Source organism: Natrix helvetica, assembly GCF_964273705.1.
Source record: "Natrix helvetica genome assembly, chromosome: 2".
NCBI classification, from domain to species: Eukaryota; Metazoa; Chordata; class Lepidosauria; order Squamata; family Natricidae; genus Natrix; species Natrix helvetica.
Window position 1 is genome coordinate 31,489,396 of NC_138552.1, and position 144,179 is coordinate 31,633,574.

General features: G+C 41.4%; 3 protein-coding genes across 6 annotated transcripts in view; 2 read left to right on the forward strand and 1 right to left on the reverse strand.

Moving 5' to 3' along the window:
- The first annotated feature begins 8,463 nt into the window (after positions 1-8,463).
- On the forward strand, positions 8,464-82,583 carry RGS7BP (regulator of G protein signaling 7 binding protein). 3 transcript variants are annotated; one of them, XM_081940342.1, is made up of 6 exons: positions 8,464-9,249; positions 12,114-12,280; positions 58,608-58,738; positions 77,101-77,248; positions 78,172-78,242; positions 81,340-82,583. In XM_081940342.1, exons 1-6 carry the CDS (start codon positions 9,085-9,087, stop codon positions 81,429-81,431), a joined length of 774 nt encoding a protein of 257 aa, XP_081796468.1. In that variant the 5' UTR covers positions 8,464-9,084; the 3' UTR covers positions 81,432-82,583. The 3 variants fall into 3 exon arrangements, with proteins under 3 accessions (XP_081796468.1, XP_081796470.1, XP_081796469.1); XM_081940344.1 differs by lacking the exons at positions 8,464-9,249; positions 12,114-12,280 and adding an exon at positions 38,845-38,862 and having other exon boundaries at positions 81,340-82,577; XM_081940343.1 differs by lacking the exons at positions 8,464-9,249; positions 12,114-12,280 and adding an exon at positions 47,905-48,040 and having other exon boundaries at positions 81,340-82,577.
- Positions 82,584-101,068: 18,485 nt separating this feature from the next.
- SREK1IP1 (SREK1 interacting protein 1) lies at positions 101,069-110,721 on the reverse strand. Its single transcript, XM_081940951.1, has 5 exons — positions 110,586-110,721; positions 105,763-105,810; positions 103,785-103,925; positions 103,506-103,584; positions 101,069-102,393 (listed from the first exon to the last, which is right to left on the reverse strand). Exons 1-5 carry the CDS (start codon positions 110,596-110,598, stop codon positions 102,198-102,200), a joined length of 477 nt encoding a protein of 158 aa, XP_081797077.1. The 5' UTR covers positions 110,599-110,721; the 3' UTR covers positions 101,069-102,197.
- A 4,911-nt stretch (positions 110,722-115,632) lies between these two features.
- Positions 115,633-144,179, forward strand: part of CWC27 (CWC27 spliceosome associated cyclophilin) — a 136,468-nt gene continuing 107,921 nt past the window's right edge. The window contains exons 1-10 of one of the 2 annotated variants that reach the window (XM_081940946.1): positions 115,633-115,863; positions 118,313-118,409; positions 120,332-120,444; positions 121,343-121,486; positions 123,509-123,607; positions 129,259-129,362; positions 130,157-130,226; positions 131,551-131,630; positions 132,447-132,480; positions 135,182-135,336. In XM_081940946.1, the coding sequence (XP_081797072.1) occupies positions 115,822-115,863; positions 118,313-118,409; positions 120,332-120,444; positions 121,343-121,486; positions 123,509-123,607; positions 129,259-129,362; positions 130,157-130,226; positions 131,551-131,630; positions 132,447-132,480; positions 135,182-135,336 (938 nt within the window). In that variant the 5' untranslated portion in view covers positions 115,633-115,821. The remainder of the gene's footprint in view (positions 115,864-118,312; positions 118,410-120,331; positions 120,445-121,342; positions 121,487-123,508; positions 123,608-129,258; positions 129,363-130,156; positions 130,227-131,550; positions 131,631-132,446; positions 132,481-135,181; positions 135,337-144,179) is intronic. The other variant, XM_081940947.1, reaches the window with a different exon arrangement.

The window sequence follows — 144,179 nt, forward strand, 5'->3', positions numbered from 1 at the left end:
CTGGCCCTGAAATTCTCAAAGTACCGATTCTGTTCTTTAGGCCTATGTATTTTTTTCTGCCCTGTCTCTTTCACATTTTAGATTATATAATGCTCCATAAATAATTTATAAAAACATTTTGTTGAAACAGATAACACGGCATACATTAGTGCAATTTTTTTCCCCTAGTGTTTTCCTCCAAGTGCAGGATCTGTTTTGCTTTGATCCATTTGATTGCGATAGGAATAGACCAACCGGCTTGCTGCCCATGTATGATGTCATGGGCTGAGAGAGTGTCAGGTCCAATGTCTCCCAGCTGACTTTCATGCCTAAGGGAGAACTAGAACTCACAGTCTTTTGATTTCTAGCCTGGAGCCTTAGCCACTAGACCAATGATGGCAAACCTTTTCTGGCGCACACTGGAAAATGAACTTCCAGTTTCCGGCACTGTTGCATGCACGGAGGCCAGCTGATCGTCACGAGCGCATGTGCGTGAGAAACCTGGAAGAGGAACAGGTGATGCCACATGTGCCAGGTGACATGGCGCCATGTGCTACTTTGGAGATGCATGCCATAGGTTCGCCATCATGGCACTAGACCAAAATACAGTTGAAAAAATAATTCACACCCAGCCCAAATATGTTTGATCAAATATCACTAGAAACAATGGCAATAATTTCTTCTGGAGGTTTTTTTTCTTTTTAGCCTCCCCTTAAATCTGCCTCAGCATTTTATCAGATCTTGTCCTTTACAAGAGGGAGGGGTGAGATTCCCCCCCCCATTGCACTTTATTCAAAAGAGCAGAAGCACTATGCTCTTCCTACCAAACATTTTCTTTTTAATAGTAAATATTAATACACGAAGCCATTGAAAAGTATCGAATGTTGTGGCATTAATATTTGTTGAAGTCTCAAAAACTACAGAGAGAAGTTACGGATGTCGCTGATAGCATAGTTTGCGTTCTACCAGGCTTTGCTTATCGCTACTAAGAAAGAAGGAAGAATGCTAGTTATATCAACTAACAGACAATTTGTACATGGGAAATGCAGACTAAGAAGCAAAAATCTTTTATTATGCCAAATTATTAAGCATTGCTTGCATAAAATTAATTAGCTCGGTATTTATTTATTTATTTGGTTAAAATTGCCACCCACCTCACACATGCTTGAAGGCAGCACACGAAAACTACAACATACAATTCTGGTTGTTCAAGGATAAAATTATGACACTCCCACCTCCATAAAAAGCAAATCAATAGCAGTGATGGGGAAACAGCCAGGTCTTCAGTGCCTTATGAGAGGCTAACAGGGTCGGGTCCTTCTGAATTCCAGGGGCAGGGGGGGAGGATTTTACTCCATAGATCACATGCTGCTGTGAGAAGACACAATTCCAGAGTCCACCAAAATAACACTGTTTGATACCAGAGCCTAAAACATGTCCTCTGTTAGGTCTGGTGGAGCAAGCAGAGAGAATGAAAGGAATTAAGTACTCCTAATGATTTCTGTTAAAGCAGGGATGTCAAACTGGATTTCTTCAAGGCAGGGGTGGGTTCCTGCCAGTTCTAACATCTTCTATAGAAGAGGTTCCACAAATCTAGTGCCATTTAGAACCAGTTTCAGCTCCCTCCCCCCGCCCATCCGCACATCATCAAGATGAAGAGTGAGAGGAGGAATTCTGGGAGTTGAAGTCCACAAGTCATAAAGCTGTCAAGTTTGAACACCCCTGGTTTTTTTTTCTAAAGGGTTAGGGGTGCAAGGGTCTTGTAACTTGACAGCTTTAAGACTTGTGTGCTTCAGTGCCAGAGTTCTTGAGCCAACCTGACTGGAAAAGGAATTCTGGGAGTTGAAGTCCACAAGTCTTAAAGCTGTCAAGTTTGAACACCCCTGGGGTTTTTTTGCTAAAGGGTTAGGGGTGCAAGGGTCTTGTAACTTGACAGCTTTAAGACTTGGTGCTTCAAATGCCAGAGTTTCTGAGCCAACATTTTGGTTGCTAAGCAAGAGCATTGTTAAGTGAGTTTCACCACATTTTACAAGTTGGCCATGCCCACCCAGTCACATGACTGCCAAGCTACTCCCACTTGGTCACATGACCAGCAAGCCACTCCCATCCAATCACATGGCTGGCAAGCCACTCCCACAAAGCAGGCCACACCTACAGAAGAGGTTCTAAAAAATTTGAAACCCACCACTGCTTCAAGGGCTGGATCAACACTGTAGTTCTTCTCCGCGGGCCAGCTGAGTTGGGATACCAAATGGATGCCTCCTGCAGTACCCTGCCGGCCAAAATGGAACACAGGAAGGTGTCCCCCCCCCCCATACACACACACACACTGTTTTTGGCCTTGACAGCTTCCTGCAGCACCCTGCCTTGAGTTTCACACTCCTGTGCTAAAGCATTTTTAAGAAATGAATCCTTATCTTGTATGTATTCTGTTGTGATCCCTTGAATCTGTTCTTCTGGCAACTGAAAGTACTAGCCAAACACAATAAATATATAAAAGGCAAATGCTAGCTTAGTGTAACCATGATTGATAAATGAAAACAAGGAAGTAAAATCTACACACTAATCAGAAAATGGCAAAGATGTGAAGATGTAAAAGGAATGTAAAGATACTTCCTTGACTTACGATCATACATATAGTGACCAGTCAAAATTACAAGAGCAATGAAAGAAGTGATTTATGATGGGTTTCACAACTCCAGAGCCAGGATCATGTGATCAAAATTTGGATGATTGGCAACTGGCATATATTTATGACAGTTCCTCCATCCTGGGGTCACAAAATCACCTATCTATAACTTTTTCAGCTGCCATCCAACAAACAAAGTCACAGATTCAATTTAATACGATTCATTTAAAAACTGGAGTGATTTGCTTAACTGTGGCAAAAAGATTGTAAAATGAGGCATGACTCACTTAACAACAAATTTGAGGCTCAAATGTGGTCATACGTAGAGAACTACCTCTAGTCCTAGTGAAGCCAAAAGTAAGATTTAGGTCAAATCTCAAAGTAGTAATATTAAGAGACTTTGAGCTTCCTCATTCTACATCGCCCTTTCCTCTCATGCTCTATCCCCATGATGGCGAACCTATGGCACATGTGTCACAGGTGGTATGCGCAGACATATTTGCCAGCACACTAGCCGTCAGCTCCAGCACGCATGCGTACACCGGTCAGCTGATTTTCAGCCTTCCAAAGGGCCATGGAGGCCGTTTTCTTCGGAGGCTTTCCTGAAGCCTGGGGAGGGAAAAAATGGGCACAACAGGCCAACCAGAAGTTTGGAAACGATCCGTTTGCGCCTTCCAGAGGGCCTCTGGGGGCAGGGGAGGCCGTTTTCACCCTCCCCAGGCTTCAGGAAAGCCTCTAGAGCCTGGGGAGGGTGAAAACTCCCCCCCCACATGGGAGGATATGTGCATGTGCAAGGGAGGGGTTGCGCACGCATGTGCAGGTGGGTGGGGCGCATTCCATTGTGGGTCTATTGCACGTGCACACACAGTTTTGGCATGCCTTTACAAAAAGGTTCTCCATCACTGCTCTATCCTGTATTTTCTTGTGTCATTCCATATCAAGGTAACTGAAATAGAAACAACTATTTGCTTTTCAAATTTAAAAGGCTGGATTGGGATACTTATTGCTGACATACTATGGCACTGAAAATTATTGGAAACTTAATGGCTTCAGATTTCATTATTTCTTCATTTTAAATTTGCAACTTTAGCTTTCTTAATTTTAAAAACCCTGTCGTAAATTACAATTAAAAAAATAATTAAAAAATTAACATGAAGGTAGTTAATCAGACTTGTTACAAAAACTAACAGGCCCTAGTATGTTAAGACTCTCGTGCCAAACATTGTCCAAAACAGTAGAGTCTCTAAGCAATTTAAGCAAAAATATCCAGGTAGTATAGAAAACCTGTGATAAAAAGTCCAATACTAAATGACAAATACGGCATGACTTATAAATATTACAGTAGGTACAGTTCTGTGTTTACAGGTTTCTTTATATATTGTTTATATATCCTACTGTTCGTAGGTTTGTTTTGCATTTTTGATGGGGATTCATTTTGTATTGTTATTAATAGGAACAGTACTATATTGTAAAGTAAAAAAAAATGAAATTCCAGGGTGCTTTCTGTTCATGAAATATTTTTGCAATTCCAGATGGTTTCAGCTTCTCCATCTGTGGAAATACATTTAACTATTTTGTTTCAAAAAGAAAATAGCACCTAAGCAACTTTCATGTTCTGTAATGACATAATATATTACTTATGCATAAATATATCTTACTATCAGGTTCTAGATCTGGATTTGTTGTCAATATTTGCATTCATTTGTAAACGCAGTTTCATTATTTTAAAAGCTGCAAGACAGAATTTATTAGGTGAACTCCTCCATCGCATCCACACTGCTACGTTTATTCATCTTTTCTGGTTGTTAAGGGCATACAAATCATATCATAGAAAAGTGTACAATCAGTAATCCTACATATAGGTACATTAAAATGTTAGCCGAGTTGAATATGTTTGTCCATATTTTTCATCCTGATTGTTTACAAGATCATTTAGAATGCTCTGCTACACAAAGAATATATTCATTAAGTGCTGTTCCCAGAATGTTTTCTGTATGCAATATTTGACCCTGGACATTATTTTCTGAAAATGATACAAGCATGCTTAGCTCATCTTAGTGATCTGGGCAAGAATTATGTTTTTCTCCACCTGTGTGTAATCATATAACATAAATATGCTATATGGTTGGTGTTGTATCTTTTCTATAACCAAAATGAGTGTAATTTGCTGACATAAGAGTAACAACCATAGCAACAAAAAACTTAGGAATTTTATAACAATCCAAACTCAATCTATGGCTGAGAGATTCTGGGAGTTAAGTCCAGACATCTTAAAGCGATCAAGGTTTAGAAACACTGGTCTATACTTACCATAAATCTTCTATAATTTCTAACAAAGTCTTCTAAGACCCATCTAAAGATGTTTGGATTGAACCTCAGATTTGCTCTATTACTGGATTATAGTTCTTCCAGCAATTAAATGGTATACATTTATTTTGATGTATTCAGATTGTTAACAGAATGCACATCTGTATACATCATTCCTCATAGTGATTGAGGTTATCATAGTTGGACTGTCTTGGACCATACCAAAATTCATTTCTCAGAGAGGAATTAAAGTTATTAAATAATTTTGATTCTGGTCCATTTAACTGACCTATTACAAGAAAAATGAGAATTAATAGCAGATATTTCTATAGTCCACATCTCTAGTGTTTCCTAGGTTTTCTATAAAACCAATAATGCGCACATTAAAACTATTGGAATAGTAGCAAAACCAAAAAAAGACATAGCAGTCCTTATGTTGTTTTTTCCGGCATGAAATCTAGAATTAATTTAAAATGAAAATACCACAGTTCTGATGTCAATTTTTAGTAATGGATAAAAACATTTGAAATTTAAAATGTTTGCGCGTAAAATGCTCCATTTTGAATTTAAAATGCTGATTCTGATTTTCAGTGTCCAAACATTCCAAGCTTGAAATCTGAAATGCAGAAGAATGATTATTTTAAATTCAGTCTTGAAATGCTTTCAAATTAGCTAAAACCAGTTTTAATGTTTTCAGAAGAGTGAAACAAACTCTCCTGAACTCAAAACAGCCATTCAGTCTTCAACTGAACATTTCATGTTCAAAATCTTGGAGTCTGAAACCCAAGCTTTGAGTTTCCTTAAACAGCTGTGATCGCTGCAGATAAGCTGCTAGCCTGTTTTACCTAGTTTTAATAGGAGTACTCATCTCTAACAATCTAAGCCCCAGAGCTCCCTGTAACAGCATTGCCAAAAAGGCATGAAGAGTTATTAATCAAATTTTGCAAAGCTTCTTCTCTGGTAACACTGTACTGCTAACTAGGGCATACAAAACTTTTGCCAGACCAATCCTTGAATACAATTCGTCTGCCTGGAATCCACACTGTATATCGGATATTAATACAATTGAGCGGGTGCAGAGGTATTTCACGAGAAGACTACTCCACTCCTCTGCTCAAAATAGAACCCTTATGCCACCAGGCTTGAAATTTTGGGCTTGGACAACCTTGAACTATGCCACCTATGGTCTGACCTAAGCATACTACACTAAATTGTCTGCTACAAGGTCCTACTTGTCAATGACTACTTCAATTTCAACCGCAATAATACACAGGCAAACAATAGATACAAACTCAATGTAAACATCTCCAAACTCGATTGCAGAAAATACGACTTCAGCAATAGAGCGGTCACTGCCTGGAATGCTCTACCTGATTCCATTGTTACTTCCTCAAACCCCCATAGCTTCAACCTTAAACTGTCTACTGTGGCTCTCACACCATTCCTAAGAGGTTTGTAAAGAGACGTGCATAAGCACACCAGCGTGCCTACCGTCCCTTTCCTACTGTCCCCATTTATTTGCACTTATTTCATGTGCTCATGTCAATGTTTATACCTGTTATCTCGTACATGTTTGACAAACTGAATAAAATAACTATTATATAAGAACAATATGATTTGTAAGCCATAATTTGTATACATACTTAAAACAGTCAAATTTAGAACTATTGTTCAATCAGTGTATTAAGGCAGGTGGTCATCTTAATATATTTGGTGAAATTATGTCCTTTTTACCTGTTGGCTTTAATAGTCTTAAACAATTTGGGACCCTAAATATCAGGCTAAAGTTTTCTTAACCCATTTGAGCCTTGCAGTTGGTTTCTGAGGTCTTTTTTCAACAAACTCTATTAAATTAGTAGGTGTTTGTAACGGGCCTTTTTTAAACTGACTACTTCAATTTAGAACTTTCTTCCAGGAAATATTTTCTGGCCTCTTTTTCTGTATGTTTTCAGATTTTATAATTGGGGAAGTCTATAATTTGAGATAATCATATTATTATTTATAGTTACATACATTGTAACTATTTATGGTGTTTTAATTGACTGGTTACATAAGTTGATCTGCGAAGACACACTGTAAATTTAAAAATTACTTTATCAAATAATGAAGCCACTTTATGTCAAAGCTGAATCTTACTACATTAATTACAAGCTGGGATGAAAAAGTTATTGTTTTTTTTATAACTGCCCAGTTTTATTTGAGTAACTTACAATAAAAAATAATTCTCATAACTTTTAATAAAATGTTTTCTGCTATTATTTTAAAAAAGCCATTAAGAAGAGGCTGGACATTCACGTGACCATCAGATTTTATGAGAGTAATTTATTTGTATCCCACTTTTATTTTTACAAATAACTCATCATGGCGAACATATCCAATCCACACCTTCCTCCAATTTTCCCCAGAACAACCCTGTGAGGTGAGTTGGAATGAGACAGTGATTGGTGGTCCAAGTAACCCAGCCGGCGTTCATGTCTAAGGCAGAGCTAGAATTCAGTGTCTCCCACTTTCTGCAAAGAGAATTACGTCCTTGCAAAATTTTTGTCCTATCATGAATCGTTTTATTGTACAGTAAATTGCAGGAAAATACTCCTGATGAATATCTAGTGATTGTTCACTTCAAATGCCCAAAATGAAATTTATCCAATAAGTGCTACCCAAAAGTAGATCCAAATTTTGGATTTCCTGGCTTGTGGAAATAAACCTAATTATTTTATTCAAGTGAGCCAACGAGCTCTCCTGCAGGAGTAACCTTGACCTTTGGTATCTAAATGCTGTTTTTTTTCCCTGAGGAACACCTAGTATTTGCTTCAATAGCTCATCATCCAGATGACATGGATTGATCCCATTCGGTGGCTTTGTATGCAAAATACAGTAGACCTAGCCTGTTTACTAAATTAAGCTTTTCCCCCCTTGTATTGCACAATATACTGAACCATCAATGTTGAGTCCACACAATAGGCAAAGCACAATCGACCCACAAGTTTTTTTTTAAAGACTAACCTAGTTGAACTGAACGCTAGTTTGCAACTGATCTGATTCAACACGAGAGGGGGGAGAAACTATGCCTCTGCTTTTGTTTGAGATACCAGGTAGAAAAGGGGAGGGGGCGGGATAGCAGGGTAAAAAGCATTAGAGCCTGGTGATGCAACCCCAGAAGGTGATGCAACCCCAGAAGGTGATTCTCCAGAAGGCCCCAGAACTCCACTTTTGCAAGTGAATCCCAATTTATTATTGTTGTTTTTAATCCTGTCTCCGGTACGAGGGGCTGTTTTGGAGAGCTTGGTTAACCTTGGCGCAACATCAGACCTCGCCTTGTTGGAGCAACCTTCGACGGCTTTCTGTTTCCTTTCGTCGGGGGGGGGGGGGGGGGCTTGGAGGCTTAGCCAAGGGAACCTTCCCGCCGACGAGACCGGCTCGAAGGGGAACAAGTAGAGTCGAGGCCAGGGAAAGGAATCGCTCGATGTGAGGCGTGCGCCTGCGCGCGCCCAACTCTGCCTAATATACACACAGGCGCACATGCCTTCGCTCCCCTTCTGTGCTGCGGCGGCGGCGAGGGAGGGGGGCCCCAGCGAGCCAGAGCTGGTGTTGTTCGCGAAGGAGGCACAAAAAGAAGCGGGGTTGCTGGAGACGGCGGGCTGAGGCGAGGGCTGCGTTTCCCCTCCCCTCCGTCCTGAATGGAAGCCCAGCTCGGCCGAACAGCCTGGGATCTCCGCCGCTTGCAAACCCGCGCTCAGTTTTGGCTCCAGGGACCGACACGCTGCTGCGGGTGGCGGCGCTGAAAGGAAGAAGAAGAAGAAGTTGTTGAGCATCCTTCGCCTCGACTTCGCTGCCGTAGCCCGACGGGAGGCGATGCTGCAAGCCTCCGCCACCTCGAGTGCTGCTCCTTTGCCGGCCCAAGGCTCCCTGGAACCCAAACAGCCTCGCCTCCCGTGAAGAGAAGCCGAGGAGTGGTGGAATAAAAGGCGTCGGGCGAGCGCGGGCGATTCTGGAGCTCTCGCCGGGTTCATCGACGCGCTGCTGCTGCTGTTGTTGCCGCCGCCGCTGCCGCCTGAGGCGGCGGCAACTCGAATCTGGCGTGGTGGAAAATCTTTGCGCGCCCCCCCTCCCCGCCTGCCCGCGGCTGGCACCCGTGTAAGCAGCAGCGTTTGCTTGGTGGATGCGTATGAATGAGTTCTGCACCGAATGGGCGCAAAAAGCGCCCCAGGTCCACCGGCTCGATCTTCCAAATCGGCAAAACGTCGCTGCACGGCAGGGACTGCGAAGGCCGAGACAGCGGCAGCACCGAGGGCGCCCCTAAGACCCAGAGGCTAGCCCTGGATGACTGCAAGATGGTGGGTACCGCGCAGCTGCGCCCCCTCCCCTTTGATGGGTTTTTTTTTGGGGGGGTAGACGTGTTTGTGTGGGGCTCGGTGGAGGGACCACTCCTCTCCCCCCCCCCGTTGTCGTCCCCCCCGTCTCCCGCTCCTTGTCTATTCCGATCACGTGCAGCTGCACTATTTTTAAAACTGCAGTCCGCAATTGAGTTGACACCCTTTTTGCTCAAGTAGCTTGTGAGGCGGCGGGGAGGGGTGGCGTTATACTGATGGTTTAAAAAAAAAAAACCCAAAATCCTCGGGTGTTTAAATGAGTTGGAGAAAGAGCTCGGCGTTTATACGTGTCTCGTAGGAAAGGTAAAAAAAAAAGATGCGATTTTGGAACATTGGCTTGCGTGGGGCAGTGGACACTACAACAGAAGTACCAAACATCTGCTGGTTGGTAGTATTTGCCCAACGTATAATCTGGAACGGTACTCAGTGTAGTAGACCGCCAGAAATCCAGAGCAAGCATTTCCTCTGCTTCCCCCTTAATTTCGGAAGTGGGAAATAAGAAAATAAAATAAAATAAACCCCACACAGTTCCACTGGCTCGATAGAAAACAAGGCTGTGAATGCACATGGAGGTGATGTTAAAAGATGTGCATCTGTCTTTTCACGCCAGAGTTGTGCTAACTTACTGGTGCAAATAGCAGCTGTGCCTGTTGATGTATAAACTAACTTCAACCCCCAGGGGTTGAAGTAGATAGGAAGTTAATCTACCAGAAGTATATTCTTCCCAAATCCAAATTAGGTTGAACTTTGGTGCAATTGAGCTCTGTAGTATGGTTAATTTATAAATCCATTAAGATAGAGTTCTAATATCGGAACTGTTCTTTAAAAAAAAACAATTGTATTTTCATGCCAACTTGTGCAGTTGAAAAAGCTAAAATCATAGCACTTGTTAAGGAAAAATCTATTAGTTTTCTAATTTTCCTATTTAAGTACTTATCCTGTTGGAATCTATTGGTTGCAGATACTTCTTAGGCTATTATTTGTAGTGACCATGACTGTAAACAATGCATGATTTTAAAAAAAGCATTTAATGAAAACTCAAAAATAGTTGCACAAAACATTTGGGTTGCAATCATATATAGATTTATTTCAGAATTAATACTGAATTCAGGAATTTTCTTTGCATAAACTTATATAGGATTGTAAATTGCCTTGGGCTTTTAATTTTTATTCTAATTTTTGTAAAATGTTGAATTTGTCAGAGTTGGCTGAAGTTGCTCAGGAAGGTCTGAGCCTTCATAAATCAAGCAAGATAATTTTAGAATTACTGCTTTTATTTCGATGTGATCTAAACAGTCTGAACACATTGGATTGGAATAGACATCTTCCTTCAGCAAGACCTACAGTATTTGTCCTAAAAATTTACATTGAGATTTGTGTAATTAGCACTTGATAAGGCTACTATACATGTAATGGGATTCTTACTGCAATCTATGAATGCAAATAAAGTCCATTTTGTAAAATGAAACTACAGATTATTTGCGCTGAAAATCTTTCTTTGATTATGGAAATGTGTGAACTGGGGCTATGAAAGTTACAATATTGAATAGTCATTTTCTTTAGGACATGATTTGCTTAAACTTTTTAGTACTGTTTTCATTTTAAGGCATTTAAAGAAATCTTCCCATTGAAATTTCTTTTATACAAACTTACAGTTGTGAGTTTACAAATGTTAACCTTTAAAAATAAAGCCTGACATTCATAAGGTTCTATTAAGGCTTAGCAATGTCACAAAAGAGCTTTTTAGGATAGTGTTCTCAAGCCTTGATTTGGGCAGTCTGTCAAATGTGATTTTCTTTGTAAGGGCCATAACATGCTAATCTGGAAGGGGAAGCAGGAAGATTAATTTTATCACATAGTGCACAACAGTCCCATGGAGTTGAACTGATTGGCCAGATAATCCAGCCATGGGGGTGGAGTGCTGTTTCACTTTATAGAACAGAAGTGTTGAGAATATAATTTGGGGTTAGGGTTATGACAAAATATATGTCAACACAACAATAAGATACATTGCTTTTGATTACATATATTCAAATGAAGAGATGTCATTTTATGATAGTTTGAGGGATAAATGGTGGGCCAATCTGAACTCTGTTACAAATTAATGTTAGAATATATTGTTACTCTTTTTCTTTGTGGCATACAATACATATAAAAATGTAATTTGTCTCAGAAGAAAAATCAACAATAGCCATTGTGTTAAGCAAAATAATAATGATTCATTTAACCCTGAAGCCTTGAGTTGGAAGTATTTTTATATACAGACTGAAGTACTACCACAAATTCTGAATGGCAAGGAATTTTTCCTCCTAGACAAATAGCCGGATTCTTAAGAATAGTAAAAACAGCCTTGGAGCCAAGAAAGGCAGTTTAAAAAAAAATAACAGAGCAATGAGTGACACATTCCACTCCTAATAGCCGGCAAGTCAGAAAATTGGGGTAGGTGGGTAAAGGCTAGGGCAGGGGGCATAGAGGAGAAACTATTTCTGGAAACATTATCTTCTTTCATGATAAAATATTTGGCTTCCAGGAAAAGAGAAGCTGTTAAATCAGCCAGCTTCAGCATGTAAAAACACTTTCAAAGGCTTAAAATATGTGGAATATCTTCATTTCCCAGTGAAAATGCATGCTCTGGGTGAGCAAAGGGCAGCTTTTATAACATGCTTCATTATTTATGGCATGGTGGGGACAGATCTTCGTTCTGTTTTAAATGCCTGCATCAGCACGGCTGGAGGAACATTTTTTTTAAAAAAAAATATCCTGCCTTATCTTCCACTGCAGCAAAACGTTGGTTTTACGTAAATAGATTTTCTCTTTCTCTTTCTCAGCTTGTCCAGGACTTCAACACCCAGGTGGCTCTGTATCGGGAATTGGTCATTTCCATTGGGGATGTTTCAGTCAGTTGCCCATCGTTACATGCTGAAATGCAAAGAACACGTACCAAAGGATGTGAGATCGCCTATCAGGCACACCAAAAGCTCGCTGCAATCTCTGGGTAGGAGACTCTTTCCAACTTCGGTCTACTCACCTGAGTTGTTACCAGTTTTAGTACAAGGTTTAGGAGCAAGAGATAACCACTATTGTATTTTAATAGCCTGGATTTTGACTAAAAGGTTTAATTCGTTCTGAGCTGGCTTTTGGGATAGGAAAGCACCTCTTTGGTCTTTAGTTACAGCTCTCGGAACATTTGGAGGAAAGCTGTGCCATTTAAAATCGTTTGAAACTGAAGGCATTTTGTAACCTGCTGTATCAAACACAAGTTCATTGTTAAGCGGATATGAGTCTTTGATAGAGATAGAGGAACTTTTTAAAAAATCCATTCTAAAAGGCAAACAAAGTTAAAGAGCGACATTATTAGACCAGACTATTACTTTAAAACTTTTTATCGTCTGTTAACTGGAAAATAGCATTCTAAATAATGTTACAATATGCTTTCAAATGCTACATTTTGATTTTGCTTCAAAAATTACAGCTAAAACACCAAATCACTTCTAAACCAATGTAATAAACGGTGTTTCATTCATGAAGGTGCAGTTTGCATCCGTGATTATGCCCATCAGTTACATCTAAAGTGGAAAGAAAACTGGAATACATTTAATTTATTTTGGATGTACATTTTATGCAGACTTGCAGTACTAATTGCACCTGCAAACAGGACTCTAAAAATCTAATCATATTTATTTATGTATTTTACTTTTAGCTGCTACCAAAATACCAGGATGGTTTATAAAAAGCAAGTATATTAAAAACAACAGACTCTACAAAAAAGATAAAATGGTGATTTAAGTCATTAAAACTACAAATTCAAACTTAAGTTTTATAGTTAGGTATAGTTAAGGGTAAACTGAAAGCCATTGGTTTTTTTAAAGCTAATGTGGAAGGCACCATTATATTCCATTGTGGAGAAAATTCATATTCAGTCATGACAAAAAGTCAGGCCCCAAGTTGCAGCACGATGGACCATCTACCGTTGAAGGTGTACTTCCCAGATTATTTAAATGATGGGAACCTTGCAGAAGGAGGCAATGTCTAAGGCAGGTGTCAGCAACCCACTGCTTTTTTATCCCTCCTGCGGCTCCCTGCCGACCCGGTGGCGCAACCTGCTCTCTGCCCCGAGAAGGCGTGAGCCTCTCTGCAGAGCCACACAGTTGAAGTGCCCCTAGCATTTCTCTGCACTTCCCGCGACCGGCTGCTTTCTGCAATTCAGCATCCTTCATGGGCAGCTATGGTCCCCTTTGTATCGGCTCAGGAAGGAGGGGAATGGGGAGAAGGAGGAGCCTCTGTCACTGGATGCAGGGAGGGAAGAGCTCCAGTTCTCCATGGAAGGAAGGAAGGGAAGAAAGAGAGAAAGAAAGAAAAGGAAAAAGAGAGAAGAACAGAAAGGGGGGGAGAGACCCATTTCCCACAGAAAACACTGGGGGCCACAAAACCCGGGTAGGCGTGACTGAGGGGGAGTGTTATGTGACTGGGTGACATTGTGTTGGCCAATGCCATCCAGGTTTTGTGGCTCCCAGTATTTTGTTTTCTGTGGGAAACGGGTCCAAATGGCTCTTTGAGTATTTAAGGTTGCAGACCTGGTCTAAGGTATCCTGAACTGAAACCATTCAGATCTGTAAAAACAAATGACTCCTTATATTGTACCCAGAAGTAAATTAGCAACCAGTATAGCAATTTCAAAATTATTGTTAACTTTGTTTCTAGAAAATAGACAGAAGACCATAGTGGGTGCTGCACTTTGTACCAGTATTTCACACGTGGGTAGCCCAACACACAATGCATTATTTAAGGAAGCTTAGAGCAACTTACAAGTTGCTTTTAGGTCATTATTTAGGGAAGAAAGCCTATAATAAATGCTTCTGGCCACAAGTTCTATCTAAGGAAATAAGGGGTCCTAATGCACAATAACTCACAATTTGCATATCTGCTCTGTGTGGGAAAGTTTGACCCCATTTTATCTGTCTCATCCAAATTACGTCTCAATTTATTTTTCTTCTATCGTTTACATTACTAACAAATAGTAATTGACAAACATAACTAAATGGTCCTATCTTGTTTCAGTTAAAGCAAAATTCAAAGCTCTAGTTTTTGTAGTGATTGAGTAATTTTAAACACTCTTGTCATGCTATCCACTTTTGGAGACGTAATGTTGTTTTATGCAGATACACTTTTAGCACTAAAGCTGCAAAGGTTTTAATAGGGATACAGAAGTACACTTTTCTGTCATCAAACATTGTAATAATTGATTAGCAACAGTGCCTTTAGTTTCAATAAGTGCTCAGTAGAGGCTTTGTAATCAGTTCAGTAAGCAGCAATAAAAAGATGCAAGTAGCCACCAAAAATACAGCATTTAAAAATCGGAAAGTGACAAAACCAGAAATCCCCAAAACATAATGCATTTAAAAGCAAGTTTGTAAAAGTGTAAGTAAACATTAGTTGCAATACACAATGAACATCAGTAATTGTCTATGTTACAGATAATTCTTAAAACTCAGAACCTGCCTTATATTCTACTCTATTTTAGGCTTATAGGATGTGCGCTGATTGACAGTATCTATCCACATCTCAAGTAGAAGACTTTTTCATTAAGTATCACTGATTCTTTCAGTGAAAGCACTAAGCTAAATGTTAGACCACCATTATATCATGCTCTTCTACTATGCTAGGAACCCACACTTGGGTTCCTAGCCTGTCATGCCATGCTGTGCAAAATTAAGCATATATTTTACAAAGTAGATGAGTCAAGTAGAAGAGAATTTGGATTTAATTTCAGTTTTGCTTGTGCCAGAATGCTGTACTGAGTTGTGGCCCTTAAGTAAGCGTCTGTGATAATTACACAGATGTGAAGTCCGTGGCTCCAAATTTGCTATTTTGACATTTTCTTTTAAATGCATGGCAGTGTAACTGATATAATCTTGTTTCCAACCTTCACTACTGGCTTTCAGACTGTGGTAGGGATTAAAAATGCCCTTTTACTTACACAGTGTACTGTACATAACCCCTGAAATGTTTGTTAAATTAAAGTTACCTATAAAGGTCAGAAGTAGGACAGAGCCTGCTTCATTTTTCCCTAATACTATTTGTTCATGCTGCCCTGGTTTGCCAGACACCTGGCCCATCAATCCCATTCCCAACCAGCTGGGGTATCATACTTGGCTAACGTCTCTTGAATGAACCATGTGAAAGTCTTTAAGGTAAGATATTTGGATGAGCAGTTGATCCAGCAAACAGACTGGAATAAGAGTAGAGAAGGCATTTCTTCAGTCTATTATCTGAAGTATCCATTTCATTCTACCTAGTGGTAGGGCTAGCCCTGAATAGATGACCAGGTTTACTTTTTGCTTCTTCAAAAAAAAAATTTCAGAAATTCCGTATTTTTCGGACTATAAGACGCACCGTGATTTTGAAAAGGTAAATTAAAAAAAAAGTTTTTGCACTCTGCAAAAAAAAAGAGGCATGCAGAGGCTTGGGAGAGTGCTCCTGGGGCTAGGGGGTGCCAAAATCGAACAAAAAATGGCCGATTTTTCACAAAAAAGGGTATTCAGAGACTTTGGGAGGCTTGTAGAGTGCTCGGAGGGGGGGGGGCGAGCAAAAACAGCCCATTTTTCGCTTGCTTTTGCCCTCCCCAGCCCTCAGCAGCACTTTGCAATCCTCCCAAACCCTCTGCACGTCCATTTTTGCAAAGGGGGCAGGGTTTCAGGAGGCCAAAAATGCTGTGTTCAGTGTATAAGACGCACCCAGATTTCCCCCCTCTTTTGAGGGAAAAGGGTGTGTCTTATACTCTGAAAAATACGGTAATTCTGTCTTCCTTTTAAGGCCATTTTTGAAAAAAAAAGTTATATACAGGTAATTTTAGTTTCACAGTTCCTTGTGGGTTTGCTGCATACCTTATGGAATATTCCCAAGTTGTGACTGATGTGTCATGTGCTAAAAAGCTGAGGGCAAATTCTCTGGTGGATGTGCTTTAAATTGGAATTTCTACACTGCTAGTAAAACCATTTAAAACTAATTAGTCCCAGTTTCCTAAAAGAAGCAAAAATAGGGAACAGATTCCAAACATTTGTGTGACTGAAAAAAAATAGATTTATAACTATTTTCAAACTGTATTTTGCTTAGAAAATTTAGTTTAAGAAAATAATGTCTGACCCTTAGAGAATTTAAGCTAGTGGGGGGCTTGAATAGAAAACTATAACTGAAAAGATAATTTAAATCATGAATAAAATAGCAAACAGGTCCGTTTGAGTTGTGCTCCAGACATGTGAATGCCTCAAGATGCTAAATAAGATTTAGCAGTTAAAATGTGGCTGAAACTTTCCATCCATAGGACTGTGGAAAGTTTGGCGGGTCTTCATTTTCCCACAATAATCTTTTTATGAGGCAGAAGATGTGGCATGTCTATGGTCCTCAGCTTCCTGGCTGTGAAATAAGATTTTATTGCTTATTAAAGAGCAGTTTAGTTGTACACCAGAAAGGGATTAACAAGATGCTGTGACTTTGGACTAAATGGTAGTGTATAAAAATGTTACTCAGTGCTGAGAAATAGTGAAATGATAAATGAAAATAAGTTTAGCTGTGGCTCAACCTGTGACACTGGAAGCAGATTAGGACAGATAGAATAAACCAGTTGTTTACACCATCAATATTTAATTTTATGCCGCTTGTCAACATAGGATGCAGTGGTGGTCATTGGCCTCCATAACTTCAGAGGCGTTTGATAGCTATAGAGCAGCGATGGCGAATCTTTTTTTGGCTCGCGTGCCACAAGTGGGGGGAGCGCAGGGGGGTTGTGTGTGGGCGTGCCGCACCCATAATGCAACGCATGACCCCCCCAGTGCGCATGTGCGCACAACGCGTGACCTCCCCATTTTTACATGCTTTTTTCGCCCTCCCCAGGCTCCAGAGGCTTTATAGGAGCCTGGGGAGGGCGAAAAGAGCCTACCCCACGCCCTCCGGAGGCTTTAGGGACCATCCGGAGGCTTCCCTGAAGCCTTCGGAACGCTTAAAACCACCCTCCAAGCAAACCGGAAGTTACTTCCGGGTTGCTCGGAGGGTGGTTTTAAGCGTTCCGAAGGCTTCAGGGACCGTCCAGACAGTCCCTGAAGCCTTCAGAGCGCTCTTTTCGCCCTCCCCAGGCTCCTATAAAGCCTCTGGAGCCTGGGGAGGGCGAAAAATGGCTTTTAAAAAGGTGAACTCAGCTGGCCAGCGCGCACATGCGCACTGGCCAGCTGACAGGGCAGCACCTCACGTGCCCTGACAAATGGCTCCGTGTGCCACAGGTTCGCCATCACTGCTATAGAGCATGTTGATTTTGTGGTAGTACAATCCAGATTTCCCCATTCTCTTCTGCCTAAAAGACTCCTAGAATAGTTTACAGTTACGTACATGTGAAACAAAACTGCCTTTGCCTACATGCTTATAGTCTAAAAGACACCATTCAAAAGGAAGGAAGGCTGGGAATAAACAACCAACTTAAGACGTCATTAGAGTCTTAGGAGTAAAGTTAAAATAGAGAATAAATTCAACTGGGAATGGAGCTGGGTTAGAATATAAGGTATTGGCTGTTGCTGGTTTTTCTCTGGGAGCCTCCGCAATCATTGGTGATAGCTGGAGGAAGAATACTCAATTGGAGTTGTATTCAGGAAGGAGGGAACATTCCAGTGAATAGATTTGGAGACCCAGAACAGGGGAAAATCCTTTTTTTTCACAAGGGTATGTGAGGACCATGGTTAGGAAAGAGGTCATGCTGGATTAACTTCTGTTCTTAAGTATATACAAAGACACAAACCGTGAACTTTTTCCAGAACTGTGGGGCACATACTTCAAATCTATATCTGATGCCTTAACAAAGCGAAGCATAGCTACTGCTAAAGCGAGAACTAATTAGTCCAAACAGCTATTCAAACCCAAGGCAACAGATTTCATTTTTCATATGCCTGTATGCCCATCTCCACATTGCATTACTAATACATGGGCAGGTATAGTCTTTCGAAGAGTCCTAAAATAGTCTAGGGGAGTCTAAATTTGCCAGATACAGAGCAGAAAGGGTTATCATGAAAAGGAAATGCAGAATTGAAACATAAGAGGCTTATGCTTATTTTGTTTCAAAGCAAAGAAGCACAAATACACACACACACACACACACACACACACACATACACATGCTCAATTTCTGATTAGTCAGAGACAGTTGGAAAAAGACTGTCCACTTTTGCAATTACTTGATTTATATAGGAGAAACCAAATATGAGGTGCTTCACTGCATTTGATTACTGTTTCATCAAAAAAAGTAGATTGACTGGTTTTTTATTTTATTTTTATTTTTGCCTTCAAGCCAGTGTTGATTGTGACTGCCAGGATTGGTTCCTGCAGTTTTTCTTGGCCAGATTTCTTGGAAGGGGCTTGCCATTGCCTCCTTCCTAACATTACAAGAGTCTCCTCAATCAGGTTGAACTTGGAAGGAACATAGATGAGGATGGGAGGAATAACATCATCTTCCTCCTCTTCATGCTTCTCCTCATGGACTTTTCTGGACTTTTACTGCAGAAGTTGAAGCCCAGGCTACCAAAACATGACAGCTGGACAGGATATACAAACAAAAATAGTAGCAGCTAGTGTCACCGCTTTTTGCCCACAATTCAGACACCTCCCTCGGTCATTTCAGTTGAGTATATTGCTACTCAGCTGTTTCTGATAAATTATACTGTTTTTGTAATCCTTTAAGAGTTTTACAGGTATTATTAGCATGCATTGGTCTAGAGCAGTGAGCCCATTTTTGGCCCAGGCTTTTCAGGAAAAAAAAATTACCTCCCAGTTTTAAATAGCAATTATTTCAAAATGTCAATTTCTCAAGGAATCAAAACTTATTTTCTTTCCTAGTGGCATCCATGTACATCTGACTGCCTACCATAAAGTTCTGATTGAAGCTAGAATAAAATGCTTGCTGCAATTTCTAAACTTGCAAATGATAATCTTGTAATCCTATCCATAGTGGCACATATTGAGTCTTGTGTTCACTTCATTCAAAAAACCCCAACAGAATAATTTAGTATGCCCATGGTACAGTTGAGAATTAAGAAAGAGTCCCATATTAACTCAGGAGCTGCAACTGTGAGCACAAAACCTTGTAGTCTTAACAAAATTTAATCGGTGTTATCAATTTGTCAAAAACATCTAAGCCAATTAAGTGTTAGGCTAAATGATTATCTTAAATGATACACCAGCCCAAGAATCCTCACAACATGAAGGTGAAGGGCTCCCTCAAGTGGCAGTTCTCAGAAGCCCTATCCAAACTCACTAGGTCAAGTTCACCTCAGATGAAGCTAGAAATTATACAGCTTATGTGAAATAAGAGACTTTGTATATAGTAGAAGAAGCCAAAGGCAGCATAAACCTCCTGGAACGATATACAATACAGCTAGCTCTGAGGAGAGGTCACGCTCTCCTAAAAGGACAGAATATCCTCCTCTTAACCAACATGATCAGAGAAAGCCATGTCACAGGAGAGGGAGATAGCAGGCTCCTGCTGAGTTGAGAAAAGTGTATTGTCTCCCACAGCATAACCCTCAAAGGAATCCACAACACAGCAATGGACTGGGTAAGGTGCAGAGATATGGTGCTTCAGTCCCAGAGTATTCAAACCGTCTTTTAGTATTTAGCAGCCGTTTGCAAAGACTCATTTTATTCAGATGTAACAGGCTTCCAGAGGTACCTGGCCCCAAAAATGTTATATCGCATTGTTAAGAAGAACTACTTGCAACCCATCCTCAGTGTTATGACAGTTGCCTCTCACCCCACAATCACGTGATTGCATTCAGGTGCTGAGCAACCAACTTGCATTTATAGTGTCGTAGTGTTCTTAATGGTCACGTGACACAATTTGCAACACTTTGTGCCTTTTTCATCATGTTCAATGGGCAAAAACACTCTTTGGACCTGGTGAATTCATATGGTTACCAGGGTGACTTGATTTAGAGCGGTCGTAAGACAGTTATAAAATCGAGTCTCGTCACATGGTACCTCGGTTTATGATTACAACTCCTTACAACCAAAATTCAAGGCTCTATAGTGGTTGTAAGTCAAGGATTACTTATTATCAATCTTTTTCTTTAAGTTGTGGCCTTCCAACACGGGACTGCTTTGTTGCAACTTTCACAAACAAACAACAGTCCTTTCCTCAGTCCTTTCTTTAAAGAACATGAAGTTTCTCTGTGCCCATGGTTGTTGTTGTTAGTTGCAAAGTCGTGTTTGACCCATCGTGACCCCATGGACACTGTTGCTCCAGGCCTTCCTGTCCTCTACCATCCTCTGGAGTCCATTGAAGCTCACACCTACTGCTTCGGTGACTCCATCCAGCCCCCTCATTCTCTATCACCCCCTTCTTCTTTTACCCTCAATCTTTCCCAGCACTAGGCTCTTCTCCAGTGAGTCCTTCCTTCTCATTAGATGGCCAAAGTATTTGAGTTTCATGCTGCCTATGATAGCATCAACAATTCCTAAAACAGTCTTGTGCCACTATCCACTGATATCCACAATGAGATTTTCAGAGACTTCAAGCCATTTGAACCACGCTATGAGTCAGAACATTTTATATAGAAAGTGACATTTCTAACAGTCACACAGTAATGTCTCTCACTGAGACCAGGAAGTCATCTTCCCCTCCTGCTATAATTCTCAAACTCAGTTGAATTAGGATTTGTGCAAACTGACATCTCACAGGTCATCAAAAATTGAGTTTAGTAGAATGAAGATAAGATAGAATAAGACAGCCTTCTAGTTTCCTTCTGACTGCCACAACCAAGGCCCAAAGCTTCAGCGACTATGATCTCCAGGTAAATCAAGGTTTCCATTGAGCTGGCTGCAAGTCCTAAAATAAGCCTGCTCCATAGTGTGGCCCACTCTACTGGAAGTGCAGTCACCACTGCCATCCTCTACACTAATGTTCCCTGGGTGATAACTATCTGTATCTACACGGTCTGCCTTTATAAAGTACCATAAGTTCTATTCTCTTGAAGCTTGGTTGAAGCCTTCTCAGCAGGAGGACACTCAGGAGAGTGGGAGGATGCATTTGTTTTGTAATGATGAAAAGATTGATTTTTCACCAGTTTTTTAAAAAATAATGGTAGAAGAATTTTAAATGTCATGCATCATTTGTTTCATTGTGATATATATGAAGTATTTTTCAAAGTGTGGTCTGAGGACTGCTGTGAGTCACCAACAACCTTTCAAGGTATCTACTGTATGAAGTCAAATAAATCAATACTTAAAATTTCTCAGTTTTCATTTCTGATAGAAATATCAATGGATATAACCCGTATAAAGCCCTTTGAGATAATCATTTTTAAGAATGTAAAAGGGTCCTGAAATCACAATATCTGAGAATCGCTGCCCAAAGCAATTTCACAATACCTAATTGGAGCATTACCCACTCAATTGCTTTCTTTGCAGAACTGAAAAAATGATGATAATGCCATTGAAAAACATGTCATCTATGAAACTTATAATCCTTTTTTTATAAGTCAGATAGAAGGCAATTCCATATATTATTACAATTGCTTAAATCCTGGATTAGCATCATCTGTGTTTGGCAGCTGGCTGATTAATTTCCAGGTCAGATGTAGTACAAACAAATAGTTGTTGAACATACATTGGCAGGAAAAATACTGCAACATGTGGTGGTATCAGAGTAAGTGTTCCCAGGCAGGAATAAATCATTTACACAATCTCACAAGAAATCCAAAGAATTACAGATTATTATTATTTATTGAAGAAAGTAAGGAGCTATAATGAATGGATTTTGGTCCCTCACCACCACCTTATACAGTATAAGGAATTTCTTGCCCCCCTCTTTTAAATTGGACAGCATGTTTCCATCTGTCCTTTTGATTGATCAATGAGAATTCAAACTGTAGGAGGAAGTCACTGCAGAATTATACTAACCTGACATTAGTCTTTATGACTGCGGTAGTAGTTGAACTCTTGCTGCTCCTTTCTAAATGACTGGCTGTGTTTTGTAATAGAAGATGCTAAGAAAAAAAAATAGAACTCAAAGTAAGGACTAGAATTTGAGTGGAGGGAAGAATGGAATAATTTTTGAACTCCTTAAATTGAGTCTCCATTGAGACTCTTCTATTTATTAACTTTCTACCCTCCATTCCACCGAGACTCTATTAATTACTAACTTTGCATCATCTGCACCCCTACCCTACTGGGACTATTACAACGTTTTAATTTATTCGAGGTCTGATCTGCTCCGCCTGCGGGAGGCCCCTCTTTCGCAGGTATGGCCCTTGGCTCTCTCAGGGGCCAGCCTTGATGACGGGTTTGTGAACCCCGAGAGGTGGAAGAAGAGGAAGCTGAGGGGCTTTTTAGCTAAATGTTTTATATTGTTTTTAGGGGGTTCTGGGAAGGGAGGGGGGGATAACCAGGCCAGGAGGGAAGCCAGTGCCAGACGAACAGGTGAGTCCAGGAGGGAAGTGAGCGGAGTGGGGGGGGAGAGGGAACAAGTTATTCCAATAGAGGGTTGTTTGATTACAACGGTCGCGGGGAGGGGGGGATGCGAGGACAAAAGAAGATTACAAGGTCGGTTGGGAGACCGTGGCTGTTGGCTACGCCCGGTCGTTTGTACCAACCCCCGCAACCTAGGTGGCCAGGAACTACAGAGCCCGGGCCTACGGCTGATGCTTTGCAATGCAAGGTCCGTAACCAACAAGGCCCCCCTCATTAATGAGCTGATCTCTGAGGGGGAGCTGGACCTTGCAGGGATAACGGAGACCTGGTTGGGCCACGAGGGTGGTTTACCCCTCGTGGAAATGTGCCCACCAGGTTTCCGCGCATTCCATCAGCCTCGGGCCCTGGGTAAGGGTGGTGGGGTGGCGGTAGTTATACGGGAAGGTCTAGAGCCGAGGGAGTTCACTGTTCCTCAGATATCTGGGTGTGAGTCCCTTGGTGTGAAATGGGGCCCAGGGAGGCAGTTGGGTTTGCTGATTGTATACTTGGCTCCTCGCTATACATCAGCGGCCCTGCCCGAGCTCCTCGAGCTGATCTCGGAGACGGCGGTTGAGATCCCCAGGCTTGTGGTTATGGGGGATTTCAACCTGCCGTCGACGGGAGCAGCGTCTGAGGTGGCTCGGGAGTTCATGGCTTCCATGACAGCCATGGGCCTGACCCAGTTAATTCAGGGCCCCACACACGAAGGTGGCCACACATTGGACCTTGTTTTTGTATCTGAGCAGTGGACGAGTGATCTGGGTATAGGGGACTTTGTTGTTACACCCCTGTCATGGTCGGATCACTCATGTCTCCGGCTGGACTTCCCTGGCGCTACCCCCCACCGCGAGGAGGCGGGACCAGATGGTCCAAGCTGGTACCGCCCCAAGCACCTGATGGAGCCGGATAGGTTCCAGATGGAGCTTGGGCCATTACCTGTAGCCCTGACCCGCGCTCGGTCGGAGGACCTAGCGGCCGCCTGGAATAGGGCGGCGGCTGGGGCCTTGGACCGGGTTGCGCCTTTGCGACCTCTCCTGCGGCAGCGACCCACCCGGGCTCCTTGGTATACCGAGGAGCTGAGGGTGATGAAGCGCCATAGGAGACGTCTAGAGAGCAGGTGGAGGTCCTCACGCTCTGAATCTGATCGAACACAGGTAAGAGCCTATTTACGGACCTACCTTGTGGCATTAAGGGCGGCCAAACGTAGATATTGCGCTGCTCTTATTGCGTCCGCGGATAACCGCCCTGCCGCCCTGTTTAGGGTGACCCGCTCCCTCTTGTCACAGAGGACGCAAGGGGCACCCTTGCAGGGCAGAGCAGAGGAGTTTGGGGAATATCTGCAGGATAAAGTCGCTCAGATCCGGAGCGGATGGGCCCCCCTCAGTGGACCGGACGGGCCGCCAACAGCGAGTCTTGTGAGACCATCCTGGGAGGAGTTTGATTCTGTTGCCCCCGAGGATTTGGATAGGTTGCGTGGACGGCTGCGACCCACCACATGTTTAATGGACCCGTGTCCCTCCTGGTTGGTACTGGCATCTTGGGAGGTGACCCGAGGCTGGCTTCTGGGCCTGGTGAATGCCTCATTGGGTGAGGGATCCTTACCAGCCGCCTTGAAGGAGGCGGTGGTGAGACCCTTACTTAAGAGGCCTGCACTCGACCCAATGGAGCTAGCTAACTATCGTCCAGTCTCCAACCTTCCGTTTTTAGCGAAGGTTGTCGAGAATGTGGTGGCGCAGCAGTTTCCACAACACCTTGACGAATCCGAGTATCTAGACTCACGCCAGTCCGGCTTCCGACCCGGGCACAGCACAGAGACAGCCTTGGTCGCGTTGGTCGATGATCTCTGGAGGGCCAGAGATAGAGGTTGTTCCTCTATCCTGGTCCTATTAGACCTCTTGGCGGCTTTTGATACCATCGACCATGGTATCCTATTGCGCCGGTTGGAGGGGATAGGAGTCGGAGGTACCGTTTTGCGGTGGTTCGGCTCCTACCTCTCCGACCGGAGGCAATGTGTGTTGACAGGGGGACAGAGGTCGACCCCGAGGCCACTCACTTGTGGAGTACCACAGGGGTCGGTCCTCTCGCCTCTCCTGTTCAACACATATGTGAAGCCGCTGGGTGAGATCATCCGTGGTTTTGGGGTTGAGTATCACCTCTACGCTGATGATACTCAGCTGTATATTTCAACCCCAAACCACCCCAACGAGGCTGTTGAAGTGATGTCCCGGTGCTTGGAAGCCGTCGGGGTCTGGATGGGGGACAACAGACTTAAACTCAACCCCTCCAAGACCGAGTGGCTGTGGCTACCGGCACCTCGGTTCAGCCAGCTGATTCCATCACTGGCCATAAGGGGCGAACAATTGCCCCCTGTGGAACGGGCGCGCAATTTGGGCGTCCTCCTTGATGCCCGGCTGTCAATGGATGACCATGTGGCAGCCGTGGCGAGGGGGGCGTTCCACCAGGTTCGCCTGGTGCGCCAATTGCGCCCCCTACTGGACCGGGATGCCCTACGCACGGTCACTCATGCGCTGGTGACGTCCCGCCTGGATTACTGCAACGCTCTCTACATGGGGTTGCCCTTGGGACGCGCCCGGAGACTGCAGTTGGTTCAGAACGCAGCCGCGCGGGCTGTGATGGGGAGTACGAGGTACTCCCACGTAACACCTCTCCTGCGCGAGCTGCACTGGCTACCTGTGGTTTTTCGGGTGCGTTTCAAGGTGCTGATTACCATCTTTAAAGCGCTCCATGGCACGGGACCTAGTTACTTGCGGGATCGCATCCTCCCACATACATCCCTGCGGCCAATTCGCTCACACAGGGAGGGACTTCTCCTGGTGCCGTCCACTAGGCAATGCCAACGGGCGACACCAAGGAGTAGGGCCTTCTCTGTGATGGGCCCAACCCTCTGGAATGACCTCCCCCCCGACATTAGAACCACTTCTGACCTCCGCTCCTTCCGGCAAAAATTGAAGACTCACCTGTTCCGATTAGCAGGCCTGGCATAATTACAACTGTCCCTCCTGGCAAATGTATTATTATCTGGTTATCTTAGGGTTTTTTTAATCTGTTGTGTCTGTTTTAGGGATTTTAAAAAAATTATATTTATTTAGCTTTGTACAGTTCTTTTAATTGCATTTTAACCTCCTCCAAACTGTACATATTTAATTTTTTATTGTATTTTGTGATATTTTCTATGGACTGTACACCGCCCCGAGTCCCTTCTGGGAGAGGGGGCGGTCTAGAAGCACATAAAAATAAATAAATAAATAAATAAATGGTCAGGTAGAGAGACTGTTGACTGGCTCCTGCAAAGATGCCGGTGTTTTGAGAATTCAAGCAGTTAATAACCATTATGGCCTGTTTTGTTACCGATTCTGAGCATTGGATAAAGGATGTGGGAGGCTATGTAGAAAAGCACAATTATTCCACTTTTTTTCTAGTTTAGTTCATTTCAACCATGTACATTTTATTACATGTCAAATATTTCTCTTTCCCTTTACCCATTATGAAATGTTTCAGTTTGAATTTAAGATTTTGGTCAGAGGTTTGTGTGATTGGGGCACCTGCCAGAGGCCTTTTATAATCCTCCTTCCATTTAGACTTCTTGAGATATCGAGAGTCCTTCTGTCTGGCCTCTTCTACCTAAATCCCACATTAAGCCATTATTGTTAGTCATCTCACTTTCTGATAGGTATAATTACCTCCCAGCAGTGCCTGATACAAACCAAGTCAGCATGTCAAATTTTCCAAAGTTTTTCCTTGATGATTCATTGCTTACCATGACAGTTGTTTGCAATGAAGTGGGACTTAACATTTACTTGGCTTCCTAAATAACTTTTCTTACAAGATGAAGTACCTTCTAGTAGGAGGGTGTGTAATTAGAGATGAATATCAATGATAGAATAGAACAGAATTCTTTATTGGCCAAGTGTGATTGGACACACAAGGAATTTTTCTTCGATGCATAAGCTCTCAGTGTACATAAAAAACAAGCAGTAGCTTGTAGTAGTACGTGGACTCTGTGGTTGGAGTACTTGGAGATGTTACTTGGTTGCTAAAGTAAACCCTGACATTCCATATTTAATTCAAAGAAATAAGAGAAGGACAACCTTCTTATGCCATCTTCGTAATTTGATAACAAATTGCAACTCATGGAAATTCTCAACATTTAGAACGATTTTGAAGTGGTAGCATTTTGGGATGCTGCACAGTAGATCCAAGGAAACAAAACAACCTTCTCAAAAAATTTTCAGATGCAAAGAATGAAGTAATTTAAAAGCAAAGGGTGGATTTTGGATGGACATAATATAATTGTTGACTTTGACAGTATTTTCTATGCCCTTACTGACCACTAACTCAGAATTGGCAAATAATCTCTGCTAATATCAAAGGACGTGGTGAAGAAGGGGCACTGTGGCTAAGACGCTGAGCTTGTCAATCAGAAGGTCAGCAGTTTAAATCCCTAATGCTGCATAATGGAGTGAGCTCCCGTTACTTGTCCCAGCTTCTCCCAACCTAGTAGTTCGAAAGCATGTAAAAATACAAGTAGAAAAATAGGGACCACCTTTGGTGGGAAGGTAACAGCGTTCTGTGCACCTTCAGCATTTAGTCATGCCGGCCACATGGCAACGGAGACGACTTCGGACAGCGCTGGCTCTTCGGTTTTGAAACAGATGAGCACCGCCCCCTAGAGTCGGGAACAACTAGCACATATGTGCGAGGGGAACATTTACCTTTGAACATCAAAATGCCCTTTGTTTTTATTTTTATTTCCCCCTCCCCTCCCGCCACATTAGTGCAAGATTTTACATGAAGAAAGTTTAGGTCAGGATTCCATTAGGAGGGTCAGAAATACATGGAAAACCTTTCAGTGGTATTGATTTTGTTCCAGGTATATATTTCCTTTGGGGATTTTGTTAGTAAACACAAGTTTAGGAGATGCGAGATGACTGCAATATTCACTTTAAAGAAATTGAAAGTTCAGAATACAAGGGTATGCAAGTGCCTTTTTATTGAATGAAGCTTTTCTTCTGCCTTGCTCTAGTAAAAAAATTAGTAACAATTTTAAAGCACAATTTAGTACTGGCAAGGAAATGCAGAAGTAAGCTGACATAATGGACTTATTGACAAACTTGTTCATTTCTAGAATGAACAGTAACATGATTTGGTGAACCCTGCACACTCTTTTTAGTGTATTTTATGATGATGCCCTATTGCTTGATTTTTTTTCCTGCTGTGTTGTGTTGCAATAACTATTCTATGCTATTAAAATCATTCAGAACAGTGACTACTAGTTAAAGAAAGTCTCAAGTCTGATCCCTGGCTTCCTTAGTTTCAAAATAATTTGTAGCAGTTTATTTGAAATATTTGAATAATCTAGTATAATAATAATCTATTTGATAATACTATAAGTAAGGTGGTTAAATAGTCTTGATTGGATATAAGACAACTTCCTACTTAGTTAGAGCCTCCTGTATTTGAGCTTGACTCATTATGTTTGAATAATTCAATTTCACATCTATGTGGCTTTCTTGGCAATAGTGCAGAAGTGATTTGCTATTGCCTTCTTGCAGAATTCCCCTCCCCCCTTTTCCTATCTAGGTTAGGCTCCTCTCTTCCTGGTAGCTTCCCAGTCAGATAGTAACCATGTTCCACTGTTAGCTTTTCAAGATCAGGCAAGGTCAGAAAGTGTTGAACAAAATGAGTAAGTAAATTGTCTAAAGTGATCCAAGTGAGTTTCTCATATTCCTGTGAAAAATTAAGAATTTTCTGGAAATGCTGCAAAGGCATTGAAAAATGAGAAAAATATGAAGGGGACCATAGTCCAAACAGATTGCCAGTTTGCCTGTCTAATGAATGTAGGGTGTTGTTCAGTTCCACTTGAAAAAAATATGAGAACTAACTACTACTAATGTTCCAATTCTCTGACTTGAAACGTTTCCTTAGCTAATATACTCCATATTGAAAGTTCACATCATCTTGATCAGCATTTATTGCTATGTCAGTATTTATATGTCATTGTATTGGTGATAGTATTCAGCCAGTTCTGACAGGTTCTGGAAAACCGGTAGCAGAAATTTTGAGAGTGGGGAGAGAAGGAGGATTTTGCAGTATCATTCCCCTGACACACCCACAAAGCCACACCCAAAAAACAGTAGTAAAAAAATTGGAATCCCACCATCGATTTAACATATGAGAGTCTTGAAGTCTATAATAGGTAATTTCTTCAGCGTTTTCTAGAACGTGACTGCTTTTACTTTGCCATAAATAAGGGGTGTAGACTATATATAGAAAATTTGATCCAACTGAAAATTCAAGTGTGCATAACAATAAGAGTATATTTTGACTCTACTAGATTAAATTATTTTTCAGCTATACTGTAGTTTTGCCCACTCAATGTTACCCCCCAAAAAAACCTTTTGCCATAAAATACGTTGAAACTAACACAACTACAGTACATAATGTCCTCCGTATTCCTTAGAGCAGTGATGGCTGAACTTTTTGTTCTCGCATGCCGAAAGCATGCGTGTGCGCGCATCCATAATGCAATGTGTGTGTGACTCCCTATGTGTGCCCTGTGCATGCATGTGCGATCCCCGTGCATGTGCGTGCAACCCCCCGCACATGCGAACGTGTCTCCCGCAGGCAGAGCAGAGAGACAAAAACCAGCTGGCCGGCAGGAACAATTCTTTGATTGGCCATTTGTAAATTATGTAATAAAAGAAAAATAAAAGTATTATTTTAAAAGTATTTATCTGTGGTCGAAGTCCAATATTGCACTTCAGTAATTCATGACATAGAAAACAAAGTAATTTACCTATAACTGGTACTCATAAAATATCTCTCTACTATGGGTTTACTTCCACCTTACGCTTCCTCTTGCATTTCCTGGGGGAGCTGCTCAAAAATTGAACGTGAAAGTGCAGAGGGCTGTTGCCTCTTTTTTATTAAATAGCTTTGTCTTTGAACAAGTTACAGCCTGTCCTTTTGTCATGGCCACGTCTCACAAGCTCTCTACTGGATCTAAAAGTGTAAAAATGCACCCTTGAGATACAGGCAAGAAAAGCTGAACAGCCACTGAAATTATAAGTTAAAAAAACATTACATTTTCAGACTTCATGTGCCAGTATTGGACTTAAACATTTATTTGTTTGTGTCATTTTGTTACCGCAGTTAAATCAACCTAGGTTTTAAGCCATTAAGTAAAAAAGCAATAACCTTGCTTTACAGAAAGCAACCTTAGATTCAAATATATATACCCTCCTTTTACTACCTTATGTCTCTGATTTATATTGGCTTTCCTCTTTATTTTAATTGTTTTATTTTAATATTAAATCACATCGTAAACACACACACACATTCCTCTTGGTGTAATATAATACAATTTTCCACTTTCCAATGGGAGCTATACAACAAAAATTGTTCTCTGTTGTTCCAGAGTATGGAACACAATCATTAATATAAGTTTACAGCAGGGCAGATTTTGGTGTAACACTAACCCTAATGACAGATGTAACCTTACTTCAAAAGTGAAACCATTTTCCATGGAAAGTCATAGAAAAGGTTCAAGCAGAGACAAGACAATCATGTAGGGTTTACTGCTTGGGTGGGGATTGGAGTAGAATCTAGATGACCTACAAGGCTCTTTCCAACTCTGTTAATTTGTTATCTGATATTTATTTATCTTTCTGGTATGTTTTTACCTGGATTTCTGCACTGAGCAGAGGCTTGGATGGCCTAGATTAGTGTTTTTCAACCTTAACAAATTTAATATGTGTGAACTTCCACTGCCAGATTCTCCAACCAACTTCAGTTCTTGGAGTGGAAAGTCCAAACACTTAAACTTGTCAGGGTTGAGAAACACTGTGATTCTGCTGGCATGCTGGGAAAAGCCTTGAGGTTTTAGTACAAAGCAACCTTTTCAAAATTATTTTACTTGTCTAGACAGAAACAAAGAAGGAGCCACAGAATGTTCAAAATCAGGTGGGAAGAATTTCCATGTGTTCGTGGAGTATCTGAAGATGGATAGTATGCCACTTGTAAAAACTGAGAGGCTGTCAAGGTTTTGTTATTCTATTATATAACAATAAAGGCATTTCTAGAATCCTGTTACTTCTGTTTCTTGAGCTTGGCTATGCATACAACCTATAGAGATGAACTAGATTTGCTTGCCATTCAAAAGAGACCATAAAAAAGCAAAAAGATAAAACATCAACATTCAGCTAAGCAGAGATCTAACACCAGAGCAGCAAATAAGCAGTAAACAATACCCTAATCGAAGAACTATCAACTCAGACAAATAGGCAATAAACAAAACAGCCTAATCATGGAACTTCCAAGAAGAAAACATCAGCCATACCAAGACTGACAGAACAAGCTACTGTATATAAACAGAGTAAGTCCCACTCCCCTTTAGCACTGAAGGTGTTACTTAGTTGTGTAATGAAATGTGTGCGAGAAAATAACCAAGCTTAGAGCGCACACAGGAACTCCACAGTTAGCACTGCCTTCAAAAGCCTTTAACAAAATGGTGCAGTGCCTCGCTTTACTGAATTTTAAAAGAGAATTATTTGTTCACAGTATCTAAGCATCCAAGTCTGCATTAACATTTAACTTTGCCACAAGTTACGATAAGCCCTTGCTAATCATGAAGGTGGTTGGCTTTTTTTAAAAAAAACAAAACTGCAAAGTTGTACAAGACAAGCCATTTAAAAGCAAATGAGCTAAAAAGCATTCTTGTTGTTTATTCATAGAGGCATGCAGCTTCTGGGAAATAGCAGCACCGAAATACTTTTACCAGTTTATAGATCTTACAGGTTATAGCAAGGCTGTCAAACTCCTGGCCCACAGGCCAGATGTGTCACGCGCTGGCCACGCCCAGTTTAGCGAAGGAATAAAGTCCCGATAACATCATGTGACACCGCCGTGATGTGAGTTTAAGACCCCAAGTTACAGTATACTGTAGGTGTGCATATATTTCAACCCATGTATTCCAGGCCCTGAAACAGAAAAGTGTGAATAATTTTAATAATTAAGATACTGGCCTAGAACCCAGGGAATTTGAGTTCTAGTCCTGCTTTCACCATTGAAGCCTGCTGGGTGACCTTGTACCAGTCACACTCTTTCAGCCCAACTATTTCATGGGGTTATTGTGGGGGGAAAGAGGAGAAGGAAGGAGGATTGTGTATGTCTGCCACTTGGATTTACTTTTAAAATAATAAAGTCTGTTTGGACTAGTGGTTACAGGCTAAAAAGCAGGAGACTCTGAATCCTGCCTTAACCATGAAAACCAATGGTGTGAATTTTGACCAGTCATTCTCCTTCTCAGCCCAAACTCACCTCACAGGGTTGTAGCGAAAATAAGGGGAAGGTGTGTTGGATATGTTTGCCACCTTGAGTTATTTGTAAAAATAATAAAGGTGGGATGTAATAAATAAAAACAAATAAATAACAGCTGTAACCATGTCAGAGGAATATATACCTTATACCAGTTTTGTGATTGTTATGTTCACTATTAGCATGATAAAACAAGTTTTATTTATAACTAAATGTGAACTATAAACACAGGTAAACTCTATTCATGGCAGAACTCATATATATATATATATGTTTTCGTAGATTTTCACGGGTGTAGGTATGCTGGTTTTGCTGTATTCGGGTCTTTTCCCGTGTAAGGTTGAGGTTGATATATATATATATATCATAACACTTCAGCTGTACCAGATAGTATTGTATTATCAAGAAGTTTATCCTGCAAAGGCTAAATTGTGTTTTCTCTTCTAATTACTAGGCATACATTAGCATAACAATAAGGTTGAATTGTGTTATCTTTGCACAATCATGTATTTAAATCATGGCCTGTTTTGTATGTGATGGGAAATCAGGGTATCCGTACTATGGATGAGTTTTACCATGCTTTGAACATTCTTTACTTCTTCAACACCATCCCCATTGTTCTCATAAGAAGACAGCTGAAATAAAGGCTGTCTAATTTAAATAAACAATTCTTATGTTTGAACTGCTGGAATCCAATTTCTTTTGTGAGAATAAAACATGGTTGATCCATTATTTGGGATCTTGACCTCCTCTGAAAATATAATTTAAGCAACCACACTTTCTAGAATTAGATGGAACAAAGCAATCTGTGTGAACAAAACAGAAGCTTTTGGTTCTTTGGAACTTAGAAAACATTAGGAGATTAAGGGAAATATGTGGGAACTTGAAGCGTTTTGTGGTTCAGTCACATAAGAGGAACCTTGGTTCCTCATTTTCCATTACATCTGGACTTAAGATAGTTTTGCATTTTATCATGTATTAATTTAAATCACTATTATTTCACCTGAGTGTCTAGTACTTAAACAACGTCAGCCATTTGAAAATTTGATAAATGCAGTCTGTCTCTGTTTCTATTCTATTAAAATGCACTGATAATTGTATTCCACCCAGTGGTATTAATAATACTACAAAAACATATTTAAACCTGGAAAGATACAATTAACACCCAAGTGGTAATTTTTTATAATCACTGTTTCTATACTAGATAAGCTCAATTGTCAAATGTATGATATCCCTGAAGAGGTAAGTATTGCAACTTAGTCTTGCCCAACCTGGAATTTTCCATCTGTGTCAAAATACAAGTTCCATCAATCACAACACAATAACCAGGAGCTGAGGGTAATAAAGAGAGCCTAGTTGGGTAAAGCTGTCTTAAAATAAGCCATCACCCAAGAACCATTTTAAGCATGAACAAGATCATCTCCTCCCACCAAAAATAACAAAAGTAGTAGGTGCTCATGAATTAGAGCACATTTGAAATGCTTATATGAACTTGCATTTAATCATTGCTCAATCTCTCGCTGCCTAAGGGAAGGACTGGAAGTTAGAAGTACAACAGAGAATTGCTTGCATTTATTGACTCTTCCTCACAAAGAGGGAAGCAGAGCGAATAGCTTCGGCTCGCCAGGAGGCCATTGCCTCAGAGCTATTTCATCGGGCAGCTGCCATTTTTGTTTACCACGAGGCGCAGCAGCTATTTTGGAGCAACCTCTTGGTGGTAGCAAATATCTACAGCTGAAGCCTGCATCGCGGCCACCCATCGAGGCCGGCAGAACACTATTCAGCCTGCATCACGGCCAGATATCGAGGCCGGGAGGCTCCGATTTGACTCTCCACGAGATTCAGACATGTGAGTGAGGAATGGCCTCCACGAGTACCAGGTCAGCGCAGGCTCCTGAAGGGAGCATTGATGATGGGAGAGAGGAAGGCCAGGGCAGGCTGCGAACTAGGGCAGCGGCTTCTAGGCCATCTGTGCATCAGCGCCCTTCTAGAGCTACAGTGAGGGATGAACTTCGAAGACAAAAGGCCTTGGAGAAGCGAGTGGCCAGAGCTAAGAAACGATCTCACCCTGTTAGGCCCGCATCTCCAGACAGATCCAGGTCTCCTTGAGGCCCATCCCTCCGCCCTCTCCTTCCCCACCTAGGGGCTTCAGTCGTTCCTCTCCCTCCGGAGATTATCTACCCTCTTCCCACCTAGTTCCCCAGGGACCGGCTCCCATGCAACCGTCAGAGGATGACCTGGAGGATTTGGACCTCCTGCCTGAGAGCATCAGGAGGCTCATCTCTTCAATCTCTAGAGGCATTGCCTCAGGATTAGTCCAAAGGAACGTTCCTCTCAAAGAGCGTCTAGATCTCATTCTGACAATAGACATCACAGATCTCCTCCTTCGTCCCGAGTCCAGGGTCAGCTTAGGGCCCCTTCTCCATCGGTGGTCAACGGAGCCTCAGCACTAGGGGAAGGTACTCATCCAGAGTTAGGCTTCTCAGACGACGAGGATACTATTCCTCCAGACTCCCAGGCCTCTCCAGGCCTCTTTACACCACCAGCCTTCAAGCCCCTCTTACATAAGGCCAAGAAGACTACTCAGATTGGCACTGGGGCTCCGCCAGTGTCTCAACACAGGGACCCCAATCTAGCTATGTTTATCAATCCCAATACAGATAAGGAGGAGGTCCCAGCCCCTCCTCTCTTCCTAGAGGTGGTTCAGAACCAGTGGGCCCAACCGTCCTCTTTGCCCAACCCTGGGAGTAATGACCGCCACTTCTACAATATGGAGCAGGCTTTTTCCAAGGTCCTTCAATTACAACTGTAGATCCCCCCATTGCGCTCCTGGCCAATGCCTCCACCGTAGTTCCCGGTTATGTGGCGGATAAATTGAAGCCCGAGGATAAACGAGCAGAGCTCACCTTACGCAAAAATTTCACTGCTTCCGCCTGGGTGATCAAATCAGCGGCCGCAGCTTCCTATTTTAACCAAACAACCGTCATGAGGCTTTGCCAGCTACAGGATCACATCCCGATCCAGGATAAACATGTTCATCAAGACCTGACTAAAATTTTCTGCAGATGCTACTTTAGATTTCATCAAGTTTGCATCCAGGGCGCTGTCCACTTCAGTTCCGTCTAGACGTCTTTTGTGGCTTCGCAACTGGCAAATGGACAACTCCCAAATGGGGGTTGGCTGCAGCTCCTTTCACCGGCCCCAATCTTTTCGGGGAATCTCTTGATCCGATCCTTGTGAAGAACAAGGATAAGAAAAGGTTCTCCCTTCTAATTCCAAGAAGCAGGACTCTCATCCCTCTTCTTACAGGAGACGTTCTTTGTACCGGCCTCCCGAACCCGACTTCCGTCAGCAGCGATACGCCTCCTATAGATATGACAGGCAGAGTCACCAATCTTTCTACCAGGATAGGAGTAGGTTTCAGGGACAGTCCAAGCGTCCCTTTTGAGGGGGGGCGGCCGTCCTTTCCACAGAGGGAAATGACTCCAACCAGAGTCAATCCATAGGCGGCTGCCTGGCATCCTTCGCAGATCAGTGGGATCAGATAACGTCAGACACTTGGGCCAGGTGTATGATCAGTTATGGCCTCCGGTTGGAATTTCTCTCCCTTCCCCCGACGCTCTTCAGGACCTTCTCTCCATCTCGGGATCTGGAACGCTGGCGTCTCATGAACCTAGCCATTCAACATCTGGTAGATATTCGGGTGGTGGAACCCGGTTCCAAGGGAAGAGTACTGGTTGGGTCTGTACTCCAACCTATTTGTGGTCCCGAAGAGTTCAGGGGGATGGAGGGCAATACTGGATCTGAAGCGCCTGAACTCTTACCTGGTCTACAGGTGCTTCAAGATGGCCTCCCTCAGGTCTATTCTCCTGGGGATTCGGCGGGGCGACTTTATGGCCTCAATAGATTTAATGGAAGCATATCTACACATCCCCATACTGCCAGCCCATCGCAGATTCCTCCGATTCTCCCTCAAGGGACGTCACTTCCAATATAGGGCGCTCCCATTCGGTCTAGCCTCTGCCCTGCGCATGTTCACAAAGGTCCTAGCAGCTCTGGCAGCTCACCTGCATTCCCACCCAGTGAGACTCCATTGTTATCTGAACGACGTGCTCCTCCTGGCCCAATCCCGCACGCAGGCTGTCCACGACCTGAACCTGACCATTCAGACTCTACATTCCCTGGGGTTTTCCGTCAACTTCCCCAAAAGTCATCTCTCTCCCTCGACAAGACTCCAACACCTAGGAACAGTGATAGACTCTGTAGCGGGTCTTGTTCGGCTCTCTCCGGATCTTCTCAATAGTCTTCAATCCTTGGCACGTTATGTCTCCGCAAGTCGGTCAGTTTCCATCCTGACCTTGGCCCGCCTCCTGGGCAAGATGGTGTCATGCATAGGAATAGTTCCCTGGGTGTGTCTCCTCTCTCAGACGCTTCAATGGATGCTCATCCCCTACCAACGTCATCACATGAGCAATTCCTTGCATCTAGTCAGATTGCCTCCAGATCTCCGCTGGTGTCTGAGGTGGTGGATATCTCTGGCCATACTTCACTGTTCTGACATTTGGGAACCGGATCGCATTACTGTCACCACAGACGTGAGCCTTTACGGCTGTGGGGACCTTGATGGAATCCAGACTGGCGCAGGGTCGTTGGATGAAATTGGACATCGCCACAATATAAACTCGCTGGAGCTGAAGGCAGCTTGCCTTGCACTCTTGAAATTTTGAGACTCGATTACCAAACAAGATGTGGTCCTCTTGACGGACAATGTAGCCACGAAGGCACACATAAACCGTCAAGGGGGGACCCACTCAAAATGTCTCTGCCTGGAAGCTCAGAAGCTTGGGCTCTGGGCGGAGAAGAACCTGGCCTCAATAACATCAGATCATATCTCGGGCATTGCCAATCATCAGGCTGACTGGCTAAATCGGCCGACAGTCGATCACGTCGAGTGGCAGCTGCTTCCAGAGCTCTTCCGCAAGATTTGCCACCGCTTCGGCAACCCGTTGGTGGACTTGTTCACAAGCCGTCCAATGCCCAACTGCCTCGGTTCTTCTCCCGCTTCCCAGCGTGCAATGCGGAAGAGTCAGATGCGCTCAGAAGTCCATGGCCTCCAGGCCTCCTTTATGCTTTCCCCCCTCTCCCTCTGATCCAGGGGACCTGAGGAAGTTAATAATAGAGAGGGCACACATCATCCTAGTAGCCCCATATTGGCCGAGGCAGCCTTGGTTTGCAGACCTCCTTCAACTGTCCATCTCTCCCCGTGGAGGATTCCTCAAGAGGAGATCGCCCTGTGCCAGGGGGTCCTCTTCCATCTGGAGCCCCAGTGGCTCCAGCTGACCGCCTGGCACTTGAGTGGTGCCTCCTGAGGGAGGCACATTTATCAGCCAAGGTCATCTCCACCATTGAAGCGGCCAGGCGACCGTCGACCACACAGATATATAACTCTACGTGGTCGGCGTTCGCCTCCTGGTATGAGAGAGTCAATCTGTCTCTGGCTAATGCGTCAGTGGCCCAAGTCCTTGAGTTCCTTCAACATGGCCTAGACCACGGCCTTTCCCATAGCACCCTATGTAGGCAGGTGGCTGCCCTCTCCTCCGTTCTGGCTGGGGATGGTCATTTCTCTTTGTCCCAGGTTCCCTTAGTAAAACGGTTCCTCAGAGGGGCGGCGAACCTGTGCCCCCCTCCTATCCATTGTTTTCCAACATGGGACCTCTCTCATGCTTAGGGCCCTCATGGGCGCTCCCTTTGAACCGTTGAGGATAGTTCACCTCAGATTCCTCACTTTAAAGGTAGCCTTTCTCGTCGCCGTTACCTCAGCTCGACGCATATCGGAGTTGGGAGCATTGTCGTCAAAGGACGACATTTGCCAATTCCACCAAGACATAGTCGTCCTTAGATTAGATCCAACCTTCATCCCGAAGGTCAACTCCCTCTTTCATAGTTCGCAGGAAATCATACTCCCTAATTTCTGCCCCTCTCTTTCACATGAGAGGGAACACCTGTGGCACTGGCTGGATGTATGCCGCGCTTTGCGCATCTACCTTAGAGGCACATCCTCCTTCCGCCGGTCAGAGGCACTCTTTCTATCTTTTCAGCCCAGCACAATGGGTGCTAGAGGCTCATCTACCACCATTGGTAGATGGTTGAAACAAGCCATTACTGAGGCATATTTAGCCTCAGAGAGGACTCCTCCCCAGGGGATCACGGTCCATTCCACCCGAAGTGCCGCTACCATGGCATGTGGGCCATTAGGGCTCCCCTGGAAGACATTTGTAGGGCCTCCCCAACGCCCTTTATCCGACACTATGGTTTGGACCGTTTCACCTTGGCGGACACATCCTTCGGGCATCGAGTTCTACTACAGGTGGTGACCTCCCCTCCCCCGGGGTCTTCATCCCACCCTGGAACTTAGCTTGGGTATGTCCCAGCTGTAGCCCCTCCCACCGATCTGCAGGAAAAAGAACGTTGGTCCTTACCTGAACATTTCTTTTCTGCAGAGAAAAGAAGGCGGCTACATCCCGCCTTAGTAAGTTCAGCTAGGCCCAGCGAGGGGCGGTCGTGGGGTATATATATGTGTCTCCAGTTGTTTTGCCTTACATAAGATTTACAGCTTCTCCATTCAACCTCAAGGAAACTGGGAGCCAGTAGGGAAGGATGGTGTCTTCAAGAAAATTCCATCAGTCTCTGGACCAATCAGGCTGTGACTAAGCCCAGCTGTAGACCCTCCCGCCTTCTCTGCAGAAAAGAAACGTTCAGGTAAGGACCAACATTCTTTTCCAGGATCAGATAAAAAGCTGGCTGAGGAATCTGAGTGAAAAGGTGTTGCTGTGTTCATATTTTGCTTATGGTTTGGTGCACTTGTAGATCTGGCTTTTGTTGAAATTGAAATATTAGATTAAGTATATATTTGATCTGAACAAGCAAGATCTTTGGCTTCTGATGCAAAAGTCTGGCATTGTGAAATAGGTTGACATTATTAGAAGTAAGATTTCCAAAGATTTCTTTTAGAATGAATTGTTAACAACGTGATAAAACCAAGAATATGAAGAAGGCATGATTAAATTGTAAAATGCCATAAAGCAATTGCTTCTAATTATTCTTCATGTCAGTGATTGAAGAGTAGATTTTCAATATGCAAAAAGAGCTTGAAACTCAGACTTGATTATGTCCAATATTATTCTAAGAATAGAATGATTTGAAAATATTCTGTTTGATAACTAATGGGTTATCAAGTTTAAAACATAATCCTAGAAATAATTGCTTGTAATTGTAAATGGAATTCTGAGAGGAGATGCGTTTTGCAAAGAATAGCCTTCTCCTAATGCAGAAGCCAGCAATATACTGTATGGCCTGCAGATACTGTTCGTTGTGTGGGGCCAAGGTGGCTCACATGGTAAGACGTTGAGCCTGTGCTCCACTGAGGTCGACAGCTTGGCGGCTCAATTCCTGTGAGCGAATAAACCGCGTAGGGACAGGAAAGGAGCTACTCCCAATTTCCTACTGGCATTCAGGTAAGATAACACCACCCGAAAAAATTCTTTTCACAGAGGCAGGCAGCCACTTCAGTGATCCCTGGCTAACACATGCCATATGCTATAAATAATAAATAAATAAATAAACAAACAAACAAACAAACAAATAAATAAATAAATAAATAAATAAATAATAATTTAAAAAAACCTGTTCGTTGTGATCCTAAATAAATTCCTTATTGTTGTCCTATGTTGTTTAGTACCAGTTGGAGTTGAAATTCACATCTATATGTTGACTTGCCTTGTGCTAATGGATTAGTCTGGATTAACAACTGCTAACTTCTGCATCTTGCAACTCTCCATCTTTTGTAATTTTATGTTTTATATATATTTTTAAAAAATAATCTTGAATTGTTCTATTTTAGTGCTTAATTTTATTGATTAAATTGTACACTGCTCAGAGCTTCTCTATAAGGGAGATGGGGGGTTAAGTAGTGTGAATTATAAGTTAATGAATACATAAAAACATACAGAATTTCAGCTACATCATTGTTTCCTATATTTAATCTCTTATTGTTGCCTAATGAGGATACTTCCATATAAAATAGGTATACATTGACTATAAATGTGAATGTGCTTTGCATTCACAATTATGATCAATTGCAACATCAGCAGAAAATAGCAAGTATGACTACCTCTTTTAGCAATAGGTAATTTATACTTTCTTGGGTTTCTTTTGCATTAATGAGAAAGAAAGAGAGATTGCAAATACATATTTCCAGTAAGGAAGATGATTGCAGATAGAGATATCTTAAGTAATGCCTATCTGCTATAAACTACGGTTATAATTCAGTTTTGGTATTGTATTTTGTGCTACCCACAAGCAAAGACAGCTTGAGAAAGTATTCTCAAAGGCCAGCTCTGTTTACAGCTGTGGGTTGGAGAACTTGTCAGCTGCCAGAGTGATTATTAACTCATCATGAGCTTTAGTTGTTTTTAATTGTTATTAGACTAAGATAGCCTTCCCTAACCTGGTATATCTCCAGATATCTAGAATTACAATCCCCAGAATCAGGAATTAAAGTTCAGAACATATAAAATTTGTCCCAATTGTAACCTGTACTACAACAGCAGTTGTCTTTATTTTTAAGATATTGTTTCTTTCAATATACTGCGACAGTGGAATAACTATAGCACATGCAGCATTTCTCAATGATGGAAATTAAGTGGATTGGTTTCATTCATTGCCTGAGCATTTCAGAAGCACCTGCCTAATTTTGAGTAATAGAGCACTTGACTCCTGTCCATCGATTATCATTTCTGCTTATTTTAAATTTTTCAATATATGCTACTTTAGATTTGAAGAACACTTAGATCTGGTTATGACTAAGTTGGACTGCTGTAATGCACTCTGTTTATGGATGTCTTGGAACCTGCAGATGGCATTTATTAATTAAAAAGTGGTTGCTTATAAAGCCATAATTAAGTCAACCTTTCCTGTTACTTGAAGGGCACCACAAAACTTTGGATAGAAAAAAGTAGTTGGGACTGTAACCCTCTTTTTAATGGTGTCTTGAGGCTTTAAGTGCAAAGGTTGCGATAAAAGTAGAAGGCATGTTTGGCCTTCAGGCTGGGCTTTTTTGGACTCTTTTCTAAGAATTGATAACCCCCCCTCCCTTATTTTTTAAATGTCCCAATTATGATGTAAACCTAATGGTATAAATTATGTGGAACATCTTTATAGCTGAAATTATATAGAATCTTTTTCTCAGCCTTTCCAACAAACACTTTTTAAAACATTTATACAAGTAAATTTTATCCAGTATTTGCTTTGAAGTCTGTTTATTACAGTAGTTTTTTTTCTTGTTTGCAATTTCCTTTTTTTTTAATTGCTAAAACTAAGGGGAAGGATTTTCTCCAGCCCATACAGTTCCCTTTTATTAATTGTATTGTTCTAAAAATCAAGGCATTTGAATCTGCTTGATCCTGTGCCATAATTTAGATTAAATCTGTTGTCTTTTCATTTCTGCTAATGTGTTGGAATTTAATAATCATGCAAGTACTTATTACCATTTAGGGTAAAGTAACATACAAGAGAGCCATTAATGCTATTTCTGCACTGTAGCTTTCTCCTGTGTGTAAGTTGGCTAGGGTTGGCCCCTTGAGGTAGGCCATGTCAAGAAACGCAGAGATTCCAAGAATGCTACTTATTGTAGCAGTGTCTATTTCAAGAACCTTGGAAGCCTGTCCAGAATCTTCACTCTGCCTCTTTTGAAGGACAACAAAGTCCTGGCAGAGCCGAATTTCTATCCCCCGCTGTCTATTTTCCCAGGACTGAATAACTATTTCTACTCTCCCACCCTCTTCTCAAGGCCAAAATTAAATTCGTTTACAGCTGGAGATGAAAGTGGCTTAAGAAACCCCTTTACAGATTTCATCTCCAACCTTCACTTTGGTTACAGGCAGTGGTGGGATTCCAAATCTTTTCCTACCAGTTCTATGAGAGAGCGTTTTGCACGCACCTAACACATGCTTTGCGTGTGCTCGCAGCACTCAAAGACCGCCCATGATGTCAGCCCTAGTGAGCTGAGCTGTTTTTTAGCTCAGCTGAGGCGCGGCAATCTGCTCTGTTGCGCAAATCAGCTGAGCTAAAAGACAAGGGGATATAGGACAGGGAACAATGGGGGCGGGAGATCGGGGCCAACCAGAGGTGTATTTACCAGTTCTCCGAACTACTCAAAATTTCCGCTAGCAGTTTTCTTGAACTGCTCTGAGCTGACTGAATACCACCTTTGGTTACAGGTATGGCTTGAAGTTCTGTTGGAATTTGTTCACCCTGGGCCCTGAATGGTGAATGCTCTGCTTCTTGACTCTACCTGGATTGGAAAAGAAAAACCAAGACAAATGCATCATTACACTGTTCCATCAGTGAATGTGGGAAAAGCTTTTTACTTTCCATCAATAAACTTGTAAAAAAAAATAAAAGGCCAATGTGCAGTGATGGTGAAGAGGGCAAGGGCACTTTCTACTAGAGGCCACAATAGTTGTTTGGAGCTGAGGAATTACTAACAAAATAACTGAAAAGTAGCACATGGCATTGGACAGGATAACAAAGCAAGACCTAAAAACAAGGGCAAGATTGGAATAAGGAATTTACCGTATTTTTTGGAGTATAAGACGCGCCGAAGTATAAGGCACACCTAGCTTTTGGGGAGGAAAACAAGGGGAAAAGATCTGCCTCTGCCTCCCAGCAATTTGCCTCCTTGCAACAAGCATCAAACAATACAGACAATATACACTGTTTGTGGTGTTACATTTCAGACTATACTTGTACATATGCTGTTAAAATTAATGTGGCTTTCTGGAAGTTATTCTTTGCTATTTAAAAGGAGATACAATAGCACTGGGCCTCTTCAGATCAAGCATTTATTTTAAAAAGCTTCTTCATTTTTGTTAAGTTGTCTAGAACAATAATAAAGCAGTCTTTAAAAAGTAAGTCTAATAATTTGAACATTCTATAGGCATTCATAGTTATTGACTTACCTCCTTGCAGCAAACAGCCTGATTAGCACAAGAAAAAAAAATCTGCTTCTGCCTCCCAGAAATTTGCCTAGTGCAGTGGTCGGCAAGCCGCGGCTCGCGAGCCACATGCGGCTCTTTACACACTTTAATGTGGCTCTTCTGTGTGCCGGGTGCCCGCTCCCCTCCCTCCTCTCGGGCACTTCAAAACAAGCGATCCTCCTGAAGTCGGGCGGGGACGAGAAGCGAGGAGGCAGAAAAAGAAACGGAGGCTAAGGAGCTTCCCCCCGCCTCCTCCCAGCAAAAATCTCCTCTCGGGCACTTCAAAACAAGCAATCCTCCTGAAGTCGGGCGTGGACGAGAAGCGAGGAGGCAGAAAAAGAAACGGAGGCTAAGGAGCTTCCCCCCCGCCTCCTCCCAGCAAAAATCTAACCGGGGAGCCGGGCGGACAGTAGCAAATTAGCCGATCACGCCGCGTGATCAGCTAATTTGCTACTGCCCGCCGGCTCCCTGATAAGATTTTTGCGGGGGGGGGGGAGAAGCTCCTTGGCCTCCGTCTCTTTTTCTCCCTCCTCGCTTCCTGGGGCTCCACCAATGGGGGAGCAAGGCCCGCCCAGCGCCAGGCTTTGGGCTAACACAGAGGTCTGCAAAGTTGGCTGTTTTAAGACTGGTGGACTTCAATTCTCAGAATTCTGGGAGTTGAAGTCCACCAGTCTTAAGAGCCAATTTTGCAGATCCCTGCCTGGGCTAATATGATTGATGCCCTTGGTGGACTTCAACTCTCAGAATTCTGGGAGTTGAAGTCCACCAGTCTTAAGAGCCAATTTTGCAGATCCCTGGGCTAATATGATTGATGCCCTTGGTGGACTTCAACTCTCAGAATTCTGGGAGTTGAAGTCCACCAGTCTTAAGAGCCAATTTTGCAGATCCCTGGGCTAATATGATTGATGCCCTTGGTGGACTTCATTTCTCAGAATTCTGGGAGTTGAAGTCCACAAGTCTTCAAGCTGTCAGGTTTGAAGACCCCTTGGGGTTTTTTTCCTAAAGGGTTAGGGATGCAAGGATCTTGTAACTTGACAGCTTTAAGACTTGCGTGCTTCAAATGCCAGAGTTTATTGAAACTAAAAACAGTGTACCATCCTATATATTTTCGGTTTTTAAAATGTGGCTCTCAAAATAAATTTCAATCGTGGTTTTGGCGAGATTTGGCTCAGTTGAAAAAAAAGGTTGCCCACCACTGGCCTAGTGTAGCAAACAGCAAGTTTCACTTTCAATTTCAGCACAGGCCTCCCGATCATCAGCTGTTTCAGGTTGTAGGGATTGTCATAGCCTATTGCCGCCTCTGCAAGGCCCATTTTCCCCGTTTGTTGTAAGGAGGTAAATTGCTGGGAGGTGGAGTCCAAAGGATGGGGTCCGGTGGTTGAGTAGGGCTACATTCAGTGTAAAAGACGTACTCAAATTTTCACCCTCTTTAGGGGGGGAAAAGGTGAGTCTTGTACTCTGAAAAATACAGAATAACAAGGGATTAGATGAGAATGAAGTTGTGTATTTTTCCACTCCATAAATGAAGAGTGGCTCTTGTTCACACTGGGCTAAACCCAGTTCCTTTGATTGAGGTTGATGTCCTGTAGTGAAAGAATTAAGGAAGAGTCTTCCAGCATTTGAAAAGACCTCTAGCCTTGTAAAATGAATTTACCTTGCTGAGTCTCAAACTGTTATGTGCCTGACAAATGGCAAGGGGAATTTCTTTTTTTATTTGCTTGCTTCTTTTTTTAAAATTATACTCTGAAAATGACACATTCGTTAATCTAACACAACAAGATTTTAAAAAAGGAGTCTAAATTGAAAGCATTGGGCTCTGGCTACAGTCCACTTTCCATTTATTCATGTGTAAGTCCATTGAAGTTAATGGGAGTGTTTCAGAATAAGTGGTTTTTGGTTGATAGCCCAGATCATTTAAGGCTTTTTTTCCCTACAGCAACAATCCATTTTTCATCTTAAGTCAGTAAGCAATGGTAATGTTACCCTATTGTAACTTAAGTACCATGAACAAAATTATTATGACAAATTTTATAAGTTTGGATCCAGAAAGTAAGAAACATACCTATCAAGATGCTCACCATAGGTATGAATGTGATACGTGTATATGCATTAAATTCATATTTCTTTGATTTTATCCTACCTTGGATTTAAGTCAATATCTAAAAAATTGCCAAGATTGTTCCTAAATCCTGGAATTAGATCCAGACTTGTTTAGCAACAATTGCCTCTTTTCTTTACATTTAAGATTTCACTGCATCTGTTCGCATTCCTCTACAAGACAAAAACTAGAAATTAGTAACTTCTGTTAGTAATCTATCCAGTATTGCATCTGGTCAAACTCTAGAAATTAATAAGACGGGTATCAGAGACTGTTTGATAATTTCTAGTGTATTTTTCCTAGCTCATTTTCTTTTTATTTAAATATTCCACTATAAGAAGCTTGCAATTAATGGCAAAAACAGAAAAAAGGACACGCATTTACTGCATTTTCTTTTTTACCCTTTTAATAGCACTTAGCAATAGCACTTAGACTTATATACTGTTTCATACTGCTTTACAACCCCGTCTTCTAAGCAGTTTACAGAGTTTACAGCATATTGTCCCATACAATCTGGGTCCTCATTTTACCCGCCTTGGAAGGATGGAAGGCTGAGTCAACCTTGAGCCTGGTGGGATTGAACTGCCAAATTGCAGGCAACCAGTAGGCAGTAGAAGTAGCCTGCAGTACTGCACTCTAACCACTGTGCCACTGAGGCTTTAACATCAAGTGTGTTCGCTTTTCAGGGAATCCTCTGAACCATTGGAATACATTTGGTCTGTTTTGCCATTATAAAGTATTAAATATATGGTAGAAAAATATTGCGGGACAATAATATAAACACTAATATTTATCAGTGAAAAATAATAAGTTTGTTTCTACATTGCTGCTCTGGTTGGAGCATAATGATAATGTAGGTCACATCTTCAAACAAGAAGTGGTGACATCTAAAGTGCCTGGCTAGCTAAGAACAGAATAGCCTTTTTGCGTGGCTTAAGTGGACTTTTAACCTACAGGAAACCTGCTTTGTTTTTCACTTTTCTTGTGGGAGATGTTAATAGGCTCATTTAGAAAAGCGGACATGAAATGGTGGGGAAAGGCTACTTGGAGACAGGTTTAGGGGTGAAATGCTACCGGTTTGGATTGGTTCACCCAAACCGATAGTAAAAAATGCTACTGGTTCGGGCGAACCGATATTTTCGACGAACAGCTCTGATGTGCGATTTATATTAGCTAGAAAGCATTTCCTGCTTTCTAGCTAATCTAAATTGCGTGGCACAGTGGATTCCCCCCCTCACCATTCTAGTTACCTTTGCAGGCATGCTCGGTTGCAGGCTCCGCCCAGACGTCATCATGTCCATTTTTGACGCTCTGCGCATGCACGGAAGGTCCTGTGCATGCACCAGAGGTAGTTCGTGCACTCATATTTGCGAAACGCTAGCGAAGGTAAATAGATTTCACCCCTGGACAGGTGTATTTTAAAAGGCAAATGCAAAAAGACGTACACATCACTTCACAGAAAGCATGCTTTTATGTTTAAAAATATATTATAATTTTTTTTAAAAAAAGAAAGAAAGCATGCTTAGCTCATCACCCGTTTTCAGAATTGTATGTGTACCTTTCACATTAATGTCTCACACCAATCTCTTCTTGTCTCAAACTTCCAGCCTTTTAGATTTCAGCAGCCTAATTTAGGGGGAAAATAAGACTTCTTAGTTTTGCCTTTGCTAGACTTTGAAAGTTTACACATCTACTGCAGCTCACTCAGAGAACTTTGTGTACTTTCATAAACCTGCATGTCTCTAAAATGTGGACCAAAAAATTTAATTTGCATTATGTTAACGTCCTTCAGTTGAAAGTAAATGTGGAAAGGTTCCATCAATACTGACGGCTTGAAAATTGTTAGCAATTTATTATGTTGTTTTTTTTTGACAGTGCCCCAAGTTTAAACATTTTGAGAGGAAACTCCTGGTTTGTTTAAGGGGAAGGATGATGAAGCACCTACGGTAACATGTCCCTCTTTGGATAATATTCAAGGGGACATAAAGATAATTTTCACTATTGTTTCAATTTATAAAGGCAGCTCATGAAATAGGGCACACAAAATCATAGTTTTATATTCTGTACACTTGCATTTTCTTTATGCATTCTTGTTCCTAGTAGAACACAAATCATGTGCTATGTGTTGTGTTATTGTAAACAAAACTGATTTTAACAAAACGAAGAAATAAAGACATCTAGAAGCCTCTTCATTCCATTTGTGTTAATTGAGATGAGTTGTCCACCCTAACTCTATCTGCTTTTCCTCTCAATTCTATGCTAACCTTAAGATTATTGTATATAATCTTAAGAGTGTCATTGTGATATAACCCCACGCTTAGAATGTCATTTTCCTTATCCAGCTGTACTATATTCAGCTTTTTTTAAGCTATTTGTTTTGGGGATCTTAAAAGACTGCAGAGATTTATTTATTGGCTTAGTAAGCCCTGAGGGATCATACTTGTACAGGCTGAACATGCAGGCTGAACTTTTTTACTTAAATTCTGTTTAACCTTCTCTTCCTTTGCAGAGTTTCCCCTCCTCTTTCTGCTGTTTTTATTTTAAACAACTTTTCTGCTTGAGCAAAATTCCTCAGCAAGCAAATGAACGAGTTAAAGTTCAGATGGTCAATTTCTGTTAAATGATGTGTACAGATTGGTTGAAGGAAAAAACAACAACCCTGGGTTAGCAGAAGAAATAAGAGGGGTGTTTTTTTTGTGGGCCACAAAATATTTGTTATTCCTGACTTTATGTTTGCCCCTATGAAAATTATGGTTGCTACTATTCTCATATAAGAATATTTTCCTGAAGTGAACTATAAAAGGTAAGTGAACTATAAAAATACTTCATGTGTAATTCAATCTGTAATTTGATTGCAGTGCTGGAAATTTTTTAAAAAATGTATGGACACATCTACAAAGTCACTAGGAATTGACCAAAACTAATGTTATGATATTGATCTTGAAAACTGTTTGTGAGGAGGAAGGAAAGAAGGAAGGAAGGAAGGAAGGAAGGAAGGAAGGAAGGAAGGAAGGAAGGAAGGACTTTCCTGTTCCACTCAGAGAGTCTTATGGGAGGCATGCTGACAAAAGGCATCAAAACCCAAAACCTTTTTTATCTGCATCACAAAAGTAGTTTAAAAAGGTAGAGCTTCAACTAGGCATCTTGCCTTCTCTGACACTGCCTTTCTCTCCTTGCCCCCTTGAAAATTCCCCTGGTTTTCAAAACCATTGCTGAACATCTCTGAGGTTCCCATTAGCAAAAGTAATGGATCAGCAGGATTGATCCTGATTGATCGGTGGCAATATGCTAGAATTTCTGGTGCAATTCAGAATTGGCTGAAATTCTTTTCCCCAGTATAATCTACTTCTCCCACTCCCTCTCTTTCAGTGCATTTTTCTTTGTTTATAAGGCAGGTTATAAATTCAGTAAGTTTAGATTTCTAAGGGCACACAGAATTGATGCGGAGTTGAATTACCTTAGACTCTAAATATAAATAAGTAGGTTTATCAACAGGATCACAGTTGATTTATTTTAAAAAAAGACTGAAGCTAACAATCAGGTGGTAGATGTCCCAATTAGTCCATATTACTAGGTATGCATGCAGGTTCCTGCTGCTTTTGCTAGATTTGGATATCTATATCCTCTCCTCAAATATGAATGTAGATATGAATATTTCTCTTATTCTGTATTAATGGACAATATTAAAACAGTGTTTACAAGAAGTGAGTAAATATTTTAATATAATGTTCTACAGGAGTTAAGTGAAGTTTATAAATTGCTTTCCGACTTGTTTTACTGGAATAAAGATAGCGTTATTAGTGTTTTTTAAATTTGGAAGTGTTGTCAAGTGTATTGAATATATTTATTATTTAACATCTTGGCATTTCTAAAAATTGCATCCCAGAGGCTTATTTTCATGACAGTTAATAGCTATATCCTAAATTCCAGCAAAAGTCAAGGAAGAATTATGTAGGCAGCTTGTTGTGCGTTTTCTGCATAGCAATTCTAAATGTCAAAAAATTTTCTCTTAGGAAGTTATGCAGCTAGAGCGAGGGGAAATGCTTCTAGAGCTCTTGTATGCATGTTTTTACACTGGCTAGGGTGATTTTAGTGGATCTTATACATTAAAAGTAGCACAAGTTACACATGCAGATATTTATCTTCTTTTCAGATCCTACTCATTTACTTTGTTTATGTCAGCCCGCCCTCCAAGTACAAAGAACGATACATGGAGTTACTTCTGAGTAGTTTCCTTTGTTGTTCCTCACCTATAGACCAAAGTCTTGCCAAACTAAAACAACTATTTGCATGATTATAGACATTCACTGAGAGTTGCTAGGGAGGAACCGTTTTTCCCGTCTTCCACCTGACCAAACATTCCACACTTTTCTTCCTCTTTGACCTCTGGAATGCAGCTCCCCCCACCTGGGAATCCAGACTACATTCCGTCCCTGTTCATGAAGAATTCACATGAATTCTTTTAGCATTTTAGAAGTTTCACAGTGCTCAATTGTGTCTGCAGGACGAGGGTCAAGATAGTGCATGGGTGTCAAACTCACCACGTCTCATTGCCATCCTGTTTTGCAACGTTTTTCCCATTTGCGGAACTGAGCTGGGCCTGGCCTACGCGTCCCGCATCCGGCCTGATTGCAATTGAAGCCCTTCCCCTTTCTATGTGTATGACTTATAAAAGAGAGGGTTTGCAATCACATGATCCCACCCACCATCTTGATTTTTTTTGTTGCCCATCCCTCATGCTGCTAACCATAGTTCAGAGCCTGAGAATTCCTAGTGTAATCTCTTAAATGCTCCGTGTATGTGCTGCTGCTTAAAGATCAGAAGTAAAAAGCCGATCAGAATAATGATTCATGGTTGCAAACATATTAAACATTTATAATGCATATTGTTTCCAGAACAATTTGATTGCTATTACACTTCTTTTTCTTAAAATCTCAATTGTATCAGTAGTAAGAGTTAATTCTAGATTTTTAGTGCTACAGATTCAAGGGATAAAATCCTTCTATGAAGTATATGCTAATTAAATATCTCTCCAGAATATATCCACAAAAGGGACCGCTGTAGCCTAGTAAGTTAAATAAATAAATAATCTCTAAAATAGTATATAGTGAATGAAACTTCTAAGGTTGTCAAGGGAACTGACTGTTTAAAGGGAATACGGTCAGGGAACCAAAACGTGTCAAATTATTTTTGCATCATACTCCCCAAAGGAATCTAAAAATATAATTCAAGTTCAATCTTAACACTCTAATTATATCAAGTTAATATACTAAACATATGTACCAAACATATTCCCCTTTCCTTTTTAGGGAAAAAATCCCCAAGAAAAATGACTGCTCTTTTTTTTTTTAATGAAAGATACAACATTCCTGGAAATTTGTATTGAAAACCAAATCAAAACAGAGAAATTATTCAGATTGCTTCTGTTTCTTGCTTGTCCATACAAAAAGAAGTAAAATGATGATGATGTTGACAAACAGACCATATCATCAGTTCTCTGTTGCAAATCAGGTTTAGGTTTGTCTTTCCAAAGCTGTGTCCTATCTTGTTCATCTTTGGCATAAAAGGGTTCGTGTTTATTGATGCCTTAATAAATTCCAATTACTGGTGATATAGCCAAGCCATTCACGTGTTTCATTTTCTTCCCAGAGGGACTAAAATAATTTCTTTCAGACTAGTTCCAAAACTTCTGCAAATGTTGTATCTTTAAATGCCCATACTATAGGTGGAACTCGAAAAATTAGAATATCGTGCAAAAGTTCATTTATTTCAGTAATGCAACTTAAAAGGTGAAACTAATATATGAGATAGACTCATTACATGCAAAGCAAGATAGTTCAAGCCGTGATTTGTCATAATTGTGATGATTATGGCTTACAGCTCATGAAAACCCCAAATCCACAATCTCAGAAAATTAGAATATTCCATGCAATCAATAAAACAAGGATTGTACATAGAACAATATCCGATCTCTGAAAAGTATAAGCATGCATATGTACTCAGTACTTGGTTTGGGCCCCTTTTGCAGCAATTACTGCCTCAATGCGGCATGGCATGGAAGCTAAATTTCCCTAATGGAATTCTGTTTTAGACATTTTTCTCTTGGAGGAAATTCATTTTGAGGGATGGGGATGTTCCCCAGTTCCCATCTGGCTCTGGTTCCTACCCAAGATTATTGAGGAATTATTGAGAATAGAGAATTAGATGCCATAATATGTTTTTATGGGAATAGCCCTAAAAGAAACAAGCGCATTTTGCTTTAAAATATCTACTTTACAGTGTTCGCTCATAACTATATTTTCCAATGTTGTATCATAAAGCATTGTGTAATATATTATATATTATAATAGGCTGGTGATAACCCTATGGAGATACTTTATTTTCCACGGAGACAATCCTGCCCCTGTCCATTCTCTTTCTCTTGTATTAATTTAAATACTAAATCACTGTTGGCTGGATACAGCCTTGCAAAATTAATGGTTAGTGTTAGAGCTCCCTCTATGGGGATGAAATTAAGTAGTTTGAAAGCTAGTAGTTGCTACTCTAGGTGTATCCTGTGCTCCTTAAAATATTTCAGCAGTCCACCCAAAGGATACAACCTAGGAAGAGAGTCACACTGATTTTGAAACCTTTTTGTCGCTAATGTTAAGCAAATCACTGCAGTCACTAAGTGAATCATGTTGTTAAGCAAATATGGCTTCTCCCATTGACTTTGCTTGACAGAAGCTTGCTAGGAAAGTTGTAGATGGTTATCACATGGCCATGGGATACCACAGACTTTGTAAATACATCCTAATTGTCAAGCGCTTGAATCTGATCATGTGATTATGGGCTGCTACAATGGCTGTTATTTTGAGGACCTCAACTAAATAACTTTTTAGTGTCGTAGCGTCAAACAGTCATTAACGGAATGGTCATAAATCGAGGACTACCTGATTCAGATTTTCATGAGTAGATCCAAAGGTGAAGATGTGGCAAGGCTGAAGCCACAAGAAACAAGATAAATATTGAAAGAGGAAACAAGGCTTGTGGTCATGTTTGTCTTCCAAAGATAACAAGAAGAGATATATGCTACAAGTGCTCCTGAAAGAGAAAGTGAGAGGCTAATAGTAAAACTGTTCACTCCTCGCATTTGTATGGAATTTGTGCATCAGACACAGAAGGCATTGTTATGGCCCGCCAGCATAGATGGCAGCAGATTCGGACTGTGAGGAGGTTGGGGAGGAACATGGGCCAGTCCTGGAGTTTGGGGAAGACTCTAATGAGGGCTCTGTGTTGGAGGCCGAGAGAGGACCAGGGCTGTATGCCAGTTATCAGCTGCCTTCAGAGTCAGACATCAGTGAGGCAGACGAACAGCTGGAGCCTGTTCCCAGTGTGCGCACGCACAGAGTTGCCAGACGAAGGGAACAGCTAAAGAATAGGGGTTGACTTGGGAGTAAGGCCACAGGTGGACAATGAATGGCCCCTCCCAGAGGAAATAAAGGAGGAGCGGCATGGAGTTTGCAGAAGACCATTAGTTTGGTTAATTGGTTCATGACTATCCAAGACTCCTTGTCAAGTTTTGTAGACATCGGCCTGTCAGCTCTCCAAGCCAGATAAGGTCTGTGACTGTAAATCCTCCCTTGAAAGACTTTGCTGGATGTGAATGAGCAGAATTCACAGTAAATGAATAAAAGGTTTTTTTTGGTCAGGACAAAGATTTTGCTTCATGCTCTTGGGAAGCCTAGGTCAGAACAGGCACTTAGGCAGGGCCAGCATTCCAAGAAGCCTCCCAGATATTAGAAGGAAATGAGGAAACCATGAGAATGCGATGAAAAGATGGATGACAGCGGCATACAAGTCCAAGCTTGTGAAGAAGAACTCATTCTCCTCAGTTTCAGAATGAATTCCAGGGTCTGAAGAAGAGTATTTCACAGGTTCTGCCAAGGAAAGGATTTCTTCTTCTGCCTGAGAAAAAACAAATTTAGCATTCATAATTGAGAAATGTGTACATTGTTGTATCTCACTAACTACTCCTATTTTAAAATGAGGTCACATATTCAAATTGCTATCATCAGCTGCTAAATAGTTTGTCAGTGATCGTTATATTTTGGCTTTCAGTTTCCTTGATTTAAAAAATTCTTAGTTTTATTTTAATTTAACAGAAAATGCTACCATTCATAGGATAATTGTCTTTTCAAAATGTCCACTTGGGTATACAGCAAGCTACCATATGCAAAAGCTTAGTTTTGCCTATTTAATCAGTGTGTAGAAGGTAGCCTAATATTGTCTAATGTGACTAATGGAGTCATTCCAAAGTCTTGGGCAGTTTTTTCCCTTTACTTGCTTCCTACTAACTGGATATGCAGTAGATGGTCCAAAGGCCTTTTCCTCCCAAGACATGTGTTCTACTTCTGGGAATCTGTATAACTTTTTCCTAGAATACATGGGATGAAATGCAGCACTGAAATTCTTACACTGGGATTTTCCACTCTATTCTCTCCTTTGGAGAGGTCCACCTTGGATTTTGAGGACATTAAGAAAAAAAATTTGTGCCCTGTGAGCTAGTAATAAATGAATTTATAATCTTATCAGAACATTTCATTAACCGTAATCTAATTCATAATATCTTTATTTTTTTCACTTCGGCTCCAGGACTTTGTCCAAGTTAAGTTTCTTTTAACTTTCCAGAAATAGAGGGCTTCTTTGTTCTTTAAAGCATTGATACCTTCCAAAACCTATGTCAGATTTCGCTACACATAGGCCAGGGGTGTCAAACTCAAGGCCCATGGGCTGGATCCAGCCTGTGGGTGTTTAGATCTGGCCCATGGGGCCGACCTGCAAACAGCGAAGGACTAGTCTGTGGTGCCTCTACCAGCGAAAACAGAGTTCAGGAACCTGTTTTTGCTGGCAGAGTGCTCAAGCCACTATAGGCGCCCCTGACACAAGTGACGTCATGCTGGCCATGCTCCCTTGTCGCCCCCCCCCCCAAGGTCAAACACAATGCAGAATCATTGTCTACTGCTTTGTCAGCTTCTGTCCTTATGATAGATTGGGGTAATTTAAGATAGAAAAATCTCTTACAAATAAGGGCAATAATGCTAACTCAGAAATAGTATTTTGAAATTGCAAGTATTGCAATTTCCTCCTTGATTTCTCTTTTTTTTCTTTTCTAGAAAATTATTGCGTTGAGATGTCATATTCTGTACAATTCATTTTATTTCTTATTTGTGTAAATCTATATAGAGTCACCCATTTTTCAAAGACAACCCTGAGCAATGTACGGGGTTGTTATTATAAAAATAATAACATGGTTCATAAAATCTGTATTCAAAATAATGCCTATAGCACAAGCCATAGGTCAGAAAACCGATTGCCCTTCAAATTACTGTGACAAAACAATTAGAAGATGGGACTGATTTTAACATCTCCCAGCCCAAATGCGGGTGGGAAGATTCAGATCTTCAATGTTTTGTGAAAGGCCAATAAAGTCAGGGGTCATTTGTCTCTCTGGGGTAATGTTGATCTATGTGATAGGCATAGCAACAGAGCTCTGAGAGACACTGGGTCATGCTTCTAATTTCTCTTGGCCTAATGAAATGTTTATTTAATGTTTTGGTTAAAAATAAATATGGCTGCAATCCACAACCCTGTACACATGACTATTTTCCCATCATTCACATAGTGTATTTCCCACACGAATAAAGAAGAAAAATGTCCTGTGCTCAGAGAACTATATTCTGTATAACTATCAAGCTTTTTGAGTAGAAGTCGGTAGATTATTATTTTTTCCCTTCACAGTCTCTCAAAATGTGAAATGTCTTTCGTTGTTGAACGTTTGGTTCACATATAATACTAACCCATCATTTGAATTGATTTAGGCTTAGTGCTATATACAAATCAGGGCATTATTGTTCAACAGTTAGGATTTTAAAATGACTTAGAATACAGGTCATCCTTGATTAGTAACCACTAATTCAGTGACCATTAGAAATTATAACTGCGCTGAACAAGTGGTACTTCCAATTGGTCTTCATTGCTGGTTTGTAAATATAAGGTTGCAGTATACTACAGTGGCGGTATCATCATTTGCGAAGTCTGGGTAAGATAACGATCATGTGACCTGCTTAACAATGTTGCACAATTTTAACGATAGCATCCAGAAATGCTGGAACTGCTGTTACTAAGCAGCACCATTATATGGTTTTGCACTTTACAAGTGTAGAAATTATGGTCCCAATTACCATAATTAAATCAGGTGTATACCAAGTGATTATAATTAACCTCATAGGGTGCGGTGCAACATCTCAGTACCTTCCATAATAAGTCCTACTAAGGGTCACCGCACAACTTTGTTTCGATTTTCAATCAATCATACTGTTTAATTTTATTTGAACCTACTAACTAATATAGAATTGTTGTCTTTTTCAAAACCCATAGTCATTTTTCAATCATAATTAGGATTCACTATAGTTGTGGTCAAATATGTGATCAACATATTTGGCAGCGATCCACCCGAGCTCCTTGGTATACCAAGGAGCTAAGGGTGATGAAGCGCCATAGGAGACGTCTAGAGAGCAGGTGGAGATCCTCACGCTCCGAGTCTGATCGAACACAGGTAAGAGCCTATTTACGGACCTACCTTGTGGCATTGAGAGCGGCCAAACGTAGACATTGTGCCGCTCTTATTGCGTCCGCGGATAACCGCCCTGCTGCCCTGTTTAGGGTGACCCGCTCTCTCCTGTCACAGGGGACGCGGGGGGCACCCTTGCAGGGTAGAGCAGAGGAGTTTGGGGAATATCTGCAGGACAAAGTCGCTCAGATCCGGAGCGGATGGGCCCCCTCCAGTGGGCCGGACGAGCCGTCAACAGTGAGTCTTGTGAGACCATTCTGGGAGGAGTTTGACTCTGTTGCCCCCGAGGATTTGGACAGGTTGCGTGGACGGCTGCGACCCACCACATGTTCAATGGACCCGTGTCCCTCCTGGCTGGTACTGGCATCCTGGGAGGTGACACGAGGCTGGCTTCTGGGCCTGGTGAACGCCTCATTGGGTGAGGGCTTCCTACCAACTGCCTTGAAAGAGGCGGTGGTGAGGCCCTTGCTCAAGAGGCCTTCACTGGACCCAATGGAGCTGGCTAATTATCGTCCAGTCTCCAACCTTCCCTTTTTAGCGAAGGTTGTTGAGAATGTGGTGGCACAGCAATTTCCACGACACCTTGACGAATCCGAATATCTAGACCCACGCCAGTCCGGCTTCCGACCCGGGCACAGCACAGAGCCTTGGTCGCGCTGGTTGATGATCTCTGGAGGGCCAGAGATAGAGGTTGTTCCTCTATCCTGGTCCTATTAGACCTCTCAGCGGCTTTTGATACCATCGACCATGGTATCCTATTGCGCCGGCTGGAGGGGATGGGAGTCGGAGGCACCGTTTTACGGTGGTTCGGCTCCTACCTCTCCGACCGGTCGCAATGTGTGTTGACGGGGGGGCAGAGGTTGACCCTGAGGTCACTCACTTGTGGGGTGCCACAGGGGTCGGTCCTCTCGCCCCTCCTGTTCAACACATATGTGAAGCCGCTGGGAGAGATCATCCGTGGTTTTGGGGTTGAATACCATCTGTACGCTGATGATACTCAGCTGTACGTTTCAACCCCAAATCACCCCAGCGAGGCTGTTGAAGTGATGTCCCGGTGTTTGGAAGCCGTCGGGGTCTGGATGGGGGACAACAGACTCAAACTCAACCCCTCCAAGACTGAGTGGCTGTGGCTACCGGCACCTCGGTTCAGTCAGCTGACTCCAACGCTGGCCATAGGGGGCGAACAACTGCCCCCTGTGGAACGGGCGCGCAATTTGGGCGTCCTCCTTGATGCCCGGCTGTCAATGGACGACCATGTGGCAGCCGTGGCTAGGGGGGCGTTCCACCAGGTTCGCCTGGTGCGCCAATTGCGCCCCCTTCTGGACCGGGATGCCCTACGCATGGTCACTCATGCACTGGTGACGTCTTGCCTGGACTACTGTAATGCTCTCTACATGGGGCTTCCCTTGGGACGCGCACGAAGACTGCAGCTAGTCCAGAACGCAGCCGCGCGGGCAGTCATGGGGAGTACTAGGTACTCCCACGTAACACCACTCCTGCGCGAGCTGCACTGGCTACCTGTGGTCTTTCGGGTGCGTTTCAAGGTTTTGACCACCATCTTTAAAGCGCTCCATGGCATAGGGCCTAGTTACCTGCGGGATCGCATCCTCCCACATACATCCCTGCGGCCAATTCGCTCTCACAGGGAGGGGCTTCTCCTGGTGCCGTCCACTAGGCAATGCCAACAGGCGACACCAAGGAGTAGGGCCTTCTCTGTGATGGGCCCAACCCTCTGGAATGACCTCCCCCCCGACATTAGAACCACCACTGACTTCCGCTCCTTCCGGCAGAAACTGAAGACACACCTGTTCCGACTGGCTGGTCTGGCATAATTCTTAACGTCTACCTCCTGGCATATATATTTCCTACTGGTTTTTTAGGGGACTTAATTTTATAAGACACTGGGGTTTTAAACTTTGTATATTTTAAATTATTTATTTAGCAATTACAGTTCTGTCTATTTTATCCTCCTCTTATTTATGTATTTATCCATTTAATAATTTTTAATTGTTATTATGTATGATGTTTTTGATATGGACTGTACACCGCCCCGAGTCCCTTTTGGGAGAGGGGGCGGTCTAGAAGTGCTAATTAAAAAAAAATAAATAAATAAAAATAATGCTATATTGCAGATAATTTAAAAAAATAAATGAATATATTTGGAGCCAGAATGGGAGTATACTTGATCAAAAGAACTATATATTTTTAAGCATTCAAACATTTGTATGCTAAAAGAATAGCAATATAAATTTTATAAAAGATTTCACAGGCGTAAATCAGTTCTTAATGTAATTTTAAATACTTTTCATATTAATTAAAAATAACACTCTCACATAAAATGACGCTTGCATTCCCATTTGGCAAGTTTTGGGAAAGATTTAGTAATCGGGGTTGGATGCTTTTTTAAAAAAATAAATCAGCAAAGTTGGAAATTGACTAATGAACTAGTGATCATTAGCATACTGATTTTTCTTGCTGGAGGAAGAAGCAAGGGGAAGGAATCAACACCTTGAAATAAAATTGGGAATGTTTGTTCTTGAAGTGTTTGCTTGATTTTGCTACCTGGGTTTTGAAATATTCATTGCCTTATGCAATTCTTTTGGCGTCATTGATTTTCATGATAACAATCACAAATTGTTTCCTCAACTGAATGTCCAGCCTTGGCTTCTCTTTGTATGGAGAAACATGGAGAGGAGAATCATTGGTTGGCAATGATAACATATTCTAGTTGTTTTACACATACATATATCTATTGCAGGCCAGAAGATGGTGAAATTCATCCTGAAATCTGTAGACTATATATCCAGTTACAGTGTTGCTTAGAAATGTACACAACAGAGATGCTGAAATCCATATGCCTTCTTGGATCACTTCAACTTCATCGGAAAGGTAGGAAGGTAACATATGAGAAATCCTTCAGATATTGTTTCATTCAGTTCAGCTGTCATTGGCTAATTGTGAAATAGGACTATTATCTATTAATCTTCAGTCAGTCTGGCCATATATAGTTACAGAGCCTTTGTAACTCAGTCCAGACCTTTGTAGCCATTCCATTGCAGTTGAGATTTCTTACATCTTTAGGCAGTATAAATAGTCAGATGCAGATCTGCAAATCTGTAGAATATGGATGTTGATTTGTTGCTTTCAAAAAAAATATTCTGGCTACAGGTCCCTATGAACTAATTTACTTTTAAGTAAATAATCTAAAAGCATTGTTTTAAAGTATCAAATAGTATCTGTATATTTATCTGGAAATAAATATTTTTCTCATTATCCCCCTAAAAGTCAAAGCAATATATATGTGGTCCGTCCCGTCCTCTTCACACACACAAACACACACACACACACACACCAACCATTTTATCTCTTCTTATTTCTTCCATAGGCCAAAATAAAACCCACTGTTATTTGGAATCACGGATCCCATATTGCAAAATAGCACACCAGCTCAAAATCAGCCAAACAGAAAAACTGCACCAGCTTCCTTTCAGAGCTCGTTCTTTGGTTCACCAATCTAAATATTTCTCTCATGGATTCTCTAGAAGTAAAGCAGGGCCTTATTAAACAGCTTCTGGGAACTATGAAAAAAGTCTTACTTGGAGCAGATGATTACTTGGCTTTTCATGGGGTGATTAATGTACCATTGTTAAGCTGGCTATATAAAATGAAAGTGGTCAACACTGATTTCTCTCTGATTTTTTAGGTATCTTATGCACAGCTCCTATTCTCTGTGTACGCAGGATTTATACTTGCCGCATAGAAATTCCCATACATTACATGGATTGCAGAAATTATCAATATGCCATGGTATAAGCAAGTTTACCATAATAGCTCGTCATAGGGGAGTCAGAAATAAAGACTCAGTTGAGGGTCACTGAAGAGAATAGTGACTGGAGAATTCAGTAGGTTCAGTCAGAAGTCAGAAAACCTTGTCTAGAAATTGAAAAACACAATAAAGATCAGAAATAGAATGCTTTATGGCTGATAGTGTTAAATCATGGCTTTTATGTTGCTGTCTTTATTTCTCCTGCTTCAACTCCAGACTCATATTGATCACATACCTTCGTTTAGAAAATGTCCTGTTCCCAAATGTTCTTCTGGAAAAGCTCTCTTGTCATCAGCTGTTTCTGTACTTTTGTACTTTTGAGTTATTTGTATTCATACGAGTTTGGAGATGTGCCTGTGTCCAAATTGGTCTTAGTTGCCAGGTGGCTGCACTTAGAAGGTGGCTGTGGCAATCTCTGCCCCAGGTTGCTTGAGATTTCTTTACTGCCAAATTATAATACGATTCACTTACCCTTGTATTGATGGATAATGGAATGGGCATAATGCTGGTCAACCTCTGGCTTTTGTTCTACCTTGCCACTGAATGGAGGTGTCCTAAGATAGCAAAGTGAAAGAGCAGGTGGGCTTTTGATACCCCTCATGATAAATTTGTCTTTCAAAACTCTATGCACTTAATTTTATGAAAGAACATTTAATTTCTTTCTTGTTTGTCTGCCATGTTGACTAATGAAGGGAAGTGGGCCTTCCTTTCCAACTATCAATCATGGGGGTTGGGAACAATTCCTTCTCCCTGCTGAAAAACATATTTACTCCCCGATTTTGTGCCATGACATATATTCCCAGAAAATGGGCTATTCCTCAGAGCAGGGGGGGTCAATTTGATTTCATTGAGGGCCACATCAGGGTTGTGCTTGGCCTTGGGGGACTGGGGTGGGCGTGGCCAGCTCAATGTCACTCTTGTCAGGGATGTCTGTGGTAGCCCAAGAACTCTGCCAGCGAAAACAGGTTCACAAGCTCTGTTTTCAGCTTCCACGGTCTCCTGCAACCTTCTGCCAGTGAAAATGCAACTCGGAGGGCCGTTTGCAAGCTCCATTTTCAGCGGCAGAGGGTTGCAGGAGGCCGTGGCAGCCAAAAACAGAGCTCGGGAGTCATTTTCACTGGCAGAAGAACCCTGGGCTGGTCCTTCACTGTTTCCAGGGCAGACCCGTGAGCTAGATCTAAGTACCTTGAGTTTGACACCCTGCTTTAGAGCGGTGTTTCTCAATTTCAACAACTTTTAAGTTATTTGTACTTCAACTCCCAGAATTCCACAGTCAGCATGACTTTGGGCTCATCAATCTCTCTCTCTCTCAACCCAATCCACCTCAAATGGTTGTTGTGATGGAGAAAATAGGGAAGAGAAAGGAGTATGTTTGAGTTATTTATAAAAACAATACTATAAGGTTGGGATACAAATAAACAAAATGCCTACATGCCTCTAGCATTTTGCTTTTACTCATGAGAAATAGAGCCTCTGTGTTTAAAACACTTGGTTGCCATCTACTGATCATCTAGAGTTCTGTAACTAGATCATGGTTAGATGAAAATTTGGAGCGTTCTTTCTTTCCTCTCCGAACAAAGTGATTTTCAAAAGGGCCATGACTATAAAATCTGCAGTATGTTATAGAAAAGGGAGACTGGAACATTAATTGCCTGCTTCCTCATTGATGCAGTAGTAATTTAAGCCACGGTTGTACCATTTATACACCTCCTTGTATTATTTTTTAATGGAGGAGGAGCATTGACAGCATTCTGTGACGTTAAATAACAAGCGTAAGACTAATTTCACCATGAACAATATCTCAATCTGTAGCATCAAGGGTCAGTATTATTTGCAAATACTGCATAAATGAGCAGTGGTTAGAGTGCAGTACTGCAGGTTACTTCTCCTGACTGCCAGCTGCCTGCAATTTGGCAGTTCAAATCTCACCAAGCTCAAGGTTGACTCAGCCTTCCATCCTTCCGAGGTGGGTAAAATGAGGGCCCAGATTGTTGGGGGAAATATGCTGACTCTGTAAACGGCTTAGAGAGGGCTGTAAAGCACTATGAAGCGGTATATAAGTCGTAATTGCTATTGCTACTCAGGGGAAGGAACAATATCAAGCTTGTTCCTCTTAAGTTTTGAGGTTGTGGGTGGGAGATTCATATGCAGTTTGTCTTTCCACCCAGTGTAAAAGCTATAAGTACATAACAGCTAAAAATAGCATGTAAGGCGCTCTCAGTTAGCCATTTGTCTTCTTTTTTATTTGCTCCTTTATAATATTTTAGTATGCTGTTTAACAGAAAGAGAAAAGTCAATCCTTTCAAGTTTGATTCGAAAGATAGGGCATGAAAGGAAAATTAGGGAATGGAAAGAGGGGGAGGAGCAAAGAAAAAACACATTTTTTTCAATCTACTCAGAGCAAGATGAGTGGCATATAAATTTAATAAATAATTTCTTAGAGGACAGAATTCTCATAAAAGTTAATTAAGACAGAAACAAATTTGAGAGGGGGAAAGTCTGAAGCAGAATTGTTGAAGTGACTCTACTTCTTAGTTCTGGTAGTTGGTGAAATAGCAATTTATAAGGGAGGGGGATTAGTTCAGTACTTAATGGCATCAATATTATTGGTCTCTGGCATCTCCACTTACCAAATAGAAAGCAATATGAAGGTTTTCTGACCAGGACCTGAAATTACTGCCAATCAAAGCAAGCATATTAGACTAGATGTAAGAAGCAAAGTGGCTCCTGAATACCTAGCGAGACAAACCAGTAAAAGGAAATGGACTAATGTACTTCATGTACTAATGGAACATAATTTCTGAATAATTATCTCGTTAATGCTGGGAAACCCTATCCAGCCCTTGCTTATTAACGGAGACCGAGTGGAGCAAGTGGCCAGTTTTAAGTTTCTAGATGTTATCTTAAAAGAGGGCCTGACCTGGGGCGCTCACATTGCAGCAGTGGTCAAAAGGGCCCAGCAGAGATTATACTACCTGAGACTTCTCAGGAAACAACAACTGAATGAAAAACTGCTGGTGACCTTCTATTGCTGCACCGTAGAGAGTATTTTAACTTACTGCACCTGTGTATGGTTTGCCAATTGCACAGTGGCAGATAGGACAGCACTCCAGAGGGTCAATGTCATTGACCCTCTTTGGAAGAGCTTTATAGCTCCCGCTGCCTTAAGAAAGTTCAAAACATTCTTAAAGATCCATCTCATCCTGGGTACCCTTTTTTTGAACTGTTACCATCTGGCAGACAGTACAGGATAATAAAAACAAGGACAAATAGGCTGAAAAACAGCTTCTATCCCAGGGCAGTAACCATATTGAATTCTATGGTATAGTGCAATATCGGATTTTCAATTTCAATTATATAGAAAGTAAAGGATGTATGTTTGTGTTTTTATTTTTATAGTTATAATGTACACTGAAGACGGCATTTAATTTTGTTGTACCATGTGCAATGACAATAAGGTAAACTAAACTAAAATAAATTGTTTCTAAGAGGCTTCAATACTGAGACTTTGTTCTCAGTATTAAGGAAGGTGATGCTCACCAAGCACTCCTAATCTTCTGAAAGTAAGAGTGATATCATTGCGTTATTAATTGACACATAAAAGGCATCGCCTGCATCGCAGTTGATCTAACATATAGCAGCTATTTGCAACTGCATCTTCCATGTTTAACTCTGAATATTATTTTATTTCCTGGCACTGAGGTTCTGAATCTGTGCTATACAGTCAAGTTGCATTACCACACAATTTTCTGGGAGATGTGTACCAAATAATTTTTCACCTGGCTGCACTAGTTTTCCTTATGAATATGTACCCAAGAATGTGTAATTATGATTAAATGTAACATCATCAGGTCTCTGACCCCCTAAACTCAGGAAGACAGGTGATCAACTTCAGCAAGCTGTGCAGTTGGATGTTTTGCTGATTTTTCTTGCCTTGTGGATACAAAACAATTTTGCAAAATCAAAGCTTAAGGTTCCCTGTTGCTTTTTATATCATTTGTAAAGTTCACCTTGCTACCTAGGTCCATTTTCTTCCTTCAGGGAGCTAATCTACAGAAATAAAATCAACTTCCTTGTATGGGGGCAGTAAACATATTGAAACTAAAATAGCTCTTTTGCAAAAAGAAACATTGAGCTGTTTTTAATCCAGATGTGCCCTTCTCTTGCAAGCACGATGCCTTCCTCCTACACACTAATTGAGCAGAAGCCAAACCTTAGGAACTCAACTCTGCACGGCTTGCTCTGGGGATATTCTTATGGGGGAGAGAAAAGGAAAGGAGCACTTTTGAAAGCACTACTATGCCGCACAAAAACAGCACGGCCCCTCATCGTTTTTTTGGTAAATTCATATTTGTTGCCAGAATTAAGAAAGTTTAAAAAAAACTTATCCACAGGACTTATTCCTCCTGTTATTACTTACAAAACACTTTTCTATAAGAATGTCACACTTTTAGCGCACAAATGCTTTTAATTTTTTTAAGTTTTCTCACAGTGTTCACTCAGTCCCCTATGCTCTTCTTTCTTAAGTCCTATAGAATGTTATTCCAGTAACTCCTGCTAAGTGGCAAGAGTTGGGATATATACCATCTGGCTTGCCTGCTTATTTCAACGAGTAACTTGCTAGCAAACCCTGTGCTTATGTCACAAAGCTGATGTGAGCACCTTTTCCTGAGAATATTGTGCAAATAGATCGTGGTAGAACTGTGAGAGTTGCACCTCTGTGCTGCTCGCACATGTTGTCAAATAGAAGAAATACCGAATCGTAGATCTGTTTCTTGCAGAAATATAAATGAAAGTATTCTTGACCAAAAACTCTCCAGAGTCTCCTTGACTCATTTAGTGGTGAATTCATCTACTTTCTAAGTATATCTATACATTTTGTCATACTTAACTAATTTCATTGTATAATGATGTACAATGACAATAAAGGGTATACTATACTTCTGCTAATAAGAAGTCACTTGGAAAGTGCTTTCTGTTAATTAAATGCATCATCTGCATTTAATGTTACAGAATGTGTCTTGGTCTTCTGTTTAATATCATATCCCTTTAGATAAATAATAAATATACCTAATACCTCCTTTGTCCTTCTAATGATTGATGTCTAGTTTCTTGGTAGTTCTTATTACCGTCAATATGACAGGCTGAACTGGACACAGTAGTCAAAATGAGCCATTCACAATTCAAAAGAAATTAAAATGTATGTTCATTATTCTTGTTTTATGTTTTATTAGTTCTCTGTAACCCATCTAGAATCCACTCGAATCGAGGCAGTGATATATACATGCATGTCACATCATTAGAAATTAAATGTGCTGATCTATCTTTTGAATATAATGACTATTACTCCAAAGTCTTTTTTACAAGCACTTCTACAAAACCATTTATATTTTCCCATGCGGTGCTTGGAGAGTCCAAGCAAGGGTTAAATTCTATCCTTCTGCCCAATGGACTGGATTGAAAATCTTGACCATGCCTACTGGTCTCCCGGTATCTTCAGTTTTTCAATTCAGTCCATTGCCCATTAGGACGTCCTTTTAGTGTCTCCTGAGACTTTTCTTCTTTTTCTTACCTGTATCCTTTACAAGCATTCATTTTCCTTTTATTCCCTATTGGTTCCTTACCTAGATCGTTTTTCCTTCTAGCAGCATTAAATTCCTTCGCCTCTCTGCATTGCGACGGAGAGGCTCGGCTCTCCAGGTATCCCGGGGTAATCCGGGCACTGGGAGCTACTAGCCAGCTGGCTCTCTACCACCAGGGTTTTGTCCGTCAGGTAACCCGCGCGGCAAGACACCGAAGTCTTCAGAGAAGGTGAGCTTTCAGAGCGGAGTGACAGCCGGCTTTTCCCACTACTATGGAGGCAACGTGGTGCTTCCCTGGGCGCCGCCATCTTGCGCCGCCCCCTTACGGTGGCCATTTTCGAGCGGCAAAGTTTCCCGCCATTAGCACGATTGCCGCGTTTTCTCAGTGGTGGCTGGAGAGACAGGATAGCGATCGGAGCGCTCTTTCGGAGCAGCGGGAATTTGGGCTATTTCAAAGGTTTCTCTGGCCGAGGCCACCCTCCATGTCCAGCCTTTCGACTTCTGGCACACTCCTCCACAATCCTCTTCCCCCAGCAGCGTTAATTTGTGTCATGTTGGCGCACGCTTGCCCTGTTTCCCAGCGAATTGCCAGCAGTCGCTCTACTTGCCAGATCTCTGCCTGGTCACCGCAGAAGCCGACTACCACTATGACGGATGAGATCTCTGTGGACTCCCTTCCGACAGGCCAGTCTCCCATTCCAATGGGGCCCTATCTCAGGAAGGCGGGCAGGGCTGCTAGGGAAGCCATTGGGGGGACCAAGATCACCAAGCCTTATTCCAGGCAGCCATCTAAGGTGCAGGAAAAGGATGCTTCCAGGCACCAGAAGGCCCTGGATAAAGAATTCAAAAAGGCCCAAAGGCAGACAGTGGCACAAGTCCACAAGCCAGATCAGCCAGCAAGCCCTATTGGTCAGGATCCAGTTGGGCCCCCCTCTCCTCCTCCAGCTATCTCTGAGTGTGTGGGGTTTTTCAGAGAGGTTTCTCTCTCTGGGGGGTTCAGGTCCCCTTCCCCCTCCCTCGGGGGCGGTGCAGACCTACTTGAGTGCGACCTACTTTCTGATAGGCAGGGTTCCCTTCCTCCTGTACTTCTAACCAGGAAACCCATTCTCAGCCCTGCTGTGGTGGGGACCCGCCCAGTAGAAGACCTGGGCCCAGGCCTTTCAGCAGAAATGAGACAGGTGATTGCTACAGCAATCTCTCAGAGCATAGCTGAGGGCCTCCAAAGGCGCGAGGCACAACCACAGGTTCCACAGCCAGCTGCTCCCATTGTTTAGGCCGCTACAGCACCTCAGGCCCTCCAGCTCTGCAGCTACCTCAGGGCCCTGGTGAATGACAGTGCCTCCACAGACCTTCCTCTCCGCCCCCATCGGTGGCCAGTGCTGAATCGGTTTGGGACGATGAGGATGTGGGGGGTCATGACCTATCGGATGATGAGAACCCCATTCCAGATAAACCAGCCTCAGGAGTCGGTCTCTCTCAGCCAGGGAGCAGTTACGCATCCGGAACCCCAATGGCTCAAGTTAACCGTATGGCACTTGAGAGGAGGGACCTCCTGAGGAGATCCAACTATTCTACCAAGGTGATCAACATCATCCAAGCCTCCAGACGAGCCTCCACCTCGCAGATCTATGATGCCACTTGTACCACTTTTGTTAGCTGGTGCACGACACGACATCTTCAACCAACAGCCGCTTCCCCGCCTCAAATCCTAGATTTTCTACAGGAGGTCCTTGATAGGGGTCTAGCCGCTAACAGCCTTGTGCACGGTGCTCTCCTATGGCAACCATCAGCCACTCAGCAGACAACTGGAAATACGCAGTTTCCTTCGTGGCGCCTCCAACCTGAGTCCCCAGATTGTCCATTGTTATCCGACTTGGGATCTTGCCACTGCTTAGGACGCTCACTGGCCCTCCCTTTGAGCCATTATGTCATGTGTCCCTTAAACGACACTTGTCCCTTAAAACTGCCTTCCTTGTTGCCATTACTTCAGCCTGCAGGATTTTGGAAATTGCGGCTCTATCGGTCCGGGATGATTTGTGTACCATCCACCCAGACAGAGTTGTCCTCCGTCTTGATCCATCGTTTGTACCAAAAATTAATTCATATTTTCACCATGCCAAGGAGGTCGTCCTCCCAGACTTTTGTCCACGCCCAAATCACCCAAGGGAGCGTCGCTGGCACACTCGATGTTCGAAGGGCAGTCAAGAAGTACATCAGACGCACTGCTCCCCTTCGTCGGTCGGAGGCCTTGTTTGTCACTTTTCAACTGACCTCATTAGGTCAAAAAGTCACCTCGTCCACCATTGGGAGATGGATCAAGGCGTGCATCTCCCTGGCCTACGAACACCAGGGCAGGCCCGTTCCCCCTCGAGTGACGGCACATTCCACATGCAGCACGGCCCCAACAGCGGCCTGGGCAACTCAGGCGTCAGTCGAGGAAATCTGCAAAGCGGCAACCTGGGTGTCCCCATTGTTATTTGTTAGAAACTACAAACTGTACAAATTGGCATCCGCAGATGTGGCCTTTGGCAGGAGAGTACTGCAGGCCGTTGCTTCTGAGACGCATTAGGATTGGGATATTACTCTTTATTGTTCCCTCTTTTTGACATTTTTTTGCTTGGGTATGTCCCTTGCTTGGACTCTCCAAGCAGCGCACGGGAAAATGACCATTGGCTTACCTGAAGGGTCCTTTTCCGTGCACTGCGGGAGAGTCCAATCCCGCCCTGAGGTTATCTCCTTTCCATCGAAGTTGTTCTTACTTTCGTCTGTGGACGTTGTTTGGAAGGATGGAACATTGACGTTGACTTGACATTGACTTACTTTTCGGGACCATGCCTTCATTGAAAAACTGAAGATACTGGGAGATCAGTAGGCATGGTCAAGATTTTCAATCCAGTCCATTGGGCAGAAGGACAGAATTTAACCTTGCTTGGACTCTCCCGCAGTGCACAGAACAGGACCCTTCAGGTAAGCCAATGGTCATTTACACATTTAACTTCTTTTCCTTAAGTGAAGAAATTTGCAATTGCCTCATTTGAATTTCTAGCATGTAAGAAATTTATTTTTTGTTCGCTTCATTAACTTTTGGCCTAGAAGAAATCATGTTATTTATATAACAAGTATATACACTTCATATTACTCCATTATGATTATTCGCTGATTTATTTCATTTATATAGCTGCCCATCTTACATATGTTAATTAATCCACATCTTTAGTAACTTGCCTGCTTTGAATATTTTCCCAACAATTCTCTGATATGGGCGTGCAGGCACACAGACAAACAAAAACATGGCCAAGTGCTTTGTAGCAAATTTCTTTCCATTTGTCTAATCCAGGGGTTTCAAACTCAATTTCATTGAGTGCTGCATCAGGGTTGTGTTTGAAATCAGGAGGCCAGGATGGAGGGGCCAGAGTGAGTGTGGCCAGCTCAATGTCACTCCTGTGAGGGGTGCCTGTGGTGGCCTGAGTGCTCTGCCAGTGAAAACGGACTCCTGAGCTCCATTTTCAGCTGCCACAGCTTCCTGCAACTCTCTGCCAATGAAAAAGGAGCTCCATTTTGACTAGCAGAGGGTTGTAGGAGGCCATGGCAGCCGAAAGTGGAGCTCAGGAACCCATTTTCGCTGGCAGAAGCACCATAGGCCAATCCTTCACTGCTTCCAGGGCAGCCCCGCAGTCCAGATCTAATTACTCCATGGGCAGATCTGGCCCCTGGGCCTTGAGTTTGACACCTCTGGTCTAATCAGTGTTTCTCTACCTTAGTAACTTTAAGAGTTCAGCTCCCACAATTTTCCTGCCAAGGAAATTGACCAGAAACACTGGTCTAAATGATCACTTGAAGCAAATGCTTATGCATCTTATGCCCAAGCAATTCACATGCTGGTTTTTAATTATTTCACCCTCTAAGTTTACTCTTCCACATGCACTTTTAAAAAGACGAATTAGGGAGGAAATGTGATGGCTGAGGCAAACAACAAAAAAAGAAACACAGTCACCAAGAGAACTTGGGTGTCTATTTACGAGCATTTGCTGTGATGAATGTTGGAATGTCTTATCTGTTCACAGGTGCCACTTCAGAGCCACTTCATAACCATTTTGTCCTGAACAAGGTGGAGCACTTGCCTGGCGGCAGTCAAGTATTTGTAAGGGGGAAATTGCTGACAGACAGTTGAATGCATTTTGTACTCCTTGTGGCATCGATACTGACCAAAAGGAGTCATTATTTGCAATGTCCTTCAAATTCAAGCAGATTTGAAGAGTTGATTGAAATAGAAGGAATCCTGGGCAATGGAGCCTTCTGAATTACCGAGAGAAGGCATTTCTTTCTTTCGGTCTCCTTTTTGAAGCTGAAGGAAGTAGCCTGTTACTTCTGTTTTACCCTCTTGAGTCAAGCTATTTCTGTTAACAAGGATGAGCTATTTTACCAATTCTCTCCAAAGCAGCGGATTTTGCTTAAATGGCTTTAAAAAAAAAAAAGCTACATACCTTGGGAAATATCAAACATGCAAAGAAGAAAAGGGAAAAGTGATTTCCATTGGTGAATGGAAAGTGCTGGGTTTCACATTTTGTTACCACCGGTTCACTATGCATGCATGCACACTCCACTTCTGCGCATGCGCCCCACCTTTGTGCATGTGCTTTGCTCACGTTCACTCCTTTTGCGCATGCACCCGGCCTCAAAAACATGCCTAAATAGGACGGCATAGAGCCGGGGCGTGTGGGCGGGCCCAATCCGCAATTTCCGTTCTTGATTTGGGTGAACCAGTCCAAACCGGCTGAATACCACCTCTGGTGAAAATGCTATGTGCATCATAATGAATTTCTGCCTTAGTGCTTCTCTAAAAATTCAAAATGATTTAAACAAGGCACAGTCAAGGTAACTTAAAAGTCAATACTACACCGCCACAATAAAAGCTTCTTCAGAAATAAAAAAAAACTATGGCATTCGTTCCCTATTTTTCGTATTTCATACGGTACATGAACACTTAACTTTATTTATACACTACCAGGTTAAAAAAAAGTGACAGCCTAAAACATAAAAACAATAAAAATGTAAAAGCCAAAAAACACAACAGCCATAAAAGTGGTAAGTAGAATTATAGCCATTCATTCCACAAAAGAAATATTATGTCTTTCACAGTTTATGGAAGGCCAACAATGAGGGTGCTAGACTACTCTCAAGACGAGAGTGCTACACAATATGGTGGGGACAACAGAAAAGTATTGACTATGTGGCTAGACCATTTTTATTAAGGGCATAAAGTTTTATTTCTTGGTTGCTATATTCCATAACTCTAATAACCTAATGACTTCTAGTAACTTACTCTTGGCATGACACAAAAATGGCTCGCCAAGTATTTAAGGAATGAATTGGTTGAACAGTGTGTTTTGATTTCCTCACTCTTATTATAAAATTTGCAAGTGCTGCATAAACAAAATCTTAAGTACATCAAGGAACTTAAGATATAATGAAATTGCTTTAAATTGACTACCCTGCTGTCACAGGGACAGATTTGGCTCCGGGTGTCATAAGATCTTGGGTTCTCAAAAAATAATCAGACGTCCAGTATCCAAAAACCTTGTGATTTTTCTCCTTTTTATTTATAATGTATGCTGGATAAGAAGGGTTTCCTTCAGCAATGCAAAAGTCTTTTGAGTCAAGCAGCCTCTAAGCGGAGTCGTTTAAATTATCATCTCTCCTGCCTTCCTGCAGCTTTGCAATACATCAGCGGGGAGTAAAACTGTGACTTACGTTCAAGCATTTGAAAGTTAATTATCTTGCCAATGGCAACATGAAGCTTCCATTTCTGCTACGGTCTATTGTTAGATCGGGTAATGGAAAGGCACACTCGGGCTAAAGGCAACAACAGCTCTTTATTGTAACAGAACAAGTATGTACAATCCAGGGAAGGTTGAGTCTGACAGCAGACCCTTCGACCAATGAGATTAAACCTCTGTTCCCGCTGGAACAGAGGACCTTGGTGGAAACCATTATAACTGTAGCTAGTATCTAACATCTATCTTGTTAAGTATGTTACCATTTGTACAACCCCTCTCCCTTAGAGTTAAATAAGGGCATTAATTATTCTTAGCTTAATTGTTATTCTTAGAGTTTGCAGCCTTTGGGTTTTTTTTTAGCCTCCAGCCAGACTGACTACAGAAAGACGAAGACGGGTCCCTTGCTTCATCCCTGGTCCTGGGCTACTCTGGAAAAGCAATCCTTTCCTGAGCTGCTCTAGATTAGGGGTCCCCAACAGTGGTGAAATTCACATTTTTTTTACTACTAATTATGTGGGCGTGGCTTGGTGGGTGTGGCAGGGGAAGGATAATGCAAAATCTCCATTCCTACTTCACACCAGGGGAAGGATACTGCAAAATCTCAGTTTCCTCCCCACTCCTGGGGAAGGACATTGCAAAATCTCCATTCCCACCCCACTCTGAGACCAACCAAAGGTGGTATTTGCCGGTTCTCTGAACTACTCAAAATTTCCGCTACCGGTTCTCCAGAATCTGCTGAATTTCACCCCTGGTCCCCAACCTCTGGTCCGTGGACCGGCAGCAGTCCACAGCATTCTAGAAACTGGGCTGTGTAAACAAGTGAAGCCCCATCTATGGGATGAAGGCAGCATGCAAACCTCCCCCCCTCCAGTCCGAAAAACCTCTCTCCAGGGCACTGGTCTGTGGTGGCCAAAAGATTGGGGGCCACTGCTCTAGACCTCTTCAGTGGTCTTGGGTCTGCTCTGAAACAAGCAAAAACTTCAGCAGGTCCATAGCTGCATTAGCCACATAGTTTGTCAGCCATTTTTTTTCTCTTCATTTTAAATTAAAGATTTAAAAAGGGGGGGGGTACAGGTTTAAAAAAAAGGAGAGAAAATTGGTGTTGACTTCTGAATCTTTCCAACATAGTACTAATAATTTATGACCTCAGTTCTTTACTCTGCTATAATTATTACAAACCAGTGCGCCAATTGCGCCCCCTACTGGACCGGGATGCGCTACGCACAGTCACTCATGCGCTGGTGACGTCTCGCCTAGATTACTGTAATGCTCTCTACATGGGGCTTCCCTTGGGACGCGCCCGGAGACTGCAGCTAGTCCAGAACGCGGCCGCGCGGGTTATCATGGGGAGGTCTAGATACTCCCACGTAACACCGCTCCTGCGCGAGCTGCACTGGCTACCTGTGGTTTTTCAGGTGCGTTTCAAGGTCCTGATTACTATCTTTAAAGCGCTCCATGGCTCAGGACCTAGTTACTTGCGGGATCGCATCCTCCCACATACATCCCTGCGGCCAATCCGCTCTCACAGAGAGGGCCTTCTCCAAGTGCCGTCCACTAGGCAATGCCAGCGGGCAGCGCCAAGGAGTAGAGCCTTCTCTGTGATGGGCCCAACCCTCTGGAATGACCTCCCCCCCCGACATTAGAACCACCTCGGACTTCCGCTCCTTCCGTCAAAAATTGAAGACTCACCTGTTCCGACTAGCTGGCCTGGCATGATTATAAATGTTACATCTATGAACTCCTGGTAGTATATTCTCATCTGGTTATTTTAAGGGTAATGTTTTAGTTTTAATTGTTTTTAGGGCTTTTAGCCTCATATTTATTCTTCTGTACAGGACTCTTAATTTTAACCTCCTCTACATACATACATATATTTATAGCTCTATTTATATTTGTATTTTATCTGTGATTTATTGTGGACTGTACACCGCCCCGAGTCCCTTTTTGGGAAAGGGGGCGGTTTAGAAATGTGAATAAATAATAATAATAATAATAATATAGCTAGAGAATTACTAAATCTTCTACTAAATCTTTACTAAATTCCAAATTTCATTTTTTTTTCTATTTCAAGCATAAAAACCAGAAGAAATATCGAGTAAAAACAAGATCAACTTAAATGTCTTTGCTAAAAACAGTTTATATCACCATCTTAACCAAATCCATTTTTTTCCTGTTGTGGGAAATGACATATGTTTCTATTTGCACTTATTAATCTTTCTAAATTATCATCCTCTATATCACTATGCTTGATCAAACTACCTTTTGTGTTAGATTCTTTAATAGAATTGTAAATTATAATCAATCAAATAAATGTGGCAGGTTCATGGAAATGACAAAATAAATTCTTTATATTGCTCCATCAAAGAAAGAAAAAAAGTAGTCCACGTTTCTTTAATTTAAGTGAACTCTAGCAGCCCTCCTCCTCCTCCTCCTCCTCATTCAACAATAATGATGTCCTGAAAATGGCACAGATCTTTACAAAGGAATAAGAGGCTGTGACTGAAAAGAGCTTCTTTTAGCTTAGTAAATATAATAAATAAAGTGTTTAGGAAGTGAAAGGTGTAATTTATTATTGTTTTTAAAAAATACCCCAAAGGCCGGTTTTTCAACCATGGTTGTAGCCCCACCTCCCAGCTTTTGTAGATGTTGCCTGGCATTTGTGTGTGATTTCAGAGTCCGTTTGCAGACTGCCACTGTATGGAAGATCTTATGGGATGATTCTGGGACTCTCCCTAATCCAGGAGACGCATATAAACTTAGAGAACTCAGTTTTCTGTTTATAAATTGAAAAAGCTTTGGTCACGAATGGGCCTTTTGGACTGTTGGCCATATCACAGGGATCAAAATCAGTCAGGATAATGGTTGTGGCCATGCAGGTGAACATTTTTACATGTCTCATAAGAGGTTTTGCTTGTGAGTATCATCTTGACTTTTTTGATACACATGTACACTATTGGCCTCTTCTATAAATGAGTATGCATTTTAAACATTAAGGGTATAGCATAGGTCCGTGATGGTGAACCTATGGCACGTGTCACAGGTGGTATGTGAGGGCACACGAGCCGCCGACCTAGTTCATCTGTACTGTGTGTCCGCACACGCCTCTCGCCGAGCAGCTGGTCATAGGATCTCTACCATGCATGCCCAGGGGGCAGGGTGCATGTAGGGGTGCATGCATATGCGGGGGGCTCATGCAGGTGGTGCATGCATGCGTGGGAGAAGTGTGTGCGTGGGGGTACACATGCATGGAGAGTGGGGCACATGCCGGAGAGATGCGCATGCCTGTGGGCAGAGCGCATGCAGGAGAGACGCACATGCCTGGGGGTGGGACACATGCTCAGGCCCCTGCACGCATTGTATTTTGGGAGTTCACACGGACACGCGCTTTGGGCACTCAGTCTGGAAAAGGTTAGCCATCACTCGCATAGGTGTTACTTGTCTTTTTGACCAGTTCGTGCAGTGGTGGGATTCAAAAATTTTTACTACCGGTTCTGTGGGTGTGGCTTGGTGGGAGTGGCATGGATTGGTGGGTGTGGCAGAGGAAGGATGCTGTAAAATCTCGATTCCCTCCCCACTCCAGGGGAAGGTTACTGCAAAATTCAAATTTCTTCCCAATCAGCTGGGACTCGGGAGGCAGAGAATAGATGGGGGAGCAGTCAGAGGTGGTATTTACCGGTTCTCCGAACTACTCAAAATTTCCGCTACTGGTTCTCTAGAACTGTTCAGAACCAGTTGAATACCACCTCTAAGTTCATGTGGTATATTGCATATTTTGAAAGTTTATTTATTTTGATAATCTGATCACTAACAGTAAAGCATAAATATCAGCAGTAACTCAAGAGATGAGCATGAAAATCTTGCACAGAAATAAAACACTTACTTGCACCTTAACATCGCTTGTTTTAAAAAATTGCTCCAAAACACTTATGGTAATACAAAGCAGGAGAAAGAAAGCACGTTTTAAGATTATTTCAATATGGATGTGATTTGTTATGAAAACTGCCGTGGAAACTGAAGCTAAAATGTCATTTGTTTTAGAAGATTGTACAGAAATTGTTCAAAAATGGTCTCTTAGGAAAGATGCATTTCATTTTTTTTATATTTAGAAGCTATTTCACTTACTTTTTTCTTGATAACTTTAGTGTGCATTCTATGTCATTATTTACTTTGATACCTCTTGCTGCTTGGTTATGACTAATCTACCATTCTGGGTCCTAGAGGCTTAGATGTCTATGTCCTTCTGTTTTCTATTTTATCAGTTCTCTTGATAAAGCTAGTATTAGACTCTGCTTTATGTTTTCTTAATCAGGATTCTTCTGTCCCCTTCTAAGCCTGCTAGCTCATGCTGCTGTTTCAAATGTTCTCCTTTGTTTCAGTGGACAATGTGCCTGGCATCATAGCTGTGGCTTTTTTTAAGGGCCAGCTTATCCCATTCTAAAAGGCAGATCCTTAAGAGAAAGTGAAGGGGAGACATGAACATTCCAGCTGGTACACATCCTTCAACTCTTTTTTTAACAGAAGGGGAATAAAGTATGAAAACTGCAAACGCTGCAAATTTGCATTATTTATGCAGCTAGTGTTATTCAAAAAAAGGACGCGGTGGCTCAGTGGTTAAGACGCTGAGCTTGTCGATCAGAAAGATCGGCAGTTTGGCAGTTCAAATCCCTAGTGCTGCATAAGAGTGAGCTCCCGTTACTTGTCCCAACTTCTGCCAACCTAGCAGTTCGAAAGCATGTAAAAATGCAAGTAGAAAAAAAATAGGGACCACCTTTGGTGGGAAGGTAACAGTGTTCCGTGCGCCTTTGGCGTTTAGTCATGCCGGCCACATGACCACGGAAACTTCTTCGGACAACGCTGGCTCTTCGGCTTTGAAACGGAGATGAGCACCGCCCCCTAAAGTAAGGAATGACTATCACAGCGATGGCGAATCTTTTTTGTGGGGGGAGCGCGGGGGGTCGTGTGCGGGCATGCCACACCCATAATGCAACGCCTGATCCCCCAGTGCGCATGCGCGCACAACCACCCTCCCATTTTTACATGCTTTTTTCGCCCTCCCCAAGCTCCAGAGGCTTTATAGGAGCCTGGGGAGGGCGAAAAGAGCCTTCCCCGCCCCCCCCCCCCCAGAGGCCCTCCGGAGGCTTCAGGGACCATCCGGAGGCTTCCCTGAAGCCTTCGGATCGCTTAAAACCACCCTCCGAGCAAACCGGAAGTGACTTCCGGGTTGCTCGGAGGGTGGTTTTAAGCTCTCCAAAGGTGTCAGGGAAGCCTCCGGAAGGTCCCTGAAGCCTTCGGAGCGCTTAAAACGACCCTCCGAGCAACCCGGAAGTCAGTTCCGGATTGCTCGGAAGGGTGGTTTTAAGCATTCCAAAGGCTTCAGGGAAGCCTCCGGACGGTCCCTGAAGCCTCCGTGGGGGGCGGGGGGCTCTTTTTGCCCTCCCCAGGCTCTTATAAAGCCTCTGGAGCCTTGGGAAGGCAAAAAATAGCTTTTAAAAAGGTGAACTCAGCTGGCCAGCGTGCGCATGCGCGCTGGTCAGCTGACAGGGCAGCACCTCGCGTGCCCTGACAAATGGCTCCGCGTTCCACTTGTGGCACGCGTGCCATAGGTTCGCCATCACTGGACTATCACATATGTGTGAGGGGAATCTTTACTTTTTCCTAGTATTATTCAATTTGTCATTATTGTCAAACATATAAATGGAATGTAGTCTGGAGCCATAGGAAGGAGGAGCTTTTTCCCAGAAGGCAAAAAGATAGGGGGGTAGGGAATCTCTGGTAGGCAGAAAGAGAACCAGGTGAGATCCTCCCTAGCAATTCACAGGGTGTATCTATAGTTACTGCTGGTAAGATTCTATTTGTAGGCAAACAAAAAGTAATCTACTCAGAAGTAATTCCACATGTTGTTCTTGATTGCTTGGGCCTGAAAAATGTTGGTTTGTTTATGTAATTTATTTATAGCACCAAAATTAAGCATAGGTTTCCAAATCGGCAAGTGAAAGGATTAGGGGGAAGATGTTGACATAACATCTTTGTGATTAAATATGTTTTGTTTGGTGCTTTTCTTCAAAGGGACAGAGACCTGTGCAGCACCCAAGAGCCTTGACAGTAAATTAGAGGAAAGTTCGGAAGCTCCTATTTTGGAAGAAACATCATCTTCGCCAGTAGAAGTACAACAACATTTATGGCAGGTTTCCACAGATATTGAAAACACCGAGAGGTGTGTGCTTTTTTTTGCCGGGGGGGGGGGGGGGAGGGGGGTCTGATTGTGTTCTTAAATTTAATTTTTTTTTAACTTCTATATTTATTTAGTAGAATTTGTCAAAGCTATTCCGTAGTTTCAGTATCACAGCTGGAAAAAAAATGCAGGACTAGATACCAGAGGCGAAATGCTCTGAAGTCTGCTACTGGTTTGCTTGCACCCGTGTGCACACCAAATTTTTTAAAAACTTCTTTTTCGCATTTGTTAAAAAATGCTTTAAAAAGTTTTTAAAAAATCTGCTGTGCCACACGATCGTTGGAACTTTTTTAAAAAAAACTTTTTTAAAGTGTTTTTTTACTACTGGTTTGGGTGAACCGGTAGCATTTCACCCCTGCTAGATACCTAAATAAATAGTAACTGATCTCAGTTTTATGAGCCAAACTAATAATGCTGAATGATACTGATGTACATCTGCTGCAAATTGCCTGATGTATATTTGTCAACGTACAGTTTATCATGATGATGTACTCGTTTTTTATTGCTGGTTTTTATTGTCATAAGTTTTTAATGTTTGCGCAGTAATAAAGATTTGACTGTAATAAAGATTGATTTGAATATTTATTTATTCATTGCATCCCATTATAATTGGTCTGGGCTATAAACATTTAAATAAGTATTAGAAACATATTGCACATCCAAAATAAATACATTTTGAATATGTATTGATGCCATCCTTACCACTCTCTAATTCTTCCTTCTTATGTTTTTTTAATTGTTGCTCTTATTGTTAGAATAGTCTCAAAGTAAAAGCTGATATTTATTGAAACTGATACCATGCTTGCTTTATGTATATACTCATTTTTTTAAAAAAATTCCGTAGTGTTATTCTTGTAGAATGTATAAATAGGCCTTTATTTAAGATCTGTGCTTTATTTCTGCAGGGATATGAGAGAAATGAAAAACCTTTTAAGTAAACTCAGGGAGACTATGCCTTTACCATTGAAAAATCAAGGTAAGGTGGTTTTTTTCTGCATTTATCAATATGATTGTTGAGTGGGCAGTCTAAATTCTTTTCGTAATAAATGAATTTCTTATAAACTAGATTGGATGCCTCAAAACAGGGGATATCTGTTGTTGTTTCCCATGCCACGGTGTGAGTCTATTATGCTTAACATTCTTTGAGACATTATGAAGGTGATGGTACAAATTAAGTGAAGCCAGAACTTTCTTGCATTTTTAAAAAAAAATATTATGAGAATTTTGAGGTGTTATTTTAAAAAAAATATTAAGTCTAATTTAGAGCTTACAATACAGTTTTGATTGTTTCCACTTCAGAACAGGAGTCAAGGGTCATGGTGGTTTTTATCCACTTTTAAGTAGCTTTTAGGGATGCGGTGGCTCAGTGGCAAAGATGCTGAGCTTGTTGATCAGAAAAGTCAGTAATACAATACAATACAATAGCAGAGTTGGAAGGGACCTTGGAGATCTTCTAGTCCAACCCCCTGCCTAGGCAAGAAACCCTATACCGTTTCAGACAAATAGCTATCCAACATCTTCTTAAAGACTTCCAGTGTTGGGGCATTCACAACTTCTGGAGGCAAGCTATTCCACTGATTAATTGTTCTAACTGTCCGGAAGTTTCTCCTCAGTTCTAAGTTGCTTCTCTCCTTGATTAGTTTCCACCCACTGCTTCTTGTTCTACCCTCAGGTGCCTTGGAGAATAGTTTGACTCCCTCTTCTTTGTGGCAACCCCTGAGATATTGGAACACTGCTATCATGTCTCCCCTAGTCCTTCTTTTCATTAAACTAGACATACCCAGTTCCTGCAACCGTTCTTCATATGTTTTAGCCTCCAGTCCCCTAATCATCTTTGTTGCTCTTCTCTGCACTCTTTCTAGAGTCTCCACATCTTTTCTACATTGTGGTGACTAAAACTGAATGCGGTGTTCCAAGTGTGGCCTTACCAGTAGTTCGAATACCCAGCGCCATGTAACGGAGTGAGCTCCCGTTGCTTTTCCCAACTTCTGCCAACCTAGCAGTTCAAAATGCAAGTAGAAAAATAGGAACCACCTTTGGTAGAAAGGTAACAGCATTCCGGGCGCCTTCAGTATTTAGTCATGCCAGCCACATGACCATGGAGATGTCTTCAGACAGTGCTGACTCTTCGGCTTTGAACCGGAGATGAGCACTGCCCCCTAAAGTTGGGAACAACTAGCAACAACATATCTGCGAGGAGAACCTTGTCTATTCTATGCGCTGCAGATATTGTACACTAGATGTCTACTTACCTTAGCAAACAACGATGCTGTCTGGGCTAAAGTACTTAGGATAATGCATCCAATATAGTACTATACAGTCATGAGTTTGGTGGGAGGCTTCTCCACTCAAAATACTCCATCTATTCTTTCGCATTGCTGTAAACATGTACTCATCAATTGCACCCTAATGCTAAGCAATATGATTATAAAATGGGGGGAAACCCCACTGACCTCACCCAACTTATGATAGCAGTTCTAACTGCAGTCATTAGCAGTCACTGAGGTTGTGGTGTACGATGTCGTGTGACCACTACTTGTGATTTCGTGCCAGTTTCCCCATTGAATTTGCTTGTCAGAAGTCAGCTGTTGCAAATGATCATCACTTAACCACAGGACATTGCAGCTGTCATAAAAGCAAAGCAGTTGCCAAGCAACCTCAATTTCAAAAACCTGTCATAAGCCCCCTCGTTTAGTACTATCATAAGTTGTTGAAGTAGTGGTCAGTAAGTGAGGACTACCTGTACCATCTTTCTCTTTTCTTTAGTTTACATTTTGAAACTAAAAATATAACGGGGACATGACCCTGCAGCTGTTGCTGAACCCTAAGCATCCTCTGATTTTGCCACACTGGCTAGGATTGCTGAAGGGTTCAACAATGTTGGAAAGGAACAGGTTCTTTACCTCTGGCTTCCTCCTTACCCCAGCTAAAAAAAAGCCTAAAAGTGTATACTACATCTACTGTTTCCGTGTTACAACCCCTGGTATGCCCAAATATGGGAGGGAGCTCACTCCTCCCTATTTGGGCATACCAGGGGTTGTAACACGGACACATGCTTATTTCTCTGGCTCAGCTGATAAAAGGAGGAGAAGCCTGTGGCATAGTGGCTAAGACTCTTGCCTGGTGTGTAGTACAGCCCAGGTTCAAATCCCAGTGGGGGTGTGGCTAGCTGATGAGAGCTAAATAGCTCGAAATGGATCTATACTAGTCTCCCTTTATTTTATCAGCACAAATACAATATATCTACTGTTATATATAGTATCATGTACTTTAGCTCCCACTCCTTTCTGTTCTCACATACCGTATTTTTCGGAGTATAAGACGCACCTTTCCCCCCCCAAAAAAGAGGGTGAAAATCAGGGGTGCATCTTATACACTGAACACAGCATTTTTGGCCTCCCGAAACCCTGCCCCCTTCGCAAAAATGGATGTGCAGAGGGTTTGGGACACCTGCAAAGGGCTCCTGGGTGCTGGGGAGGTCACCCAGGAGGATTTTTTTGCTCTCCCCCCCCCCCCCAACCTGAGGAGCACTTTGCAGGCCTCTCAAACTCTGCATGCCCCCTTTTTCACAAAAATCGAGGCGTGCAGAGGGTTTGGGAGGCCTGCAGGGTGCAATAACTTTTTTTAAAAAAATTTACCTCTTCAAAATCTTGGTGCGTCTTATAGTCCGAAAAATACAGTATTTCACTGATCAGTTGCTTGTGTGAAAATGGATATTTTAACCTCTTCTGCTGTTTACATTTCCAATATGCTTATAAATGTATTGGTTACAAAAATAGATTAGAATAATCATTGACAACAGCAATAATAACAGTATTAAAGATGCTGGCATTGCTGAAACCTGAAGATATCAAATATGATTGAGGAAGGTGCCTCTCTCCTAAACCATAATAAACTATATTCCAATACTGAAATATACACAAGAGTTACTATGTATTATTACATTAAAGGTTTCCTCTTAAAGCCTTCCAGATTTCACAGCTTGCTTTATGGTAAAGCAGCAGTTTTGCGGTTAAGAATCCATGCTCAGTTGCTACTGAGACTAACTCTAATCTTTTTATTTAAAATCACAGATGATAGCAGCCTGCTAAACTTGACTCCTTATCCCTTGGTGCGAAGACGGAAGAGAAGATTCTTTGGATTGTGCTGTCTTGTCTCCAGCTAAATGGTCCATTTCAGAAGAATATAGATTACTGCAGCCATTACAAAATGTCCTTTATTGGGATCAGTTAAAATGTTCTAAGTCAGTGTTTCTCAATTGCAGGAATTTTAAGATGGGTGTACTTCAACTCTCAGAATTGGCTGGGAAAATTCTGGAAATTGAAATCCACCCATTTTAAATTTCCTGCAATTGAGAAGCACTGTTCTAAAATTACCACATGTGTTGTCTACATGCCCCTTATTATATTTCTTCCCTCCTTTTCAAAGAGTTTGTTGCTGACAACAACCAAATTCAGAAACCCAATGAAACATTATCAAGAATATTTGTAAACTTTTTTTTATGGCATACAGCATGTCTATTTTAAATCATTTTGTATTAGATGCAAATATGATTATTAACCAACACATGCAGATTTTTTATTTAGTGTACAAGCCACAACCAATTATGTACAGTGCAACAGTATGACTGTAGCTCTTGCTAGTATGATGTTATATGAACATTTGAACATATTCTATTAAGCAATTTTAATCCATAGAAAACTGTTTAGAAGAGCAAAATTGTGCTTAAATTCTAAAATGCTAAAATAAACAGAGCCAATATTGTACGAGAACATACACTATTGCTTTTTGTGCTCATTCATATTTAGTCTTCCACTCTGTAACACAACTTATACAAGATCTTCATAGTACAATTTTTTTTAATTTCTAATACATAAGCAACATAACATTGATATGTTGTTCCTGTAAATATGAGATAATATCTACATATTGTATAATGCATAGGAATAGCTATTTTACTTTTTTTAAAGAAAAAAAAACTGAACATGTTTACGTTACAACCTTAAGTAGAAAATTTAAAAGATGGTGTGGGAAACAATAAAATCCACTGATGTGAAACAGATAGTTCCATTTTGTTTCCTGTAAAGGTTGAAGCATGGTGTCAGAACATCAACTTAGTGTTATTGCTTATAAGGCATGCCAGAATAGCTCTAACTGTAAAATATTAAACATTTTACATTGTTAATAAATATTTTTAGTTAAACTAAAATATGTCTTCTTTGTAATATTTATATTACTTTTTTTATTCCTCGGCACTATATCTGTTATGAGCCATGATCCAGAATGTGACTCTGATCTTGAGACTGACAATGTTGCTCCAGCTGAGCCTTTGCTTCAGAATTGTCAGCCTCAGAAAGCCAGTAAGTCAGAATTCAGTTGAGGCTGATCATTCACAGGCATCGCCTGTTCTGCGGGAGCAGTTAGATAATGAGGTACAGTCCCCCAAGCAGCAGGTCTAGATGTCTATAGAAGCAAGCAGAGCAATGCTTCTCAATGAGACTCCTTACCAGGCAAAGGGCAAGGTATGAGTGATTGCAGCCAATTGTCATCAGACAAAGCTAGATACCGTTTTCGGAGTATAAGACGCACCAAGGTTTTGAAGAGGCAAATTTTAAAAAAAGTAGGTAGGTAGATAGAGGGATAGAGATGGAGAGAAAGAGAGAGAAATACAGTAGGTAGATAAAGGGAGGGAGAGAGAAATAGAAAGAGACAGAGAAATATAGTATGTAGGTAGGGAGAGAGAGAAAGAGGGTAAGTAGGTAGAGGGATAGAGAGAGAAATAGAAAGAGAGAGAGAGAAAGAAATACAGTAGATTGGTAGGGAGATAGAGAGTAGGTAGGTACATAGGTAGCTAGAGGGGGGGAAGAGAAATATAATAGATAGGTAGGGAGAGAGAGAGAGTAGGTAGGCAGTTAAATGTTTCCAGGTGTATTTATCCATGGGCTGGAGAAGGAAATCGCTGACAATCTGCAGCACCTAATACTTTGTTTCTGCTGGCACAGCACTTGATCAAATCAGTTTCCAACTCTCAAAAATGGCCCGTTTTTCGCGAAAAGGGACCCGTTTTTTTTTCCAAAAAAAGGCATGAATAGCTTTGGGGGGGGGCTTGCAGAGTGAGGGGGCGAAAAACGAGGCAAAAACGTCTTGTTTTTTGCAAAAACGGGCCCATTTTTTGTCAAAAAAATTGCATGCATAGCCTTATGGAGGCTTATAAAGTGCTGCTGGGGTCTGGGGGGGACAAAAAAGCAGCGCATTGTTTGCTCATCTCTGCCCTCCCCAGCCCCCAGGAGCTCTCTGAAAGCCTCCCTAAGGGTATGCACGGCCATTTTGGTGAAGGGGCGGGGCTTCAGGAGGCAAAAAAATGCTGTATTAGGTGTATAACACACACCCAGATTTTCAGCCTCTTTTTTGAGGGAAAAAGGTGCGTCTTATACTCTGAAAAATACAGAAGTTGCTTTGCTCATAGTCTTCGTTAGAGTCAACACTTTGGCTTTGAGATCCTTTGGCTCTTGGACCTGATTTGACCTTCTATGTCTCTTAGAACATATTCAGACTATGCTATTATTTCTTGGTCTATATCAGTGTTTCTCAATCTTGGCGACTTTAAGTCCTGTGGACTTCAACTCCCAGAATCCCCCAGCCAGCACAGCTGGCTGGGGAATTCTGGGAGTTGAAGTCCACAAGACTTAAAGTCGCCAAGATTGAGAAACACTGGTCTATATTGACATTTTTCTAGTAAGCACATTCTGCCAGGCATTTTAATTACTTTCCTGTTTCCTACTATCTATGCCAGGAACCTTGAAACAGAACAATATGAGGAATCTGTCTTAGAATTATCAGTGGTTTCAAGTCTTAACTATGTAAGATGCTCAAGCCCTTCTGTCTTCCACTTTTCTCTTACAATGATTCTATATATTTAGATAACACGTATTTGGGTATTCTGCTCAAAATTAACATATTCAAAGGTGGGTTTCTTTTTTTTTAAAAAACAAAATTTTATTAGTTTTTTAAAAAAAATAATCAAGGAAAGGGAGAGTGGATCAAGTTACAAATTTTGACAGTTACATTATGCAGGAAATGGCCCTTCCCCCCATTCTCATAACTTTCATTTGTTAATACATTAGATTGTTGCTACTTAATAGTATTTTGTCAGCATATAAACTTTTATCTTCAAATAATTTCAATCATTTTATATCAAACAGATAAAGGTGGGTTTCTTCTGGTTCGACCCAGATCGAGCGAACGGGTAGTGGCGGCGCGAGGCTCTGCCCACCCGCCCGGATGCTTCTGCGCATGCGCACAAGCAAACCGGTAGTAAAATAAATTGAAACCCACCGCTCACCATATTGTGAGCATACTGCACTGCACTCTCTTCCTCTTTTTCTTCTTCAGAAACAGTTTGATTTATCAAAGGAACTTCCGGTATTATTATTGTTAAACAAATCTGAAGAAACCAGTGTAAATGTGCATTGCCAAAGCAAATTTCATGGAAGACATAAGAATTCTGTATTATCTTTCTTTTTTTATACATGCCAAGAGAAGTAACCAGCTGTGGATTGAGCAACCCAGACCTATATTTTATATGTTAAAATTAGGTCAGATTATTAAACACTTTCTAGTATTAAACTCTAGTGAGTGTGTTCAAGATTGTTTCTAAACTTTTGCAGCCGCTCTGATGCCAATGCAGCAGGACATGTTATAAGAAAAATATCCTACATTTACATTTCCTTGCTGTTTGGATCTTTCACATCAGTCAGTGACCCACAAGAAAATCCGCTGTCAATGGAAACCTCTCTCTCACGCCAAAAAGTAGCTTTAGGATTTGTTTTTTTCCAGGATTAAACACACTATTCCATCTGTCCATCATTTGGCTCTTAATTCATAAGCACTTAACCATTTGCCATGGATTTAATTTGTTTTTATTCTAATCAGTATTGCAGAATGGATAGCATATACTGGAAACAAAATTAATTACTTATGTAAATTGTATATACAGTCTTATCGAGACAGCAAATATAAATTACATATAAAAAGATTTGAGATGTAAAAGGTAATCTAAACAATATTAAAGACTAATGGGGCAGAACATTATTTTTAAAACATGCAGAGGAATTTAAATCATAAATTTATTTTTTATAATTGCTTTTTCTTAAATATATGCAGAAAAATCAATATTACAGTGCATTGTACTAATGGGACGTGTAAAATTTATACACTTTTTTCATTGGCTCACATATATACAGTTACTGGTTTTCACAGCTGAATGGCAGATGTTTCACAATTTGCAATTTGTTATGTAATGCAAAACATAATAAATCTCAATTAGGATATAGGAAGTAACTAATCAGTTTTATCTTGGCTTTATTAAATTGTAAGTAGCTTCATGGTGAACACAACAGATTGATTTAATATCAAACTAATATAGAGACAAGTTCAACTTTCAATGGACTTAAGTGCTTAACCTGCCTATCATCATCTTGGTCTATCAGTAAAGAACATACTGATATACAATACTTATTGGAACAATATAAAATGTATAATATGTATTAATATAATACATTTTTACAAGTTTCTACAATGAAATTGATAGATTGTTTTGCAGTAGATTCAATCTGTAGTTCATGATCCTTCAGAGTCAATCACATATCAATGGCACCTTCAAAGATGACTTTGGAATAATTCACATATTTAAAAGCGTTGATTTAAACAATATATACAAAACATAAAAAACAAGCAACATTGAATTATTTATACCAATTCCCATGCAGTCTCCAATTTACCATGAAAATTAAGTGACAAAAGAGACTTATTTGTAGCAATGAAATCTTTTTAGGCAATTTTTGGTTTGTTTTTGTAAAATGAAAGCTCAAATGTGTCTGTTCTCTGCACGCATCAACATGCCCACTTCGATGCTTTAATACCACTGCTCCCAAATTCAAAATTCAATGTTGGAAGTTGAGAGACCTTCCCAAGGGAGATATGTCATCAGCCAGCAATTCAGTTTCAAGGTCAGAAAATGCAAGGCGAAAAAAAGGGGGGGGGGATTAAAACCATGAGAAAGCTAGAAAAAAAACTTTGGAAATTTATTTATTTATTTATTTATTTTATTTTACCGTGCTTCTAGACCGCCCCCTCTCCCGAAAGGGACTCGGGGCGGTGTACAGTCCATATAAAGAATATATCAGAATACAATAAAAGAATTAAGTATGTACAGTTAAATATGGAGGAGGTTAAAATCAAATTAAAAAGAACTGTACAGAGCAAGTATATATAAATATAATATTAAAACCCCTAGGACACACACAAATTAAATTAAAAACAATACCCCTAAAATAACCAGTTAATAGTACGTTTACCAGGAGGAACAGTTGTAATTAAGCCAGGCCTGCTAGTCGGAACAGGTGAGTCTTCAATTTTTGCCGGAAGGAGCGGAGGTCAGTGGTGGTTCTGATGTCTGGGGGGAGGTCATTCCAGAGGGTTGGGCCCATCACAGAGAAGGCCCTACTCCTTGGTGTCGCCCGTTGGCATTGCCTAGTGGACGGCACCAGGAGAAGCCCCTCCCTGTGTGAGCGAATTGGCCGCAGGGAAGTATGTGGGAGGATGCGATCCCGCAAGTAACTAGGTCCTGTGCCATGGAGCGCTTTAAAGATGGTAATCAGGACCTTGAAACGCACCCGAAAAACCACAGGTAGCCAGTGCAGCTCGCGCAGGAGAGGTGTTACGTGGGAGTACCTAGTACTCCCCATCACAGCCCGCGCGGCTGCGTTCTGAACTAACTGCAGTCTCCGGGCGCATCCCAAGGGCAGCCCCATGTAGAGAGCGTTGCAGTAGTCCAGGCGGGACGTCACCAGCGCATGAGTGACCGTGCGTAGGGCATCCCGGTCCAGTAGGGGGCGCAATTGGCGCACCAGGCGAACCTGGTGGAACGCCCCCCTTGCCACGGCTGCCACATGGTCATCCATTGACAGCCGGGCATCAAGGAGGACGCCCAAATTGCGCGCCCGTTCCACAGGGGGCAATTGTTCGTCCCCTATGGCCAGCGATGGAATCAGCTGGCTGAACCGAGGTGCCGGTAGCCACAGCCACTCAGTCTTGGAGGGGTTGAGTTTGAGTCTGTTGTTCCCCATCCAGACCCCGACGGCTTCCAAACACCGGGACATCACTTCGACAGCCTCGTTGGGGTGGTTTGGGGTTGAAATGTACAGCTGAGTATCATCAGCGTACAGGTGGTACTCAACCCCAAAACCACGGATGATCTCACCCAGCGGCTTCATATATGTGTTGAACAGGAGAGGCGAGAGGACCGACCCCTGTGGCACTCCACAAGTGAGTGGCCTCGGGGTCGACCTCTGTCCCCCTGTCAACACACATTGCCTCCGGTCGGAGAGGTAGGAGGCAAACCACCGCAGAACGGTACCTCCGACTCCTATCCCCTCCAACCGGTGCAATAGGATACCATGGTCGATGGTATCAAAAGCCGCCGAGAGGTCTAATAGGACCAGGATAGAGGAACAACCTCTATCTCTGGCCCTCCAGAGATCATCGACCAACACGACCAAGGCTGTCTCCGTGCTGTGCCCGGGTCGGAAGCCGGACTGGCGTGAGTCTAGATAATCGGATTCGTCAAGGTGTCGTGGAAACTGCTGCGCCACCACATTCTCAACAACCTTCGCTAGAAAGGGAAGGTTGGAGACTGGACGATAATTAGCTAGCTCCGTTGGGTCGAGTGAAGGCCTCTTAAGCAAGGGCCTCACCACCGCCTCCTTCAAGGCGGTTGGTAAGGATCCCTCACCCAATGAGGCATTCACCAAGCCCAGAAGCCAGCCTCGGGTCACCTCCCAAGATGCCAGTACCAACCAGGAGGGACACGGGTCCATTAAACATGTGGTGGGTCGCAGCCGTCCGCGCAACCTATCCAAATCCTCGGGGGCAACAGAATCAAACTCCTCCCAAGATGGTCTCACAAGACTCGCTGTTGGCCGCCCGTCCGGTCCACTGAAGGGGGCCCATCCGCTCCGGATCTGAGCGACTTTGTCCTGCAGATATTCCCCAAACTCCTCTGCTCTGCCCTGCAAGGGCGCCCCCTGCATCCTCTGTGATAAGAGGGAGCGGGTCACCCTAAACAGGGCGGCAGGGCGGTTATCAGCGGACGCAATAAGAGCGGCACAATATCTATGTTTGGCCGCTCTCAATGCCACAAGGTAGGTCCGTAAATAGGCTCTTACCTGTGTTCAATCAGATTCGGAGCGTGAGGACCTCCACCTGCTCTCTAGATGTCTCCTATGGCGCTTCATCACCCTCAGCTCCTCGGTATACCAAGGAGCTCGGGTGGGTCACTGCCGCAGGAGAGGTCGCAAAGGCGCAACCCGGTCTAAGGCCCCAGCCGCCGCCCTATTCCAGGCGGCCACTAGGTCCTCCGACCGAGCGTGGGTCAGGGCTACAGGTAATGGCCCAAGCTCCGTCTGGAACCTATCCGGCTCCATCAGGTGCTTGGGGCGGTACCAGCTTGGACCGTCTGATCCCGCCTCCTCGCGGTGGGGGGTAGCGCCAAGTCCAGCCGGAGACATGGGTGATCTGACCATGACAGGGGTGTAACAGCTAAGTCCCCTATACCCAGATCACTCGTCCACTGCTCAGATACAAAAACAAGGTCCAGTGTGTGGCCACCTTCGTGTGTGGGGCCCTGAATTAATTGGGTCAGGTCCATGGCTGTCATGGAAGCCATGAACTCCCGAGCCACCTCAGATGTTGCTCCCGTTGACGGCAGGTTGAAATCCCCCATAACCACAAGCTTGGGGATCTCAACCGCCGTGTCCGAGATCAGCTCGAGGAGCTCGGGCAGGGCCGCTGATGTATAGCGAGGAACCAAGTATACAATCAGCAAACCCCACTGCCTCCCTGGGCCCCATTTCACACCAAGGGACTCACACCCGGGTATCTGAGGAACAGTGAACTCCCTCGGCTCTAGACCTTCCCGTATAACTACCGCCACCCCACCACCCTTACCCAGGGCCTGAGGCTAATGGAATGCACGGAAACCTGGTGGGCACATTTCCACGAGGGGTAAACCACCCTCGTGGCCCAACTACAAATAATATAAGAAGGAAGTGCACTTTCATTTTGATAAGAAAGCAATCAAGTATTTTAGTGGCTTCATTCTAGAATGCAATAAAGCACGGATGTCCAATCTTGACAACTTTATGACCTGTGGACTTCAACTCCCAGAATTCCCCAGCTAACCAAGCAAATTTCTCTACACATATCATTCACATATCTTCACTAATATCTTTTAGAGATTGTCTATCCATAGTAGCAGACATCATTACTATTGTTAGGGATGTAACCCTAGTCTTGGCTTGGCAATGTATATAAGCCATGATTGTAACAAATGTACACAAGTAGAAATAGGGAAGTAAATGGTAAGTGAGCACATGTCTACCCTAGATGAGTTCAAATCACCAGGACCGGATGGATTCTGACCAGGGTTCTGAAGGAACTGGCAGATGAGATCTCAGAACCACTGAACTATATCTTTCAGAGATCCTGGAGCATCGGGGAACTACCAGAGGACTGGAAAAGAGCTGATGTGGTTCCCATCTTCAAAAAAGGAAAAAAAACAGATCCAGGAAACTACCGACCTATCAGCCTGACCTCAATACCAGGAAAGATTCTGGAAAAGATAATCAAGCAACAAATTAGTGAACACCTAGAAGCAAACAAAGTAATAGCCAAAAGCCAACATGGGTTTGTCAAAAACAGATCATGCCAGACTAATCTTATTGCATTCTTTGACAAAGTGACAAAATTAGTGGACCAGAGGAATGCCATTGATACAGTTTACTTGGACTTCAGTAAGGCTTTTGATAAGGTAGACCATAACCTACTACTAGATAAAGTAGAAGAATGTGGGTTGGATAGCATCACCACCAGATGGATTCGTAACTGGCTGACCAACCGCACTCAACGGGTAGTCCTCAATGGAACTGCATCTACATGGAGGGAAGTATGCAGTGGAGTACCCCAAGGCTCTGTTTTGGGCCCAGTACTCTTCAACATCTTCATCAATGATTTGGATGAGGGAATAAATGGAGAACTCATCAAATTTGCAGATGACACCAAGCTGGCAGGAATAGCCAACACTCCAGAAGATAGGCTTAAGATACAGAAGGATCTTGACAAACTTGAACATTGGGCACTATCTAACAAAATGAAATTCAATGGTGAAAAGAGTAAGGTTCTACATTTAGGCAACAAAAATGAAATGCACAGGTACATTGCTCAACAGTAGTAATTGTGGTACCTTGCTCAACGGTAATAATTGTGAAAGGGATCTTGGAGTCCTAGTGGACAACCATTTAAATATGAGCCAGCAGCGTGCAGCAGCTGTCAAAAAAGCCAACACAGTCTAGGCTGCATCAACAGAGGGATAGAATCAAGATACCACTTTATATCAAGATACCACTTTATAATGCTTTGGTAAGGCCACACTTGGAATACTGCATTCAGTTTTGGTCGCCATGATGTAGAAAAGATGTGGAGACTCTAGAAAGAGTGCAGAGAAGAGCAACAAAGATGATTAGGGGACTGGAGACTAAAACATATGAAGAACGGCTGCAGGAACTGGGCATGTCTAATTTAATAGAAAGAAGGACTAGGGGAGACATGATAATGGTGTTCCAATATCTCAGGGGTTGCCACAAAGAAGAGGGAATCAAACTATTTTCCAAGGCACCTGAGGTAGAACAAGAAGCAATGGGTGGAAACTAATCAAGGAGAGAAGCAACTTTGAACTGAGAAGAAGCTTCCTGACAGCTAGAACAATTAATCAGTGGAACAGCTTGCCTCCAGAACTTGTGAATGCCCTAACACTTGAAGTCTTTAAGAAGATGTTGGATAGCCATTTGTCTGAAACGGTATAGGGTTGCTGCCTAGGCAGGGGTTTGGACTAGAAGACCTCCAAGGTCCCTTCCAACTCTGCTATTATATTATTGTATTATTGTATCTGTTACTTTAAATGCTAGAGAGATGTAATTGGATGCTAATTGCTTTAAGCAGCCATATAAGGAGATAGGAACTATTATGGTCCGTCCGTCCCCATGTTTACTGATTCTCCTGATTGTTCCTGATTGTTCCTGACTGTTACTGTATGAGCTTTGTATTGGAGAGAAGACCGTGTATTGGATGGTGGCTAGTCTGTAACTAAGTTACCTGTCTACATGGTGAATTGTGAGTTGAGCAACTGTAACTTCAACGAGTTGTAAATAGACTGTATATACTTCAAGACTGCTTATAATCTGTTTGGAAACTATTTATCCTATTTTTGTTACGCAAGTAAAGCTATTCTTTGTTTTACCGTTGGTGGCTTGAGTGACTATTCAACGGCTTATTCGTTGCTACATTCCGCTGCTGAACTCTAGTCTCCTAATGGGGATAGACTTAACAACTATTAATATTGTAGTTACTAATTTCTGGTCCATTCTTCAAAAATCTCCTTTAATATTTCCAATGTTATAACATTTTGTATCATTTTGTAAGCCTTAGTAATAACTGACATGAAGCAGAAGTTTGCATTTTTTCCCTTCTGCTTTAAATCTTTAGTTCCCTTTAATGCCCAGTTTTGTAATATCCATTATCTTTTTTGTTATGACTTCTAATAGCCAAGATAGCCAATTAAGTCTGTTTCCCACAAAAGCTACTTATTTTTACAGGTAATTCCAAACTCTCACAGTAAAAGTCAATATTCTAAATTTATCTGGATCCTTAGTCCTTTATAACTTCCTTACATCAAAATCTTATTCAGCTTCTTGCTGTTTATTTCATTTTTAAATTCTTAAGCTTATAATTAATTTTTCCTTTGTTCAGAATTGAAGATAAAGTCACCTGGTGAAGATTTTGCACAGTTCTTTAATTTGCAAATGTAGTGTCCTTTAAAATGCTCCAGTTCTATTAAGAGCAAGGTAACTAATCCCATTATCTCCCAGCACTCAAACATGCGGAAAACTAGTATTGTTCAGTGTCCTTGTGAGGAGCAGTTATCCAAAACACATGACAATCGCCCATCCTTGCCTTTTTGAGAAATGTCAAGGACTGTTCTAGTCACAGATGCTTTAGTCTTTGCCATGGTTGCCTACTCCAGTTTTGCAAAGATGTCTACAGTTTGCTATGTCTCACCCAGAAATCAAAACTATCTGCCATTTCTAAATCGCCATTTGTTATAAAGCTGCAAGATTTAATTATAGAAAAACTCAAGTTACCACTAATTAAATCTGCACATGCTGTACGAAATTACAAATGTTATGTTACTAAGCACTGGTACTAGAGAATGGTGAATAGGCAGCATGCAAATCATTGTAAAAATAAGTAGGTACCAACCCAACCCTCAGATTACATCTTTTGGGGTCCAATGGCAAGTAGTATCTCCACTTTCAGGTTACTCCCACTCCTTCACATAGAAATAAATAAAGAACATGATATCATTTGCACATTCAACTTGCACCAGTGTGCAGAGACCTACTACACTTTTTTTCATGGATTGGAACCCATTTCTCTATCCTCACCTTGCTCCAGCCCAGACAGCTTCTGACTCTCCTTTTTCTAACGTTTATCATCCCAAAGTATAGATCCACTGCAACATCCGTGAATATTTGGCAGATCAGATTATGCTCATCAAGTATAATCCCATTAATCATTTTATCAGCCTTTTGATGCAACTAAATTGTCTTTAATGCCTATCACTGTCTAATGCAATAGTATTGGATTAGTGAGTAGCTTTATACCAAGTATTTGTGAGAATGGAATGTATGAAAGATGGTGTCAGTGTTCTGAATAAGGCACCCATTGAAAGCAAAACTCCGAGGCAGGTAGATTCTTCAAAGAACATCTTTACTGGATACGTCATTTCGACACAGCCAGTGAAAACCAACTCTTAACATTTCCCACGGTTTTCACCTAATTAAAAGAGTAAAATCTTCCCAAGTGTCACTGGTCACATTGTCCAATTAGTATGAATGGTAGGCTTGCCTCCTCCTCCAACAGAAACCTATTACAATGACCTTGGTTCCCACAGGAAAACTTTTTGTTTTGACTGCTATCTACTCTCCTCCTCCCTTCGCCCTCTCAGGCTTCATGGCAACTATGAGGCAGCACAAAATGGCTTCAACCAGGTTCACTTCAGAGTTGACTGATGGAAGTATTTGAGATCCAATCAAAGCAAGTTACAAAGTCTGAAGCGGTAAATGGAAAATAAACAGATAACAGCAACAACAACAACAACATACCATAATATATTTGGATCTTACTGTTTGTGAGTATCTGCTATTTTAGAAAAACTTATAGAGTGTAGGTTAATACAGTAGCTCCCGTTATTACTATTATTTAGCATATGGAATATCATACATGGACTAGCAACATAAACATTTCACCTAGATTAATAAAAGACAATAGAATATAAATATTAAAAAAATTATGTTCAAATACCAATGTCTAGATCATCTAATCATTGGAAGCGCAACATCATTTATATTAAAAGAATCAGATACTCGACAAGTATAAACCCTTAGCTTACAGCCCATCACAACGTAATCTACAGTTTGACGTGGGACCCCGCAGTCACACAGAGGGGAGGATACTATGCACCATTTATACAGAGAGTTCTGGCAGATGCCATGTGAGGTGTGAATCCTATTCAAGATTATCCATGGCTGCTGTGGTAGTTCAAAGCCTGGATCTTTTTCTTGGGGTCATTTATATGTCTTCCTATGTCTGGGTGTTCAGTGACCCATTTGGCTTTCTTGGGGGATCAATAAAGTTGGACAGACGTTGTGGAAATGTCAGAAGGGATTTCCTGGATTTGAGTCTTCCCGTTGATAAACAAGGAAGGTTGGAATGCACTGATAAGAGTTGGTATCTCACATTAAATAGCAGTTTAGTTATACTGGTGTGCAAGAATAGCAGATAAAAAAAATAACTGCAAAATTCAATGCCACTAAAGGTAACCTGTTTCAGTGTGTTTATTTGAATGCAAATTACATTTTAGCATTGATTTGACTGGGCATCGCTGTGCTGATGTTTGTTGATTTCATCGTGAATGCTCTGGTGCTTTGTTATTTATTTCTTTATACAAAGCCACAAAAATTAGAAGCTGTTCTAAAATGGCAACATCTGGTGATCTCTTCTCTCTGAGAAGGTAGGCACTGCATACTCTTGACAGCACAAAGAATTACTAAGAGTCCTTAATTATAACGGTCACATTTCTTAAGTGTTTAGTTGGAATGGCAATTAATTATATATCTTGCAGAAGTGTGTGTGACAATTAACTTAAACAAAGGCAGAACATTACATGCTGACTATTTTTATTTTAGCTTGTAAACATGCAAAATGCTGTTTTCCATACTTAACTCAAAATCTCTTGAGCTAGACATTTTAAAGAGATGTTTTAAAAGACTTTCATGGTAAAATTCTTGAAATTGTCACTGTTGTTATTATAATCGTTCATTGCACAGTCAGCCAGATGTTTAGACTCAATTTGGCATTTTTATTCCCCTGTTGAGTATTTCCTGGGGCCTGGGATAGCAGGTGTTGTTTTATGGTGTTAAAGGATGTAAGGTATTCCAGGTAAAGCTGCCTTTTGCAATTGACTGGTGGTGATTTTGTCAATGCCAATAATGTTCAAGTGGTGTTCCAATTATTTATGCATTGTACCCAAGGTGTACCTATTGATACTGTCTTTGCTTCCTTTTGCCATAGTTGATCTATTTCTATTTGAAGTCTTCGTATTTTGTGATTTTCTCCAGTTTTTCTTTTCTGTTCTGCTGTCTTCAGATACCATAACATCCACTATCCAGAGTTTTTTGTCTTTCATATTGACAGTTGTTCAATCTGGGGTGTTATGTGGCAGGTGCCAGTTTGTTTGGATTCTAATGTCCCAAAGAACTTTGGCATCTTCATTTTCTATTATTTTGTTTATTTTATGGTTCTACTATTTCTTCAGCTTCTTTGCTGATGTGGCTTTCTATGCATTTGTTCTTTTTTTTTTTTTCAAAAAGTTTTATTGGTTTTTTAAAACATTTATAAGGAAAAGGGTAAGTGGAATGGTTACAAATTTTGGCAGTTGCAAGTGTGGCAGACGCCCCCTGCCTCCAAACTCATAGGATACATCTAAATATAAAACAATAATACATAATCATAAAAAATCAGCATATTAATTCTAGAAAAAATAGTTTTCAATCAATTTATATAGTTATGATATATAGTCTAGATATAATTTCATTATTACTTTCGGTCTGTTTATAACATTGTGGTTTTCTTATTCATTTTTGTGATCTGAGCTTTCTTGGTGTTGCCCCTTCACCCCCCGCTGGCAGAGCTCCGGCCCCTCCCGTGTCCTGTGTGACCATTGTGGTGTCTTCTGTTTTTTCTAGGTTCGCTTTATTTTTTTCCATAAAGGCCTGTGCCTCTATGGGTGTATTGATTCTGATTCTTGTCTCCTCCCAGAATATCAGCATACCTTCAGGCATCAACCATCTAAACCACACCCCCTTCTGGTATAGTTTATTCGCCAATTGCGAATAATTTTTCCTTTTCTCCCTAATTTTTTGGGGGATCTGCTTCAGGATGGTTATCTCCCTGTCATGATATGTCAATGTTTGCCCCCTTTGTACACCCAGAATTTCATCTCTTGTGCTTTTCCTAAGGAATTTAATATGAACCTCCCTGGGTACATTGTGTGTTCTGGCATATGCTGAATTCACTCTATAGACCAGATCTATCTCCCATTCCATCTGCTGTTTATCTTTGTGTATGTATTCAGCTAGAATATTAGTCATAATGTCCCTTATATTTTCCCCATCTGCTTCTATTACATTTTGAAATCTAAGATAAAAGGACATTCTCTCAAACTCTGTTTTCATTTGTTGGATATCAAGTTCTTTGTTTCCCTTCTGTAAAGCCTCTACCCCCCCTCTCGCCTCCGCCACCCCACCCTCCACAAGGTCCAGTCTCTGTGAGTTCTTATAAATTTGGACTTGATTCTCTTTAATTTCTTCCTTCATTTCTTTTAATTGTTTCTTAATTTCTTCCTGGCCCTGTATGAGTTGCTGGAGCATTTGTTGCAAATCCATCTCTGTACTCTTAGGTTGCATCAGTTCTGTAATCTTTGACTGTGTGGCAGGACTGGATGTTGCAGATGTCGGTGCAGAAGTAGCAAAGCCAGGTTTTCCCGGGGGTGGTCTTTTTGGAGACATGGTTTATAAAACAAAGAGATCAGTCAGTGTAGAGACTGGGCAGCTGGAGAAATAGAGCAGGCAGATGAGTCCAGAAGGCAGAGGATCCAAACAGGTGGGAGTTTCTTTAGTCACTCTAGCAATAGATGAAAGTTTTTTCTCCAAAGAGTTCAGGAAATAACAATCCACAAGAGATTCCTCTGGGTGACACGGAGACAAAGACCGGAAGCCTGAATTTTAAAGGTGGAGTCAGGTTTCACAGTTCATGAAGACAACGGAAGTGTGCCATCTTGCCCTGCCAGCTTTGGGCTCAGAGGCATAGGAAAAATTTTAAAAGTTCAAAAAGTTCTCAGGTCATCAATAAGTTCTGGAACTAAGTCCCATGAAAAACACTTTTACTGGGGTGAGGCATCATTAGTTGGCTCTCCCCCCTCCTCCTTCCCCTGGGGGTGAGAGCAGAATTTTTACAAGCCGCTTGTCCAAGGGGGGGGGAAATCCCCCTCCCCTCTAGCCGCTCCTCCAAGAATAAATCCGAAAGATTAACTTTTAAAATTACTGAAAAGTCCATCAACTCAAAAGTAAGGGGATGAAGAGAGGAAGCATCTCACCGCACCGCCGCTGCTTCCTTCAGTTTTGCGTTCTCCGATCAGCATGGGGCGAGACGCAGGCGCGTCCTCCAAAACTGCTCCCCGGTGCCTGGAGCAAAGCGGAAAAGCCCCCACCAGCCGCCGCCGGTGCCAGAGCCTTCCGCGAGCCGCTCCTTCGGCAGGGCGCCTCTTCGGGGCGTCCTGTGCCCCCCCCGAGGATGGGGGAAGCCCCCCGAAGAGCGGGAGTGGGCAAAGTCCTTGCCCGTCGCCGTAGCCGCCGGAACCGGAAGTCCTATGCATTTGTTCTTAAGGCTTGGTTTTGTGCAGCCAGAATTAGCTCCTCTACCTTTTTCAAGGTTCCTTCTCGTAGCTATTGCCATGCCAGTTTGATGTTTCCGCAATTCAGTAAGCCCACGTGGTATATTAGTTTCAATGCATCTTCTTCAATGCCCTTCAAATATTCTTCCAATGCCCTTTTCTTCTTCAGCGTTCCACACCCACCTATTTTCTTTAAGTAGTCTTTCAATTTCGCTATATGGATGAAGGGCATGATTCATTGTAATTATTTTTCTGGTCTTCCTATTCAGGGTTTTTAATTCTGCTTGAGTCCATTCCAGTCATGAATTTAATGATCAGAACTGCCTAAATGTTAATTGCCTTGATGGTATTTTCTCCACTTCTAACTTTTTTCTTGACTTCAGTGTGTTTGATGTCAACTTGAAGGATGCCCAAGTATTTGTAATGATCATTGGTTTTCACTATTTTTCCCCTGTCGGTGGTGAGTGTGACACATTTGTCCTATCCAAACTCCATAGCAATATCTTGCCTATACATACAGATATTGTTGAGCAACAATTCTATTTCAGATGGTGTTTTCCCATACAATTTCAGATTGTCTATGAAAAGGAGATGGGATACTCTGGCAGATGTTTTATAGCAAGCAAATGTAACAAGTAACAATCTGAAAGGAAAGTTACTATAAAGAACCACCAGGTAAGAACGTATGGTGTTTTAGATTCAGTCCCCAAAAGGTGGTTCTGAGCAGGGGTGGTTTTCACTTATCTTCCGTACTGGTTCGCAAATGTGTGTGCATGCTCACTTCGCTCGTACACGTACCGTCCATGGATGCACCTGGTCTTCTGTACATGCGCTTTGCTACAAAAACATCCCTAAATAGGACAAAATAGAGTTAGGGGAGGTGGGTGGGCCCACCAGCGATTTCTGCTACTGGTTCGAGCGAACTGGCCCAAACTGATAGAATACCACCTCTGGTTCTGAGAGTGCTTCTCCCTTTCACAGCAGATTCTCCAGCTAGAAAGCAGCCCCATATCAGTATCCTTTCTTTGCCATCCTGCAACACATCAGATGTTTTTCGTACAAACAGAAAATGTATAAAACCTCAAGACCCAGTTACTTGCAGCACTGCTCATCTCCCAATATATCTATCCCTCTTATTAGACAGCGGCCCCAACGGTCAAGGTTCTCCTCCCAAATCAACACATCCCCAACCCTGTTGTTGTTTGAGAAAGCCCTTAAAACATGGCCTTTTCAAGTCTTTGAGACAGAGTGAATACCTTGAGTCTGATTTGGGGATTTTATTCCTTGGTTCAATTTGTCTAGGATTGTAGCACATTCTTCTTCTTTCAGACCTTCTGAAGATATGAGTAAGAAAATGCTGCTTGGAAGGGGTGACCTGCTCCTAAGAACAATTCTCTTCACTGCATAATCCAATTATTTAGGATTATGTGGAGCATCTTTTCTATCCTCTTCATCTTGCTTGCCAGATTGTTTTGCAAAGTTGCTTGTCTGCTATGTGCCTTACTGGGTAGCGGCATCTATACAGGGTAATAAACAAGCTTGTGTATTCAATTGCTTTGAATCGGTTGCATCCAGGGGTGGGTTCCTGCCAGTTCTAACCTCTTCTATAGAAGAGGCCGGCAAGCCACTCCTACCCGGTCACATTGCCAGCAAGTCTCTCCCACCTGGTCACATGGCCGGCAAGACACTCCCATAAAGCAGGCCACACCTACAGAAGAGGTTCTAAAAAATTTTGAAACCCACCACTGGTTGCATCCAATTTGATCTCTGAGAAAATAAAGTTGTCCACATTTTTTGGCTTTGATCCCTCTGAATAGACAGACAGGCTAATATATGGTTTGGTTTATTTACTTTACAGCGTTTAATTATTAGCTGATCAGAATCAAGTATTTGATGTTGTTGTTGCCAGTTGCGAAGTCGTGTCTGACCCATCATGACCCCATGGACAACGTTCCTCCAGGCCTTCCTGTCCTCCACCATCCCCCAGAGTCCATTTAAGCTCACGCCTACTGCTTCAATGACTCCATCCAGCCACCTCATTCTCTGCCGTCCTTTTCTCCTTTTGCCCTCAATCGTTCACAGCATTAGGCTCTTCTCCAGTAATTGATATACGCACCCATATAAACCTAATGAATAATAGATCACTAAGATACTGTCTGGGTTCACAAATAACATTATGGTTTAGCCTAGTGTGTGAAACCAGACAACTGGCAGTGCCTGCTGTTTAAGATTATATTAGGCAAGTTGTTGGGTGGGGGAACCCACCTCCCACATTATTTTATGCGAGTTCACCTTTTCTTGGGCCAATGATTAGCTGCCTTGGCGTATACATTTCAGCAATAGATTCCAAAAGCAATTTATAGCAATATCATGGTTGCTACTAGTGACAGAATAGAATATTTGCCTAACCATGATAGCTTAGTATCTCAATGCAACATGAACAAAATCTCTCTCACTTTTTTCTGAGCTGACAGCCGTTTTTTCCCCCTCTTGCTATATTTTCTTGAGCGTGTTATATGTGGTGGCAGTGGGAACTTCACTACTTTAAGCACCATTTGACTAATGTCAACTCACTGACCTTGTTAAATCATGCCCACATTACTATTTGTTCCATGGATGCAGTGGTGGGATGCCAAATCTTTTCCTACCAGTTCTATGAAAGTGCGTTTCGTGTGCGTGCCTAACGTGCGTTTTGCGCATACGTGCAAGCACTCAGACCGCCCTCGGTGTTGGCGCTGGTGAGCTGCTGATTTTTTAGCTCAGCTGAGGCGCGGCAATCCACTCTGCCGCGCGAATCAGCTGAGCTACAAAAACAAGGGAATAGAGGACAGGGAACGATAGGGGGGAGGGAGGGGCAACCAGAGGTGGTATTTGGAGGTTCTCCGAACTACTCAAAATGTCCACTACCGTTTTGCCCAAACCAGTCCAAACTGGCTGAATACCTCTGCCTGGATGGGATGGAGTTCTTTTATTTTCAAAATAGCCAAGCAATAGGTAGAATAAAGCAACCCTACTTCCAACTCTGATCACAAAATTACAGGTTTGTGAAGAGTTTCATTATGTGTTTGTGTGTGTGTCAGCAGCAAAACAATACTATTTATATCTGATGATGCAGGGATGTCCAAGAAGGTAAGCATTAATTTCTACCACTTAATGTGAATATTTTTTGTGAGTAGACAGATCTTATTTTAAATTCCTGAGCTATTTCTTTAATGAGTTCTTACAGTGCCTGTCAATATCTGATACACAATTTGAAAGTTTAAGATGTAGTGTACTGTCTATACAGGAAGTTGGATTCTTAGTTGTCCCTGTCGGCAAACAGAAGAATTACTGGCCTATGGGGAATTATTTAATATAACACCATCAAGAATTAATTGCCACAATATTACAAATTGCTGCTCAACTAAATAGCTATGTACTTCAAAGCATCTTTCTCCCTTTGAATCTAATATGCTGCATCTAATAAACATAGTTACTTAGCCCCTATGTGTATGTTGTCAAGATAACATTTTTAAAATATTATATCTGCAACTTTTACTCTGAAATGGCACATACTGCAATATCATGTAAACAGCCTCAAAACAAATGAGGCAGAACTATTGAAGATATAGAAGATATTCCCCTTCACTGGTTCTCACACCATTTTTCCAGTGGAAAAAAGAAGCACTTGGTGGTAAAAGAATGACCTTTTAATTTTTTTTTAGCAAACTAAGCACAATAAAGCAATCATTTTGCTTACAAATTCAATCATGTTTACTTCTTTGGTCCAAAAAAAAGTATATTCTAATTTTTCATCTATACAAATAATTGCAAGAAACAACATGGAAATAAAAAATCAGCATAAAAATAGTTTTCATCATTAGTTCAAGTGGTCAAAAAACAGGATATTTACTAGAAAAAAATCACTTGGTGCTTAAAAATGTCCACTTTGCTCATTTAATTCCCAATATTTACTCTCACAAACTTACATCCTGATCCAGAGATGCTTCTACCACATGCACTTATAATATGCTACAACAGCCTTTCAGCATCTTCACACTTTTTTCCCTTCCATGCTGTACACAATATAATCACTTCTACTTATAGTTGATGATTCTAGAACTACTTACTCTTAGAATTAGTTCTAAAATCATCTGCTATAAGTAGCAATGATTGTATGTTTCAAAATTTTCTAAGATGCATATTCCCTTCTAGTTTTACTAAACATGTAAAAGAACATGTATCTTTATAACAGAACACAAAGAAAAAATATTTCCATGGGTCAGAAAAAAAGAGAGAAATTAAAGAGAGAAAATTACTGGTTCCATGCTCTCCTAGTTTTCTACTGGAACAGATGCTGATGCAAGTGGAACTTCTCCAGGTGTTCCCAGTTAAGGGATATAAATGCTCACTATGGAATTGGGTAGGGGTTCTTTTCCTTCTCATTCCGGGGCCTATAATGGAAATAAATGGGATCTAGAATCTGCGGAACAGCAGTCTCTTGGCAGGTACCCAATGATTATCAGAAGTGGTAAAAGAAAACCATAGGACTGTACAACTAAAATTACTGTATTTTGTATGTGAATACTTTGTAATTGTTGAGATTAAAATCTTAGAAATAACAATTACTTCTAAGATTTTAATGTCAAATAATTTTCAATCAGAAAGTACAAATAGAGATTGAAACCCACAAAAGAGAATGAAGACTTTAGTCCCCCCTCCCCCTCCCAAAAAGTTTAATACAAAGAGATTTTTAAAATAAATTATTATATATCTTGTGGCATTATTTGAACTTGGATTGACGTAGATTATCCCAAGTCTTGGTTTTCAATCATTGCTAGAAGAATCTGAACTATTGGAAGATGAAGAATCTTTTCCTCTTTTGTGTTTTTTTCCTCCCTTTTTGTGATGATGTTTTCTTTTCTTGGATTTATTCTTTTTCACTTTCTTCTTTTCTTTTTTATGGGACTTCTGCTTTTTTGATTTAGGTTCATCATCTTCTGTGATGCTTGAAGAATGAGATCTATAAAACGTAGGATTATAAATGTAGTTTATGATATAATTAAAACACTAAATGCTAAACATAAAACTTTGGGTAAACCTAATTACCGTAGCTAAATACACCAAAATTTCTATAGCCTTTTATTCTATTACAGACTTTCTTTATTTGAGAAACTATCCTCTGGTTGGGGATAATATATTAATAAGGAATTAATTTGCTAAAAGGCATCACCCATATAGTAGGCAGAAATTCTACAGGCTCAGGGGTTACACTAAGATAACTAAGGTTTATAGATGAAAAAAATAATTATTTAAGAGCAAAAACAGAGGAAACAGATGTTAAGTACAGATGCACTCAATAAAAACAGAAAAGAAATGGAGCAGAGACAATCTAGCTACTTCTACCTGAATTATGAAACTTGCAATCAAGCTAAAGTAGTTTAAAACTGTTATTTGTAGTAAATTTAAGAGTTGCATCCAGACTAATATATATACCATTCTTTTCAGTGAATCTGTTCTATTGTGCTTGAACTATGATTTAGGGCTTGATTAAACATGATCTACTCAATCTATAATAGCTAGTTTCCTGCAACCACATTGTGGCTTAATATAATCTTGCCCAAGCAAGTATTATTGGGCTACCCAAAACAAAGTTCTTTTTTGGACTTGCAGAAAACTACAAGAAACGTTTCAGAATCTCAAAGTGTTGTTTCCTTTTTTCTTTTAATAGAATAATATATTGTCTGATTTGGCATCTTCATATGCTTTTAGCAATTTGACTACAGGTAGTCCTCGACCTACATTTCTGTTGCTAAGCAAGGCATTGTTAATTGAGTTTTGCCCTATTTTACGATCTTTCTTGCCACAGTTGCAGCTGTTACATTAGTCACACGGTTGCTAAGTGAAACTGGTTCCCCGTTGACTGCTTGTCATAAGGTGATCACATGACCCAGGGACACTGCAACCGTCATAAATACGAGTTAGTTGCCAAGAGTCTGAATTTTGATCGTGTGACCATGGGGATGGGGCAACCATGATAAGTCACTTTTCTTAGTGCCTTTGTAACTATGAATGGTCACTAAACGGACTATGGCAAGGCAAGGACTACCAGTACTATTGTTTTAGTTTTGCTACCTTTTTCTTGATTTCTTTAATTTTGATTTTTCCTTGCTCTTCTTTTGGATCTTTTTCTTTTCTGCTTCATCAGAAATACCTGTAAATTAGAGTGATTAAAATTTTAGTGATTCTTGAACTTGGAACCATACGGCTTTAAGGACTGACTGCAAAGAGAACTGAAAAAGGCCATTCTTTCTTCTGGCAGATGTCCTGACAGCATTGTAGAAAAGCTGGTGTTCCGAAAAGACAATTGCCAAAGAAAAACAACAAAGACAAATATAAGACGATCAAACCTACCCTGCTTTTCTGGAACGGCATCAAGTTTTCCCAGCTCTTCTTCCTCACTCTCTTCGCTGCTTGTGCTACTCACATCTAAAACAATGTCTCGTTTGGGATCCACACGGAGAAAGTTTCGGCACTCAAATGTCAGATGACCGGCTAAGTAAAGTTTGAGAAAGGAAAAGAGATTTTAGGAAAAACAAACAACAAAAGTGTACTGTTCAGTAAGCAAGTAAAAAAAAAAAAGTCAGGAAATTTTAATTTATTTTTCTCTTCCCCTTTTGGTAAAAGTTCAAAAGTAAAGTCTCCTTCTACTCAAGCTCATTTCCTGGTATCTTTGTAGATACATCCATGTAGTTTTTCTTAGCAACAATACTTAACACTGAAAATATTTTCATTTCCGTTTTTCACAGCAGATATGGCACTTTCTTCAAGGTTAATAACATGGATGCTATTGTTGTATTTTATGTGGGTGTGCTTTGCAATGGAGCACATAGTAAATCCTTACTATAATACAAAATAATAAACATAATGGCAAGAAAATGTAACTTCATTGTAACATCTCAGAAAATTCATTTAATTTGATTTTGATTTTTAAAAAAATATGGACATTGCTCACTTAAATCATTATTTTTGCAGAAAATTCTTCTAATATGTATTATGTAGTGGGCAGCTATAATTTTTATGACATAAATATGAAATAAGAAGAAAAAACATAAAATTTGCATGTGAAAATATAAGCCAATTTATAAAGGTTAATAGAAAATATTTTCCTGTCTAGTTTTTTCAGTTATAAGCCAAGTGTCAAACAATAAAAAAAAAATCCATAAGCACATTCCTTTTTTCCTTTTATGATTCTGCATATCAACAATTCAAATACCATTAACCACTGAAGACACTAACAGAATACAAAGTAGATCAAATGTTGCTCAGAAACTATTGCAGACGTATAAAAATAATGATAAACATTTACCGATACATGTAATATTACAAATGTATTATTCCTATACAAAAAACCTATCTTTAGATCATCAATCATATCTTAAACAAAATTGCTTCAGCACCATACCAGCATTATTCAATTTAAAATTAGATCAAGCACTAAGTTCTCTTATACATCCATTGGTGATGTTTATTAGCAAAAACTATATAATTTGCATGTTTCTTTCAGTTATATATGTTCAAAATAAATAAAATACTTGCAGTAAATAATAAATGCTTGTGTGTGTGTGTGTGTTTGGTTGGCAAAGCTATTATGTATTGTTCATTGTAGTAGATTAGGTTGACAAGCTTGTTCAACTTATTATGTTCTACCCTAGCAGATTCTCCAGTTCTTTATAGACAGAGTTTTTTGTTTTAAACATGTCTTAGGTCACTTATTTCAAGATCAGCAAACTACTATGAGGACTACAATTCCCATCCCTCTCTTTCCACTGTTTATAAAGAACTAAGGCTGATTTAGCAAAGAACACAATACCTCCACCTCACTACTAGAATCATGTGAAAAAGAAAGTACATCCTCTTTGAATTCTATGATTTTACATATCAGGACGTAATAAAAAAACACCTGGTCCTTACCATAGCAATTCTTAAAAGTAGGTAAATACAACCTCAGATGAACAACAGTGCAAAACATGTACACCATGTCATCATTTTACAAAAAGAAAGCCAAAATTACTATGTTTTGATAAGTAAAACCATAGAACCACTTAGTGATATAAAGATTGGGGAGCAATTATTCATTTTTTGACTGATTTTTAGTATGGCACTTGACCAATAAGGAATTGAAATTCACTTTTCCCTTATTTCCTTCAGTATTTTGAATTTCAGTATTTCCTTAACAGTCAAGCACCATACTACAAATAAATCAGCCAAAAAATAAATGTTTACCAACTCCCCTACAAGTGCTGCTGCTAATACAAGTGATAGATTGCAAGAAGACTCATTCCAACCTGTTCATTTTCAGAACTGTATCTTCATCTTTGTAGATACTTACGATAGCCACATTTCTTGCACCCTGCCCTGATATTATCCTTATTTCCACCTAAAAAGCCAAGGAGATTTCTTATTAGTTTGTGGACATTCTAGAAATATTCAATGTACAGGAAACTTCTTGATGCAACAGTCCCAATAATAATTTTGTAAATTTTACCTTTACCTTCCTGTGCAATGCATAATAAAAATAGCAGCCATCTACAATTACAGTGGTTAGGGCCAAATTGTGACTTGTTACACTGATCTCATAAATTAAATCGCGGAGCCAGGGATGTTTCTTAAATAAAATGTTGATACTGGGCTTGCAGCATTTTTATGTAGATTAAATTCTACAACAGAGGACCACTTTTTCTACATTACACTGTTTGGCAGAATTAAGCTGCCTTTTCTATTTGCAGCTCACATAAAATTATACACGGACTTAGTGCTACTTCTAGGCCAATATGGCAGAAGGCACAATACAATGAAAACCATAAAAAAATCCAAGCAATGTGTAAATTACTGTTTCCTAGCAATGTATATAGAACATATAGAGTTGATGAGCTCTGGTTGAAATAAAACAGGAACAACCACAATTGCAAAGAATTTGGCAAACAATTAACATGTGAATGGAGAAAAGACTTGCTTTATATATAAAAAGTGTGCACAGCTTTCCCCAGTGCAATAGCCTTCAAATATTGAACGATGTCCAGTATTTTCTATAGCTAGCTAGGTCGTTTTTATTTATTTATATCTCACCTTCATTATTATTATAAAACAACTCAAAGCAAACATACCTAATTTTTCTTCCTCCTATTTTCCCCACAACCACCACCCATGTGAGGTGAGTTGGATTGCTTTCATGCCTAAAGCAGGATGGGACCTCACTCTTCAGATCAGCCTAGCCTAGTGCCTTAACCACTAGACCAGGGGTGTCCAAACTTGACAGCTTTAAGACTTGTGTGCTTCAGTGCCAGAGTTCCTGAGCCAACCTGACTGGAAAAGGAATTCTGGGAGTTGAAGTCCACAAGTCTTAAAGTTCCCAAGTTTGGACAACCCTGCACTAGACCAAATTGGTCCTATTGCTAAAACATTTATTTATTTATTTATTTATTTTTCAGAATTTATAGACCGCCCCCTCTCCCCAAAGGGACTCGGAGCGGTGTACAGGTGTCTCATTAAAACGAATACAAAAGTTAAATATCCTATACCCTTAAAAACGAATTAAACCTAATACAGCTGTACAGAAAAGTAAAAATTAAAAACAACTAAAAAGCATACCCCTAAAAAACTTTAAAATGCAGGCTTGAGGGACTAAAATTGGGAATTAGGCCAGGCCGGCTAAATTGAACAGGTGGGTTTTTAGCTTCTTACGGAAGGAGCGGAGGTCGGTGGTAGTCCTGATATCCGGGGGAAGGTCATTCCAGAGGGTCGGGCCCATCACAGACAAGGCCCTACTCCTGGGCGTCGCCCGCTGGCATTGCTTAGTGGACGGCACCCGGAGGAGTCCCTCTCTGTGAGAGCGACATGTCCATTAGCACTTAGATATCTGAGGTCTAAGAACTGCTGGAAGGGCTATACTAAACCTAGTACATTCTTCCACTTCTTGTTCAGCATTAGATAGGAACAGGGGGAGAAAAGTCAGGCAATATTGTTTTTCAATGCCTTCCTACTTAGAAAACTATTGACCAGGTACATTTAACTTGCTGCACCTGCCTGTTTTCATTAACTAATCCTTTTCTAACTCCTTTTGTCTTCATTGTTTTCTTTAAAAATATTAACTTTTATAGTAGCTTTGTTATTCATAAGTCTACATGCACTGAAGGACATAAATGTTATGAATTGCATCTTTATTGCCCCAATGAAAGAACAGGAGGAAAGCAGAAGCATCTCTGCCTCTAAGGCAGTGGTTCTCAACGTGTGGGTCAGGACCCCTTTGAGGGTCAAACGATCCTTTCACAGGGGTCGCCTAAGACCATCGGAAAACACATATTTTCGATGGTCTTAGGAACCGAGACACCAATTTTATGGTTGGGGGTCACCACAACATGAGGAACTGTATTAAAGGGCCGCAGCATTGGGAAGGTTGAGAACCACTGCTCTAAGTGTCCTTCAAATTAAGCTTCCAAGCATAGTTTTCAGTCAAGCATTTCAGAAGTGGCTTACTAATGCTTTCTTTCAGGTATTCTTTTGAATTTAACTGTAAAGTTTGTGATTTTCTAATGGCTCTCATCAGAGTACTAATTGGGTCTAACCCTTCTTAATTTCCAAGCCATCCAGAATACTGTTGTCATGTTAACAAAAGTCAACCATATAGGTAAGTCTTTGGCTTACAACCATTCATTTAATGAACATTCGAAGTTATAATGGCACTGAACAAAAGTGACTTATGAGCGGTTTTCACACAACCATTGTAGCATCTCCATGGTGATATGAACAGAATTTGGATGCTTGGCAACTGGCATGTTTTTATGCCTGTTACACTGTCCCAGGTTCATGTGATCATCATCTGTAAGCTTTCCAGCTGGCTTCCGACAAGCAAAGTTTAATGAAGGAAGCTGGATTTGCATAAGAACCACATGTCACTTAAAAACTGCAGTGATTTGTTTAACAACTTTGGCAAAAAGGTCATAAAACTGGGCACTTAATAACTGTCTTGCCTAGCAAGAGAAATGTTGGGGTCAATTGTTATAAGTTGAGGACTACCTGTACTGTTCTATATCCTGAATTCATCCTGGTGCTCTGTACTCTGGAAAGAATAACTGAACCCCCCCAATTCCTGTTTCTCCCCACTTCAATTTGTCATATGTTCACTAAATATCATAGTATGTAAATTTATAGGGTATCAAACAGGAAGTATATTAATGAATGTTGTAAAGTTACATAGGTCTGTGTATAGGTTTTTCCGCCCGCTGCCAAATATTAACATTTAAATATCTGGATAAGCAATAGAATATAAAACTGAAACTACAAACTTGCGATCGTGGGATTTATAATACTAGAATGACTAACAATTTTATTTTTAAAATAATGGGTTAAAAACGTTTTAATTAAAATCTTAATTAAAACCTTGCATATTAAGTTTGATAGCGAAAATGTGAATATAAACAAACAGAAGTTCAACAGACTTTCAGGATTTTCATTAAGCCAAAATGTAGTTTGCTTGTTTGCAGTTTATGATTTATGTAATTCCAGTAAGTATGGTTTATAAACTGTTTGATATGATACTTTATCCCCATCTTGGCTAATCTCCCAAATGCAAAAAGCAGGATAGGACTGGTCTATCCATCAATTTCCTAGATAGACTTATATAGACAAGTGTTTCTCACACTTTTTGCTCTCAGGCCTTCTTCCCTCAAAAACTTTGATTTGCATGGGTTATATTTAAGAATATTTACAGTGTTAAAAATTAAAATTGGCACATTGGTAGATTTCTAAATCACGTAAAAATCACATTAAACGTTAAGATATTAACACCAATAAAGTATTTTTCATGGGGGGGAAACCCTATACTTTTAACAAACAAAATAATAATAAAAGTAATTGTTTTAAATGTTTGCAAATATCTTCAACATCTGGCAAATAATGTTGATGTCATGGAGCCCCAAAAAGGTCTTGGGGGGACCCCCAAGAGTCCTCAGACCACCCTTTTTAGGAACCCTGGCCATGACTTTTTTTTCCGCATTTATCTTTCATTCGATGGAAGGTGGTCTCTAGTAAGTGAAAGATAGGCTGGCTGTAATGAAGCTGTCTGAAGCAATGAGAGTTGCTTATGCATGGCCAACTACTCTACATTACTACTGATGGCCTATGCCTGAGAACTCATCAATCATCCCAAATTCAGTTGTTGGGAAGGATGATGGAGACCACAAGACGGGACTACAAAATATCTGGGTTAATTCTTCAAAAATTAAACATGTGAAGATATTAACACCTATAAAGTATTTTTCATGGGGGGGGGGGAACCAAGTCAAAAAGAGGGCTGTGAAAATATTTACAGACCCCTCGCATCCTGGACATAAATTGTTTCAGCTTTTATCCTCAAAACGATGCTATAGAGCACCGCACACCAGAACAACTAAACACAAGGACAGCTTCCCCTCCTCCCCAACACCATCACTCTGCTAAACAAATAATTCCCTCACCACTGTCAAACCATTCACTAAGGCTGCATTACTATTGCTATTAGTCTTCTCATTGTTCTGATCACCCATCTCCTCTCACTTATGACTGCAGGACTGTAACTTTGTTGCTTGTATCCTTACGGTTTATTTTGATATTGTTTCCTGGTTGTCTATTTGTACCCTATGACTATCATTAAGTGTTGCATCTTTTTATTCTTGATGAATGTATTTTATTCTCCTTATGTACCCTGAGAGCATATGCACCCACGACAAATTTCTTGGGTGTCCAATCACACTTGGCCAATAAAGGATTCTATCTACCTATATCTAATTCTTCATCATCTCACATTTCCTTTTACGCAACTGATCCTTGATCAAGCCCTGCAAATTCCTTTAGCTTATGAGCCAAGGTACATAAAAGTAACCTCGTGATTCTTCCTTGCAGCTAACAACTCCCCTTCAATCATTTCTTTCCTCTTCTAAGGAATGATTTGCTATGCATTCAATTATTTCATTAAGGACTTCATTAAGCCCAGGCTTAATGTAGAGATTTAAGTAACGGCTGCTGAGACGCCATCGGATTCACTCAGTGCGATTGTTTTTCAGCCGCGCCTTCCTCGCTTGCCCTCGTCTCCCGGGCTCCTCCGGCAAAAGCCGCCGCTCTAACTCGCATTTGAACCCTGCGTCGCTTCCCCGCATCCCTTTTTTTTCAACGGCTCACCTGGCAACGCCATGCGCCCAGCGCAACCCTCCCCGCCTCTAAGCCTCAACTAACTCCGGCCGGACGAGCTCGCGGGGGGCAACGTTCCTCACTGAGGAACTTTGACCCGAAAACGTGAAGGGCTGAACCATTAAGCAGCGAAGTATGGGGGAGGAAGAGTTCTTAAGGAAAGAACTTAAGAGGCGGGCAGCAGCAAAAGCTCTCCTTCCTGGCTGGCTGGGAGAGAAAAGAAGAGCACCGTCATTCGTCTTTGTTGATTCCTATCTGAAGGTTTTTTTCAAGCCAGTCGGTAGAGATCACTTTTTCCACGCACACCTTGCCACTACCAGAGTTTCCTTCTCTTGAGCCATTCCCATTAAAAGGCAATGGGCTGTCCTCTTGATTGACAGCCCCTTGGTCTAATGGGTATAGGCTAAGGTTAGTGTTCTAAGAAAGCAGTCTAGTTCAGGGGTCTCCAACCTCGGCAACTTTAAAACTTGTGGACTTCAACTCCCAGAATTCCTCAGTCAGCTTTGCTCGGTGTTCGACATCTACTGTACTTTCCGCCTGCTTTTAGGTTGGAAGCTCGTTTTTTGTAATGCTTATTTTCTGCCCTACTTACTCTGAAAGTTTATGATACAAGTCAGGGCATCTGTCTTCTTCATTCGTTGTTTGCAGGGTAATAGGAGTTAAGTCTCAGATCTTTGACGGGTCCTTTGGTGCTTTCTGAACTTGCTTGTTTTCTTGCAGACGTTTCATTACCCAAACTAGGTAACGTCACCAGTGCTAAGTCACCAGCACTGATGAAATTACCTAGTCTGGGTAATGAAACGTCTGCAAGAAAACAAGCAAGTTCACCACTAAGGACTCTTCATTTCAGTACAGTTTAGCCTTTATTGCAGGGGTGTCCAAACTTGGGAACTTTAAGACTTGTGGACTTCAACTCCCAGAATTCCCCAGCCAGCCATGCTGGCTGGGGAATTCTGGGAGTTGAAGTCCACAAGTCTTAAAGTTCCCAAGTTTGGACACCCCTGCTATATTGTCATTGAACATCATGCATACAATGAAATTGGTTTTAGCCTCACTGGTGCAATCCATGACAAAAAATACAAACAACGTAAGTAGTGTAAAGAATAATCCCTATGCAAGTAATTTAGAAAAAGAAAAACTAGTCTTACATTTCCACGTGTGCCTGGAGTGATTGTGGTTGTGTTTAAGAGTCTGACATTTCAACCCTGATTTACAAATATTCTCCTTTATTGGCACCTCAGATCTTGCTAAAGCTAACTGAACTATAAAGCAGCCACTTTTGCCCTCTGCTTAGTCTGTTTTTGAGCCACGAAAACACCAGGTTCAAAAGGAGCAGTGGACTTGGTAGACCCTTGTTCGGATAGTAACTGAAGAAGGATCAACCAAGACCAACAGAGCATCCTTCCTTGGGGAGGGATGGAGGAATACTGTGAATTTGATGCACCTAACGCAATCAGGCCCCCAATAATCTTCACTCGACTCCCAACGCTTGAAATGTGCAGTTGCGGGTACATCTAGCTGATTCTCTTGACATTTGTCTTTCGTGGGGATGTTGGTATTTTCTTATGTGCTGAGCAACTCTTCAGCACGTAATGCGAGAAAATAATAATAATAATAATATAATAATATTTAATGCTTCTAGACCGCCCCCTCTCCCGCAAGGGACTCGGGGCGGTGTACAGTTCATACAAAATATAACAGGATACAATAAAATTAAATTAAATATGTACAGTTGACAATTGACATGGAGGAGGTTAAAATGTAGTTAAAAGAACTGTACAAAGCAGATATAAAATAAATTCAAACCCCTAAAAACAAATACAGTAAATTAAAAAGCCCCTAAAATAACCAGATATAATACATTTGCCAGGAGGGACAGTTGAATTATGCCAGGCCTGCTAATCGGAACAGGTGGGTCTTCAGTTTTTGCCGGAAGGAGCGGAGGTCAGAAGTGGTTCTAATGTCGGGGGGGAGGTCATTCCAGAGGGTTGGGCCCATCACAGAGAAGGCCCTACTCCTCGGTGTCGCCCGCTGGCATTGCCTAGTGGACGGCACCAGGAGAAGTCCCTCCCTGTGTGAGCGTATTGGCCGCAGGGATGTATGTGGGAGGATGCGATCCCGCAAGTAACTAGGTCCCGTGCCATGGAGCGCTTTAAAGATGGTAATCAGCACCTTGAAACGCACCCGGAAAACCACAGGCAGCCAGTGCAGCTCGCGCAGGAGAGGTGTTACGTGGGAGTACCTCGTACTCCCCATCACAGCCCGCGCGGCTGCGTTCTGAACTAACTGCAGTCTCCGGGCGCGTCCCAAGGGCAGCCCCATGTAGAGAGCGTTGCAGTAATCCAGGCGGGACGTCACCAGCGCATGAGTGACCGTGCGTAGGGCATCCCGGTCCAGTAGGGGGCGCAATTGGCGCACCAGGCGAACCTGGTGGAACGCCCCCCTTGCCACGGCTGCCACATGGTCATCCATTGACAGCCGGGCATCAAGGAGGACGCCCAAATTGCACGCCTGTTCCACAGGGGGCAATTGTTCGCCCCCTATGGCCAGCGATGGGATCAGCTGGCTGAACCGAGGTGCCGGTAGCCACAGCCACTCAGTCTTGGAGGGGTTGAGTTTAAGTCTGTTGTCCCCCATCCAGACCCCGACGGCCTCCAAACACCGGGACATCACTTCGACAGCCTCGTTGGGGTGGTTTGGAGTTGAAATATACAGCTGAGTATCATCAGCGTAGAGGTGATACTCAACCCCAAAACCACGGATGATCTCACCCAGCGGCTTCACATATGTGTTGAACAGGAGAGGCGAGAGGACCGACCCCTGTGGCACTCCACAAGTGAGTGGCCTCGGGGTCGACCTCTGTCCCCCTGTCAACACACATTGCCTCCGGTCGGAGAGGTAGGAGCCAAACCACCGCAAAACGGTACCTCCGACTCCTATCCCCTCCAACCGGCGCAATAGGATACCATGGTCGATGGTATCAAAAGCCGCCGAGAGGTCTAATAGGACCAGGATAGAGCAACAACCTCTATCTCTGGCCCTCCAGAGATCATCAACCAACGCGACCAAGGCTGTCTCTGTGCTGTGCCCGGGTCGGAAGCCGGACTGGCGTGAGTCTAGATACTCGGATTCGTCAAGGTGTCGTGGAAACTGCTGCACCACCACATTCTCTACAACCTTCGCTAGAAACGGAAGGTTGGAGACTGGACGATAATTAGCTAGCTCCATTGGGTCGAGTGAAGGCGTCTTAAGCAAGGGCCTCACCACCGCCTCTTTCAAGGCGGTTGGTAAGGATCCCTCACCCAATGAGGCATTCACCAGGCCCAGAAGCCAGCCTCGGGTCACCTCCCAAGATGCCAGTACCAACCAGGAGGGACACGGGTCCATTAAACATGTGGTGGGTCGCAGCCGTCCACGCAACCTATCTAAATCCTCGGGGGCAACAGAATCAAACTCCTCCCAGGATGGTCTCACAAGACTCGCTGTTGGCGGCCCGTCTGGTCCACTGAGTGGGGCCCATCCGCTCCGGATCTGAGCGACTTTGTCCTGCAGATATTCCCCAAATTCCTCTGCTCTGCCCTGTAAGGGTGCCCCCTGTGTCCTCTGTGACAAGAGGGAGCGGGTCACCCTAAACAGGGCGGCAGGGCGGTTATCCGCGGACGCAATAAGGGTGGCGCAATATCTACGTTTGGCCACCCTTAATGCCACAAGGTAGGTCCGCAAGTAGGATCTTACCTGTGTTTGATCAGATTCGGAGCGTGAGGACCTCCACCTGCTCTCTAGACGTCTCCTGTGGCGCTTCATCACCCTCAGCTCCTCGGTATACCAAGGAGCCCGGGTGGGTCGCTGCCGCAGGAGAGGTCGCAAAGGCGCAACCCGGTCCAAGGCCCCAGCCGCCGCCCTATTCCAGGCGGCCGCTAGGTCCTCCGACCGAGCGCGGGTCAGGGCTACAGGTAATGGCCCAAGCTCCGTCTGGAACCTATCCGGCTCCATCAGGTGCTTGGGGCGGTACCAGCGTGGACCGTCTGGTCCCGCCTCCTCACGGTGGGGAGTAGCGCCAGGGAAGTCAAGCCGGAGACATGAGTGAGTCAGAAACAATTAAAATTGATGTAGAATAGATAATACTGAACATTACCGGATAAGCTGAGCTGTCATCGGGATTTTCCAAACCCGTAACCAGTAAGCTGTAGGCTGTCAGACTCCTGAATGAAAAATAACTACAACATAGTAGGATTGACTTGCGGGGCAGGCGCAACATCCAATAAGTTCACATGGTGCAATAGGACTGGGTGTTTGTTAGTGGGGTTCACTGGGTTAGGGATTTTTTGTCTTTATTGTGAGTTGTATTGTGTTGGGGGGTGGGTTGCACGAAGGGAGGCTCAGCCTATCTCATTGTACACATGTTGTACTCTGACAATAAATGTTTGAAACTGGGAAGCCCTTATCTCAAAGGTGTTTTTTTTCAAAAGGCAACTGGACTTTGTTGTTTTTTCCTGAAGACGTTTCGCTTCTCATTCAAGAAGCTTTTTCAGTTCAGAACTTATTGGGTGAGAAGCGAAACGTCTTTAGAAGAGTTAAAAAACCTGTCCAATTGCCTTTTGTAAAAAGAACACCTTTGGGACAACCATGACCTGGATGACTGAGAATCTCCATAGACACCTAGGTGACTTAGAAACTGAATCTTCCGGCGGTCTTTGAACATTTTCCCCCTAGTGTTCCTCCGTAGGCTTTGCTCTTTTCCCTCAGTTCGGGGGATACGGCGTGCGACATGCAGATCAATTCAGAAAGGCTGCTCACCTCCGCCTTTCGTGGTGGAAGAGGCAACCGCTGTCAGGGGAATCAAAATAGTTAGAGCAACGTTCCTAGTCGGAAGATTATAAACCCGGCACAGCGGGTCAAACTACTCGGTAAGATCTGAAGAGGGGGAACTCTCCTAATGCGGCGAAAACAATGGTCGTACCAGGCCTCATTCAGCGACAGTTAGCTCGTTGACGTTCCATGAAATGCCGAGGAAATTTCTCTTTCTCTTTTTCAACAGAACATCAGAAGCCACACTTCTCTTGGTGGCGTTATCTTCTGTCTCCACTCCCCCAGCTAGAAATGAGGTCTTCCATGACCCAACATGGCGGGGAGTCCCAAATAATCATTGACGAGCTCTCTCGTCCACCGGGTGGATGTTAAGGGTGAGGTATTCTCTCAGGGCAGCTGCTGTGTGGAAGTTTTCACCATGAGCAATATTTACATCCAAGAACCGCCAACCAACGGCAAGGTGAGAGTCCGTCCACTCATCTAAGGAAAAGCTTGGCTATACTCCGTGCTTAATAACTGCTTCAGGTTGAGTGTGCTTCCCACTCAATTCATTTGAAATGAATTGCATTAAATGCCTGCTCGTTGCCGGGATTAGCAGAGACACAAAACGTTTCTCAGTTGCACGAAAAAGGTCCAGTTTATTCAGAATAAAAACAAGCAATCACAGGAATAATCAATGACATTTCCTATTGATATACCTCGGCTTCAATCCAATATTGTGATATTAGATAGGTTGATTTCAATGCAGTTCACTACAGAATAAGAATGTAAAGAATTTAGATTGAAACATCCTCAGGGAGTCACTGTTAGGGTCATAGCTGTGATAGGACTTAATGCATATTAAAAGGAGAGCCAAGGGAATTCTGTTCACTCAGAATTCAGAACAGGTTTTATTTCCAACAAAAGCCTGCAAAGGTTTTAATTAAGTTATGTGACTAAATAATGAAATCCTCTAAGCATTTGGAAGAAATGGAAGTTTGCAAAAGCCATACACATCCATCAGACTATTCATTTTTTTAGCTAATGAAAAGAGTGGAAAAGCAGTTAGAAATAGTAAGCATCAGATGAGCTCTGTCACTTCTTCAATGCTTTGGTCAATTTAGGCTTTTACATACTGTTTTTTTTTTACTATGAGAGAGGTGAATTGAAATTACAGCCTTAGTGTTTGTTACCTGTGGCACATACAATATTTTCTGCACATGATAAGGATAGTAAGAATCACTTTGGGCACATTTTGGCTAATGCAGAAGTGCTGCCAAGATTGTACCTAAGATTGCTGTATAAAATTTTAGGATTTACTGCTAACATTTAACTACAGATAACACTAGCACTTTAGCATGGCATCTATGCCTCTTCTTTAAATTTTAGGAAACCATGCTTTTCTTTTGAGACAAAGATATTTCCGTTGATGTGCAAAACTAGCTTTTTAGGGATAGGATGTGACTAATCAAACAACGAGGCTGTATTCTGAAGTCCTTAGTGTTAAAAAACAAGCCCACAAATGCAACATATTTTATATGACAAAAATCTGATGTCTAACAAAAATAAAGCTTTTGTTGCACATCAATGCTTTTTGTGTTTGATTTGTTACTTTCTGACACACCTATTATATATCAAATGTACCTGTATCCTATATAAAGACTTGACACCCTCCCCCCTCTTCTCCTGTTAATAAACACTTTTTTGCTTTGCTTGTAGAACTGGTGGTTCATGTTGTCGGGGAGCAAAAAATGGTTGCTGATTTGCTTCCGGATCAAATTCAAAGCCATGTAATATCAATAGGAGATGTCATTGGTTATTCTTGTGATTGCTTGTTTTTATTCTGAATAAGTTGAACCTTTTTCATGCAACTGAAAAATGTTTTATGTCGCTGCTAAGAATGTAGCAAAATGGTCTAGTCTAGAGACTTGTAAGGACAGACTTTATATATAGTTTCTGAAATATTGCTTAGGTTATGCTTCCTAAACAACTGTTTTAACAGAGGTATGACATGATTTCCTGTAACTTAGCTATTTATAAAATCTTTCTTCCCCAACCTTTTGGCTGTCAAACAAAATTTTCAAATCAACAATGAAAAAAACTCTGGGTCATATTAGTATGCTGATGGTTTCAATTATAATTATACAGTAAATGGGATAAGTGCAGTTGGAGATCCTTCTGGTAGTATGTGGGCTAGGGTAATTGATGGGTTTTTTTTTTGTTATTCTAGTAATAATTGTAGCTAGTCATAGAGGGATAGCCATGGCTATATTTATTGACAGTTGAGAGGTTGATGTGAAGGTATAGGGTAGAAGTCTTGATAGATTTGATAGTAGAATTACGATTGAAAGACTAGTTAAGATTCGACATCAGTTGTGTCCGTTATAGTTTAGTTGATTAGTTATGTTTAGTAAAACTGTTTTTAGAAATCAGAAGATGACAGTTGTCATTCGATTTCCGAATAATTTGAGTTTGTGGTGAATTTGTATAATTGGAATTAGTATTGATAGAGGGGCATATTTTAGGACACCTATTAGTTAACTTTTAAATCTTGTAAAAAAAAAACCTTATAATAGTATTCTATTCAGTTGTCTACCAGTTTGGACATCTAACTCTGCAATTCTAAACATTTCTATCTGCTTTTTTTAATTAAAATATTCAAATCCTCTTACAATAAACTTGTAGAGATATAGGTCCAATTCTTGCTGTATTTGTGTACTGTACACAAGAGTATGCCTTCCTTAGCAGCTCCTACCTTATTGCTTCCTTTTTCTGTTAATTAGTTTTTTTGCTGTTGATCATGTTATATCACATTCTGGAGGACATGTAGTAAATATATGCTTCAGAAGAGTAATTATGTACTGAGACTGATGAAAAAAATATTGATACCTGTAATGATCACATAATCATACATTAAATCTATTCTATAGGTGTTATTGAAAACAACAGCTGGAGATATTGATATTGAATTATGGTCAAAAGAAGCTCCCAAAGCATGTCGGAATTTTATTCAGCTTTGTATGGAAGGTAATGACCCAGAAAAAAACAATAGTTCTTAATACAATCTAATAATACTAATAAATACTACTACTACTACAACTAATAATAATAAAGAAAAAAGTTTGGTTCATTGACATTGCAATATCTGAAGATGCGCGAATTGAAGATAAGCAGCAAGAAAAAATCACAAAGCACTGGAACTTACAAATTGAAGTTGAGTGATTGGAAAAAGAAATTGTGTGTTGTCCCGAATGTAATTGGAGCCTTTGGAGCAATACCTAAAGGGCTACCTCGCTATTTGGAAATTCTAAATTTATCCAACTTGAACATTCTGATTCACAAAAAAACGACCCTACTTGGAATAGCTTATATCCTTCAATGTTACCTTACACTTAAAGCTATTGCAATGCAATACAATACAACAGCAGAGTTGGAAGGGACCTTGGCGGTCTTCTAGTCCAACCCCCTGCCTAGGCAGGAAACCCTGTACCGTTTCAGACAAATGGCTATCCAACATCATCTTAAAGATTTCCAGTGTTGGGGCATTCACAACTTCTAGAGGCAAGCTGTTCCACTGATTAATTGTTCTAACTGTCAGGAAATTTCTCCTCAGTTCTAAGTTGCTTCTCTCCTTGATTATTTTCCACCCATTGCTTCTTGTTCTACCCTCAGGTGCCTTGGAGAATAACTTGACTGCCTCTTCTTTGTGGCAACCCCTGAGATATTGGAACACTGCTATCATGTCTTAATAGTTAACCTTAACTGTTAAGGTTAACCTTAACAGTTCCTAGGTCCTTGGTTAGGACGCGAGCTGTTGATCTACCAACCAGCCCCAAAGGCTGTGAATCTCACCAAAGATTAACCAATAATAATAATAATAAACTAAAATATAGTTCCTATACAATGAAAAGTACTCAATTTCAATACATCTGCTTAATTCTCATACTACTTTTCCAAAAAGTTTTAAATAGAAATACAAGCTTTGTTTGAAAGAAACAGCAAACATCTGCAGTACCGTCACATAGGGAAGTATTCTTAGCCCTTTTGATTATCAGACTTGGAACTGCTTCTTACATACTTTATAGTTGAAAGGAGGAAGGAGTAGCAGCAAGTTTGCTCTGTGTGTCCTGCTTTCTTCAAAAGTGTATGGCAAGTGAGATAATGACATCTTTCTATCAAACTCTCTGCTCTTTACCAGAGGATTAAGTAGAGAGATGCTTTTGATTCACTCTTCCTTTCTCTGCAGAATTCCATGCAACTGATTGATCATCTGTTTCTTAGATGCTTCGAGAAGGTCATAAGGCCGTAATGGCGAAACTGTGGCACCTGTGGCATACAGAGCCATTTCTGAGGACACGCAAGGTGCCCTGCCAGCACCAGCGCGGATGCGCGCTCGGGCAAGCAGATTTTCAGCCTTGATTTTTGGCGGTTTTTCACCTGAAAAGCCACTCAATGTGCAAACCAGAAGTTTGGGAATGGACTTCTGATTTGCGCGTTGGACTGTTTTTTTGTCTTCCGGAGTTGCCCAAGTGGCAACCTAAAAGTCCGTCCCCAAACTTCCAGTTTGCGTGTTGGGCCATTTTTCGCCCTCCTCAGGCTTCAGGAGGCTTCCCTGAAGCCCAGAAATGGATAAAAAACAGACCAACAGGGTTGCTCGTTGGGCCGTTTTCTCCTTCCGGGGGCTTCAGGAGGCTTTCCTGATAGCTTCGGGCAGGCCAGCTTCAGGGTTGACATTCATTCTTTTTAAAAAAATAATATATTTTTTTACAAATGACTATGTAATTCAGAAAACTGCATATTTTACAAAAGGTTCTTTAACTTTTTCTGTACATAATTAATTTTATGTTTGTATTTCCTCTGAAATAAATACAAGTAAAAAGTAAACCTTCCACCAGTGAAAATGTTACAATTCCTATAAAGTGGCTTAATAATGCTTGTTTTATTTTCAGGCTATTATGACAACACCATATTTCATAGGGTTGTACCTGAATTTATAATACAAGGTGGTGATCCAACTGGTACTGGCTCAGGAGGAGAATCTATCTATGGAGCCCCTTTCAGGGTAAGCCTCTGCTTTAGCAGAAGTTGTTTTGTGTGTGTTCCTTTTGTTACTATACAAGCATGGCTCTTTTGCAATTCGTCCCCCTTTTCCCTCCCTCCCCCCTTTGATTTCAATGATAGAAATTTGGACACAGAAGATGTGGGACATATTCTACTGAAATAGATAGAGCGTATTTGGCTAACTATTGAAAATAGAGGTGTGCTTTGGAGGATATTAAAAGATGAGTCTTTTCTAGGTTTTCCAAGAAATACTGTATGAGCTTATTCATAAAGACTTTAAACTAACAAATGTTATAAGTAAAATGCAAGTAGCCGTCACATAATGACAGCAGATGGGATTGATAACTCCATTGCTAAGCAATGCAGTCAGTTTTACAACTCAGCTATGTTAAGCTCAGTTGCTCAGCAGCTCAGCTCCACTAAGCATTGCGGTTAATTGAGGCATCATGTGACTGCGCCAGACTTGTCTGTTCCACTGCAGTCATTAAGTAGAATATCACATGACCGAGCTTTGTGCCATTGCCAGCTTTTTCCACTGACTTTATTTGTCAGAAGCCGGCTGTGAGCTTGCAAATGGTGATTACCTGACCACGATATGCTATGACTGTTGTAGATGTGTGTCTGCTACAAAGTGCCTGAACGGTGATCACGTGACTGTGGGGATGCTGGGATGATTGTAAGTTCAAGGACTCATTATGTAACTACATTTTAAGTGCTGTATAAGTTTGAACCATCATTAAGCAGGACAGTCATGAACTGAGGATTGCAATTGAATTGTTCAGATGTTGGTAAGAAATACGCTATGCCTTTTGTTATTGTTTTGGATTTCATCCTATGTGCATCAGCCTAAATGAATTGGAGGCAATTGTGCGCTACTTCTTCTTTGTCATAATTTACAGGATGAATTCCATTCACGATTGCGTTTTATTCGACGAGGACTCGTTGCCATGGCAAATTCCGAGCCTCATGACAATGGCAGCCAGTTCTTTTTCACTTTGGGGCGGGCAGATGAACTTAACAACAAACACACTATCTTTGGAAAGGTTTGGAAAACTTCTACTCAAATAATATTTGGTGTCTGCAAAGTTTTGTTCATATTGTCATTACTATTTTATTTGTGACAACTAAAAAAGTGATAGGAAAAGCTTTCAAATTCTTTGGATAGATATTTGATGAAAAGTTATGAATAAACATAGACTGCAATATAAATAACTATATGTCACGAAGGATAAAAAAAGTGTATAAGCTAGTGAAAGTAGTAAAGTGATTAGTAGGAAGAATAGAAGGGAATATCGCTGTTCGTTCTTTGCCATGGTAGTTCACTTCCTGGGTCAAATTAAGCAAGTTGTACCTTGTAACCTCTCCATGGTGAGAAAATTGATTAAACCTAGTGGGATCAGCCACTTTATGTATCTTGACGGATTCCAATGGGCGCTTTTAGATTTTACAGTGATTTGGCAAGAAATTCCATCAATCACCTGTTCAATCCCTGGAAGTGGGAGTGGCCAGACCATTCAACATGGCTACTTTAATCTTAAGGATTACCTTGGTTAATAAATGAATTCTCACAGATAGAACACCAATAGAGATACTGAATATGACCAAACATTGATGAAAGCCCATGTTTAAACTTATACAGTGGCAGTACAGCAAAGCATCGGATTGATCTTTCTTTACTTCACAGTGGGTGTTCAGTATTTTTATTTAATATGATCTGTTCCATACTGGGGAAGGGTGACCTTGGTAATCTGGTTAGAGGCCTGGAAAATATTTTATGCAACACTTTATGCATAAAGTCTCTCATATTCACTGTACTTTTGATTTGGCATGAGTGGGATCTGGTGAATTGATTGGGGTAATATCTTGAACCATTAGCTGCGATTCACTGCAGCTTGTCGATGCCCAGGAAATTGACAAGTATAAAGTCAAGTTGACAAGTATAAAGTATTTACAAGTTTACAAGTATAAAGTATAAACTGCACAATTTAGGGACTAAATCCATGCCCCTTCTAGCTTCTTCTATGGAATGAACTGGGAGATTGTCCCATGTTCCTTTCTGATAAGTGGGAGGGAGGAGCTACTATTAATTTGATAATTTAATTCTATGTTTTATGGGTTTGTTACTATTGTAATCCAAAATTGTTTGGAATGTGCCAATGTAAAAATAGTAATAAATACATAAATTGAATTTTTAAATTTACTGTATTTTTCGGTGTATAAGACTTACTCCCCACCCCCAAAAGTGGGTGAAAATGTCTGTGCGTCTTATACAGCAAATGTTGTCAAAGCTCTGCCCACCCACCAGTCCCATTTTTGGCCGCCATGCACCCCATTTTCAGCCCGTTCCAGGCAGTGGTGTTTGCTGCCGCCTGTCCCTGCTGCCTGAAATGGGACACAAGGAGGCTGAAAATGGGGCGCACGGAGGCAGTGATAGTCAGCAGAGGCGATAGGCGTTAGCGATCCTGCAGCCTGGAACAGCTGATAGGCGGTATTCCGGGAGGCAGATCCAATTCAACTCAGCTGCTAGTGCTAAATCAGGCTGTGCTGAAGCTGACCAGGCTGTTTGCTATTTGCTGCAAGGAGGCAAATTGCTGGGAGGCAGAGGTAGATTTTTTTTCTTGTTTCCCCTCCACGCCAAAAGCTAGGTGCGTCTTATAGTCCAGAGTGTCTTATAGTCCGAAAAATATGGTAACGTGTTTTGAAAATAATTTGTGAAAAAGTAGCTTTTAAAAATGAATCTGCAGTTTGTTGATGCCAGGAAAATGCCCTTCAGTATAAATTACACCATTTAGGGACTGAATCCATGCTCTTCTAGCTTTTTCTAAGGAATGATCTGGAAGGTTGTCCGTGTTCCTTTCTGAGAAGTTGGGGGAGGAATTGCTGTTAATTTGATATTTTTAATTCTTATGTTTTATGGATCTGTTACTATTGAAATCAGAAGTTCTTTGGAATGTGCCAATGTAAAAATAGTAATAAATAGATAAATTGAGATTTTTAAATTAATATGTGTTTTGAAAATAATTTGTGAAAAGGTAGCTTTTAAAAGGATCCTTCTAATTTGGCAGATCACTGGAGATACTATATATAATATGTTGCGACTTTCAGAAGTTGAAATTGGCCCGGACGAAAGACCAGTCAATCCATATAAAATAACAAGTACAGAGGTAGGAATAAGATTATTTGTAATTGATGTAAATATATATTTCTCTTGTCTCAATGCTATTAAAATGAAATGAGATATTTTCTTGCACTTAACATCAATATTAGAAATAATTAAATACTCAACTTGTATACCATGAATATGCTGATCTTGACGTCTCTTTCTAATGTATTGCACAGTTCTTATTTAGCTATCACAATTGGGACCAGCAGCTTGGTTGTTAAAGTAATTGCTAAGTGAAACTGATTGTCCTTATAATCTTACTTCAACTTTCCTTTGCTTTATAGGCCTATAAAGGTCATCAATCCAGGGATAGGTTGTAAAGTTACTTTTTCATCACTGTCATAACTGTGAATAGTCGCTAAAAAGGCAGTCATTAAATAAGGACTACCTGTAGTTAATAAAAGTTAGCAACTATTAATGTCGTGGCTTAAACAAGATTTCTGAGAATGTCTGAAAACCATGTGTACTTGCAAGGCAATTCTAAGAGATATCCATAGGTGTTTATTTTAGATTATTATTTTTCTTAAAACAAGAAAAGCCATGAATGAAACCCTTGGTTTGCCTGGATTTTGTATATTTGACCACAGTTGCTTGCCCAAGGTCTTCAAATTATAGGTTCAGAACTGAAGATTAATTACATATAAATTATATCAAATTCTAGAACAGCAGTTCTCAACCTTCCTAATGCCGCGACCCTTTAATACAGTTCCTCATGTTGTGGTGACCCCCAACCATAAAATTATTTTCGTTGCTGCTCTATAATGTAATTTTGCTACTGTTATGAATCATAATGTAAATATCTGATATGCAGAATTTATTTTTATTGTTATAAATTGAACATAATTAAAACATAGTGATTAATCACAAAAACAATATGTAATTATAACCCACTAAAAAATGAAAATGCCCACATCGCCAAGCAAAACTGGTAATAATAATTAAAAAAATATCTTTGGCCAATGAACTCGTAATTAGAGGGATCAAGAGTTTTTTCTATGATTGTTCAGCGGCTGCCAGGGAGTTAGCGGGGGGTAAAAAGTAGCTCGTGCAACCAAGTAGCATTAATAACCGGATGTCTTCCCAATAGGAAAAACAGTGACTGGCTCAGTAAATGTATAGAGTCCCATCTTGCTCGCCTGTAGATGCACAGCCCCCCAAAAAGGAAAGAGACATGTACAAACCGGGACTGCAGACTTGGCTTCTTCCCCCGCCCCACTACACACACTTTCTCTTGCTGCAGCTTAGAGCGGCACTCAATTCCACCTCGTGCGGCTTTATCCTTCCTCAGCTCTTTTCTAAGCCAATCATAGGCTGTATCCAATGCTCCGTCATGCCAAAACCCTGCCCCTCAGTTCTGATTGGCTTGGAATCCAATAACCGTGTGCAATGAGAAGCTCCAAATCTGACCTCATTCCAATTTACACAAACTTTTTAAAAGGGCCAGAAGTTCAACTGAGATTTCTACCCCCCCACACACATATAGACTCCCTATTTTTTATATATATTTGCATTTCTCCTCCTACTTCCTTGCGTGTGTATTTGTGGGTGGGTGTGCGCGTGTGGTTGTGCACGCGTGAGAGAGTGCGACACAGCACGCTTTAGAGTCTAAAGATTTAAGAGTTCTGATGGTCTTAGGCGACCTCTGTGAAAAGGTCGTTCGACCCTCAAAGGGGTCGCGACCCACAGGTTGAGAACTGCTGTTCTAAAAGATCTCATGAAGTTTCATGTTCAGTCATATACATGAAAAAAGGTTGGTGAAATTTTCAATATTTCCAATATTTCTGCATAAATATGATCTTAAAAGGTGTGATCTGTTATTTACATAAGCTCTAAAACTAGATAATGAGAACGCAATTAAGCAAATGAGTCTAAAACATATTTGTTTTGTGATTTATTGAGGAAAATGATCCAAATTATCAATTCAAATGAAAATTAGAATTATATGACAATTAGAGTGTTTTGATTAATGGGATAATAATCAGGTTTGAGTGGGGAAGTTCTGCCTTATTAAAAGAACAGACTTCTGGGTATTCACTATCAAAATGTGATCTTCACAACATAGGTATGTAGAAGTATGTCATGGCTTAAACAAACAAGATTTCTGAGAATGTCTGAAAACCAAATTGTTGATGTTCACCAGGCTGGGAAAACATCTTTCCAAAGAGTGTGGACTTCACTAGTCCATTATCAGGCAGATCATGTGCAAATAGAGGCAATCAATGGCATTGTTACCCTTTCCAGGAGATCAGTCAACAACAAGGTTTGTTATACTCCATGAGGTCTCAAAGGAGCCCTGTGTAATGTCTAAGGATTTAAAGGCCTGTCTTGCATTGGTGAATGTCTGTGTTTAAGAAACCACCATCAAAAGAACACTGAACTACAACAATCCTGGCAGTGTTGGAAGGAGAAAGCCACTTCTATCCAAAAAGAACATTGTTCCCCATCTTCGGTTTGCAAAACACCACCTAAAGGCTGTTGGAACGATATTCTGTGGACAGATAAGACCAAAGTAGACTTGTAGTTTGAATGAAAAGCTTTATATTTGTTGAAAAACAAACACTGCATTCCAGCATACTAATCTTATTCCAGCTGTGAAACATGGTGTTAGGATCTTAGTTTGGTCCTGCTTTGCTATTAGGACCAGGAATGCTTGCCATCATTGATGGAACTATACATTCTGAATTATGTCAGCAAATTCAGGGTAAACTATGTCTGTGAAAACTTGAAGATCAAGAGAAGTGGATCATACAGCAAGACAGTGATCCAAAACACACAAGTTTTATACACAAAGAATGATTAAAGTAGAAAAATTTTTTGGAATGTCCAAGATCTGCTATAATCCTATAGAAATGTGGAAGGATCTGAGGTAGACGTTTCATGCACAGAAGCTCACCAACATCTCAAAATTGAATCTCTTCTATAGGGAGGAATGAACTCTAAGAGTCCTCTAAGCCAATGTATATAACTGATCAACAGTTGTAGGAAACCTTTAGTTGAAATTATTTCTGTCCAAGAAGATCACACTACTGTACTTTTCGGACTATAAGACGCACCAGAGTATAAGACGCACTATGATTTTGAAGAGGTAAATTTTTTTAAAAAAAGTTTTTGCACTCTGCAGGCCTCCCAAACCCCCTTCACATCTCGTATTTTGCAAAATAAAAGGGCATGCAGAGCTTTGGGAAGCTTGTAGAGTGCTCCTGGGGGCTGCCCCCTCAAAACAAGCAAAAAACAGCCCATTTTTTGCAAAAATGGCCCAATTTTTGCAAAAAAGGGGGGGCATGCAGAGCTTTGGGTGGCACTTAGAGTGCTCCTGGGGGCTGGGGAGGGGCAAAAATGAGCAAAAACAGCCCGTTTTTTGCTAGTTTTTGCCCTCACCAGCCCCCAGGAGCACTTTGCAAGCCTCCCAAACCTTCTGCAGGTCCATTTTTGCAAAGGCGGCAGGGTTTCAGTAGGCGAAAAATGCTGTGTTCAGTGTATAAGACGCACCCAGATTTTCACCCTCTTTTTTGAGGGAAAAAGGTTTGTCTTATGCTCCAAAAAATACAGTAGTTACTGAATCCAAAGGTTCATATATTTTGGCACATACAAATTTGTAGCTATGATACATTTTCCTCAATAAATATATTAATAAGTATAATGATTTTGGCTCATTTGTTTAATTGGTTCTCTCTATCTAGTTTTAGGACCTGTGTGAAGAACATATCACCATTTAGGTCATGGAACTATTCTGTTAAGTTTTCATATTTATTTATTTATTTATTTATTTATTTATTTATTTATTTATTTATTTATTTATTTATTTATTTATTTATTTATTACTTGAACTTATTAGTCGCCCCCTCTCCCCACAGGGACTCGGGGCGACGTACAAAAGTATTATATAGCGTACAGAGGAGGTAAGAATAAATAAATAAGTTACAATACCTAAAAAAGTTAAAACCCCAGTGAAATTAACCCTTAAAAACTAAAATTACCAATTAAAAATGCCCTGGGCTGGAGAGATTGTAGTATTATGCCAGGTCAGCTAGTCGAAACAGGTAGGTTTTCAGCTTCATACGGAAGGAGCGAAGGTCGGTTGTTGTCCTGATGTCTGGGGGGAGGTCATTCCAAAGGGTAGGGCCCACTACAGAGAAGGCCCTACTCCTGGGCGTCGCCCTCTGGCACTCTCTGGAGGACGGCACCCGGAGTAGTCCCTCTCTGTGTGAGCGGACGGGTCGCAGGGATGTATGGGGCAGGACGCGATCCCGCAGGTAACTAGGCCCTGTGCCATGGAGCGCTTTGAAGGTGGTAACCAGCACCTTGAAGCGCACCCGGTAGGCCACAGGAAGCCAGTGCAGCTCGCGCAGGATGGGTGTTATATGGGAGAACCTCGATCTCCCCATAATTACCTGCGCGGCTGCATTCTGGACCAACTGCAGTCTCCGGGTGCACCTCAAGGGGAGCCCCATGTAGAGAGCGTTACAGTAGTCCAGGCGAGACGTCACCAGCGCGTGAGTGACTGTGCGCAAGGCCTCCCGGTCCAAAAGGGGCCGCAATTGGCGCACCAGGCAAACCTGGTGGAACGCCCCCCTCGCCACGGCTGCCACGTGATCTTCCATAGACAGCCGGGCATCAAGGAGGACGCCCAAATTGCGCGCCCCTTCCACCGGGGCTAATTGATCGTCCCCGATGGCCAGCGATGGCATATGCTGGTTGAACCGGGAAGCCGGAAGCCACAGCCACTCTGTCTTGGAGGGGTTGAGCCTGAGCCTGTTGTCATCCATCCAGACCCGTACGGCTTCCAGACACCGGGACATCACTTCAACAGCCTCGTTGGGGTGGTTTGGGGTGGAAATGTACAGCTGAGTGTCATCAGCGTACAGATGGTATCCCACCCCAAAACCACGGATGATCTCGCCCAGCGGCTTCATATATATGTTGAACAGGAGAGGCGAGAGGATCGACCCCTGTGGGACCCCACAGATAAGGGGCCTCGCGGTCGACCTCTCCTCTCCTGCCAACACACATTGCGTCCGGCCAGAGAGGTAGGAGCGGAACCATCGTAATACGGTGCCCCCGACCCCCAACCCCTCCAGACGGCGCAATAGGATACCATGGTCGATGGTATCGAAGGCCGCCGAGAGGTCTAATAGGACAAGGATGGAGGAACAACCCCCATCCTTTGCCCTCCAGAGATCATCCACCAACGCGACCAAGGCTGTCTCCGTGCTGTGACCGGGTCGGAAGCCGGACTGGCGCGGGTCTAGATAATCAGCTTCCTCCAGGTGGCGCGGAAACTGCTGAGCCACCACACTCTCAACAACCTTCGCTAAGAAAGGAAGGTTGGAGACAGGACGGTAATTTGCTAGCTCCGTTGGGTCCAGAGAATATTTCTTAACCACTGGGATAAGATTATTAAGTTTTCATATTTTTTAACGGCTGGATAGATCAAACATTTGTTTGATTGATTTTCAATAAAAACTGGCATATAACTATTTTGGCCATTGTTAGATAAGGCTATTACCTAAAGTATACAAGCTTCAACTAAGCTGTTCAATAAGCCTAGTTATGCCTCATCAGCATTTCTAGATTGCAGTGTTTAGGTGCTTATGAAGTATTATTTTTCACAATAGAAGGTCTTAAAAGATTAACAAAACATGTTTGTTTTAGGTTTTATTTAATCCTTTTGATGATATAATTCCAAGGACGACTAAAAAGCTGAAGAATGAGAAACCAGTGGAAGAGGTTGAGAAAGCAAAATCAAAGGGCACAAAGTAAGAATAGCATATTTATTTATTTTCTGCAAACTCAGTTATATTTTTCTACATACAGATTAGGATTTGATTCATGCCTTGACACTGAATTATATACAAATAGTTGTGTAAAAGATAAGGAACAGAATCCAGTTGTATGCTTTCTTGAGTGGAACATTGCACCCTGATAAGTGACAGGGTTCTAAGTAACAATGAAAGAAGACTCCGAGGCTTGAAGTTCTTCAAAGTTTCATTTTATTAGAGATGTCATATTGGCACATCTGGGAAAACTCAAATATGAAAGCTTCCAGGTTTTCCCCACCCAAATGAAAATCCAAGCCCCTGCCCAGCACCCACATGTCCGTCACACAGCCCAATCAGGAACCATCCCAATTGGAGATGCCTCCCAGTCATACCCCTCCTGGTGCAGTACAAGATGTCCTTGCTCTCTGAGAAAGGAATGTTATCATGACTATATATCTCCCATATTCCATAAAATCACCCCTCCCATTTTCCCACAGAATTGAATGTGGCAGGCCTAAAGGCCCAATGCAAAAGGCGGCTTCCAGGCCTGACAGTAAGTCATGCTGTAGTGTCTTATGCATTCTCAAACTGTGTTCTAAGGAAGATTTTAAGGATGCTTGACAAAGTGCAGCAAGAAGAAAATCCTATTGCAGAGGTTGGCTAGGGTTATATGAGATTTCAACAGGAAAATTAAATTCTGTAGACTTTTGAAGTGGCAATAATGTTCAAAAGAATTCTGGGTTTTTATGTGTTCTACTGTTCAATGAAGGTGCCTCTTTTTCTATTTGAAGAAATTTTAGCCTGCTTTCATTTGGAGAAGAAGCTGAGGAGGAAGAAGTAGAAGTCAACAGAGTTAGTCAGGTATAATTTCAAGCTAACTACCTATATATTTCTGTGAATCTCTTTAATTTTCAGCATTGTGAAATTAATGTCCAGATTTGCTTATTGCAGAGTTTTATTAGTAAACTGAATATAAACTGAGGCCCCAGACTATGGATTTAGATAAAATAATGATAAATAAAAGAAATAATATATCTTGATGGTATACTAGCAAGTCTTACTAGTAGAAATCATACAGATCTAAATCATTCTTGTTGTAAAACATAGAAAATTGTGCTTAATAGCAATAATTTCTCTGAATGTTTGCAGATATACATCTTCAGCCAAAAGTAAAAAGATGAGAAGGTTTTAGCGAGACTTGTGTTATTTGTGTTAAATGCATTTGCCCTCCCTTAATGTCTTACCAGAGCTTACGTTTCTTCTTGGACCTAGCATTGTTCCGAGAAATTTTTGTGCTACTGTTGCCAGTAGTGCTTTTTATCAGTCTTGGCAATCAGTTCAACTATTGAATGTATAGAGAGAATGATGGAGGATGGTGATTTCCAGATTAGTTGCCTTTAACTTGCATTTTGTTGGTCTATCTTTGAAAACTGTCTAGCAAATTGAATTGGTATACACACAGTGCCCACTTTGGGCACGCGAGGTGTTGCCAACTGCTCTTCTGGATTCCATCATACTCATGTGTGTTGGACAGCTGGTCCGGCGTGCATGCGCGCCGGCCAGCTGCTCTCTTCTGGGTTCCAGTGCTTTGGGGCATGCATGCACACATGCTACAGTTTCGGCATTCAGTGCCAAAAAGGTTAATCATTACTGGTATAGGATATAACCGCCAGGCTATTAATAGAGATAAAATAACTGGTTTCTGCTTACTTTCAATACACAAGTAAATAAAGAAATTGAAAGTCCTGGTTACAATTATAAGTACAAAATAATCTAGCACCTGGTATCCTGAAGGTTATTTTTCTTATTTAAAACTCTCAATATATCTATGTGCAATATAGGATAAAGGCTTTTTGATTCTTTCCTGTTTCTCTAAAATCCAGGGAGTTTCAAAGTCAAATGGCCATTTTGATAATAGAAAAAACACCAAGGTTAGATCTTCCTGCAGAATAAACCCATTTCTTATTTGTAACAAATATAAGTAGCAGATCTTCATAGTTTTACTTGAATGAGCATCTGCAACCAACACATTACATATAGCAATGTAATTTTAATTATTTTAATAGTTAGGATATTGTTTAATGTCTTTGTATGAGCAGCAATGCTCTGTTTTCATGGAGAAATTTACAAAAGTGAAGAAATGTTTTCATAAACCCATCATTCCATTCTTTTTTAAAAAATTTAGAGCATGAAAGGAAAAAGCAAAAGTAGTCATGATTTACTGAAAGATGATCCACACCTGAGTTCTGTTCCTGCCATTGACAGGTAAATAAACCATACAATACAATACCAGAGTTGGAAGGGACCTTGGAGGTCTTCTAGTCCAACCCCCTGCCTAGGCAGGAAACCTATACCGTTTCAGACAAATGGCTATCCAACATCTTCTTAAAGACTTCCAGTGTTGGGGCATTCACAACTTCTGGAGGCAAGCTGTTCCACTGATTAATTGTTCTAGCTGTCAGGAAGCTTCTCCTCAGTTCTAAGTTGCTTCTCTCCTTGATTAGTTTCCACCCATTGCTTCTTGTTCTACCCTCAGGTGCTTTGGAGAACGGTTTGTCTCCCTCTTCTTTGTGGCAACCCAACTGTGATTAATTCAAAAATAATTATCTTAGAAGTGTAGAATTTCTATTGGGACAATAGAATATGTGAAATTTGGCCTATTTGTTACTGCATTGCAAACCAACCTTTTTTCACATATTTTAGTACTGCAGCTTTCAGAATTCCCAGCTAGCATGGCCACTAGCCATGTTTGAATTTCTCTACACTTAGGGAGGGATAGGGCTATAATTAGAAAAGACTGCCATACATTGTTAGGCAATTTCCTATTTGCCAAACACTTCTTGAGGATATCATGCAGCTTTGATCGTAACTCTTGAGCTAAGAGAGCTCCTTTAAACATATATGATACTTATAAAATAGTAATCAGATTGCCTTTGTTTCTGCTGGAAAAATATTCATTAGTTGGTCTAAAGGGTACACTAAGTAATATCCTCTATCTAAATCAGAAAAATTCATTTAGATTAATTTTATTTCAGAACTTGCGTTATGAAACAATTACTTACATGCTGCATTTTCTTTCAGTGAAAAAGCAAATGAAAGTGATAATTCAGATAAGGTAAGACCTTTACATTTGCTTTAATATTCATGGGGCTAATGTCTGTTACCACTACACATCTGGTTACTGTCTCAGCTGCTGCTGAAACATTGGTAGCATTTAATACTAAGTCCTGTTAACAAAAAGGTTTCAGTAAACTAAGTAGGGTAGGGAAATCTTTCTTACCTCATTAGTTCAGTTATAATTTCAGAGATTTGTATGCTGCCAGTTCATCTTAGATATGAGGTAGCTTTTTGTGAATAAACAACAAAACATACAATATCATCACAGATATAGCCCATCTTTTCAATCCTAGGCCCAACTAGCAGTTGTCACGACCATCACCTTTTGTGTTGAAAGGTTTTTGGAATGGCACCATCTAAATGCTCTTCTGAAATGTCCATACAGAGGTGGTCTGATTTTGGAGGGTAAGGTGTTCCAAAAGCATTCAACAGAGAAGGCTTGTTCATAGGCCCCCATGTTCTTCTTATCTTGAATGCAGAAAGGTTTCTGTACCATGTCCTTCTCCACAGCGTGCAATGGCTAATTAGATTCTGTATGAAACAAATATAATAGTCTCTGAGGTAATGAAAACCAAAGTTTAAGGAGCTTTATAAATAAATATAAATTGTCACCTTGAATTATACCCAGAGGCCTCCTGGATTTGGAATCAGAAGAATTTTGCACAGCAGTACCTCTGTCTTGTTCAGATTCATTCTGTGCCGTGGCATCCGGTTCTTCATAGCCTAGAGGCACTGGTTCCTGGTTCCCAGCACTGGGTTACATCCTCAATCTGTTTAATCTTATCTAGTCCCTCACTGATTTGCACTGAGATGATCTTTATCCAAGATATTTTGTAATTGACTTTCTCAACAACCTTTTCCCCAAAAAGAAGATCAGGTAAGGGAAATAGTTCTCCAAAATAACTGGGTCAAAGGATGAATGAACTCTTGGTGGGCCATCATTACCCATTTAGAGGCAATAATATAACTCTTTCTTGTAAAAGAGCCATTCTGCCTCCTAGTTGGGGGACACTCAAATGCAGATTTCAGGGGAAGGAGTTGCAAAATGACAAAGCCATTTTCTGACAGCAGAAAAGCCCAGATTTTGATAACTATGCTAATGTTGTGACACAGACCTAGCTTTGATAATTCAACCAAGCAAGTGATGTCAACCATGTGATTTCTTTGACTCCAAAAGTATAAACACTTGATGGAGGAATATTCTGTTGATTTTCAGCCCAGGATGAAAGCTGGTAGAATGTAAAGGCTATATTTATTCTTGCCACCCATCATTGATCCTAGGTTCTAACCAACCATCCTTGAATTATATAGCTGAACTACCTTGTGTAAAAGTTTTAGTATCACTCTGGTAGTAGTAGTCCTCTAAGGTGACCCATTTCATTTCCTGTCATGGAATGCAAGATTGATATCAGCCTTCCAAGATAGATAGACAGGAAACAGGACCAGCTGAACTAATTCTACTTTATTGTAAACCTATATTAACAGAATTTTGCAAGTCTGATAGTACTAATCTCCCACCTTTTACAACCTTATAAATTGGGGAAGTTCCTTTGTGACTTACTTTCTCAGTAGTTGTGCAGCGGTAGGCTATGCCCTCTTATCTGATCATTCCCTAGGCAGCACCGCTTCCCCCTCCTCTTCCATGTGACATCATTCCCACAAAGCATTACAGTTTGAGACTAGAGGCTTTCCAGGACCAGGAATTTCAAGTTGCCAACAAAGATGTTTTGATTTTACATTTGGAAATAAAATATATTTACATCACTTTGTTTTTGCACTGAATAATGTTTGGTATTAAACTTTAAAATGTCCCTGGTAGGTGAATTCATATATACTTTACAGAGGTGATAAGTATTTAAGGATATAAATAAAATTTAGATTTGTTAACTTCTAGTAAAAAATATATAGAATACTTTATTTTAGCTTCTGTATGGCTCTCAACGAGCAAATTCACTTGACTTCCTTGCTGTTTAAGAACCCACAAGCAAAGAAACATAATTTCTTTTGGAAATGATACCTCTTTGGATACAGAAATGCAACTTTTGGAGCTGAGAGTGTTGCCGTTACTACTTGCCCACAGCATAATAAAAGTGCCGGCAGGAGTGGGATCCTACTGGTTTAACAACTGGTTTGCACACAGTTGCACAATGCACACAGTTTACAGAAAACTCACCTTCTGCATTACTGCTGGCAAAAAAACCAGCTGAGGTGTGGCAATCCATTCTGCCATGCTGATCAGCTGGGCTTCAGAAAAGGAAATATAGGTGAGTATAGCGCAGGGGTGGGTGGGCAGGTGGGTCTACTTCAAAGTTGGAGCGAACCGGTTTACTCCCAGCAGATAGTTGGAGCTACCGGTTTCCCCGAACCGGTAGAATTCACCCCTGAGTGCAGGAAAGCTGTGCTGTGACATAGTTTTTAGAGGTCACTTGTGACAGTGGCACACAATGTTTTGAGCATTTTTATCAATTGTGCCAAAAACATATTTCACTTAGGTTCAAACCTAATTATTTGAGAGGAAAAAACCCTTAAAGGGGCTCCCCATTATTTTATCCCTCCTTTCATATCTCTATAAATAACTTGCTCTTTTAGCAATATGCTTTTCTAATACATTGGTCACGAGAAATAATCTTTTTTGGATTGAAACTGAGCAGTTCAGACGTATAAACTAAAATGTATGAATGTTTTAACAACCTGCCCAGGAAGAAGAGGAGGGATATTGTGATGAAGATGATGATCTTGATAATGAAGAAAAGAATGAGATGAAAAAACGAGTTATGCAGAAATTAAAGAAAAATACTGATGTACCTGTTAAAAAAATAACAGAAGGAGAGCAAAAACAGAAGAGTAGCCGTAGGTGAGTAATGCATACCTTGAATTAAGTGAGAGGGTAAGTTTCTAAAGGAAACTTTCAAATATGTTATAGTTGTCATTTTAAATAAAATGTTATAATGTATCTAAGCTTTTCATAATTATTTTAAGAGGTCCACTTTGTCACCAACTATAAATTTTAAAATGTTTAAATAAATATTGAACATAAAAATAAAGCATAGTCTTGTTCTATGTTATAACATTCGATAATGGGTTAATTACAGTCTACTCAGCAATTGTCAGGCATGGGAAATGGAAAAAAACAATTTCAAGATAAAATTAAAACACTTGTGAATGGCATGTTCTCAAGAGATGCCTTTTGGAAAAGCTGGTTCAATTTTCTGTTAATTTCTGTAAATCAAAGCATGTGGCGAGTGGTATGAATAGAACTTCAGTGGGAGGTTCTGATGACATTTTGTCAAATGTCTGATAGCTATCAAAAGTTTTAAAGTTAAATAATCAAAGACAATTTTGAAAGTTAAATGCATTATTAGAGTAAGACTTCATATGTGAAGTAATATTGCTTTTACAGCAACTCTGATCTAATTTTTATGTTCATTTGCAAAAATTGCTCATTTAGTGCTTTACACACGAATCTTGTTTGTTGAGAATTGGGATTCTAGTGAGACAGTGAAACTTGCTTTTTACCTAATACAGGGGTGTCCAAACTTGGGAACTTTAAGACTTGTGGACTTCAATTTAAACTGTTGTGAGTGTGAAAAAAATATTAGAACTTGAAATTAGAATCTTCCTTTTTAAGTAATAATCTATCAAAGCTTTTCGTTGGATTGTTCACCTGTAGGTGGAGCTCACGTGTCATGTATTTATGGACATCCACTGGCTTCATTTTTTAAAATTTGGTTTAATTTAATTTAAATTACTTCTACTGATTGTTGATATAACAGTCTCAACCTTAAGGATATAACTAGAGGTATGCTAATTATGAGCCATAGATTGCAGAATAAAGAATCAATCTTTTTTATGGTTTTCAGTATAAAAATTGTAAAGCTATACAGTCTTTCTACAGAGGAAAATAAAATTCAGTAAACATATGATCATTAATTATGGCATACCCAAACTGTAATGATTGAATCTAATTAATACACTTTAGTTGATGGTAGATGAAAATTAGTTTTTAATTAAACCGAGACAGCAGATTATTTAGAAACTATTTCATTTGTATGTCTCAGTAAAAGAAGCCTTTGAATAATAATTATTATTCTTTCTTTCTTCAGTATTTCCAAGTCACATATTGAAATAACATGGTTTAAAAATGTGTACATATTTTTAGAAATTGATTGTAAATTGGAGGGAAAACTCCACTGTAATGGTTTTACTTCATTTCCTCATGATGACAAGCAGTAACTTGCTTTCCAGTAATGCCTCTGTAATGGCATAAATGTTTGGTTCTTTCCACAAGATGTTTTGTCTCATCTCATAGAATCCATCATACCAAATTCAGTGGAAGTTGATTTTTCTGATCAATTTAATTTGAAATGGCACTCTGATGCACCAACCATTCTTGTGGTAGCAGAGTCTATATCAGTGATGGCCTCCTGACGGTCCCTGTAGCCTTTGGAGCGCTCAAAACAATCCTCTGAGCAAACCGGAAGTCACTTCCGGTTTGCTCGGAGGGTCATTTTGAGCACTCCGAAGGCATCAGGTAGCAGAGTCTATATCAGTGATGGCCTCCTGACGGTCCCTGTAGCCTTCGGAGCGCTCAAAATGATCCTCCGAGCAAACCGGAAGTCAGTTCCGGTTTGCTTGGAGGGTCGTTTTGAGCGCTCCGAAGGCGTCAGGGAAGCCTCCTGACGGTCCCTGAAGCCACCAGAGGGCATCCGGGGTGGCGGGGGAGGCTGTTTTCGCCCTTCCCAGGCTCCTATAAACCCTCTGAAGCCTGGGGAGGGCGAAAAAAGCATGTAAAAATGGGGAGGGGTTGCGCCTGTAGTGCGCGCATGCGCACTGGGGGGGTCGCACATTGCATTATGGGTGCAGCATGCCTGCACACGACCCTCCTGCGCTCCCCCCACTTATGGCACGCGAGCCAAAAAAGGTTCGCCATCGCTGGTCTATATGCTAACGTGTCTTGTATAAATCAGTATATTCTTTTATCTCTTCTCACTGCCCATTTTAGGTAGAAAAATGTTTGCTTTCCTATTTTTTTTTTTCATATCATGCATCATTTTATTTGTCTCATGTTTTTCTTTATTTGCCTTTTTGTAAACTAAAAAAGCCTAATGTTTATAGCCATTACCCACATGACTTTGATCACTAGTACTGCTCTTTTCTGTACCTTTTTCATTCGTAGTATTCGTGTTGAGATATATACACTATATTACATATTTTAAGAGTGGGTAGAATTTTTGTAGTGGGCATCTAAGATCAAGTATTGTTTTGTTTCAACATTACTATGTTCGATCCTTTCTAGTGTGGATTTTATTTTTGTTGGTAAAATGATTTTGTGATTAACTAATTAAATTATATTTAATTTGCTGAGGCTATATTTTGCTGAAAACTTTGAGCCAGCAAATGCTGCAGCTTTATTTATTTATTATTTGAAAAAAATAATAGATAGGTGCATTCATAACCGTTGCCTAGCAAACACTACAACAAAATTTCATATTTTGCTGTCGTGTAAGCATTGTTTATATTTATTTATTTATAAAAAAACAACAGTTAATTTATTTAAACTCTATGAAATGACAAGCTATTTCAAAACATTAAAGATTTAAGTATGCCAAGGTAGAATATAAAACCAGCGTATTTTTGATGAAACAATTTTGTAAGTGAGAAATCTTTTGCTTCATTTTTCATAATTCGAATACTGTTGGATTCATCCTTTGTTTTAAATAATCAATATCCCTCTCTGTGTTTAGAGATTAGAGGCAAAATTCATTTTTTTTAAATTCAATGTAATTAGATTTTGGGCAAAAATATAGATCAAAGGCAGCTCTTCTCATGTCATACCTTTTCAACATTTAACCAACATTGTCATGAGATGCTGGTACATAATATTCTAAAATATGAATGAATGAATTAATTAATGTATGTATGTATGTATTTATTTATTTATTTATCGCATTTATGTATCTCAAATTTTTACACTGAGATTCTCATCTAAGTAACCCTAAAATTAATAACTTCTTTAGGTGGAATAAGCAAAAACATTAGATTTGCACATGTTACTTCAAGCCTTGTCTCATAATTCTAGGCCATGTGAGATTTAAATATTGCTTTTTTTCACATTAATGCCTGCCCAAAATCACCCAAGGGCTCGATTGACTCTACATCAAATGCTTTGGTTGTGGCATAGATATTCTGAGACAATCTACTTGAAAATGTCCCTGATTAGGGATTTTAGTTTAAGAAAGTCTTCTTTGTCTTCTTCATCTCAGTATCCTCATTTGCTCATCATATATACTTGGAAAATGGTATACTTTTCATCAAAGTGTAGTGTGAAAGTGCTTGGGGGTTGAACTTTTACGTAGTTTGTATGCAAATGAGACCTGTAAAGTTACTGACCTTGATTTCAGTCAGCACTTTAATTCACATCAACCTTGGTCTGAGCTCTCCATCACATAATAAAGTCATATTCACTACCCTAGACAGTAATCTGTTTCAAAGTTTTGATTTATACATGCCATAAACCTTCAAATGTGGTGCTTAGTAATTTATCAGTATATATAAAACATCTTTTTGAACTGTTAAAATAGTCATTTCTTTTTTCCAGGATTCAATGGTTTCTGGAGGAGTAATACAAATCTGTAAAAAGAGCACAGCTACTTTAATGTTTAAAAAGAGGTCCTATTTATGTACTCAAAGCACCTTTTTGGAAAGTTTTGCACAGCCATATCAGTTGTACTTGTGTTTTTACGGAACAGTTTATTGTGGAAAACTTCTTAAATAAATTAAGTGATTTATATATTTAGACATATGTGTTGATGAGTTAAGAGTAAGTTGATTAATTTCAAAAGCAGCTATTGTATACTTGATTTGCTGGATATGCCTGCCAGGATATGCTATTGCCAAAATCGATCCCTAAACATATGCGTTTCAGAATATGGTTTGAATTCAATACAACGAATTCAGTTCCAGGCACATGTCTTAATATTTTTTTATGTATGCTTCTTCGAGTTCAGTAGAAGCAAGACATGGATGTGCTTCCAGAAGACCAAATAATTGGCTTATTTTGTTTGATGCCCATTCTTCCCTTTGGTCTTGGTTATTTATTGGTGAGTTAATTCCCAGTCAATTTCTTGGCTGGAGTATCCTTTTATTTCCAACTCTTTAGTGACTGATAACAGGGCCTCAGTAATTCCTGCTTTATTATCTCCTACAGTTTTCCTGTCCTGATTTGTTTGCCTAGACTTTATGCCTCTTATTGCAGTCTTTAGATCTTTAAACAAAGCAAAACAAACAAAATCTTATCCTAATAGAGAAATTCCATTTACACTGACCTATACTATTGAAGGACATTCTAAGGGGAAGAAATCATCATTCACCATAATTGCTGACCCATGAAAAGGAATCTTTTGATACATTCTCATACATTTTACTAAGCTGTGAAACTTGTTTCAAATAACAGTTATGAAATGGCTGTTTCTTCTTAATGATTAATCTTATTTTTTTTACCCTATGCTCTACATTGTTTGGAGTGAAATCCCTGTACAGGAATTTCAGAGAGAAAATATTCTGCAGATATGTCTTGTTGATAGCTAAACTCATTCAGGCTGTAATTGATATAAACAAATGTATGAGCAATTTGCCCATTGAGTTGAAACAATTCCCATAGATTAATGAAATGGACTATGGAGATTTATACTGTGTGCTTCAATATTATGTATTCAATATGTTGTACTTTTGGAAAAGAAATAGAGAAGCATTGAAATGCAACAAGCCTTTGGAAACTGCAAAGATTAGAAGGTGTTAAGAGATTGGTTAGTGAACTGTAAGTATCTGTAGTTAAGGGTCCTTTTGTCTTCAAATAATTACACAACCTCCGAGTTTGAAAATTGTCTTCTCAGTGCAATGTACTATAATATCAAGAGAAGAAATATTGAAATGTACAGAAAAATTCTGGACTCCCCATATATTGAAGGAGTGGTAGGAAGAGGAGAATTATTTCCTGAATAGTCATAAATGTTGGCAGGTTTGGTCTAGTGGTTAAGGCACCAAGTTAGAAAATAGGAGACTGTGAATTCTTCAATGTTGGTGGAGACAGCGGTCATGCATGGGTTTACTCAGTCAGTAACCAATAGAACTGAGTCTACCAAAGTGATGTCATCGCCTCAGAGGAGTGTCCTCCCACATCCGAACTGACTGTGCTAACTGTTTTCTCCTCAACTTTAGTAGATATTTTAATTACCTTTAATTGGATATTTTTCTAAATTTTACCTAAATTACATCCAAATTGGAAGGAATCAGTGGATAGCTCCTCAGAGCTAAGTCTCTCAATTAGCCCTGGGCTTCTTGGAGAGACACACCAGGGCTTCTTCGAGGCTTCTACCTCCTGAGCTTACCAGCAATTCAGAGGCTTTCCTGCAAGCAGCACCTCTCAGCAACGGCTGTTGGAGGCTCCACTCAGCGCTGCTGCCTCTGCTGGCCTCCGGGCCTTTCCCTCGTGCCGCCAAGCCCGCAGCCGCTTCCAAGTGCCACCAAAGTTGCCAGCCGCCGCCAAAGGCCGCCAGCAGCTGGGGGGGAAAAGCCGCCAGCAGCTGCAGCTGCCGGGAAGAACTGCCACTACATGCTGCTGCCGCCCCTCAGTGCTCCCACCTCACTGGATCACTGCTGCTGCTCCCTTCGATCTCCGCAGCCCCTCCGCAGGGCCTTCAACGCCCTCCCTCATTCTGTGGCGTCAGCTACCTTGTGGTGCCCGGCCCATAGGCTCTGTAGCCTCAGTGGCCATTTTGTTTTGGCACGAAAATCTTCTCTTGGACTTGCGCTCCAGCTCTCCGAACCACTTTGTCCCGTGCCCCATATCCAGACACCCTCAAACGAGGCTCCTAGTACAGCAGGCCATCCATCATCTGCTCCTCATTCGGGCCATTCAACCTGTGCCTCCAGGCCAGGTGGGACAGGGGTTCTACTCTCGTCTCTTTATCGTGCTGAAGTCTTCGGGGGGCTGGAGAGCGATCCTTGATCTCAAATTCTTAAATCGATTCATCAGTTACAGGAGGCTCAAAATGCACTCTCTCCTGTCAATCCTAGAGAGTGTGGGCAAACACGATCTCCTCACATCAGTGGACCTCACGGAGGCTTACTTCCACACACCCATTCACAAACAACACAGACGGTTCCTCCGATTTCCCATCACTATCAGTATCAGGCCCTCCCCTTCGGGCTATCATCAGCCCCAAGGGTCTTCACCAAGCTCCCGTCAGTTGTAGCAGCCCACTTACGTGCCAGACCCATTTGGATCTTTTGCTACCTGGATGACATCCTCCTGTTGTCCAGGTCACACAACCAGGCCCTGCGGGATCTTCAGGACACCTTGCAGGTGCTTCAGGAAGTAGGATTCTCCATCAATCAGAAGAGCCACCTTTGTTCCCACCTCTAGTCTAGTGCACTTGGCAGCCCTCATCGACTCCGATCAGGGGAAGATCTTCCTGTCTCGGGAACGACAGATCAGCCTCAGAGATTTGGCCTTCGAGGTATGGAGGAGACAGCAGGCACCTCTTCTCCAGCTGTCTCAACTGCTGGAGAAGATGGTCTCTTGCTTCTCCATCGTCCCTTGGGCACGGCTTCATAGCCGCTGCCTCCAGTGGTTTCTTCTGCCATTCCAGAAGACCAACAGCAGCTGTTCCCTAGCGAAAGTCAGGTTGACTCCTGAGGTCCTTCACTCTCTGGACTGGTGGATCTCCCCGGTCAGCTCTTGGGGGTCCCTCTTCAGGGAACCTCCTCGTCTTGTAGTTGCGACAGACGCGAGTTTGACGGGTTGGGGCACTCACCTGGAGGATCAGATAGCTCAGGATCTCTGGTCCGACTCCGACCTTTCCCACAGTATGAATTGGCTAGAGTTGAGGGCCATCCATCTAGCTCTCCTTCAGTTCCAATGTTCAGTTCGCAACATACATGTGCTAATTCGGACAGACAACACAACATCCAAGGCGCATGTCAACCGCCAGGGGGGGACGAGAGCAGTTTCCCTCATGGAGTCTGCCTTTCACCTAGGGCAGCAATGGCGAACCTTTTTTGGCTCGTGTGCCACAAGTGGGGGGAGCGCAGGGGGGTCGTGTGCAGGCGTGCCGCACCCATAATGCAATGCGCGACCCCCCCAGTGTGCATGCATGCACAACAGGCGTGACCCCCCCCCACTTTACATGCTTTTTTCACCCTCCCCGGAGGCTTCAGGGACCATCCGGAGGCTTCCCTGAAGCCTTCGGAACACTTAAAATGACCCTCCGAGCAAACCAGAAGTGACTTCCGGTTTGCTCCGAGGGTCATTTTAAGCGTTCCGAAGGCTTCAGGGACGGTCCGGAGGCTTCCGAAAAAAGCCTCCGGGTGAAAAAATGGCTTTTAAAAAGGGTGAACTCAGCTGGCCAGCGCACGCATGCGCGCTGGCCAGCTGACAGGGCAGCACCTCGCGTGCCCTGACAAATGGCTCTGCATGCCACCTGTGGCACGCCTGCCATAGGTTCGCCATCACTGACCGAGGGATCTGGGCAGAAGCCAACCTTCTCTCCCTCCACGCCGAACACATGTCGGGCTCCAACAACACCAGAGCAGACTGGTTGAGCCGCACAACAGTCGATCCTGCAGAGTGGACCCTCAACTGTTGCATCTTCAAACAACTGTCGACCAGGTACGGGACCCCGTGCTAGATCTCTTCGCAACGGCATCCAACAATCAACTGCTCAGGTAGCTGTCTCGCTACACGACACCAGGTGCGGAAGGGACGGACACCTTAAGGTGCAGGTGACCCCACGGTCTCCTGTACGCCTTCCCTCCCTTCCCCCTGATACAGAGGGTCATTCAGAAGATGATAGAGGAAGAAGCCGAGCTCATCCTACCTACCCCCATTGGCCGCACCGTCCATGGTTCGCGGACCTAGTCAACCTCTCAGTGGGCCCAGAGTGGCGTCTTCCCCTGATACCATCCCTTCTTCACCAGGGATCCATCCACCATCCCGACCTATCTTGGCTCCGCCTAACCGCAGGGAGGCTGAACGGGAGGTCCTTTCTGAGACTGTAATTCAAACTATTTCTGAAACCTTTCTGAGACTAATTCAAACTATTCAGGCTTCTCGACGCCTGGCCACTAATAGGATCTATGAATCAACGTGGCAGACTTTCAGCACATGGTGCCTTTCTAGAAAGGTTTTGCCCCTGGAGGCCTCGGTTCCCCAGGTTTTGGAGTTCCTGCAACAGGGACTAGATAAAGGACTTGCGCCTAACACCTTACAGAGGCAGGTGTTGGCTCTCTCTTCGGTTCTTTCTCTTCACTGGGATAAGCCTCTCTCCTTGCACCCTCATGTACGCCGCTTCATTAAGGGCACGTCTAATCTCTGCCCTCCTGTCATTCACCTCTTTCCCTCGTGGGATCTAAGCAAAGTCCTTGACTTTCTCACTGGACCATCCTTCGAACCTCTCAGGTCGGCCTACATGCATCACTTCACATTGAAAACAACCTTTCTGGTGGCCATCACATCTACACGACAGGTCTCAGAATTGGCGGCCCTTTCCATCTGTTCCAACTTGTATACCTTTCACTCAGACCGCGTGGTCCTTTGACTTGATCCCACCTTTGTCCCAAAGGTCAATTCGGCCTTTCATCGGTCTCTGGATCTCACTCTACCGAACTTTTGCCCTTATCCCTCTCACAGTCTTGAGC

What these genes read in the sequence shown, in the direction of transcription:
- SREK1IP1 (XM_081940951.1), bottom strand. An exon ending in TGCCGTTCCAGAAAAGCAGG is followed by an intron (nt 103,585 to 103,784) that starts GTAGGTTTGATC and finishes TCTAATTTACAG; the next exon opens with GTATTTCTGATGAAGCAGAA. An exon ending in TTAAAGAAATCAAGAAAAAG is followed by an intron (nt 102,394 to 103,505) that starts GTAGCAAAACTA and finishes TACGTTTTATAG; the next exon opens with ATCTCATTCTTCAAGCATCA.
- RGS7BP (XM_081940342.1), top strand. Translation starts at nt 9,085, where the DNA reads ATGAGTTCTGCACCGAATGGGCGCAAAAAGCGCCCCAGGTCCACCGGC. An exon ending in CCCTGGATGACTGCAAGATG is followed by an intron (nt 9,250 to 12,113) that starts GTGGGTACCGCG and finishes TCTCTTTCTCAG; the next exon opens with CTTGTCCAGGACTTCAACAC. An exon ending in TTTACCATTGAAAAATCAAG is followed by an intron (nt 78,243 to 81,339) that starts GTAAGGTGGTTT and finishes TTAAAATCACAG; the next exon opens with ATGATAGCAGCCTGCTAAAC.